We start from the raw sequence: 140948 nt of genomic DNA on the forward strand, positions 1-140948 counted from the left end.
TGAGGATGGACAGAAGATTATTAAGCTGCAACTAAAAGCAGAAGGAAGGATGAGCAGGGATGAGGAGGACTTCCAGAAACACTCCCTGTCTCTCCCTGCCCCTTCTTTTTCCCTGGATTTCTTCCCTTCCACTTCTTGAGGAAAAGAAGCTAGAAGAAAAAGAAACAAAAATAAAGTGAAAATAAATAGAAGGGTGTAGGGTAAATGGTTTTCAGGCTTTTCTGCCCTCCTACAATTAGGCTTCCCTGCCTGATGGGGCACCTGAGGTTGTTACATTGTTGTATAGCTGTTCTGTTTACTTCTGTGGGCCATGGGAGAAGTATTGATAAGGTCAGGCAGAGAAGCAGAAGCAGGAGAAGAGGAAGGAGAGAGAGAAGGGGAGAAAGAAGGCCAGAGAAGCCCAGAGTGAAGACTTGTGGGGGCTTGGAGGCTTCCTGCCTCATCCCACCCCAACCTGCCATGTACCTGGTTGCTGTACTACATGTAAAAGCTCAATAAAAGTCTGAGAAACCCACCGAGGGCTCCAGGACTCTCCTTTACCTGCCTATCTGCTCGGATCCTAGGTGAACCAGCTCTGTGACCATCCTGGCACTACAAGGGACAAAAGGCGCATGCTTTGCTGCATGGAGAATGATGCACCGAGGCACCACATAGCAGGGGAGAGGCCAGCTAATGTGAAAGAAAAGAGGGATACTGCTCAGCAACCTTCCTGGGGCCTCCAAAGACCATAGTCTAAATCCCCTTGACCAGCCTCCAAACCTGGAACATTTGGCTTATATGCTCCCCAAAGCCCACCTGGGCCTCTCACCGGGCAGGGACCACATTCATTGACCTGCATGGAGCAGGTTAACTCCTCTCCCAGCTCAGCCCTCCCCCATCCCCATCTCCCAAGCTGCCAGTTCTTCCAAGCTGCCTAGGTCTCACTCCATCCTCCCTCCTGGGGCCAAGATGCCAGTCCACAGCACTGCAACCAGCTCAGTGCAGCTCCCCAACCCATACCTGACTCATCATCCACACCTCCAGTGTTCCTTGCCCCGGATCCCAGATCACCCCGTGTAGCACTTCCCCAAGATGAACATTGTCACCACCTGTCCCTGGGCAGTGGCTCCCTCCAGCACAAAGACATAGGCTCCAGCTGCAAAGCTCTGCTCATAACCTTTAAAGAAACTCTCAGGGCCTCCCTGGTGGCGCAGCAGTTGAACACTGGGTTGCGAAGATGCCCGCAGCCTCTGCAGCGCCGGTTCGATGGTCCCACATGGCGCGCAGACCTCTCCTGCCACCTGCTGCTCCCCTCAGCAGTGTATTTCCTCAGTCTGCCTGCTCTGCTCTCCCCCCTGGCTCTGGTGAATTCTCTTACCCTCCCGCGCTTCTGACTGTACCCACCGCTGTATAAATAAATAAATAAATCTTTAAAAAAAAAAAAAAAAGAAACTCTCAGAACTCTCAGTCCTCCATTCCACCCACACCCCGGCATACTGGTAATCACCACGCCTATCCAACAGCTAATCAATCTGAGCTATTGGAGCATAAAAGTACTGGGACGGATGAGCCCAAGCATAAGCCAGGGACAGGTACGCTCGGCATACTCTCCATTTCCGCAGTGCACAGAACCACCCACTGGTCCTCTGCCCTCTGGGCAGTGGCCCTCTCCAGAGCTGTTTTTCTCTTCTCTTCCTCCTGCAGAGGATCTCCACACTCGGGCAGGACAGACCCAGCTGATTTGGCTCCTGCCCTGAACCCCATGGAAGGCCCTCTGCACTGCCCACCCACCCCTAGTTGCTCCAAGGGGTGCTCACCTTACTCTCTCGGTGCTCCCAGAGGCTGCTTTCATTCAGGACAGTAGTTCCTTCTCCGAGAAACAGAAGTCAGTCCGAGGAGTGCAGGTGGGTGGGGAATCCAGGCAGGAGTGGCCTGGCACTTCCCAGCAGAGTCCTGCCTCCCAGCCACCCCAGACAAGAATGAAAGAATCTGTCCCTGTCTGTTGGCAAAGTCCAGCCAGGGAGTAGCCTAGGGTCCCACAAGTCAATGGACCTATCAGTCTAGGTCTGGAAGGGAGTGGTCAGAGCGGCAACCTGAGCACAGGTGCAGCCCCGTGAGTACAGGGGGCCCTCTCCCTGCAGTGCCCTCTGCCGGTGAGCAGCTGTCCCCAGCCACAGGCCGTTGAAATAGCAGAAGGTAAAAAGGCCATAACCAGAGCTTCTGAAACTATAACGTGCGCACATATCCCCTGAGAGTTCCGTTAAAATGGGGTTTCTGATTCCCTCTGTTTGGGGTGGGGCATCTCTAGGAAACCCCAGGGAATGCCAATGCAGCAGGTCCAGGGAACTTCCTGTCCCTACCCCCTCCCCACCACCCCCCTCCCCCCCTCCCCCGATGACAGAAGGAAGGCTCTGAGAGGGTTAAGGTCTCACAAGTTGCTGGGGCACCCATATCTGCTCCCTACCTGGCACTCTTTCCACTGCCCACACCCAGCTGGCAGGGAGAGCCGCCCCTTGGGAGAGAACTGAACTTCAGGGCCGTTTGCCAGTGTGAGTCCGTTAGAAACCCTCCCTAGGAAAGGTGGAAGTTCCCTATCCAGAGGGGTCCATTGTTCAGGCTGTTTTGCTGTTGTATCCTCAGCTCCTGGTACAGTCTGATACAGAGCAGGTGCTCAATAAAAATTCATTGAATGAATGAGTGTCACTTGAGAGAAATGGATTTTGGATCCAGACTGCCACCCCCAAACCCAGGTGACCTCCCTGTCAGTTCTGTAATCTTAGGCAAGCTACTCAACCCCTCTACGTGTCCCTCTTCTTGTCTTCAAATACAGACGCTAATACCTTGTGAGGGACCATCATCATCATTATTCTCTAAATGCAACACATTTCGATGGTGAGAGCTATTGTCCCCACGGTCTGGCCTCTGGCAGCTGAGGCGCCACAGTCAACACCCTCAGCACCCTAGATATCATCTCCCATAGAAAATAAGTAGCTGTCACTGCTTCCATCTCAGTTAATGATTCTTGCCCCTGATGCAACCCCATTCCCTCTGCTGCTTTCCTGGGGTGAAGGCAAGGAGACAGGGTAAACACCCTGGGAGATCCCAGATCCCCAAAGTAGATGTGGCAAGGGAGTGGGTGGAAAGCAGCCAGCCTGGAAAAGAGACCTTGTGTCAAGGAATGTGTGCTTGCAACTAAGAGGAAACAAAGGGGGGCAATATCAGTCTTTATTGGATAAAGCTCTGTATGAGTCATGCAGAAGGCGGCTTTCTCCTCTGGTTCACCAAGTTCTAGGGGTTTGTGCAAGATCCGTCTAGCTCAAGTTCCAAACCAGGAAGGGCCCTGCCAAGCAGCAGGCTATTACCAGGGGCTGTGCTCATGAATCAAGAACTCATTCCCAAAGCTAGTGCCAGCCTCACTTAGGGACATCCCAGTTACAGGAAAGTGCTGAGAAAGCCTGAGAATCCCACCACCCCTGGAAAACCAAGCTGATTCATGGGTGCATAGGCCACAGACATCAGTAGCTGTGTAACCTGGGCCTGAACTGTTTCAGGAGGTCTGGGCCTCACAGTGCTGAAGTCTCAACCTCCATCAAGGGTTCCCCTCCCCCGCCCCAGAGGCCATGTCTGGCAGACTAGGGGGACCCCGCTGAGAGGAGTCCTTTGGGACCATGCAGGCAGCAACCTAGACTCCCCAGCCAATGTCACCAGCCATGTCATTGGAGAAAGGCAGGCCAGCCCTGCTCCACCCTTCTCCCGTACCCCACCCTCCGCTGCCTTCCACCCATCGTAGCTCTTCAGCACCCAGCCCGGGAGGCGTGCTGCCTGAGGTAAGAGGCACACAGGCCGGGAGGGGAGGCGCTGGCATGGTTGGGAAGAGGAAAAAGGAGGACAGGGTTGGAAGGGAAGACGGAATCTCCAAGGTAAATTTAAAAAAGAAAAAATAGAAAACAAAGAGACCAAGACTGGAAGGGAAGGCAGAAGATGAATAAATGTGCAGAGAGGGGGCAAAGAAAGCTGAGTGGAAAGATGTGCAGCGGGCAGGCTGGTCAGCACTGTCCCAGGAGCCTTCAGAACCTTGACAGGAAAGATGGAGCTGGGGGTCACTCCAGGACACTGAGAATAGCCCCCACTTTCCCATTCAGTCCTGTCAATCGTGGGGAGGAGGCTGAGATATTATGTGCGAGTGGAAAGAATGACAGTGGGTGAAGGTCTTGCTTGGAGGAGGGTCTGCACATCATCCCACATGCAAATGACATGTAGAGCAACATGCAAATGAGCATGTTCCCTTTTTAAGCAAAGACCAGTCATTTTTTTGAGAAAACTGGGTGCTACCAGAAGCGGAGTAATATAGGGAGGAACTCCCCCAGTCTCTGAGGGCCTCCCTGGTGACGCAAGGGGTTAAACACCGCACTATGAAGCAATCTGCAGCCTCTGCAGCACGAGTTCGATCCCCGACTGGCCAGGGAGCAACCCACATGGTGGAGAAGACCTCTCCTGACTTGCCTGCTGCTCCCCTCAGCAGTGTGTTTCAGTCAGTCTGCCTGTTCTGTTCCCAGCTCTGTCTCTGGTGGATCCACTCACCCCCTGCATCTCTGGCCTGTACCCCAGCTCTTGTATGCATGGATAGATAAATCTTTAAAAAAAAAAAAAAGATTTAGGTAAAGGAACCCCTTCAGCCAGTCACTTGGCTGACTGAATTTGGCAGGAGCTCCATGTGGGTGGGCCCCTTGAATTTGCCGGTCTGGCTTAGTGAGATAACCCAGGATGAGGAGATGGCCTGTTCTTGACTAGAAATGACCCCCAGGAATCTCCTGCCTGTGGAAAGTAGTTCTGCCAAATTAGTTATGGTCAGTTGGTTGAGTTCAGTGGAAGACACTTCCTCATCAAGGGCCTGCTATGTACCTAGCCACGTGCCACCCGCCACGGGAGGCAGAAAGACAGTCACACTTGGACTGGATCTCCAGGAGCCAGAGACATACTGGGGGAAGGGAACCTTCCACTGAGAAGCAATTATCAAAGCTGGCCAGTGTCCTTCCAGCACCAAAAAGCAGTAAATAAGTCCATGGAAGCCAGAAAAGGGGCAAAACAGTGCAAGGCATACAGGAGTGGACAAATGCTGGCCTGGTGGGGGGGTGTCTGGCCTCAACGACTAGACTAAGGAGGGGCTCATGCCAGGTAACAGGGTCATGTAGGTGGCGGAGATGTTGAAGAGACATGGGGGGGGGAGCCACGAGGAAGGTTCACCTTTCACATGTCTCTGCTTTCCCAGAGTCTGCCTCCTTGAGAAGAATGTGGCCTCAAGGAGCCATCTTTGTAGCCTTTCCCCACCTGGGACCCATCCTGGTCTGGCTGCTCGCTGGCCATCGGATGTCTGGCTGGTGTGATGAACCAAGGAAGCTGCCCTGGTGCCCGCTCCACAAAGTCTTGTTGCTAGTGTGGGCCACCATCTACTCTGTCATGGGGTGAGCACCTGTTTCTCAAGTCACCCTGGTCCCTACTGGAGTGGCAACTTCTGCAGATTCTGACCTCCAAAGGGAAAGCGCCCCATCTTGCCTTTCATGGTAGTCCCTCTGTGCCTGGGGGTCACAGCCAGCCCTCTTCTTCCACCCCTCTCCAAGTCCCCCAACTGCTCCCCTACCTCACCATGCCCAGCACCTCCCACCCCACCCCCTGGCCTTCAAGCCTAGACCTATTTGCCCTCCTTTGTGCCCACAGGGTTCCCTCTTCATAACCAAGAGTCCTTATGCCAGAGGCCGCCTCCACTTGGCATAAAACACCATCCCTTTCACTGTTCTGAACCATCTCTCCGCAGCTATGCCTCCTACCTGGTGTGGAAGGACCTGGGAGGGGGCTTTGGGAGGCCCCTGGCCCTGCCTCTCGGCCTCTATGCTGTGCAGCTCACCATCAGCTGGACTGTGATGATTCTCTTTTTCGCAGCCCACACCCCTGGCCTGGTAAGGCACACAGCACTTGGCAGCGGAGGTAGCAGAGGGGAGAGGGAGGCCCCCAGGCCCGCAGAATCAGATAGCACAAGCAGATGGATCAGGTGCAGGCAGGTAGCGGGTGAGCTACAGCTCTGAGCCCAGTGGTGCGTGCAGAGCCTGGGAACTTGGCTCACTGGGCCCAGGGTGCTGCAGAAAGGTCAAGGGCCACTCTCAGGTCAGCTTGCCTGACCCACCTGCCCCCTGCCCAGGCCCTGCTGCACCTGTTGCTGCTCTACGGGCTGGTGGTGAGTTTGGCCCTGATCTGGCACCCCATCAACAAGCTGGCTGCCCTGCTCCTGCTGCCCTACCTGGCCTGGCTCACCGTGACCGCCTCGATCGCCTACCACCTGTGGAGGGACAGCCTTTGTCCAGAGCACCAAGTTCAGCCTACAGGGCAGAAGAGCAACTGAGGCACCAGGGCATGGGAGGGAAGGGAGGGTGGCCAGGGTAGGGGTGTGAGAGAGAACAGGTAGGGCTGTGGGGCTTTGAGAAGGGTAGGGAGAAGGGATGAGGAGGTAGACCAGGGATGGACGCATCCCTGAGGGTGACTCACACCTATGTGGTGCCCAATTTCATTAGAATTCAGAGAAATAGGAACAAGGGAGGAATTTCACTTTACACTTAATGTGAATTAATGAATTTTGTATTAATAAACATTTTGCAGTAATATAAAATAATAAAATCCTCCTGCCATGTTTAAGGGCTCTCTAGGGCTGCAGAGCGGGAGAAGAAGTATCCGTGCACGCTTGTGACACACTCACCTGAATGAGTGTGTGGAAAGGGTCACACACACTCCCAAAATAAAGGACTCGGATTTTTAAGGACCTGATGAACAAATTTTTTTGAAAAATTACAGAAAAGTAGATAAAGTAAAAAAGGATGTTAATTAAACATGACAAGCTTACATAGTGTCCATTATTAATTTTATATTATATATGTGTGACAGATCATATACTATGTATCATACTTGACATACATAGGACTATAACAAGACTGTAATTGCATCTGTTTAAATACTATATTATGTTAGCTATGGCAGAAACTGTATTATAATATATAATCAGATATAGGGCACACCAAGACCTCATATGGTTCTCTCTGATAAGTAAAATTAATAGATTATTTTTTTATTTTCACTTTCATGTGCTCTTATACTATTAGTTTTTTAGATCAATTAGTTATTATTATAGGAGTCTCTTGTCCAAACTTCTCCTTTTCTAAACCTTCTCCTGGCTGTTTTACTGTCATCTCTTCCTTTTGTTTTTTTTCCTTGACTTAAGGGCAGCAAGGAGTGGCTGCCTCTGGGGCCCCCTCCTCTGGTCCTGACAAGGCAGGGAGGAAGGCCAGCACCCTGAGAAGGGGTCTCCACCTGCCACACGATGGAGTGACGGGGTGGGGGGGCGGGTCTGGACGGCAGTCTCTAAGACCCCATGCCCTCCTCACAGAGCCCCCCAAAACTCCCTCTGAGCATGCACCAGCACCACTGGGGAGCTTGTTTGTAAATGTATATTCCTCAGACATCACCCAAGACTTATGAATCAGAACTTTTGGCCAGATTTAGATTTAACAGGATCCGGCACTTTTACCAGCTTCTTGCTAAAATTTGAAAGTTTCTGTCAGGCATCTCCTCTTGGACGCTCCTTTTGTTTTGAAATCTTGTGGTCCTAGGAGCTGAGTTCTAGGGTTGGAACCAACTCTACCCTCTCAGGTGGGGGCCAAGGGCTTCAGGGTGGAAGAAGCCAGCAGGACACCATCATTTAAGCTCTCCGAGTAAGAGCAAGAGAGAGGGAATCTGTATCCAGCTTCCTCACTAGCACGTCCTACCAGCAGCCCAGGCTCGTAGGTCACCTGCAGCTGGAGGCATGCTAAGCCCCATCCACCTTTGTGTCTCCAGCTCCAGTGCAGAGTGTGCATATGTCTTTGTTTGTTTGATTCATTCACTCATTCAGTGAATAAATTAACAAATTGCTCCATTAAAAAAGAATACTGACCAGCACCTTCCTCCAGTCTGGATCAATGGCATTAATAGTTCTGGAAACTTCTGAAGGGGTTCTCATGTGCATCCAGATCAAGAGCAGCAGTCAGGCAGTTCTCAAAGTGTGCCCAGTGACCTCCTGGGACACATGTTGCAGTCTTAGACCCCACCGTACTCCAGACTCACAAAATCAGATAGTCGTGGGGAGTGAGGACCGTGGATGCAGTGGTTTGCAATCTGGTCCCAGAAACCAACCAATTGGGGCTTGGCACTGACTCTCATTCATTAACTAATAAACCAGTACAATGTGCATTGCTGTCTGAGCTTTTTTTTTCCTCACCCATAAAATGGGAACCTCATAGAATTCTTGGGAAGAGTCAATGAGATAATGAGTTAACAGCTGTCTGGCAGGCAGGAAGTGCTCAATAAATGTTAGCCATTCTAGGAGAGGGCCTCAAGAGGTCACCTGTTTAATAAGAACACATGGTTCTGATTCACCCTACAATTGGAGACCCCCCTCTGCTCCAAGAGTCGGGAAGTACTTCCCAAACTTCCGAAGAGCCAGGACAGTGAATGACGTCCTCTCGGGTCTGTGATGGGGTTCACTACTCCACATGCACAGAATGACCGACTCTGCCCCATGCATTCACATGGATTTTGTCTTCATTTCAATCAAGTTTTTAACAAGTGCTTTTATAACTCCATTTTTTAAACCATTTTAAATATCTAAACTTAATCTACAAATACTAGCTGAGTGAGGATGGACTCAGGAGGCACCCTGCCTGGGCTCTTATCCTGACTCCACTGTCGCCGGGTGACCTTAGACAAGCCAACGCCCAGAAGGATTGGTCGTTATTGTTATCATCATCTCATGCAGGCGTTATAAATAGGTGCTGCCACTTTTACTGTTACCAGCTCAGGGTAGAAGTTAAACTGACCCTGTGAGAAGATGCACCAAGCCTACTGTGTGATCTCGACCTCCCCTGGGCCACAGATGCCACGAACCCAGGCTCTGGATGCCTCTGGTTTTGGTCACTTGGCCATAGAAGGACGACTGGTTTGGGCAGTGTCCCAACCCCTGCACTAGCGTGACTGCCTGATAGGGCATGAGTCAAAGTAAAGGGCATGAGTTTGTCCTGACTTTGGACAGAAAGAGGCAGCCAAAAAGGGCAGTATCCCACGCCCAAACTCTCACTCTCTGACCCCAAAGTTGTCCTTAAAATCCCCCTCTACATCAGCTCCTTGTTTCCTGAGCAGGAGGAACGTAATCCCCATGTCCCAACCTGCTACAATCTCTTGCCCTTCCTCTTCCCTATGCCCCAATCTGCCTGGGCCCCTCTGCTCTTGTTGCCTAGGGTTGTGCCTAAACAGAGTTGGAGCTGCCTCCTGTCTTTGCCAGTTGTATCCCAGGATTCCACCATCCAAATTGTGTGTGTGTGAGCTCCTGGCCTTGGGCAGTGTTTTTCCATTTGCTCTGTGTGGGCACATGGTGTTGGGGTATGATTCACTTGGTGGGTGGGGGAGAGCTCTTCTGGGGTCATGCAGATATCCCACTCAGTGCTGGAGAGGTAGGGCGTGGCACCAGGTGAAATGATAAGCCCGGGAGGTGGTTTGTCTCATGTTTCTGTGTCCCCACCTCTCCCCTGAAGCCTTCCTTCTTCCTCCCTTTGCCAGTGTCTGCAGAATAGAGAGACACTGGGCAGGAGAGATGACAGACGGTAGGTATGTGTCCAGTGGACACTCATCAGCTGGTCAGGGAGGGGAGCATTATCTCTGTGCATTTTTTGGCACCCCTACCTATGGGCAGGTAGAGGTGATGTCATCATGGGGGTGCGAGACCCCCTGAGTGTTGTCACAGCCTGGCCAGGGCTCCAAAGTATTTCTTCCTTGGTGGTGCTACCATCTGTTTTATCTCCTGGGGTTCCCCTGCAACCCGAGCCCAGTTTCAGAGTCTTCCCAAAGTTCCCCTTTCTTGTAGTTTTTTTTTTTTTTTTTAAGATTTATTTATTTATGCATACAAGAGCTGGGGTATAGGCCAGAGAGGCGGGGGTGAAAGGATCCACCAGAGACAGAGTGGGGAACAGAACAGACAGATCAACTGAAATAAACTGCTGAGGGGAGCAGCAGGCGAGGCAGGAGAGGTCTGCTGCGTCATGTGTGTTGCTCCCCAGCCGGCTGGGGATCGCATTTGCGCTGCAGAGGCTGCGGACAGCTTCACAGGCTGCACCCCAACCCCTTGCGCCACCAGGGAGGACACTCTTGTAGTATTTGAAAAGAAAGCACAAGACCTGTTTGTTATAAAGATTTATCACGGATCATCAGTAGTGGAGCATAAGTTACCCAGTTCAAGCAAAGCCTGGCTTTTGGTCGGGACTCCCTCAGATCTGGGAGGTTTCATTTTTATCCCCAAGTGGAGTCTAAGGCCCCTCCCATGCCCAGCTTTCCGGGACACTTCATCCACTGAGGTCCCCTCTCCAGAGTGCCCTCGGGAGAAGCCTCTGTCACAGCAGGAACCTCAATGCTGCCCAGTCAGCCTCTGTTCAGCCCTCCAACACCTGTATCTTCACACCCACACAAAAATTACGTGCCCGGAGAAAAGCCCCATCCCCCAAACCCTCTACCTGAACGGACTCCAGCACAGTCCTCATTCTGAGAGCTGAAGTCCTCCCCTCAAAAGTTGATGACGTTTATCACTTTCTTCCAGTAGTTTCTTTGGCCCTGCAAATGACCCTCTAAAGAGGAACTCTATTAGTCACCTTAATGTGCGTGTTTCTTATCAGATCGCTTTCCTCAAAGACTCAAAGTGCCAGTCTTGGAGCTGAGCTGGGCGGTGCCGGGAGTGGCCTCTGGAATGGAGGGCCTCGGTGACCGACCAGGACTAAAGTCCCGGTGTCACCATTTTTACCCCAGGGCAGCGTGTCCTACAGGGGCAGCCGAGCGTCATGCCCTACCCTGGGGGAGACGGGAAACCCTGACCTGCCCTGTGATGCTAGTCCAATCCTGGCCTCAGACTCTGGGAGACCCTTGGCCTCCTGGTCAAGGCCCTAGACACCCTGTGTTTATGTCAACAGAGCGGTTGCCGGAGCTGGCAGTCTCCTGCTGCCTGGGGGTGTCCACTGCCCGTGGCCAGTGTTTGTGTACCTCGTTTCGGTAGTGACCAAGGGGGCGGGCACGCCCAGGCTGGGTCTCTGGGGCAACGCGCTGTTGGGGTCCCACCTGTCACTGCACATAAAGCACCTACTCCATCAACATTCTCCCGAGGTGTCTTCTTTCATAGAGTGAGAATTTAAACCTTCCCCTGATGAGGTTCTATTTTCCACCAGCCCCCTCCTGGCCTCTCTACTCAGTGAGGGCAGCTCAGCATCTGGCCAAGACCCAAGGAACAGCTATGCCTGACCCTGTCCCCTCCTAGAACCTCTGATGTTTTCTGAAATGACCATGGGAAATGGGACAAGGAGAGAAAGGCTGCAGTTTATCCTGGGCCTAACCCCGCCAATGCCACCCACACAGAAAAGGGCTGGGGCCTCCTGCAGAGACAAACTGGGAGAGTTCCCCTTTGGTTTTCATCCCCACTCACCAGCTGTCGAATATCTTTATCCCTACACCCCCTAGACCCCCTACACACTCCCTCAATATACCCATTGTTTTCAGAGCCCAGTCTCTGCAAGGACTTCTGCCCCCAGCCTCCTTCTTGCTTTTATCCCTCAGAGCCTGGCCTCAGGGTTCCTGCCCACAGTAGGACTGGATGGCACAAGACTTAAGAGCATGACTCTGGAAGCATGTAGCTCTGCTCTCACTAGTTGTATGACCTTGGACAAGTCTCTCAACCTCTCTGGTCTCAATTCTCTCAGCTCAGAGCTGAGAAAATGAGGATAATAATAGGACCTATCCCAACTTCCCTATGGAGAGTGAGTTAGTTTATGAGACCTGCTCAGAGCGGTATCAGGCCTCCAATAAGGGCTGTGTGGGTGTCAGCTCTACTGATTTCCAGGTAGCTGACACAGTGGGAGAGGCAGGGAACTTGGAGGCTGATAGCCCTGGGTTCAAATCCCAGCAGCCCACTGTTTGCTGTCGTGACCTTGAGCTAGATGCCTTACCTCACAGTTTCCTCCTCTGCTGGTTGTATTGATAGAAGCTTAACCCAGCAGTGTTGGAGGTGGAGAGAGGGGAAGGAAGAGGAGGGAGGGCTGGGAATGCCTCCCCTAAAAAGAGTATAGTGGCAGGGGGAGGAGGCAGACTGCTGGCACCTGATCCCCCAGATTAGCTGCAGTATTCTGGGGCTGGCAGGGGAAACTGGTCTGACTTGGAAAGGAGAAACATGGACCAGTCAGGAATGCAGGCCCCTAGGAGGTGCCATAAATAGCCACAGCAAGTCTGAGGGCCTCTGGGGATGACAGGTGGGGGTGGGGGATTGTAAAGGAGCAGTGGATGGAGAAGGAAGCTATCAGTCATCAGTCCAGGGGAGGGTCCAGGGCACTCTCCCAAGAGACAGAGGAAACACTGCATGTGGGTATGGTGAGAGCAAAGGGTCATCTCTTCAGAGGGGACCAGGCTGCACCATCTCCCTACACTACTTGCAGTCACACTGTTGTCTCTGCCCTGGAGGTCTTAGGAGCCAGCCCTGTTTCCTCATTTTCATCCCTTTGACCATCCTAGAACAGAGAACATTCGCTCAGCCTGTGTTATTGGCAGGAGCCCTGAGACCCAGAGATGTTGAGTGATTTGACCAAGATCACATTACAAATCAAGGGCTGAGATGGAGTCGTGAACATGGCCTTTTTTCCCCTTGCAATCTAGGGTCATACAGGCCATCCAAAACATAAGAACCCATCCGTGAGAAGAGACCCCAGGGGAACTAAAAGACCCCTCCTTCTAGCTTTCCTCCCTGGACATATTTCGTTCTTCCTCTGCTGACTCCAGCACAGCACTGTAGCTGCACTGGCAGAGGGAGAAGGCACACATGGACCATGCTCTCGAAGAGTGCTCACCAGAGCTCGCTGGGCGCAGTCCTGCAAATAAGAACTTGGGCTCAGCAGGCCTGGACTCAAAGCCTCTTGTGGCCTTGCACACATCCCCTCACCTTTGTGAGCAGTTCCCTAAATGAGGCCAATGATGCAGGCCAGATGAGGTCTGCGTGAGGACTTAGGAGGAAACTGTAAGCTGGAGAGCCTGAGGAATGCCCCAATGTTGCAAAGATTGGGAGCTGCGGGTGAGGCAGCATCTGATTCATCTATGTTATTGCCAGTTGCTACAGTGCCTGGCACATCGGAAACCTCGATAGGTACTGGTCAAATAAAAGAATAAAGTAAACTCTGCATGTTAAGGTTGTGTGGTGATGATAATGTGTGTTTGCTACTTCTCAGTTATCACTGCCTTTTCTTTGTGGACACAGACACTATTGCCATTACTCTATACTTTACAGCCCTGAAAATATGCCTGAAAAAAATAACGCCTGCGTAAGAACACCTTTATTATAAGCCTAATAGACAGGGTGACCATATCATGTATTGTCTACATTGGAGTACTTTTAGGAATGAGAGGGGGCATAAGAAGTAATGCACAGGCAACAGGTATGAAACTATCACTGTCCCCAGCAAACCAAAATGCTTGGGCATCCTGCTTAATGCAAGGGCACCATACTGCTCAGAACTCTCTGGAGGAGAGAGCCCCCACACTCTCCAAAAAATTGGATTCAAAGCTCCCTGATTCCAATTCTCCACTCAGACAGAGTCCCCTACCTGCTCATCTCTGCCACCCAAACTCACTGGGCGCTGCGTTGAGACCAGTTCCCCTGATGTTCTTAAATTCCTCATTTTCAACCTGCTGGTCACCCTGACCCTAGCCTTCCATTGCCCTGAGAATGTCCTAGAGTGTTTGCTCTGCTCCAAACACAAAAACACTGGCCCCACTAACTCCATGTGAATTGCCCCAATCATCCAGTCATTTTGCAATGCTGTTCCAGCTCCAAGAATTTTCTGGGGGCACCAGTTACCTCTGCAGTGTCCAGAGGCTCATAACTGGCCCTCTGCTATTGGTTTTTCCCACCTTTGGACTCTCATGCTCAACCAAGGAGCCTGGCTGATCCTATAAAAATGTAAGTCAGACAGTGTGTCTCATCAGTTTAGAGACCATGCATCCCATCTCATTTAGACAAAAAGTCAAGGTTTTTTAACAGGGCACAAGCCCCAACCTACTTAACCCTTGTTTATTTCTCTGGCCTCATCTCCTAGGAAGATCCATCCACACAGGTGTCCTTGTTTCTCAAACACACCAGGAATGTTCCCACCTTAGGGCCTTTGTACCTCCTTGGCATACTTTCTCCTTAGTTGCCCATTATTTCCTCACTGCCTTGAGTTCTTTTCTCAATGGACCCCTTTTCAAATTCCTTCCAAAGCCACCCTATAAAAACCTAAACCCATCTCTTGAAAGTCCTGTCCCGCTTCCCTGAATTTTCTCCTTACCATTTAATACCACCAAATAGATCACATAAATTATTTATCTCATTTACCACCCACTCTCAAGTCTGAGAGGGTAAGAATTTTCATTTCTTTATGAAATTTCTTTAATTTCATTTCTTTAATTTCATTTCTGTAATCCTGGCTCTGCCCCTTATGAGCTATATGGCTGTAGGCAAGGCCCTTAACCCTGCTGTGTGTCTCAGTTTCCCCATATGTAACTTCGGGGTGATACTCGTTGCCTTCCAGGGCTGTGGAGAGCATTAAGTTGTATTTCACACATAAACCACTAAACTCACTCTTTGGCCAATTTCAAATCTCAGAGCTTAGTAAACAGCAGCACTGCTACTGGTGGAGGCTCCAGTCTATTTGACACACCATGATGTGTCTGTAACAGGCAAACCAGCATTCCCTTTGTGACTCCCTTTGAGTCACAATTCAGCTTCTTCCAAATTGGCAGTTCTCATGCCCCCTTCTCAGGGCCCTCCATTCCTGGACCCAAGTTTCCCCAGCCAAACTGCATGGGGTCTCTTTGCAAGCAGCACTCCCTTCAACACAGGCCTACTCCTGCTTAAACCTGAGAGAGCGTTCCCCCCTAAATCTCAGGATGCCCCCACTGAGGTCCCTTCCACAATCCCCCCAGTGGAGATGGGACAGTTAGGTGGGACCCATATAATGTGAGGAGGAGGTGAGAATAGGAATATACGTGTGAATACATGTGTGAGCTGGTGGGGGGAGGGAGAATAGGCCAAGCGTCCCCACCTGCCAGCTTTCTGTCTTTGCCTACTGATAAATAGGGGGTACTAATGGCCAGATTTTCCATTCCCCCACCCCCATCCTGGCACTCGCTGTCACTCAATTAAAAAAAGATAGAGGGAGAAGACCTGGGGGAAGGGCAGGAGGTCTCTGCTTATAAAGCCTGTGGCCCAGGGGTGAGAACACTAAGCCTGGCCTGCCTGGTCATCCCCAGTCAGATTTAGCTGCTGACAGCTGTTTGGGACTCTGCCGCCAGGCCCTGGCCCAACCTGCCACCTCTCGGCTCTCTCAGTGACTCCGGAGCCACAGTCCCTCCATGGCCCAGAAAGAAGAAGCTGCTGCAGCAGCTGAGCCTGCCTCCCAGAATGGAGAGGATCTGGAGAACCTGGAGGATCCTGAGAAGCTGAAGGAACTGATTGAGCTGCCGCCCTTTGAGATCGTCACAGGGTGAGTGCCGAATGTGGGCAGGGAGACTCACCCCTATAAGGGGATAGGGGCTGGGAGTGGGCTGGGCGACCTTAGGTAGGTAATAATAGGGTTTACGGTCAGCCACAATCCTGCAGGCTTGAGAGTGTGCGTATACACAGTAGGAGCTCAGGGGACACAGTAGCAAGTCTCTCTTGGTTTCTTGGGGTGGACCCATAATCAAGGGGCGGCAAGGAGTTGCTCCTTGGAGACAAGGGCCTAGAGAATATAATCACCCCTATGGCCTCCTGGTACTGAGATGACACCTGCCTCTCTATAGAGATTGTTCAGTCTTGGGGCGTTTGGTAAGAACCCAGGCTGACACAGGCATATTTAAATATAGACCTGGGCAAAGTACTTTCTCCCTGGTCTTCTCTCCCTGATTCTGAGTGGGCCTTTCTTTGATCTAGATGCCTCTCATTCCTTCTCTAGAGTTTTTCTCTGGGGTAGAAGATTCTAAGACAGGGAAAACAGATCCATCCTTTCCTAAGGCTGAGTGAAAGATTTGTTCTTGTTGAGTCTTTTCTGAGTCTATCCAAGGACAGTACACATCCACCCCCAGGGAAACGGAGAAGTGACCGAGTGGGTAATGCAGGCCAGGCCAGGGCTCTGGACACAGAAGCTCCTACAGCCACCGCTTAAGGACCTAGGACTCAGCGAAGCATCTAGAGGCTCTGGAGAGGGACTACGTACAGGGTCCCTCTGTCCCGTAGAGATTAGGCCATGTGCAGAAATGAAAAAAAATAGCCTTCCTCCTTTTTCCTCTCTGTTCCTTTAGGGAGGGACTGGCTAAATTCTTAAGCGAAGAATAAGAAAGAAATATGGAGAGGGCACATTTCCTCTTAACCCCAAAGTTTCCTTTATGGCAGTCTCCAGCAACGCCCAGAAGCAGAGTAGAGGCCACACTAAGAGAAATTTCAGGAAGAATGGAGGTCTGATGCCCCCGGGAAGCAGAAGGAGCCCCGATGGCAATTTGGACTTGCTATTTTAAGCTTGGCAAGTGACTTTCCAGTCCTGGCCTCAGATCTGTCATCTGTAACAGGAGGAACTTACACCAGTTAATTCCCAGAGTCCCTTCCAGCTCAGATATTTTCTGATTTCTAAGAGAAACTGAGTTGCTGAGGTGAGAATTCAGAGAAAAACTTGTGTTCATTCATGCCCAACCAACTAATGTCACCCTCATCCTGGAATTAAAGGAGCAACGGGACAGAGATTAATATAGATTAATGTAGACATAGAGAGAGCCCAGGGCCACCCAGCCAGGAAAGACTTCAATGCCAGTGACCATCTGTAGAAGGAGATCCATTTTCTAACATCTCAGCAAGCTTGTCCCTGCTGTCCTAGGTCACACATAGAGGTATATCCACTCTGCCTGCTACGTTGTGATCTGCCCAGCACAGGGGCAGAGCAGATCCAAAACACAGCTAGGCTGTTTTAGTTGAGTTGAACTTGCTGTAGGGTCTGAGGATGGCGGGTCCCTTTAAAGGGTTAACTCTTTTGATGTAATTTACATTTGTCTGGGACTTCATGACCAGATCGTCCTTTCACGTGTGTGAGTGCATTCAACCCTCAGCTCAATGCTAGGGAGGGAGCTTGCTCATTGTCACTCTAACTAGGGTAAATAGTCTGGGAGATGAGACACTTGTCCAGAACCACAGAACCAGGAAGTAGCAGGTCTTCTGACTCAGGACAAGGGTGCACTGGTTTCTTACACATTGCAGATCCCAGGCTTCCAAAACAGAGCTCCACTCTCTCCATCTGTGAGGTAGTGAGGTTCAGAAATAGAGGTGCAGTGGAGCAGCCTCTAGGCACCCTGAGCACTAGGGCCCTGAGTGTTTCCTGGCCACAAATAACAGTTGTGGAGATCTGTCTCCTGGGCACCTCAGGGTAAATAGAAGGCTTAAAATAGCCCAGAGGTGCGACTGTGTCTGTGCAGGGACAGGATGAGGGAACAACTTTCCTTTCCTTCCCACCCCCTACCCCACCAAATGCCATGGAGTCAAAGGAATTGGGGAAGCAGTTCCTCTGATAGCCTGTACTCCCACCAAGAATGGATTAACCCATCCTGCTCCTTAGCTGGACTGCAAACGAGCTGAAGAACAAGTGGATTTGGGGATGAATCTAGGGTGAGGAGGGTGTACCAGGTAGTAAAGAGAGATGCCCTGCTTATCAGAATTCAGGTTTGAATAGGGCACTCAGGTTTAAAAAAAAAAAAACAAAAAAAAAAAAACAGACCTAAGAACAGTCCAAAATAAACACAGTGGAAAGTGCTAGAAAGAAACTGTAACAGGGTGCTAACTCAGATCACATTGGCAGAGAGCTGATTGTCCACCTCTCTTCCCAACTCTCAGTGACTTCAAGCTGGTTTCTTGAAGTCTCCATTTCAAGAGTGTTTCTAGAAATCAGCGCTAGGAATCAGGGGCTTTCCTTTCTTCCAGAAAACTGGGTGTTAAACCAACACGCCACTGAACAAGAATATTCTGAGATGAGAGGAAGAGTAGTGAGGGATCAGGTTTTGTTGTACTTAGGGCTGAGCTCTGAGGGGCCAGGGGAGGCACCCCCCCATCAACACTAAGTTTAATTTCTTGAGTGTTGATAGTTGTCAACCTTCCCTGTTTCTGATGAGGAAAGTAGGAGAAACCCTCAGAGGAAATAGTTAACCCGAAGCTAGTAGATGGAGTAGGACGTCACCCCCAGGCGATCTGACTCTGAATCACCACAATGCATCTAAAAAAAAAAGTCATCAAGATGAACCTTTTATTTTCCACAGATAATTACTGAATAGAAGTCATTTCTTTACTGCACACTTCCCCCACTACTATCTAACTTCTGTGAGGACATTGACTTTGCCTTTTAACTGCTCTCTCTGTAGCAAAAAGAATAGTACCTGGTCCCTAATAGGTACTCAATATATATGTATTGAATAATGAATGAATAAGCTAATAAATGAGCACCTGCTGTGTGCAAGGCTCTCTGCCAGGCACCAGGACAGGGAATTAATTGTGGGAGGGCCTATGGAGGAGGTCAGGATGGTTCAAGATGAGTAAGTGTGAGCTATGGAAGAGGACTGCCCTGGTACAGGGCCGCCTCTGAAGTTAGCAAGCTGTAGCGAAGCTGTGGGGGGTCTCGAAATGCTGGTCTCCCCAGCTCTCCATCCCAGTGATGAGTGACTGGGACTCTTTCCAGACAGGACCCCCTGCCATGTATTTAGCTCTAGTTAGTTACATTGTATGTTTTTGCATGAGCTGAGCCTGCAATCAAAGCTGTTATTATGGAAAGAGGTAAAGGGCACTGGCAGGGATCCTCCTTTGAACCACTGGCTTACATACCAGCAACTTTACCCTGGCCATGTGAGGAAAACAGAGAAGAGGCAGGGTTCAGAGGAGCAAGGGTGAGCCAGAAGTGAGTGGGAAGGTTTATTCCATAAAGAATAGAAAATAGTGCTGACTCTAGCCTGCCTGGCTGCACTGAGGGTTGGTGGAAGGTCAAAGCCCATGTGATGGTGCCCACTCTGAGGGGTGAGCTCAGAGCTTGCCTTAGGAAGAATCCCATGGGAATTGCCAACCAGGAGCAAGCGACGCATCAAACCCCTTCCCTGTTCTAGGAAGGCAGGCTGTTAGAACTCTGCTCCTCTATACTCCTCCTGCTCACTATGCCCACTCCTTACCGTCCAATTTGAAAGAGGCTTAAAAAGGGGAAAAGAAACTGAAACCCACAATTCTGCCTCTTTCGAGCAGGTCACTGAAGGGTCTGGTGAGGAAAGCTGACACTCATCAGCACTCAATTACCTCTGAGTAGATTTTCCACTCACTGGATTATTTTGGAGTGAAAGTTTAATCTCAGGCCAGCTTCTACTACCTTCCTTTCACTGTGTAGATTTATGCTGAGAAAATGCAAATGTTTTCTAATATGAATGTGAGGGGAAGGGAGAAAAAAATTTATATATATTACATTTACTCACATCCCTTCCCCTCAATCAAGCAGGTCATCTTCCCCATTTTCCCCAGATACTAGGATTCTCCATTTCCTGTCTCCATTTCCTGTCCAGAAGCCTGGGTCTACACAGATGAAGTGTGAATGGCCTATAAAATGGCCATAAAGCATGAGGAAATGGTGCTTAAGGAGGTGCTGAAACTGGGGAAGGAACCAGAAAGAATGCTGTTGGTTTCTGTGCTCAGGGAAGTGCCCGGGTAAAGCGAAATGCCATCAGCATCTCTCTCCTGACCACCACCCCAACATATGCACACACACTTCCCACTTTAGCAGTGAAGTGAAAGCCTATAAAACAAGTAAATATAGTCCTCAGGCATATGATGCATAGAAACAAAGATGTTTGTGATTAGCTAAGAAATTAGTGTCACTACTTCCAAACTCCCACTAATGGGCATACAGTGTTGACTTACTTCTTGACTTGACGTTACCATCCAAGAAGGCCATGTTGTCTGGCTCTCCCTCAAAGAACATTCAGACCTCTACTACCTCTTTCCACCTGGTCTCCCTCCAGGGCTCGGCTGTTTCAGTCTGTGGGAGTCCCAAAGAACCTCATTTGACCTTGATGCTCCTTCTAGAAGACCAAGAAGCCCATTGAGAAATAAAGCAAATTCAGTCTCTGAGTAAACCCAAAGGAAACACTGGAAGCCAAAACCTTTCTTGACTTTCCTCCCCACTTCCTGAGGCACTAGCCTTGAAGACCTGTTGATAGACAGAGTAGTTGCTGGCCAGAGGAGTTAGAAACCAATACACATAGAAGTAAATTTTCTTCCTCTGCCTTGGGTTAAGTTTTCTCTGGGTCATCTCCTGGTGCCTGGAGAAGAGGAGGCATAACTGTCAGAGCTTAAGGGAGGCTCAGAGAAGCAGTTTTAGGCCAACTTGCAATTGCATGCTGGGCCTAACTCATACCCTCACTGGGCTGCATTTGACAAAGTTGGAGAACTACTTTTGGAGGTTCCAGAAGGAAAGCTGAGGGACCACAGAGACAACTGATACCCTCAAGCCAGCAAGCATACTTCCAAGAATATGAATATGGTGAATACTTGAAAGACTATTCACATCCATGACAGAAGTGTCTCTGGATTAGATTTGGACGAGGGGTGGGTGAGGAGGAGGGGGACGTGGATTAAGGAGTGGTCTGGCAAAAAGCCTTAAAGAACAAAAAAGGGCCGGGCAAGGAAGGCAAGCTCTGTGCCTCTTGGAAAAGAAAAAGCTGCTCCAGGAAGTGAAAAGGCCATAAAGTTCAGGAGTGGTCTGGTGGGGTGAGTTTAATGAGGGAGACCTAATCCCAGTAGGGATTGAAAGAGGAGAGGGGAATCAACAGGCCATTCCATTCTCCTAGAATGTTAAGTAAATAATAAACATGTCCAGGACAGAGGAGCTTAGAGATCTAAGTATAGAACTTGAAAGGATCCTGGGGTTGGGTCCTCAAACACTTCCATCTCCACAGTGGAAACTTAACTTGACAGCAAGGGACATGGAAAGGTGGGTGGAGAATATTTGGCGATGGAGTGCGATAGGGAAATAACTCAAGTTTACTCAGCTCTTTGGCACCTACCTGATGTTTATCCCTAAGAAGCCTAGGCCCCGGGACACCAGGGGTTCCCCTGCAGCCCAGGGAGTTGGGTGACCTCTCTGGGGAAAGAGACGGATGGAGAGAAGTAACATCAGAGTTCATGGCTGCCGAAGGATATCTTCTGGGGAAGCCACAGAAATTGCACTTTGACAAAACAGGAAGCATTTAGCCTCTCCAGTTGGTACTCAACCCCGCCTCTCCTTTTTGACATTTTCGGTCCCTCCTGTTAAAGCCTCCTCATTCTCCTTGGCTTTAAAACCAACACAAATCTTTCCTATTTTATAAAAACACATAGATACACAGAAAAACAATCTTCCCCTCCAGTGCCCTCTCTAGCCCTACCCCCACCCCCTGCTTTCTCTCTCCTTTTTATTAGTACCAGACTTTTCCAAAAGGCTGACCTTTTCCTGCTGCTTTCATTTCCTAATCATCCATCTCTCCCTGAAGCCACTGGACATATTCATCACCGAGGCTGGTGTCCTAAATAGCGTCCACTCTTCAGTGGACACTACTTTCATTATGTCTTTCTTTACTCAAGAACCTGTGCTGATTCTCTATTGTCTCCTGAATCAAGGTTAAACTTTGCCTATTCTTTTAGCAGTCTTCTTTTATTTACATCTTCTCTCTCCAGCTGGAATCTGGCTGCTAGATTATAAGCATGTGGAGGGCAGAAGTGAAGTTTTTCATGACTTGGAAATTACTCAGTGCTCTATACAATCTAAATCATACCAAGGTATCCTCACAGATAAAAGTTCTTGAACACTTATCATGTGTCAACCCCTCTTTCACCTTAGCGAAGAGAAAGACTTGACAAGTAGTCACTAGGTGAGCATAGATGGTACTATAACCTGTAGGTCATTCCATGCCCAAGATGCAATATATGTATATATGAGTTATAAGGAAAAATAAGTGCATGAAATGTTCTGCAACATTTTTGTCTTGCTCTGTTCTGAGAAAATTTTTTTATACAGGCTACTTTGTAAAATGATGGTTTGAACACTGCTTTTCAAACCTGGCCACACACTACAATCATCTGCAGTGTTTTTAAAAAATATTCTATCCTCCTCTCCCTTGTTTGGCTTTAATTGGTTTGGTGTGGAGTCCAGGCACTGATATTTGTAACATCCTTTAGGTGATTCTAACATATACCAGGCTAAAGATTCACTAATTTAGAAGTGCAGGAGTTTGTTATGTGTTGGGCATGAGGGTGGAGTCAGTGTTTGCAGATAACTCCTAATGTGGTTACCTGGGGCCTCCTTGGTGTGGTGCAAGGGGTTAAGCACAGCACTGTGAAACTATCTGCAACCTCTAAGGCATGAGTTCGATCCCCGGTGGCAGGGAGTTACCCACATGGCACAGGAGACCTCTCCTGACTCGCCAGCGGCTCCCCCACCCCCCACACTCCCATTAATGCGGTGACCCGTCCCCAAACCTCAATCCAAATTCTGTCCTCTCCTCCAGAGGAAGAGATAAACCCTTTTGAATTCTTCCATGTCTTTTTATCACTGATAGAGTGTAGGCAAGTCCTGTCTTAATAGTAAGAATGAAGGCGTCTCTGAGGTCCTGATCCTAGTAGGAGTTACCTGCTCCGGGACGGTCTCAGAATCAAGAACTCATAATTCTCTTCTACCCTGCCACTTTGTCTCCTTGACCCACAGGGAGCGACTGCCTGTCAACTACTTTAAGTTTCAGTTCCGGAATGTGGAGTACAGTTCTGGGAGGAACAAGACCTTTCTCTGCTACGTGGTCGAAGTGCAGAGCAAGGGAGGCCAAGTGCAGGCATCCCGCGGGTACCTAGAGGATGAGCATGCCACTGCCCATGCCGAGGAAGCCTTCTTCAACACCATCCTGCCCACCTTCGACCCGGCCCTGCAGTACAATGTCACTTGGTACGTGTCCTCCAGCCCCTGTGCAGCCTGCGCTGACCGCATTATCAAAACCCTGAGCAAGACCAAGAACCTGCGCCTGCTCATTCTGGTGGGGCGACTCTTCATGTGGGAGGAGCCCGAGATCCAGACGGCCCTGAAGAAGCTGAAGGAGGCTGGCTGCAGGCTGCGCATCATGAAGCCCCAGGACTTCGAGTACATCTGGCAGAATTTTGTGGAGCAAGAAGAGGGCGAATCCAAGACCTTTCAGCCCTGGGAGGACATTCAGGAGAACTTCCTGTACTATGAGGAGAAGCTGGCAGACATCCTGAAGTAGGCTCAGCCTCATGTGAGTACCAGTGGCATCTCTCTATAAACTGTCCTCTTGGGTAGGTGACTGAGGGACTGGTGTAATGTATATTTGATAATCCTTTCAAAGGATTTCATGTCTCTGTGGTTGGTTGTAAAAACATTTTAGAAGATCCATCTCCTTTGCTCTTTCCTCTAAATCTCTCTCCTTAAGTGCTTTTCTCTCCTACCCCTTTATATCAAAATAACTTTCCCCATAACTTGGGATACTTAGGTTGATAGGAATCTGAAAGCTTTCATGAGACAGGATGACTTTCTGCAGTAAGATTAAGATGATACAAGGGCCCGATTCTGAGCAGCAGCAGGGGAAACATTGAAATCCCCTAAGCATGCCCTCTTGGGTCTGGGTCTAGACACTTTTTAGATGCCCCGGTCCCATCTCCATTTGTAATCTTATTGTTCCATTTTCTCTTATGCAGGTTTTTTTCATTTCTTCAGGGGCTTTTTCATTTTAGGGACTTTACAAAGTCCCCAAATGGACTTGTATTTAACATTTTTTTCTCTCTTGCAGTTTTCATGTTTGCAAACAAACAGTTGCACTTTGAGACCAATAATTGTTGTATGAATGTATAATGCAAGAACATTTTTCTTAATTGAGAAGATCTCAGCAGAATGCATAGAAATGTGCTGAATACAGGACTTAGGATTACACAGCAACAAATTCTTCCATGTGGAAATGCTTAAAGGGTTAAAAAGAAGGGTGTAAATTAGGTAGCACTCAGAAGTAGTCTCCTACAGATACCAAGATGTGATAGGAGAACTGGAAGTAAAGATTAGTTATTTAAGCAAATAATTAGGACACAATTAAGGCCAATTTGGCCTCTTGCTGAGGGTAAATTAGACTTTTACAGAAACAGGCCGATTACCCTCAGGAAAGAGGGTAAAGGATCCCTTACTTTTTTTGAATTTGGTCTGATCTACTTTGCTCCCACAGAAATGCTATGATTGAGCCCCTTTAGAAGGCCTGATTTACTGACCAAAATCCTCCAGTAATGAGAAAGGGTCTTCCCCATTTCTTACTCAACTTTAATTCTGGAACAATTCACATATTAATAATAAATGAAAGCAGCATACATCCATAAAGATATTCAATTTATTTTGGTGTCTCTTCTTATAATTTTAAGAGAGGATGTCGCTTCATAGACATGTTTTGGAAATAATAGTGTTCCAGAGCTTGACATTGTCAGGTGTTTGCTATTAAACAGGCACACAGGGTGCCCGATCATTCTTAAGCTGAGCATTCGCCAATCCATGAAGACACAATTTTCAGCCATTTCTTACAAAAAAAGCAAGACCCATTCATTAACTGCAATGAGATTCTCTGTACACATATAATAAAGATTAATCTGAATGGTGGGGACTAATAATAAAAACAGATTTCCAAAGGTGATCTCTGAAAATACAAAATTAAATTTAAATACAAAATTAAATTCCTTGAAAATTTTAGTTAGAGTAGGTGTTACCACTGTAATTATATAGCCTCTATGCATTCTATAGAATGATGACTGCTAGCTTAATTTTAACTCCACTCTACTTTCTTCTTAAACATCTTCTCAGAGTCATGGGCCATTTCTTCCAGTTGCCCAACTAGCAAGTACTCAAGGATCTGTGTGTGTGTGCTGTTTATTTCCTGTTAAGTCATAATTAGGTAGCTAAATCTGCTATGAAAAGTAAGCATTTCAAGGAAGATTACAAAGCTTTTAATTTTGGATAATTGAGGGTTGGCTCTTACACTAATCTAAATAGAAGTAATATCGATAAATCAGTTGGAGGGAAAAGTTCATTTCTAAGTCAAATTATTTTGAAATAAAATATTATTGGACATGTTCCACATTACAAGCGTCTTACCATTAGTGCACATAACTGTATTATCCGCACCCATTAACATGCCTCCCTGTCCTCTATTTCAGTTGCTCATGTTCCTGAAGGGAAAGGTTAAAATGTACTGTTTAAAAAAAAAAAATTGGCATGAAATAGAGTTGTAATCTAAAAGCCAAAGAACAACTCTGCTTAATTAAAATACTCCCAAGAAATGGGCATTCGTTAAAAGAAAACTTGCCTCATATTTCTTATTCCATCTTTTTAAAAAAATGACAGAATAGGATATAACTCAAAAGAATAGAGTTAAAGCAGATCTCTTCTGGGGCTTTCTCTGTGTGCACAAGCCAAAACATGAATGAAACCTAATCCTGGATAAGCCAGAAATCACAGGAGACTCTGGGCAGAAATTCAGGGACTTGTTGGGGAAGGCACATGAAAACTCTAGCTCAAAATGGAAACTCTCCATTCTTTGGGACCAGCGAGGCTCTTAGTAACATATTTTGTTTTCCTGAAGGGTCTGCCTGCTGCCACCAAGAGACATCAGTGATGTGTACGGCCAACTGGGACATGTCTGACTTCCTAATACCACTTGGAGCCGAATAAAATTCAACCCCAACCAATCCTACTGCACAGGACCCCCTGAGGACTCAAAATATACTTTTCCTGCCGTAAATCATTTAAGCTGTGCTTCTCTCTTTAAGGCTGCTCTTGGGAAACAGGAAAGTAAGCTGAGGGAAAGGGCAACCATATATGGGCACCAGGCATATCTGGGAATAAAGGTCCTAATTATTCCCCCAAATGGGCTGCTTCAGACAAAAAGCCTCTGAGCCAAGGGGCGCACAGATCTTTGAAATATGTTCAGAAATGCATTTTATGTGAAGGTGGTTTATTTTTTAAGAAATAAAACTGGCAACATGAATAAAAAAAGGCAGTGTGGAGGTTGTCTGTGACCACGTGTTTTAAGGAACTTGGACATTTAGAAGTTACTATGGACAGTAACCAAGTTTTGAGAACAGGTATGTCTCGGGCTAAGAACCTCCCCATAACATTAGAAAACAGAAGGGAGGCTTGAACCAGGACTTGTCGAGGCAACACAGCATACTTACTCTCCCATACAGACTTCCCAATCCATTCTTAACTTCCATAAAACATTTCTGCCGTGATTAACTTGTGTCTTTTCCCTTCTCTGAAGACAAGGAAAATGGCAGGGGGTAAAACAAAAGGTGTGGGAAGTTTATTTATGAGGTACCCATGTCCCAATTGCAATGGACTTTCTGATTAAAGAGGAGTGGGGAGGAAGAGGCAATGTTGAGAGACATGCAGTGTTGAGAGTAGTCTGTGTGTGGCTCTTGATCCTGACACGATGATATTCAAAGCTGCATTTTTTAAAAGATTGGTCTGAGTCCTATGTAGAAGCAAAATTTCACATGTCAATTTCTGAGTGTTGCCAAACTCCAACTAGGTTTCCAGAAATAATGTGTTCATTCTGATTATCAGACTGCCTTTCCCCAGGCTTCAAGTGTGATAAGTCATTGGAATTTGACCCCAAGACTATTGGCAAACAACAAAGCACTTTATCACACCCTTGCTGAGGCCCAGAATGCTACTCATAGCTAGTTCTCCACTATAGTTTTTATTATAAGGATCATCAAATGTCTTACTCTATGAAAAAAAAAAAAAAAAACAAACAAACCCCTAATACCTGTAATTGCAGAGGAAGCCGAGAAAACCAATATTTTGACCCATATGGTAAAAGATTTGCACAGTAAGGCAAAAATAATTTGTCAAATTGAATTCCAAATTTCCTATCACCCCTTTCATTTTATACATCTTTGTATATATTTATGTTACATATGTAAATATGTGTTTGTGTATATTTAGGTATTTTTTCTTTTTTTTTTCCCCTTTAATTTAATGTGGATAGAAACAAAACATCAAGAAAAGTCTTACTCTAAAAGTATGATAATGAATTTGTCCCTGCACTGCCTCTTCTACCCCAACATGGAGAGAAATGAAATACTTTTTGAAACTGCTGTTTTGTATCAGGTTGAAGTGTGATAAGAACAGAAGTCTAAAGTACAAAGATTATATTTAACAAAGATTATATTTTCCTGGTGTCTCAACAAGCCCCTTCTTAAATCCAATTCTTTAACACTTGGGAAATAGCAAACCCTGTGACAGACCCCCAAATTCACTCTAAGGGAAAAAAAAATCAAGTCGGTATGCTTCACTCATAACAACACATTAAAAGGGGAAAATAAAACTCCTAGTTTTCCCACTACCTCTGATACTGAATCACTGGCTAAATGCATGAACCTTCTTCTCCCACCATGAAAACAAGATTGGACAAAATGCTACTCTTCAGAGTTTACTGTTCTCAATCCCAGTTGAGAACATAAGCATAATTCCTCTATGGAGCTTAAAAATACAAAGAAACCTGGCAATGCTCTCCAACCTCACTACCAAATTAGAATAGGTAAAAGGGGTGGGGAGTGCAGGGGGGCTCTATTTTTTTAATGTGGTTTTAAATTTCCTATGATTTTGTTGAGAACCACTTTAACAATGATTTATTAAATCATTACTCTGCACTAAACACTCTGCTAGGCATAGAACATGTATTACTTTACTCGTTTCATAAATGAATTCCCATTGGTTCAGTTACAGAAACTATGCGGTGGACAGAAGAGAGGCTGAGTTCCCTACAAGGAGGCTCTAAAACCCTGCCTCTTCAGTACTTTGACAGTTCTAGTCCATCCTTATTTTCTCATTTTATTTGCTCTTCCCACTGGGCCCTCTCTGAAATAAAACTCCTAGTTACAGGAGAACCCACCATTACCCAAGTCCAGAACTACATACGTGAGTACAAAACCTCATTGGACCACCAGAAAAAGATATTTATTTTTCCAAGTTGGTCACCACAAATTTGTTAACAACATAAAGCTCTATTTTGTAATTTAAAAAGAAAAACAGCCTATTAATTCTCTCTTAGGATGAATTTAATGACATAAGGATAATTTCAAGTAAATGCAAACAACAAAAGATGCAAATTAAAATGTTCATCCTTCCTGAAATTTCTCTTAAATAGCTGAGAAATAAAATCAACGCTGCCACCTAGTGGCACGCCAAACAAATGAGCTCACCTCCAGGAGTAAAATAGGGGTCATAGGCCCAACATTTGGTTTTCCTGCCTAATTACCAGGTTACCTACTCATTACCATCGTGCCCCTCCCCTGCAAAAAGAAAGAAGAAAACACAATAGAAGGGAAAAAAAAACAAAACCCAACATATACCAAGCAATCCGTCTCCTCCAGATTCCAGTCCAATCAGGCATACAGCACCCCAAGTCTGGCCTGACATACTACGTCACAAGATACTTTCCTTTGGCAGGTTTAAGGCCAGTCTCATGGCCCAGAAGGAATGACACAGGAGAAAGTGGGTACATCCAAAATGCTCATGTGTTCAAAGTGTATACACGGTAATTCTGATGTCTGTTGCCTCAAATACCTCTTCAATCATTGCGGATACATTTTCCCATTGCAGACGATCAAGACCACATCCGATCCTGAAAAAGAAAAAAATCCCCATTGGTTGTGGAGGAAGGTATCAAGGAATCAATCCTTCCCTCTTCCTTTAGGTTGTATCCACCCAAAGCATAAAGACAAACTGTCTAGTCTCACATCTATAGACAACTATGGTGGGAGTTCAGAAATTAATTCTGTTGAGTCATTGTGAGTCATCCAAGACTGCTCCCAGACAGTTCTAATATCCCATAGCTGTCACTTCTCTTTAGCCTAATAAGGTACCACTTCCCAATTATTTCAAGCTACATTAGAAATGTGTAACTCTGCTGTGACATGGTAGACTCATTATTCATGTCTACTGATGAAAACTAGCTGTGGGTAGTTTAAAAATACATGAATAATAATGGAACATTTAGAAAGATAAAAAGCAGAAGAGAAAAAAAGGACAGGTTCTCTGCAAAAAGGAAGTCAAACCAGAATGTTGGGAAATTCAGGTCTTTTCAAAATCCAGGTAAGAAACCTAAATCAGCCACAAAACTCTACCTGGCACCTTTCTTCCAACACTTTATTTATTCTCAACATCTCTAAGGGAAAAAGAGAGGCTAAAATTTTCTAATTTCACGTAACATGATAATCAAAACCCAGAAAAAAATAGCAATATAAAAAAAACAAAACAATTCAGCCATGAACATATTAAAGACCTGTGTAAAATGAGGGACCTTGGAAGATACAATCATAAGTAACTAGGGGCTTGGAAAAAAACCTGCATGCTAGGTCAGCACTGACTCATAACTAAGTGATGAGAAATGACCCCAAGCAAAGAGGATATTGACACCCCTCACCCCCCAATATCATTCCCTTAAGTTCTCAATAGCTAGTGTGTAAGGTGGAATATCAGGGACTTACTCTTTGGCTATTACTCATGCTGACCACAAACAAGCATGCAGTTTAAAAAGCAGTAAAAACTTACAACTTTCTTCTTACAGGATTAACTGGTTTGGGACACCCAAGTGGCCCTGAGGGACACCAACTGCTCAGTCTTGGTTCTTTAGCATATATTGCTTCAGGAATAGAGGATAAGTTTCAGACAGAGATGCCCATTCAACAAATGTGACTGAACAACAATGGTTCCTCCGTACTAAGCAGGCTGAGGCAGGTATTTTAATTATACTGAATTAATCGAGTCAGGCTGAAAAATGTGTATGCCTTGGTGAAAGGCCTGACCACTATTTCACTGGTGATTTTACAAAGTTTTTACAGTTGTCTATATTTAAGTTCATATTTTGGGTTATGTTAAGCTTTTAAGTCACTTGTCTTTGGGTAAGACAATAAATCCCACCAATCAATTAAGTCTTCAATTAGGAACCTGGATTTCCTTGCCTGGGCATTGAGAGGTCAGTGACTCCATTCTTCAGACAATGGGACTTCATGGCCTCCAAACTCTTCTGTAGGTTTTCATAAGTTGGCTTGTGTGAAGCCCTTTTCTTTGTAATCTGAATACAAAGAAAAATTCAAACTTCCATTAATCTAAAATGATAGCCAACAACACACCATCCCATTCTCCCAACATTCTGATAATGAAAATAAAAAGTTTATTTTTATAAAATAGTCCAGAGTAGGATGACAAATATTACACCATCCCTTTCAGTTATAGGAGGTGCCCTCAGGAAAATTCCCCTACTAGGATGTGAGAAACCCAGACATTGCCATGAAATAAACTTTCCTTTTCCGAAGAAGTCCTGGAGAGTAGCAGGTTATGCCTATTGTCAATTGCTTTTAAGCAAGTTAGGTGAAGTCTTTGTGCCACTTCCAAAAGATAAGCTGCTCATCTATAACAAGAAGAAACCTACACCACTTAAAAACTTAATTTATTTCAAAATTGTGCTTATTTTTTCTTTTCTATACTAGACCAGAAAGTAATAGTATTCCCAACAAAACTGGAAAATAGGGCCTACCTGTTGGCCTAGGGCTTAAAGCTCAGCACTGTCACTGCTACAGCATGAGTTCAACCCCTGACCAGGGAGCTAACCCACATGGCACAGCAGACCTCTCCTATCTTGCCCAGTGTATTTGGGTAAAATACCTCTCCTATCTTGCCCTCAGCAGTGTATTTGGGTAAAAATCTCCCTTTTCGGTAAAAATCCCCACTGTTTCTGGTGAATCCTCTCACCCACACACCTCTAACCTACATACCAGTTCTTCTATGCAAAATAAAAAAAAATAACTGGAATTCACATCAGCCTCAAGGACAGCATTCAAAGGGGCTACAGCATGTTCCCTACTTGATGCTTGATGTGCTGTCCAGATCAGGCACGATGTAGGTTGGTTATAATTCACTAAGGAAGCAACACTCTTTCTGGAGCTTTTGGACAGAAAAGGAGCTGAGTATTACATATCACTACAATAGGAAAGAATGAGAGAAAAATCCCTTTGGCCTATCTGTCTCGAGATATTATTTGGTTCTATCTCACTATTATTAGGAAGGAGCATGGGAGGTAGCCCTAATTTTTACCAGTCTTAGGCACAGGTCTTTGCTGGATGTCTCTCTATTTTTTCCCTACAACTGGGATGCAGCTTCATGTTCCTTTCCAATCCAATACGCCAAGTAGCAGCACCACTGAATCTAAGTTGGTATGAGATCATATGCTTTCTGACATTTCTGGTTGTCAGAATGAAACATCATGATCAACACAAATGCAGTGTGGCCCATCTGTTCACCAATTCTTAGAATGGATTGAGAATTGTCCCGTCTTACCAAGTAATATATATATCGCCCATCTCTCTTCAGAACAGCCACTTCTCCAGATTTCTTTTCTAAGAAAAACAGTTACTTAATAGTACAAAGAAAAAAAGAAAACCAAAACACAGATCTCCACTCTTAGATTTTTTAAAAATCTAATCTTTAGTAAGACCTGAGATTACTTCTGAACCAGAAATTCCCCAATCTGAAATAAAACCTACTATGAATACTTTATTCCTTATCAGCCTTCCTAAATACTGTATTCCTTCATTTCCAGGTTTTTTAATCATGTTTTCTCAATCATGTTTCCCACAACACCCCATCTTTTGTCCTGTCCCTATTTTCAAATACACCCTTACTTGTTCACTTAAAAATCTTGCATTTTTTAACTTGCCAAATGTGTTACATACAAAGAGTTAAGCATTATGGGGAACAAAAATATATGTTTCCCACTTATTAAAGAGCTTCCAGTCAAGAGAAGTTGTGATGGTTACAAATAACTGCAATGCAAAGCTGTAAGAAATTGCTTTCTTAAAGGAGTCACCTATGGGAACTGATTCCAGTCAGCCTGGCAACTGTTTCATAAGATCCACATATGATGATTCTAAGACTCATCTTTGACTTAAAATCATGAGAGGTATCTATAAAGAAGAGGCTCCGAAAATCCTCATTGAAGAACAAGTACAGTATCAATAAACAAGATCATGAATGCCACACCTGTGGACTTTGCTAAGCACATCAGTTAACAAAGGTTTCAGAGAAGTAATAAAATCAATAAAGTTTTATAATAGAGAAGAGAGGATTAGAAACTTTTTAAAACGTTGGTCTATAAAGTACCCAAACTAGAGGTTATTCTGTGGAGGAAAAAAAATGTAAACAGAAGAGTTAAAAGCACTCTTTGGTTAGGAGCCCCCTCTCTGCATGTCTATCTTGTTTAAGAGCTCAAGAGGATGTTTTAGTCAGGATAGAAGAGGTAAACTGTTTTCAAAACTCACGTTGATTCAACAGTTCCTGCACCCCTCCAAATTTCTTCTTGAAGAGGACAGCTATCCCAGCACCCATTCGACAATCCTCACTGATACAGTGGCATAAGGAGTCTGTTTTGGGGCATGCAAAAAGGTCTCCTTTCATATAAGTGATCTAAAATGTGCAAAGGGAAAGAAAAGATTTTATTAGATACAGAAAAATACTGAGGTCTTTCATGTTCCTTTACTGTGTCCCTGGCCACTATTTCTCCCCCTCCTTTATTTAAAGCCAGATCCTCAGAATTTCAGGATTAACTACAAGAGATTAAAACTTGTATAAAAGGAAAGTGATAGATGGCCTGCCTAGGGTTGTATTAGCCTCTCTGAAGTAAATCAGCGGAAGAGAAAAACACGACAATTCAATTATTGGTTTAATTAGAAAGTTTATGCTTTTGACCTCAATTATTCTGAATTTCTGTTCATCGTTAAGTTAATGGTTGTTACGCACTCTGCTTCCTTCTGGATCTTCATTAGGGCTGCCGGCCATGATACTGAGTCTCTCTATCTTCAGAATTTAAGTAGTTTCTTCAGCTATGAAAAGGGAAAAATAAGTACAAACGCTTAGGCGGCCTGAATATACCATACTCAGATTGCCCTCACCGCCCACTTATTTTTTCCCCCAACTTTTATCGTTGAATGTGGGTTCGTTTGGCCTCTAGTAAACAACACAAAACTCCTCTTGGGCAAGAAGAGGAAGGATGCCCAGGGTCGAAGGCAGGCTCCTCCTGCTCATTTTTCGCGCTCTCCAAGAGCGCCCCGCACCGCCAGCGGAAGAAAAGGCGGCCCCAAGACACGCCTCCTCCTTTCTCCGCGCCCAAGCAAGATGGATTTAGGAGACTCTTTTCCCCTAGTGGGTTTGTCCTAGAAGAAAAAAGGAAGGAATTGGCAAGTGCCATTAAGCCACAACTAGGGAGTGTAGTGCCGAGCTGCAGAGAGGGAAAAAAGAAGCGGCCTCCCAGAGGCTCAGCCCCTCTTGGCGGGGGGGGCGGGGGCAGGAAAGAAGGTTCACGGAGAAACCTCCCATTTCTGTCTCCTACCCTGGGGCGGGGCAGTAAGGGCGTAGGGCCTGTTCTGGGGTCCCCGAGGAGGAAGCGGGAGGCGCGTTCAAAGTCCCAACGTACCCGGGTTACCCTTCACCAGAAAAGTCGGCCGTTAGGAGGTCCCGCCCACGGGGGATGGGCTCCGGATCCGGCCCTGGTAGGTGGGAAGCAGCGGACGAGCCCAAACGCGGAGCCAATCCCGCCACAGTCCCTTAATTGCATGCACCTAAGATGGCGGCCCACCACGCAAAAGCGGGGCGGAAGCGAGCCCCTCTAGCTAGCCATCCGAGCCTGCACTCTTTGGTGATGGCCGTCGAACTTCCGGCGGCAAATGCCGCGGAGTCTCCAGCCGCCGGCCGGGCATGCGTAACGAGACCGCTGACCGGCAGAGGGGAAGAACGGCGCTTGCGCATTAACCCCAGGGGTGTGTCTCCAGTGGCCGCAGAGGAGGGGTTGGGCAGTTGGCGAAAGAACTAGTGTGCGCCTGCGTAGTACTACGTTCACGGCGGTTTTGAGTTGAAGGACTGGCGCGTCTAGAAGGCGCCTGCGTATTCCTTCCGCTGGAGGTGGTGTCAAATCAGGAGAGTGGGCGTGGCTTATAGGACGCCTGCGCAATGCCTCTTCAAGTGGGGGTGGGGCTAGGCCGGAGCCGGAGTTAGGGGCGTGGTCTTAGAGGCGCCTGCGCGGAGGCGGTTGGAGGGCGGCCCGATTCCCCTTTGTTCGAGTTCGCCATTTTGCGAGGCAGCGGCAGTGGCGGCAGCAGCGGTGGCTGGAGCCTCTGATTGGGTTTCGGGGTCCGGTACTGGAGCCAATCAGCGCGGGCAGCGAACCGGGGGAGCGAGGCACGGTGAGTGTGAGGAGCCAATATCCAGCGGCCCAGAGCCGGCCCCAGCGCCCCGATTGGCGGGTCTCGCTGACCACTCAGGAGAGGCCCAGGCGCCCGTCGAGCCCCGGGAGTCGAGCTGAGCCTAGCGGAGCAGGGTGGCCTGCGGCCCCGGCCCAGGGCCTGCGAGCACCGCAGGGCACTCCCGGCCGAGGCCTGCAGGGGGCCGCCCCGCGCGGGAATGACCCCTTGGGGAGCAGGCATCTCGGGGTCCAGCCCCTGGCAGGCTGCCTGCGCCAGTTGGGGGTGCCTGCCCGCTCCCCCGACCTGTAGGCGCAGGTCCGCAGGCCCCGGGCTCGGCGGCGGTGGGCTCGCCGGCCGCCAATGCCCTTGCACTCAGGTGCCGCGGCGCGTCCTGCCCGGGCCTCGGCGGCTTCCTCCTGGCTTGTTGGTTCCGGCCTCACGCTTAAGCCCGCCCCGGCACGCCGCGCTGCGGCCCCCGGGAGGGAAATCCCCTGCGGGCCCGCGCGCGCCAGCCCGCGGCGAGCCGGGTGGGCCAGTGCGGTCCCCCTGGATCCTGGGGCGAAGGCCTGAGGGAGCCGAGCGCGGCGGCCGGGGGCCGCCGGGAGTGGGGGCGGCCTCGCCCCTCCGGCGCCCGCACCGGGGAGGGGGTCCGTTGGGGCGCCCACTCCCGCGGCCCTGCCGCGCCCCTCCTCCCGGCGCGCCCGGCCCGGGTCTCCGGCCCCGCGCCGTTACCACCCCTTTTGGCTCGTCATTTCCTCTCCTCCCCGCCCAGCCTGTCCGGGCAGAACCGCACACCTCCGTCTTGGAGCTCAACCAAGCGGTCTCTCCGCCTTGCCCCTGCTCCGAAGCCTGCCCGTTCGGTGCCTGGAACCTCACTCTTCGGAGAGGGCTAGTCCTGCGCATTTCTTTTTGCGGAGGCAGCACGCCTGCTCTGCATATTATGAGTCTTCCTGATGGCTCATCTTATCAACGCTCCCTCTCTTGGGAATGTGCAATTCTTTTTTTCCTTTCACCTTCCTGTGTCACTTTGAATATGTCAGGTTTAGTAGCTCCATCCACGGCCATCTCTAATCGCTAGGGTTCCCCCCTTCCCCCCCCCACCGCCAAGATATGTTTTCTAATCTCATTTTAACGTATCTCAGGCCTTTATAGAAACTTAACAGTGTTGTGGCATTTTCATTAGGATGGGAGGGAATCTCCATTGATGTTGACAACGAAGTATGGCACAGTTACGCTAACAGGCACCCGACGCTGTGTGCTGGGGATGAAGTGGGTAAAGGTCAATTTCTCTTTGGCAGGTGAATTATTAATACCTAATGGCTAGTGCTATAATGGGGCCAAGTTCAGTTCTGTCAAGTACTGATGTGAATTACCAACAACAGCCTTAGAGGCAGGCTCAAAAAAGCCACACTTTTGTTTGACTCTGAAAGATTGCATTGCTCTCAGAATGCTCTTACTTGATATTTGGTCGGGCCAGTGGGGAATGTTGGTGAGAGTATGGGCTGGAAAACACAGTTGGTAAAAGCATTTGTGTCTCTTGATAAGGATTTTTTCAAAACATTTTTTCTGTGGTGGTGCAGAGAGAAGAAGTAAGAAAGTAATTTTTTTCTAAGGTTGAAAAACAAAAGTTTCTGACTGGTGGTTCTTAAGTATGACTGCCTGGCTTTAGGGAAAGAAAAGGCACATTTCTCTCCTAGGACTTCAATAGTTTTTACACAGTCCCTGGCATTTGGAGTAGGTCTTCAGTATATGGTGATACCTGTTTCTATCATCACATTTGTTACTAAGACTGTAACTGGTGGATTTAAGAAGAGTCCTTGTCTAGTGTTTTTTTTCTACTAAAATTTTGGAGACAGTTTTTGTTTTCATTTTTGGACTAGTTTTTTGTTATTTAAATCATTTATCTTAAGTTCCTTTAATTTTTAGATTATGAGACAGCATGATCGAGGTGTCCAAAAAAAAAAAAAAAACATTTGATTTTTGGAATAGGTGTCTTAACCATGGCATTTAAATATAGGTATATCTGGTCACTTCAGAACTAGCAAACACTTTTGTTAGACTTCTTTCCAAAAAGCAGTTGTAGTCTGGTCACTTTTTGTTAAACACTTAGACCTTACACCTGTCTGCAAAAGAGTTTTCCCTGGAATTTTGAGAGATAGCAGCTTGGCCTTCTCTTCACATGGGGCCTTTTGGTCTGCTGTTCATAGACTGAAATTTTTCTAGATATGTTTTTATGTTCTTCGTTTGGAGTACTTCCCTCCTTCCCCAACACACGCGTTGTCTCATATTCTTCTCAAATTTAAGACCAGTTCAGAGGAAACATTTCTCTAAAAATCTTCCTTGATTTCTCTCTCCCCAACTGGAAGAGATCTCTGTGCTCAAAAAGAAAAAATAACTTTTGGGGCCTCCTCTGGTGGCGCAGCGGTTGAGCGCTGGTCTAAGAAGCTGCCCGCAGGTTCGATTACCCGCCACTGGCGAGGGTCCCACATGGTACTCAGACCTCTCCTGCTGCCCGCTGCTCCCCTCAGCAGTGTATTTCTTCTGTCTGTCTGTCCTGTTCCCCGCTCTGGCGAATTCTCTCACCCTCCTGCGCTTCTGACTCTACCAGTGCTTGTATAAATAAATAAATCTGTTAAAAAAAGAAAAAAAAGAAGTAATTTTTCTCCAAACTCCCACATTACTTTCTTAGAGTTCCAATATAATTTTTATGCCTTTACTAAACTTTAAAGACTCTGAAGTTAAGATCTTTGTTAGACTTGTTTTTGTTTTTAATTTCTAAATCCTTCAGGACCATGTCTGGCACATGGTCCATCATTAGTGGAGAGAAAGCAAATTAGGAACTCCACTCCAAAAATCTCAGATGATGGGGAGGGCTGGACAGCCCTTGTTCTCTAGTGTTGTATCAGAGACAGATCAAGGCCTATTTGAGTTGTGAAATCAATTTAACGGGCCATTTTAGCTGGTGATTTTTTGTAGTAGTGATCAAAATGCATCTTCTGTAAGTATTTGTGACACACATTTCACCTTTTTTTTTTTTTTATCCATGCTGTGAGTTGTGGTCCAAAAAGTTTGAAGACTATTATTCTGGTCTTTGCCTGATGGCTGATTATCAAATATGCTAATCTTGAGGGGCATTTGACACACTTACAGTTGAGTTTCAGCTTTAAAATAAGGTACTTACACTTAGAATGGATTCCTAGTAGTTGACTGCATTTCAGTTTCTGTACTTGGAAGTGGGGAGGAAGAGAGTGTGTGTGTTCGCCAGAATAAACACACAATCAAAGAAAAAGACACTCAAAACTTGGAATTAGAAGCTAGAGCTAGACAGACTAAATCTGGCTGGCTTCATTTTGTTAGACTCTTGGGCAGAGAAGTACTTGAGAAAAGATAGTATCAGATTGTACTACAGTTCTGCTAACAAGCTCACAGTAGTAGGAACATGGCTTCACTGAGGCCAGTTGCAATAGCATTCACCATTAGCAGTCTCATCATCATGCTGCAGTGGAATCACTCCCTCATAGCAATTAGATTTGAGGCTACTTCCTTTTTTACCTTTCAAAGTATATTGCATTTAAGTGTTCTAAATGGGCATTTGATTATTGGCATAAATTAGTTAAGCAAATCTGTGTTATGTTATCTTCATTCTTATACACTTTTGACTAAGATGTAAACATTTCAAAATTAGTGGTTGAAGGAAAAGCCTCTTACAGGAAGGAGATTGGAGTGGGAGTTTTAAGATAGAACAATCCAATCCACTTGCCTCACTTTTTAAATCAACTTTACTGAGGGTAATTTTAGTGATACATTTTGATGAGTTTGACAGATCTATACGACTATCCACCCATCACTATAATGAAGATAAGAAACATTTTTTTTTATCACCCCAGAAGTTCCATATGTTCTATGCTAGTCAACCTCCACTTTCTCCTCTCCCCCCTTTTCTGGTCCCAGGGAAACACTTAGGTGCTTTTTCTGTCTTTTAAGGTTTTGTGTAAATGAAGTCACATGCTCTCTTATATCATGACTTTTAATTCTTTAATTGTATTAGTTTAGAAATATGTATTAAGATAGAGTTTAGAGTCTTTTCCCTGGCAGAGCATTTAGTCTAGCTGAAAACTAAATTTTCTATACTGTGCCAGAATGTCTTAGGAACTGACTTAATCAACGAATTCAGAAAAGACTGGTGTAAAAAAACAGAAAGCCAGTTTGTCAGTATGCAGTAAAAAATAGCTCAACTTTAGTTGTGTTGCTGATCATATTTGCTCCCTGTTGGCTAACGCATATGAAATCCAAATTATAAGCAGTTATTTGCTTGATGAGCATTCCATTAGCAAGAGGCAGTAAGTGGAAGAGCCATGTGGTTACAGACCATGATGCTGTGATGGATGGGCCTGTCATCCTCTGACATTTCTAGTTCTTAGACTCTTACATGATACACCATGTATTTTCAAAAATACAGCCAAGTGGAAAGAATTTTACAATACCGATATACCCATCACCTAAGGTTTACCACTAACATTGTGCCATACTTGCCTTATAAGACATCTGCCCATCTCTCCACCCATTCATTCGTCAGTCTATCCTTTTCAGAGTAAATTTTAGGCATCTGTACTTTCATTCCTAAATACTTGAATGTATTTTTCTTTCACACAATATTGAGGTCCCTTACAAGTGATTAATCTCATCCACTATTGAGTGTAGTGTCATTTCTACACTCTGTAATGGGTTCACATATGTTTTTGAAGTAGATCGTTATACCAGGTTCTCAAATATTACTTTCATTTATCTAATTGTGTTCTTATTCCAAACAGTAGTCTTCACCTGTTAAAAGTGTATGAAAAGGGTAAATTGGTCATCAGTTAGATACTTCATAATATTAAGGACATAATTAGTTTTTTGATCTTTGAAGTCACTTTGTAAAGACACAGGATTGTGATAAAATGGTAAAGACAAAGTTGTCTTTACTCTTTAGACATTGATGCTGAAATATTTCCAGATTTTTTTTAATAACATGTTGCCTGGGGTTTGCATCAGAATAGTCCAAGAGTGGGTAAAAAGTAAATGAGAAATATATGTGAAACCGGATTGACCTGATTTGAAAATTGTTGGATGGTAGTGATGGGTATTCATTATGGTGTTCTTACCACCTTTGTATATATCAGGTAATTGCCATAATAAAAAAATTAAGATCATACAACAAAGGTGGGCATTCATATTTCAAATCTGGAGAAAGTTCTTTTTGTAGAAAATCATACCTCATGATTTACGCATATCATTTAAGATTTTTCCTTATAGTGAATCTATAAATTCTATTTTTGCCATTAGTTATAATTCCTTCTTATTCCTTTTTCAAGATTAAAATGCACACTTCTAGGGACCTCCCTGGTAGCACAAAGGGTTATGTTGCAGAACTATGAAGCTATCCATAGCCACTGCAGCACAAGTTCTGTTAAGGGGAAAGGATGTCCTGAGCAAACTCCATACAGGCTTTCTGGGTGCCACTCCATCAAGACACTGGGAACTACAAATCCCATGATCCCCAAAGGGAAGTTGCAAGGACCTAGGGACAGGTTAAGCAGCCATTTTCTCTGTTTGTAAATAAAATCAGCCATGTTAGTGGGGTCTCTGGTACTTGGCTCAGAGGTATTTTGTAAATAAAACCAGCCATGTTAGTGGGGTCTCTGGTATTTTGGCCAGGCAGGTTTGGTCTCGGCAGGTCATTTGGGATTCCAGGTCGGCAGAACGGGTAGGACGCATTTAAAAATTTGTCTCCCTCTTTTCTCCCTGAGTTGTACATTTCCTCATTCCCCTTCCCTTGTAAATAAACCTTTTGTTAACCTTTTGTGTGTGAGTCCCTTTTAAGCACGCAGGTGAGGACCAACAGTTAGGCAACCCATTTTAGGGTGGGGTTGCCCTGTAACAATTCCATCCCCGGCCAGGGAGATAACCCACATGGCACAGCAGACCTCTCCTGTCTCGCCCGGTGCTCCCCTCAACTGTGTATTTCAGTCAATCTGCCTGTTCTGTTCCCCACTCTGTCTCTGGTGACTCTTCTCACCCCCCATGCCTCTGGCCTATATCCCATTTCTTGTATGCATAAATAAATGAATCTTTAAAAAAAAAATGCAGACTACTAAGCCATCACTAGGGCTTTCTTTCATAGCACTAAGTGGAGATTTTGATAAGAAAAATGTTTGACTTCAGATCTGGGTAAATTATTCAATAATAAAGCCTGAGATTTTAAATTGTTTTCCATATGTAGTGGAGGGCAGCAAATGTGTATTTACAAATTAAAGAAATTTTATTCCCTAAAGTTCATGTGCAAACCAGAAAACTCATTAATCTTCCTGTTACAAAGTGATATTGTAGTTTAATGAGTATTTCTAAGGTACAAGTGATGTTCTAGTAGTGTTGAAAGGTAAGTTTGCCAGTAAAAATGACAAAAAGCATCTTTTAAACGTGCAGAATACCATCATGATTATGTTATGTGATCTTAGTTTAAAATGATATTAATATAAACATTTCTTCTGTATTTTTATAAAGTACTATAATGATGGGTTATCAAGTTTAATTATCTGGCACGGCCTTGACAATCTCACTTTGTTTCTTTCCCACCCTTCATAACAGGCACACATCTCACAGTCTTCTAGGATCTCCAGGGTGAAACTCATTGAGGACCATATTCTGATTTGGAGGGACCATGGAGCAGTATACAGCAAACAGCAATAGTTCAACAGAACAGATTGTTGTACAGGCTGGACAGATTCAGCAGCAGGTAAGCAAGTCCGACTGCTTCAAACATAACAGCAATGGAGCTGATAACAGCCACTCAGTTGGGGGGTTGGTTATTATTTGAAGTTATCATATCTCAATGAATTTGATGGCTTTTGCTGAACTGGTTTTTGAAGATTCGATTTGTTGGGAGGGTGAGGGTGTGTATGTATGTGCATGTTTGCGTTTCCTCTGTATCCAGGCCATGACCACTTAGAATTTCCTTTTCATGGGAGCCTGATTTAATAGTAAATTACCCCTTTTATCTTTTTAAAAGTCAAAGCACCTTGTCTGTTTTCCAGTGGAATTTTGGATTTTTTGGTCTTTCTGGGTTCAGTTTTGTTGTTTCTCTTCTTGACTAAGGTAGCTTGTGAATCTAGTAAGGCTTTTGTCACAGTAGACAAACCAAGATAACTTCTAGTAAATCCACTGATCTGTGATTTGATCCACGACAGTGCTTATTCTAGCTTAACATGAGAATATTTAGGTGACCTTTCTTACAGAGAGCATCCTATTACAAAAGAATTCCCTGCTGCTGGTTTATCCCTAAGATTGGTTGCTTTATTGAATTTATACATAGTGTACATTTTCTGATGCTTTATATTGGCTTTAATACAGTAAAACTCCACTTGTCTTTCTCCTGAGGAAAAAAGAAACTTGGTTCTGTCTATCAATTTTCCTTTAGGCCAAGATTGGAAATGTTTTGTTTTCAAAATGGAACCAAGTTGATACAAAAAAGTAGCTAGTAGGGAAGGCAAAGGAAGTTACAATGTTGAGTTGTTATAATCTAGAATTAAAAGGAAGGAGCTACTCTTGATTGAAAGGAGATTATTTAAACACCTTTGCTGGCTTTTTTCCCCCCACACAGTTGCTGTGACTACCAATTTCCTTCATCCACCTTACAGGAGGGACTTCCACAAAGGGCCCTCCATTCACACCATTGCCCTGGTGGATGAATTTTTGTTCTGTCAGAACACTCCAGTTAGCGGGTATACCATTTAGGTTGATTCACTGAAAACATTGGTTTTGAGTTAGCTTGGCTGAGTAGAAGTAATCTTAGTTTTGAGATATAAGAGCAGTGACCTCCTGAAGATGATTTTGGTTCACAGTAATTGCTTCTTTCTTGTTTGTGGTGATTATATTTAAGTCCCAGAAATTCTTCATTGTAGCTTAAAGGCTATTAGAAACTGGTAACTTTGTTCTTGTGAACTCATTTGAGGAAATAAAAAGACCATTAAAATAACTGTAAACAGAAGGATCAAATGCCTATTTCTGAAGGAAAGGACTTGAAAAAAAATTTTGTGTTAATGATGACAACTACTTTTTGGTGTTTCTGAGTCACTGAAGTATATATTTTGAATAAAATTAGCTCTAGAATAAAGAGCTAATTTTTAATCCTATTACCATCAAGGTATAGGGAGTCTGTACAGTTTGAAAGCCCTGTGTAGGGTGGCGCTGTTGAAAGAAGACTCCCATAAGAGGTAAGGCGATCTCATGTCTTGAACTATACATTTCCTCCTGACACATTTCAAGCTCTTCCTATTCCTGTTCTCAGCAGCAGGGTGGTGTCACTGCTGTCCAGTTGCAGACTGAGGCCCAGGTGGCATCCGCCTCAGGCCAGCAAGTCCAGACCCTCCAGGTAGTGGTGCCCTCTCTGATTCTCTGTAAGCACTGCATGAACGTCTCCTCTCATGTCTGGTGCTACTTGTGGTAGGATCTGAAAGGAATGGCAAGTCAGTTGCATGTCTCTGATGCTGCTAACTTATCTTTGAGCCTTACTAGCCACCAGTTTCTTAATGATTTGTGCTATCATGTAGTGATCAGTATCAGAGCCTATTCAAAGCTCAAACTCTATAATCAGATGCATGGTAAAATTTCATGGATTTGTATTATAATAGAAAAGAAAATGCGAGGCTGTGAATTAGACTAGGCTGTGATTTATTTCTATTAAAAGGGCAGTTCAACTGCAAAACAATCATTGTATTTGGCAGGGTTTATTTAGTCATTGAATCTTGCTAATCTCTTAGTGCTGTATTCTTTCTACCAGTCCCAGGGACCTGTCTAATTACTACATCTGCATAGATTGCCCCTTCTCTCTTAGTTGTACACTGGTGGATATGCTTTCTCTAAGTCTTAAGTATAACCACTTGAAGAATTCTTATTTAACCAGTGCTATTCCCTAATACTACGTATGGCCAAGTTAGGTATCCCAAGTTACATTTTAGGCAGTTCCTATATATATTTTTTAAAAAAAGGTGTAGAACCTTTAGTCTTTTCTGTGTTTAGAGTTTACTTTGACTAACAAGGCCAGATTTTGAGAATTACAAGATTTGAATGCTCTATTGTTTTTCCCCTCCATTAAATAGAAATGATTTAAAGCGGCACCTAGAATGTGGAGCTGGCATCTCACCTTATTACTAGTGCTCCTAAGCATCCTGAAGTTAGCTGCCTCTATTGTGATCATTTACTATATCCTTTCAGCCTCATTTCTATACCTGCTACCTATAGTGTTTGATGATGATAAATCGCCAGTTCCAAACATAAATTAGGCTGAAAGAAGCTGAGCTTGTAGGTACTCCCAAACTGTATTTGAACCTCAGCATTCAACAGCTTGTTTGTTTTTTATGCTTGCTTCATCTTACTGATAACATTAAACAGTATTGTCATTAACCACTTGTGTGATGGGAATGCAATATGCTCTTAACTGTATGGCTTCTTGTCTGATGCATGTGTCCTTGTAATTATTCATATGTTGTGAACGCAGTAGACTCCTTGGAGTCTTAAATGGTTTATCATGTATATTTATGGCATGTCAATGAGGGAAGAAGTTGATGATAGTCAGAAAAAGGTGTTTCTAATCTATCGAAATTTTATTTGAAAGAAAAAGGAGAACCCTTTATGAAAGTAATGGAAGCTTTTCCTCTAGGGGTCTCATTTTAAATAGAATTTTAGATAGTTCTTTTACTTACTTACACATTATGTAATCTGAAATATCTTCTCTAATTGGAGAACATATGTAAGCATTGGTGTAGAAAAGAGAATTTGATATGGGATGGGGAAATGAGGAAAGGAGAAAGCATCAGATTGATGGTGTTTTAAAAGGTGATTTCTTAATGACATTTTTAACAAAACCTAGGATTTGTGTGTTCATGAAGATTCTGGTGGAGATGGTGGTGGTGGAGGATATCTTATCTACTTGTCTAAGATAGATTGATCTTTTAGCTCCTATTATTTTACATGCTTTTATTGGCATTTAGAATGACTGATTTATTTATATGAATATTCTTTTATTCTATTAAAAATCATCAAAACAAAGAATTCGAAAACAAATATTTTGGACTGTTAATTCTTCTGTTGAACATTCCATTACACTTCTAAAGTGGTTTGCTTTGGTTTCTAAAGAGTATTCTATCAGCTAGGTATTGCTATAATGGAACTCAAGATATTACAGAGCACTTAAAATTCCCTGGCTTCTGGAATATTCTGTTTATTCCTAGGAGCTTGAAAATTGGGAATTTTGAGGTACACTTCAGTGCTCTGTAGAATTTCCATATTTGCCATAGCTTCTGTTAAAATAACTGCAGGTATTCCATGGTACAGTGTGAAGGATTCTTCCACAGAGATTGCAAATTGACCAGAAAGTATTTAGGCATTTTTTTACTAGTAGACTCTTTAAACAATCACTGGACTAGAATTCCCAAAGTAAAGTGAGGAGGGTAAAAGGTATACATTTTATTTATGCTTGAGAGACTATGGGCAAATAAGGTTTCTATATAAACTTTAATAGCTGTTTGCTACCCAGCCTCCTGGTGTGCAGTTTGACTTATTCTCTCCAGGTTGTTTAGATGTTATATACACAGCCACCATCATCACCATTAGCTATCCTTTCTACTTCCTCTTTAGCTCTCACTATTCCTGGATATTGGTCTCAAAAAGCTGATAGTCTTGGCCTTTTGATTAAATACCTTTCATGGATTTTTGGCTATATTTGGGGGTAAATACTTTAGTGAGACTTCTCAGTGACTTTGGACATACCCCATTATATCTGACCTTAACAACTTGGCATCTAGTTGAAGGTATCATAGATTTTTGAAGACGATAATGTGAGGATGAGGTCTTAAGATTTATTTTCTTAAGGTCTCGCCTACTTTTCCCCTTCTCCCCTAACAGGACAGCAGAATAGCTCCGTTGTCTTTTGTTAAAAACCATTTTGTGTCCTGTGTTATTTCATTGTTCTTATTTTACTTAATTCTAGGTCCAGGGGCAGCCATTAATGGTACAGGTCAGTGGAGGCCAGTTAATCACATCAACTGGTCAACCCATCATGGTCCAGGCTGTCCCTGGTGGACAAGGCCAAACCATTATGCAAGTACCTGTATCTGGGACACAGGGTTTACAGCAGGTGAGTGATATAAAAAATTGTCTAAATAGTATTTGCAAATAGAGGTTTTAAAGAAAGAGTTGTTAACAACTGTTTGAGCATTGGTTCGTGTTTAATTGTTTTCTACCCTCCTTTTGCATTTAGTTGATTTTTCACTTTAGGATTACCAATAATATAAAGTAGAGCTATACAGAACTTGGAAACCTCTGGTGAGGATTAAGCTACTAGACATAAATTTGAATCAGTGTAAAGAATATAGAGATGAGAATCTATTTTAATAAAATTAGAATATTTAGAAAATAAAGTAGTTAAATTAGGGCGCTAGTGTGACTTCTGTTGGCACACACCTGTTGGCAATTGGGGAAGGAATTTATAGTCTGCCTTGGAGATTGTTGTTTTGGTCAGTAAACCATCCTTTTCATGTCTTTCAGTGTAATTTAAAGGTTGAGTTAACTAGCAAATAATGAAAGAGAAAATATTGCAGTCCAAACCCATATCTCTCACACACACACACACACACACATACATCCCTGCAGTTGTACTTAAAACAAAATTTATCACCTTAAATAGACAACTAACAAACATAAAAGGGGATAAGTAAAAAGTTCGTTCTTTAACTGAATAAACAAAGAAGTTAAATCTAATGGAAAGACTGATTGAGAAAATAGATAACGAAGTAAACAAGACAGAAGTAGAGGTAAAAGAAGCATGTAGGATTTTTATATGAGACTCACGTCAAATATTTAAATGAATGGACTTTTTATCAAGTTAGCAAAAATTGAAAGAATGATTATATCCAGTGCCAGTAGGTTGTGGGGTAAAGGAAACATCCATTAGTTTTCAAATTCAGAAGTCATTTTAGAAAGGCATCTCACTGTTATATAAACCTTTGATTTACCTCACTTCAAGAATCAATCCTATATGAAGAAAAGGATGGATGTGTATGGAGAAGTGTGTAGACATTTATTGCAGCATTATATTTTAGTCATACTCTATTCACAATGTAAAACTGTGTCAGTATTAAAAAGGATGAACTGTTGACATGGTGGGTGGTCAATATTGAACTATTTTTTTGTGACAAATAGACGAGCATATATGCTGTGTGACTTTTATCTTTGTAATTAATAGCCAACAGCCATTCCCCACCTCCTAGGGATGTATATCTAATATCATAGTTTGTCTGGAGGAATTTAATATAAGTTGAAATAAATCAGTCATAATTACACTGCTTGATAAATTTCGTTTTTGTGTAGCCCCTTGTATTCTTTAATGTATACTTTTGGGGCACAGTTATACCATACATGTACTTTTGGTTTGGAATTGGTTGTTTTTGTTTTGTTTTGCTTTATTTTGTTACTTTTTCTAATTTAACTTAATTCTACATTGTTTTCTTATTTTTAATTCCTTCATAATGGCCAACGTAATTAATCAAAATTTACAAAAGGTATTTGTAGTTAGGGTTTTTTGTTGCTTTTGTTGTTTTGCTTTTATAGGTAGCATTATTGTAAATTGAGTTTGTGATAGTTTTTTCATTTTAATTAATTCTTAGGGAATTTTTTTTTTTTTTTGAAGTGAGGGGAGTGCTTGAACAACAAGTATGAGCATTTTTAAAGCTATTGACATATTTTTGCCAAGATAGAGTTGTACTTAGGATTAAAAATAATTTGACACTTATTCATCCATAAATGTATGAAACTTTAAATTCATTTCACACTGCTACTTCATTTCTGTCCTCATTTTCTCTAGTCTTCCTTGCCATGTTTTGCTCTCTACTCTTGAATGACATTGTAACGTAGTGTGAGTGTAGTGGTCTGGCTTTATTCCCAGGTCTGCCATTAGCAAGCTTTCTGATCTTGGCTAAGTCATTTAATTGTTGGTTTTCTCTTCTGAAAGTTCAGTTTATATTAGATGATTTCTGAGGTTTCTTTCAGTTTTACGTTCTATGAGGTTTCTTTCAGTTTTACGTTTATGGGATTTTTTTTTTCCCTTTGGGTTTTTGTTTGTTTGTTTGTTGGAGCTTAGGGATCTGTTTGTTTGACCTTTAAAGAGACTTTGCACATTTATTTTATTCCTCTCACTCTTAGTAAGACTAACTAAAACTGTCCTGAAAAAGTTATTTTCCATAAATATAGGCTCTAAGTAAGATTCTGTCTCTTTTATGAGAGGCTATTTATCAGTGATTTTTGAATAACCATTTCTCTTAGCAGAATGCTTCCTAACCTTATTTGGTTAGCATTCTCTATTTTAGAATGTGAGTAAAACCTGGGACCTCTTAGAGAAGGTACAAATGTCCAGATGGATGCAAATTTTGTAGCAATTTTTGGCTAAGATCCTTGACTTCATATAGACAATGGAACTAAAAAAGAGAGTTAAGAAAAAGATTTAAGAATGTTTGGAGTTAATACAGAGCAAAATATTATTAATGAAGAAATAGTTTGGGAATGAAAAAAAGAAAACGAGCTCTAATTCATACTACATACAAAAATACTTTCTAGGTAAAGCTCTAAATGTAAAAAAGCATACTTGGAAACTTAGATTCCCTTTACAGGAGACTACTTTATGCTGTGGGGTAGAGATGGGTTTTTTAAAGACATAAAAACAGATTTGATTACTTTAAAACAAAAACTTATATGTATTAAAGTATATCATAAATTAAGATGAAAGACAGACTTGGGAGAGAATTTTTTTTTTTAAATAACTGGGGTTTGTATCCATAATAATGAAGAAATTCTGTATATTAGTCTGAAAAATAACAATTCAGTAGAAAAATGGTCAAGAATATGAATAGATGAAGAGGAAATTAGATATTTGACCACTAATTAGATATTTCTTACTATCCAAAACTCAGGAAATAGATTTAGATAAATTTGTTTATTCACCAATACTTTTTAAGTACTAGCTATGAACTAAGTATTTGGAAAAAGTAGTGAAGAAGACCTAGGCAGAGGATTCTGGGACGATGTTGGAATAGGATGCATCAGAAATCTGTCTTCCAACCTAGACATTGGTTGCATTGGTAGAATCTGTCTTGGGTAACTGCACTTAAGTCCTCAGTGTCATTGTGAAGTCTCAGAAGAAGAAGGAAAAGAGAAAGGAACAGAGAATAAAGAAATAATGGCTGATACTTTACCAAATTTGAGGAACACATAAATGTGAACATACACTCTGGGGTTAAACTGGGGAGAGTCCACTTCTAGCATTACTTAATGTGATTCTTGGCGGGCCTCGAGACCTTGCTATTGGCTGAGACCTATCAGTTCCTTGCCATGTGGCCTTCTCCATAGGACAGTTCATAAAGGCAGCTGTCTTCCCTAAGGGAGTGTGAGAAAATGAGAAGGCAGCAAGATGTAAGTTAGTCTTACTGTAAGCTAATCCTGAGTGTTGCCATACTCTGTAAGAACTGAGTCACTGGTTCCAGCACACTCATTAAGAGGATTATATAAAGGGGCAGAGACAGCTAGGAACCATTTTATTTTTTTTTTTTTATAGAGGTATGTTTATTTATTTGTTTGTTTGTTTTGTTTATACATGCACTGGGTACAGTCAGAAGCGTGGGAGGGTGAGAGAATTCACCAGAGCCAGAGCAGGGAGCAGAACAGGCAGAAGGACCGAAGTACACTGCTGAGGGGAGCAGCGGCGGCAGAAGAGGTCTGCGCGCCATGTGGGACCCCCTGGGGAGCAGCCGGGGATCGAACTGGAGCCTCAGAGGCCACGGGCAGCTTCGCAACCCAGCGCTCAACCGCTGCGCCACCGGGGAGGCCCTAGGAACCATTTTAAAGGCTGCCTACCACATATATATCTCCTTTAACACAGGAATTTTGTCCTTGTACTTTAGGAACTTACACATTAACATAAGGAGAAATTCATTTCAAAACAAAATTGGAGAAAAACCCAAATACGGAGAATGAATAAATTATTATAAATTATAAGTTACAATGTAACTATTTAGCATGATCTTTTATACCAGTTAAAAATTAACTTGTAAATTTTATTTCAATTGGCTGTATCTTGAAAAGCGTGTTGACTAAAAACACCTTGTAAGAAGTTACAGTATGGTACCATTTATAGGAGGTTTATAAACATAAAACTGTACCACATGTACATGTGTGAACTAAGCTTTGTAAGAATGGTAACCAGGTTTAATCTGGTGATTGATTACTTTTTCAATGGGAAGGGAACATTAAAAGAACTGAAGCAAATACGATTGACCTTTAATTGACCTTTAAGCAAATATGATTGACCTAAGGTGCTAAATCTGAATGGTGACTTAAGGGGTGTAGTGATTGTCTCAACTTTTCTGTATGCATTAGGATTTTGAATGTGCATTTTTATAAAATCCCAGCTTGGAATTAGAAAAATTGGAAGTAGTGTTTTTTCAACATTTTGTTAATAAAAAACTTGACACAAAAACAAAGAGAATGGTATGATGAATCCCCATCATCCCACTTCAGTAATTATCAACATATAATGTCTTCTCCCTAGTTTCATCTCTTCCCCTCCTCTCAAGGATTATCCTCCTCTCAAGGATTATTTTAGAATATTTAATATCATTTGAACTGTAAAAATACTGTAGATTGGTTCTTTTAAGTGAAATGCTTTAAGCAGTACATAATCCTGCCAGCACTTTTTAATTATCTCTAATTTATAATAGAGAACAGAATAGGGCTTTCTTTGTCTTTATTCCTCTTCAGAGCATTTCCTGCTTCCTAATCCAAATTCCTCTCCACGGACCAAATGAGACCAGTGTCAACAAGGTACTAACTTTACTCTGTGTTTTCTTCACAGATACAGTTGGTCCCACCTGGACAGATCCAGATCCAGGGTGGGCAGGCCGTGCAGGTGCAGGGCCAACAGGGCCAGACGCAGCAGATCATCATCCAGCAGCCCCAGACAGCCGTGACCGCTGGCCAGACTCAGGTAACTCCACTTGCTGTGTTAACCCAGCAGCACAGCTGATTAGGAAGAGTCAGATAGTTGGGGCAAATATTTCACATGTAGCAAAAATGGGAAAGAAAACATTTTAAATGTTTCCCCCAAAGAAAGAACTACATGGTTCTTTTCATTGTAGTGACTTTGGAATTCTATTCAGTTCTGTTATTTCCTTCTTGCAGACACAGCAGCAGATTGCTGTGCAGGGGCAGCAAGTGGCACAAACTGCTGAAGGGCAGACTATCGTCTATCAGCCAGTTAATGCAGATGGCACTATCCTCCAGCAAGGTAAGTGTGCCTGATTATTTGGGAACCTTGTCGGTGTATCTTTTCTTGATGACTGCTTGATAAATTTTGACCTCTACATGATGTGTTTTTGCATAAAAAAAGATTTCCTCTAAATTTCCATAAATTGTTGCTTTCTTTTCTCACCAATATGTAACCAACATCAATTCCATGTGTAGGAGTTCCTATGGTAGTTATTAAAAGTCTGATCCTTGGGGTTATGTAAGCTTTCTGCGGAGAAATGTTTCTAGTGCTAAGATTGGGAAAATGAAGCTTTTTTAAAATGGTAGGACAATGTAGTCAGAAAATAAGTTCTCCAGCTTTTTTCAACACCCATTGAAAGCTTATTGGAATGCCCAGGAATTATCCATTTCAAGAGTGGATTAATTCAGAGCTGGAACCCAGACAGTTAATAGAATTACACAGATTGTAATTACTTGGGTCGTACATAGCAAACCAGGAATAGAGTGGGAGAGTACTCTTTCTCTCCTTGCCTCTTGTGCTGTCTGCTGGCATGTTTCACCAGGGTGAATGTGTGTGTGCCAGATAGAAGAGGGGCTAACGGTGTTCCCTTCTTTCTGTGTATCTGTTTTTTGTTTGTTTTATGTTTTATTTTCTTAAAGTTACAGTCCCTGTTTCAGGCATGATCACCATCCCAGCAGCCAGTTTGGCAGGAGCACAGATTGTTCAGACAGGAGCCAACACCAACACAACTAGCAGTGGACAAGGGACTGTTACTGTGACGCTGCCCGTGGCAGGCAATGTGGTCAATTCAGGAGGAATGGTTATGGTAAGAAAATGGGTTCTTTGGCTCACTGTTCTCATCTTGAATTTACTTTTCCATCATTTGTCTTTGAAAATTTCTTAAATTTTCAATTTGATGTGTCTTATAAGGTTTGTTTATAGTGTTGACCTCTTAGGATTGAGATTGGCCCTTAAGGCACTTACCAAGGATCTGCTTTTACAATACACATTTCAATGAGCCTTGGTTCATTCTATGCACCTACTATGTTCCAGGGACCATTCTAGGTGGTGGAGATATAGCAGTGGATAAACATGTAAATACCTGTTTTTATGTGACCTTATTCAGAATTCAAATAATGAAGGTACAGATAAAATACTAATTATTGGGAAGTGAAAATATATTGCTGATAGTAGGTGAAACAAGAAATAAATTAGTTTTAAACGATTGTAATAGAGAAATCTAAAAATTCATGTATGAATATGTTGGCAAGATAGAGGAGTGTAGGGTGATTTGAGTGAAAGGTAAATCATGTCAAAATAGGATGTCAGTATACTCTATATTGTGCTGACACTAGATAAATTTAAGAATGAGCAGTAGAAACCTGACCATAGTATGGAAGAAGCTGCCAGAAGAAACCAATCAACCCTTTACAGTTGTTACAGTTGGGAAAGGAGTAGGGTACAAGAGCCCGCCACTTTTTTCCTCAGAAATTTAGTACAGTACTCTGGTGGTTTTGTTTTTTTTTTTGTTTGTTTGTTTTGGTTTTTTTTTTGTTTTTTTTTGTTTTTTGTTTTTTGTTTTTTTTTTGTTTTTAGAAAGGATTGGATTATAGTAAATTGGCCAAACAAGTTATGTAAATCCAGCATTTAGTGGCATTTGGAACAGATGTTACTAGAAAGTGGAGGCATGGATGGACACAAATTTGAATCTTCACAATGAGAAAAACCTTGTCTTTTCTCATTGTGACTCCTGGGCTCCCTGTAACAGAATCATTTGGAATCTGCGTTTTATTTAGTGCTGTATAAAATCTACAGTATTTAGCATTCATGAAAAAGTAGATTAACAGTGACCAAAAGACTTTCCTGTGTCCACACTTGATGCCACTTTTTAAAGCTTTGATTTTCTCTGCACACAGATGGTGCCTGGTGCTGGCTCAGTACCTGCTATCCAGAGAATCCCTCTACCCGGAGCAGAGATGCTCGAAGAAGAACCTCTCTATGTCAATGCCAAACAGTACCACCGAATACTTAAGAGGAGACAAGCCAGGGCTAAACTGGAGGCAGAAGGAAAAATCCCAAAGGAAAGAAGGGTATGTATAGTGATCGTTAAGGGTATCGGGAGAGAACAGTAACAGTTCTGCTTTTGAAATGGCCGTTCATATGTTATCCTTGAGTACTTCCAGACAACTGAAGTTGGGATAGCTGTTACCTTTTTATAAAAGTTTGCATTTGTTATTGTTATATGCAGCTGCTACTACAATAACCAGAAAATTGTAGTGGTTTAAATGAGATTTTCTCTTTTTTCTTACATAAAAGAAATGGAGATATATTGTCCTGCTCTGGTATAACATTTTCACAGTCCTCAAGCTCATTCTCTCCTGACTGTTTCAATGGTCTCAGCGTGCTTTTCATAGTCTAAATGGCTACTTGGGCTCCAGCCTTGCAGCAAAAGGAATAAGAAAAGTACCCCCCCTTCTTTTTTTTTTTCTTTTTTATTAAGGAAACTTTCAGTAAGAATTAAACTGCATGGCCACACTTCATTTGCAAGTTAGGCTAAGAAATGCAGTCTTTTTAGTGAACAGCCATACTAGATACTGTCTAGTGTTTATCCAAAGCTTTCTCTGTAATTGAGTCATAATTGCCTCTGGTGGCTTTGATCATAGCTGTTCCAAACTTTTTGAGGCATTAGATAATTGGTTTCAACTAGCAGTTAAATGGTTTTATTTGTCTTATTTTAGAAATACCTTCACGAGTCTCGACACCGTCATGCTATGGCACGGAAGCGTGGTGAAGGTGGACGGTTTTTCTCTCCAAAGGAAAAGGATAGTCCCCATATGCAGGTGAAAAGATTGATCGTGTCCATTCTTAATGGGGAGAAGTGTCCACTTGCTATTTTCTAGTCCCTTGCTATTTCCTAGGGACTGATCGCAGTCTCTAAATTAAATGCAACTAGTATCTCTTAGGTTCCTTTGCATCTTAAAAGCACTACTGGTCTTTAATCCTGTGGCCTTTCTTCCCCACAATTTTTGCCAGTTATTACTATTAATTCCTTCTTAAAATTCTTATTTTCTTGATTTTCAAAAAGCTAGTTCTGTCTCTTGATGTAATAGTAGCAGCAGCTGATACTGCTGTCAGAAATTGTGTTAAGATCTTTTAGAAGCTTTTTTCCTTTGCTCATTAAATCTATTCTGTTAGCTACTATTCTGGTTCTTACATGTAATTCTACTGATTGTATCTTATCAACATTTCTGAGTCAATATATCCAAAGTAGAACTTCTGATTTTTATTTTATCTTTTTAATGCCTAAACCAGTCACTAATCTCAAAAAGGAACACATCCAGAGTCTCCCTGGTGGCGCAAGGGGTTAAGCACCACACTGTGAAGCAACCGACAGCCTCTGCAGCACAAGTTCAATCCCCGGCCAGTCAGAGAGAAACCCACATGGCGAGGCAGACCTCTCCTGTCTGGCCCGCTGCTCCCCTCAGCAGTGTATTTCAGTCAATCTGCCTGTTCTGCTCCCCACTCTGTCTCTGGTGAATCCTCTCACCCTCCCGCATCTCTGGCCTGTACCCCAGCTCTTGTATGCATAAATAAATAAATAAATGTTTTTTGAAAAAAGGAACATGTCCATCCACCCAGTTGCTAAAGCTAAAATTGTACAATTCTGGAAGTGCTCCTCTTGATTTTTCCTCTAAAATATAACCTGAGTCAGTTTACTTTTTTCTCCACCTACTGCTGTTGTCAGCCTGGTCTAATCCTTTCCTTCTGTTTGAATTAACCCTTTGTACTCCGAACCATTTTACGATATTTTGATTTAATTTCTTGTGCCATTTCAAGATAAAACTTCAGGAAAACATGCATGTCTCAAAAAGTTGCGTTGAAATAACCTCAATTCCCCGTAATTACTAATAAATTGCAATGTCCCCTGAGAGGGGACATCCGAGTGATATGCTAGAATTCCAATGTCCCCTGAGAGGGGACAGCGGAGTGCAAAGGGTTAATATAACAGCTCCCTCCTGGTCTCCCTTCTTCCACTCTGTTCCCCTCTAGTCCATTCTCTGCATTGCATGTGATGGTGCAATCCAGCTTAAGCCCCTGCCACCTTTACCCTTTCACATTTGCACTTAGAATAAGTGCCAATAAGGCCCTATGTGATCTAGCTTCACGTACCTCTGGCTTCATTTTATCTTGCTGCTTGGTCTTTACGGTACTATTCATAGGACTTTCTTGTTGTTCTGTTGATAGGGCTTTCTGTTGCCCCTAGGACCTCTGCATTTAACATAACCAGTGTGCAAAGCTTTTCACTTCCATCTTTGTGCATAGCTATCTCCTCCTTTTAGGTCTTAGTTTCAATCTGTGAGCCTGTCCCTGGTCCACCCTATCCAAAGTAGGTGTCACAACTTTCTTTAGAATATAATAATTACTATAATTTATTTTTTGTGTGTATTTATGTAGTGGTTGTCTCCTTCACTAGACTATAGGCTGTGTAGAGAGTAGATTATTTTATTCTCCATTGTATTCATTGGACTTAGCATAATGCCCAATGCAAAACAAACACTTAGTAAATGTCGAATTAAAATGGATTTTTCCCATTTATTAATACTTCATTCCGTATAGCCATCACATCCCACCTGCACTGTTGCCAAATCATCTTCATAAGGAAGTGATTTTTTGAATTGGCAGTCCATTGCTCAAGGATACATGCTAGTTACTCATTTATTACTATATCAGATCTCAAACTATTTCTCTTTGACATCTAAGCAACTCAGCCTCTTCACTCCTCAACAGTCAGTCTAGGATTCCTCAGTGTCCCCCACACATGATAATAACCCACCCTCAAAGCTATTATTCCTGCCCATAGCCTAAGAGTGTCCTCCTTTCTCATCACTCATTCATGTAGTATAGAGATGTAGAGTGCCAGCTGTGAGCATTGGGCCAGAACTCTGCTCATTCTGTATGTTAACATTATGACCTCACTCAAGTTACTTTTAACCTGCGTTACCCTCAATTTCTTAACTTGTAAACTGTTGATACTACACAGGAATGTTGGGGAAATTTCATGCAGTGAGCAAGACTTAGTGCATATGATGAGAGCTTGGTAAATATTGGTAATTGTTCTGCTCATTGATGAAGACCCACCTCCAACTCTGCCTCTCCAGAAATCTTTCAACTTTTTCAGGCTTCAAAGAGTCAGAGTTGTTGAAGTGCTTATTTTAGAGTATTACAGAAGCTTCCAAGGCCTAATGCTTTTCTTAACTCTGCAGGATGTAAGTGAGAGCCAGCATGTAGGGTTTAGAGGAAGAAGACTAAATGGAGCCAAGAGATTGGAGTTAGTCTTTACTGGGCTCCTCACTAACTTTTTGACTCTAGTTCAGGCAAATCACTTTACCTATGTGGGCTTTGGTTTTCTCTGCATTAAAGTAAATAAATTCAGCCCTGTAAGTGTTTAGTACTTAAAAATAAATAATCAGAAAATGAAGACAACATGACAACTGAGTCTTTTCCTTAGCTGCCTAGTACCCTTAAACCTTAAAGGTAGAGCATAAGGTCTTCTGGGAAGAACATAGCCACTTAATAAGAGAGAGATACACTGTCAGCTCTGCATTGTTTGGTAATGGAGGACAAGCCAGACTTTCAGTCTTTTTAAGAAAAAGACATACCTTCTCTTAATGGAGCTGCAGACTAGATGCATTATTATAGGCCTTTGATATACTTTGCAAAGTCTTGTGAATTCCCTTAGTGAGAAGTACGTGAGTTATGAGTTCCCTGTTGCTTTTGCAAATGATATTATCACTATGCTTTGTTTGTATCTAGGATCCAAACCAAGCAGATGAAGAAGCAATGACACAGATCATCCGAGTGTCCTAACCCCATGACATGTGATGGGGCTGATCAAAATCATGTTCCTCACCACTGCTTCCCACTGTTCCAGGAAACTGATCAACTCTTCCGATGGGACACTGACGATCTCATTCTGCCCTTTTCTACAGGACAGAAACCACTTAGTTTTTAATGAGTGGCTCAGTATTATAATTGCAGCGATGTCTGGCAAATTGAAGTTGCAAGCCTTTGTCTCACCCTTTGAGTCAGGACCTATTTCAGACTGTCGATAATACTGACATTTCATGGATTAGGATGGTGCAAGGGATCCATGCCAGCCCAGCGTACCACATACAGCACTTACGTTGACTGGTGAAACCAGCCAACCATCTCAGCAGGGGAGAGCAACCTTCTCAACCTAAACTGCAATCAGGGAAGCCGCAGCCTATCCCTTCCCATGGAATCTAAATGGCATCCATCCTTCTGATGGGAGCTCTCAGGCTGACTAACTGAATGGACACTTTGTATTCAGAGATGGCTTCCAGGCAAGGAAGTTCCATCTTACGATATGGAAACAATAAATTATCTGAGATATAGTCATCTAATCTGTGGTTATAAGAATCTCTGTCTGCCCAGATGATAGGTTGGTATTTTTGGACACCAGCCAAAAAAATGCTAACTCTGGGGATAGAATGATAAAAGACTGAAGCACTAAAAATATAAATTGCTGAGAATCCTTTTTTTTAGTTTTGACAAGTAGTGGTCTGCTTGTCCATCTGTTGACAGGTCATATGGACCATAGTTCTTACTATGGCAACTTTCAAGATAATTAGAGATCTTGAAACTGCCTTTCCTAAGTAGAGAACAATTTAACGTCTGTGCTGAAATACTGAAGACATTTTGTAGTAACTCCTAAACAGAGAGCCAAAGTAGAAATTTTCAATCATAGGCATTGTGACAGCATTTGGGGAATAGACAGGTTCCTGTGTGATTCAGTCTAGAAGAGAGAATTGTATTTATAAAGCTATGTTGTTATAAAGCATGATTTTCCAGTGGATGGATGCCTGGAATGGATTGTTAAGATGAAGAGGATAATTTACATGATAACCTTTATACAAGCATGGAAAGGGAGAAGTCTAAGATTTGGTTCTTGACAATTTCTGGAACATACTGTTCAATCAAGCTGTCCTGAACATACTCCAGGTCACCTGCTAGAGTTTAAGGTGGATGTTGGCTTCACTCCTGCAGCGCTTTGTGCTGGCCTCAGAAAGCGAACATTCTCATTCTTCTCATGGCAGCTGATTTTTGGTGCCAGTTTCCATGTGTTTCCCCTTTTCTCCACCAGCCTTGTGCAGAAAGGTTTTCACATTGCATCCATGTTCTGGGGATAAACTACAGACTGGAAATAGAGATGCCTGCAGGGTCAGGAACTGGGCCACAGTACCCAGAATCGGTTGTGCCTCAAACATCTGTTCTAGATGTTGAACCCTGGAAGAACTAAGATGATATTTTAAATGAGTTGCTGCCTTCTCTGGAAGCAGGAGGAGAACCTAATTCTTTTGACGAACATTTGGGTTTGATTGAAATACCACAAGTAAAAATTGGCTTTTTCTTTGATTTTGCTCTAGTTTGTATTAAGAGGAAAGAGACCTGCTAAAGAAAATGTCACAGAGGGAAATCATTGTAATGCTAGAAATTGAGAAACGGAGTTAAGCAGAGGCACCCGGAAGTGAAGGTTTCTTCCTAGTTCCTGGAATCTGGTCATCTGTCCTGGCTTCTGGATGTCAGTAGGGACCAATGACCTTTTATAGGCTCACTAGAAATTTCTTATTCTATGTGAGTTTGAGATGATAACTTAACCCAGTAAGCCCCATGTCTTTCAGATGATAGATTACTAAAAACAATGAGGATGGAAAAATTTTTATACCCCTTGGTTTGTTTTAGGAGTATTTAGGATGAGAGTTCAAAAAGAAATTCTTCATACCTAATTTCTAGTCAACAGTTCTTAAATGCTATTTATTTGTGTAAGTTTGTACATAGTAATACCAGCCCCATAATGTAGGATGTATTTTTTTTTTCATGAGTTTGATTTTCGTTTTGTTTGAAATGAAATGCTTCTGTTGCATTTCAGATAGCCCATGGCCCTTTAATTGTGGTCATTTTTAAGTACACCATTATAAACCCACAAAGTAGAGAGTTGAGCTTTGGATTTTTCTTTTGTTTCAGGTTCTTTTATTCACTTGTACTTGTGACTGTAGTGATGCCTTCATAGAGAAAGAGTGAGTGGATTAGAGAATAGTTGTTTAGTGTGTAGTTATTTCAGTTCTTGAACGCTTTTTTTTTGCAGGATAATTGTAAATGTATATATTTTAATTGCATTGGTACATTGAACATGTTAGTTTCTATACCACTGGACCAACAGTTATTTCTGGATATTGGGTGCCTGATAATAATGTCTTGATTTTCCTTTGGGACTCAAATATATATATGTATAGGTTTTCCTATATATATATATAGGTTTTTCCTCCACTAGTAGGGGGAGTACAGGTGATGGATCATTGATGTCATTGCAATTGTTATTTTTTAAAATAAAAGTAAAAATACTAAAAACTGAAGTCTACATCCTGTGTGTTCTAGGTTGTGTCATAATATCAAAACACATCAAATCTGTAGTGTCCAGGCCTTCTAGCTCTATCACCTTCTTTTTTGGTCTTCCTACTTGAAATTATTTTCTGTCACCTGGGGCTAATTTGATCTTTCTATTGGAAATGTTAATCAAAATGTGAAGTGATTTCATGAGTAAAATTGGCCCTTTTCTTAATTATCACCAAAACAACCTTGATTTATTAGGCATATGGAAATACAGTGAAGACAGAATTTTAAAATTTTTTTAATTTCTGCAAGAACCTAATAATACTTCTTCTGATTGTTAAAATCCACAAAATGCTCATCCTGTTTTCCATGAATCTAAGTAACAAAGACTGCAACTTCAAACGTGCACCTATCTATAGCAGACAACCGACATAGAAGAAAGCCCTCCCTAACAAAGAGACTTAACTTAGTCTGGCAATATTAAGTTTTGAAGCCATCTTTATTTTGCCTTTTTTTTTTTTTTTTTTTTTCAGTCAGATGCTAATGGAACTTCCCCTTGTCAATTAAGAGGTAGCCCACGCTTCTACTCCGGTGTGTGAGGCGATGTCACCTTCCTGACAGTGATCCCGCCGAGGGGTCCACGCTGATTGGCTGGTGGGAGGGCCCAGGCAGGGCCGCCGCTGTGGATTGGTTGCCAGGCAGCAGGGCCTCCTTCCGGTGGCTCGGCCGGCATCCCCGCCGCCGCCATGGCGAGCGGTGAGTGGGTGGTGGCGCCGCCCCTGTGGCCCGTGGAGGCCCGGTTGGCGGCGCTGCTCCCGGATCTGTTAGTCTTCAGGAAGCCCGGGGGATCGGAGCCCGAGCTCGCCACAGCCCAGGGCGTCCTCCTCGGCGTCCACGTGACGGGTGAGGGGCGGCGCTGCTCTCCGGGCCGGCGGGGGCGCGGCGGTTGGGCTCCCCCCGGGCCTCGGCGGTTGCGCGCCCGGGCCCGGCCGGCTGAGGCGCGGCTTAGCTGCGCGCTGCCCCCGCGCGGCCGGCGGGGAGTGCCCCCCGCAAGTAGGCGGGCCCGGGGGCTGAGGGGACTTAGCCCTTGAGGTCACTTCAAATGTGATGAAATTGAGGCTCAGAATGAGAAACTTTTCCGGGGCCCCATGGCACAGGCTTTGAATCCAAGCTTTCTCCTGGCCCCGAGCATTTTCCAGTAAACATTGCCTCCTCCAGTTACTGCCTCGCTGGGGCGATTCGTCCTTTGGTCCATTCGCCTGTGCCCGCTGTTGTCCTAGGAGTTAAGGAAGGTTCCAATAACTACTTCGCGAGTCCTTCATTTAACCACTATTGGTGGAGTTCGTGGCATGGTTATGAAGATGAGTGAGAGAAGTCCCTGTCCCCGACGAGCTCACCTTGAATTCTCCTTAAAGCGTTAATCTATTCGCCTTATCGGCGGTTTCTCTATCACTCACGCAGAGGAACCCTATAGTTTGGCTTCTGGGTGAATCTTCACTATTTGCAACTCCTGGAAATGAGGAGAGGATGGCCCTCTGGTTTCCCAGAGGCAGCCGTAGCTAGTCTGCTCTTGAAAACGTTCTAAGAACACCATTTAAAAGATAATGGAATGACTCGTCACAAAAATAATAGGGCCGAAAAGTTTAGGATTGCAGTTAACATGGTAATTTTTGCTTTGTTGGTCAGGGTTTACAGCATTAATGGACAGGTTCAGCCTGACATGCAAGTCAGAAGATCACATGGACAAACTGGCCCACATCTTCAGTTATTACATTAGTGACATCGTGGAGCGTGAGTGACCACTGTAGGGGAGCAGGGAGGTTTGGTGTAACAGAAGGGAACCTGGGGACTTTAAGAGTCGCTAAAGGGTCATTCCTTTAGTATTACTCATTTTTATTTCTTCAGACTGCCACTGACAAGCTGGATCTTTGCCTTACCTGCCGTTCTACCCAGTCTCAGCTGTGGTTTCAGTGTTCACAAAAGGGAATAGAGAGCTCTTTTAATTTTTACTTTGCACATTTGTCTTTTGCTTCAAAATGAACTATTCCGCAGGTTCTCTTCTAATAGTAATGTAAAGCACCTTATGTGTGCATATCACATATATTTTATAAGACAAAACACCTCATTACATTATTGTGTTTTGATCCTGTGAGGCAGGAATGAGTGTTTATTTTCTGCCATGTATTGAGTTTGTGGATACATGCCTGATCTGGAGGGGGGAAATTTATTTGGGTAGCAAACATGTTTTGAGTAATAAATACTCTTGTGACACACACACACAGTGATAGGTTTGTGGAGGGAGCCAAAATCTACTATTGAGGAGTTTTCAGACTGGTCAGTCCTACTCTTGCTTCTGCCCTTGAATTGTTACCTATTATTCCCTTCCTTTACTGACAGTGCCATACAGTCATGTCCACATTCCGGAGGTTGACCAGAATACTTTGTGATTTCACCTTTAGGAACATATTTATTTGACTCACCCTTAAAAGTTCTCAGTTTTTCTCATGACATTTAATGAAAAAGGCAGATAAAAAATATGCAGAACATAACACCAGAAATTTCTGGATACTTGAAATACAGAGGAAAATAAGACAGGGTACCTGTCCTCACGAAGTTTCCATTTTAGTGGGAAAGACAGATAGTAAGTAAACAAGATCCTTATACATTATACATCCTATAAAGGAAATAAATGGGATGTAAGGTAAATTGTAGGGTAACGAAGGGCGGTTCTATATAGATCTATATAGATAGGGTGGTCATAGGAGGCTCTTCTTAGAAGATATTTAATTAAGCAGAGAAGAAAGTGTTTAAAAGATGGGAGGAATGCCTTGTGATGAGCTAGGGTAAAATATTTCAGACAGAAGAATGCCAAGTACAAAGGTTCTGAGATGGGAGAAACTTGGTGTGTGATCTGGGGTCCAAGAAGGCCAATGTAACCTACAATGTAGCTAGTAGTGGGAAGAATGGCTTAAAGTAAGCTTGGAAAACATGAAGTTCTATAGGCCATGTTAAGAAATTTGCTTATTTATTTGTGTGCTGAGGGACACTTGAAAGGTTCTAACAGGGAAATAGTGTGATCTGACTTTTTTTTTTAAGCTGCTTTATGGAGATTGGATATAGATGCTGATGGGTGAATAGGTGGTAAGAATGGAAGCTGGAAGAGGCAATTAGAGCAGTTGTGGAGAGAGAAGATGGAGGTTTGGTCTACAGTACTGGTTGTACCTTAAATCACCACTGGAGAGCTTTTATTTTTATATATAATTTTTTTTTACAACATTTTCCATTTTTATACAATGTATGCATTTTCATCTTGGTTATAGTCCCCGTGAAATTCCCACCACCCATTCACCCATGAACTATCACCATGGTCCCTTGTGCTCTTCCCACCCTTGTTTTGATCCTCCTCCCTTCTCCCTCCTCCCTTGAAGTATGTCTCTGGTTTATAGTTACCTGTTGGTTTTGATTTTTTACTTTATTATAATTTTTTCCCTGGCCCTTTATTTGGTCCTCTACATTCCTCTTATAAATTAGACCATCTGGTATTTTTCTTTTTCTTTCTGGCTTATTTCACTGAGCATGATCCCTTCCAGCTCCATCCATATTGCTGCAAATGGCATGAGTTTATCTTTTTTGATTGCTGGGTAATATTCCATTGTGTATATATACCACATCTTCTTCATCCAGTCATCTATTTTTGGACATTTGGGTTGTTTCCAAAGCTTAGCTATTGTAAATAGTGCTGCTATAAACATAGGGGTGCAGCACACTCACTCTTGAAGTGAAGCATGTAGCTGAGTCAAGGACGAGTCGTTAGTCCCGCACAGCACTGTGGGAGCTGATGGTAGATTACCTATTGTAAATAGTGCTGCAGTAAACATAGGGGTGCAGGTGTCCTTTTGAATTAATGTTTTTGTGTCCTTTGGGTAGATACCTAGGAGTGGAATTGCTGGATCATATTGAAGCTCCATTTTTTGCAGATTGAGGAACCTCCATGCAGCTTTCCATAGTGGTTGCACCAGTTTGCACTCCTACCAGCAGTGGAGAGCTTTTAAAAATCCTGATGTCTAGGGTTTACCCCAGACCAATTAAATCAGAATTTCTTGGGGGCAAGCCTAGCATTTTTAAAAGTTGTACCAATGTGTAATCAAGGTTGAAAAAACTGGTATAGAGATATAGCAGTGATGCTCTGTGTATATGGATTGATTTGTAATCTCTTTGGCAGGTTCAACACATAGGATTTGTTGGTGTATTGAATTTCAATGTGATGTAGTGGTGTTTGTTTTTTGACCTTCATAACTGAATTGATGGTGGTGTCAAATCAAAATGTGTATCTGGGTTTTTTTTTTAGTTTTTTTTTTTTTTTATGTACAAGAACTGGGGTGTAGGCCAGCAGTGTGGGGAGTGAAAGGATTCACCAGAGACAGAGTAGGAAGCAGAACAGGCAGATCTACTGAAATACACTGCTATGGGGAGCCGTGGTTGAGACAGGAGAGGTCTGCTGCGCCTTACACAGTGGCTGGCCATAGCTTGATAGCACTGAGACTTTAACCCCTATGCCACCAGGGAAGCCCAAGACTGGGCTTTGAGAAAGAAAAGCAAGGGCGCTTGATATTTTTAATTCATTAAGTTTGAGATAACAGTAACTCATTCAAATAGAGCAATGATTGGGCCTGAAGCTCAGAGAATAGATACCTGTTAGTGATTAAAATAGGAGTTGGTTTCACTTATAGGGGGAATATAGGGGAACCAAATAAGACATCAGGGGAAAAAAATAATAACAATGTAAAACACAACAAAACAAAAACAGACAATTAAAAACCAGAGACATCCTGCAGGGGAGGAGGAGGGAGAAAGTTAAGATCAGAGGGAGGGAGGAGGGAGCGCAGGGGACTGAGGTGATGGTGCACAGGTGAATTGGTGAAGGAAATTCTATGGGGACTAACCTGAGGCGGGTGGGGGGGAGATAAAAAAAGCAAATGTTGTTTAAAAATGAACAATGATGTAAAATATTGTAGATGGCAGGAATGGCCACTGAGCAGGTTTTCTGATACCATGCAGACCGGGTAAAGGAAGAATCAGAGTTCTCAGTGGTTTTGCAGGTGTTTTATTGGGGTTCACGAGGCATATGGCAGGCAGGGGTGCTGGGGGGCCGGGAGGCTGGCAGTCCTCCCAGCCCCCAGCAAATCTTCACTCTATCTGGGCTCTCCGGTGATCTCTGCTTCTGCTTCTTTGCTTCTCTCTCGGCTTCTGCTGGCGTCCCTGTGACGCCACCCTTAAAAAGCATAGTCTTAGCCCAGGTGAATCCTATCTACATCTGCCCACACCCTACTCCAGGTGCCTGCCATCAGGCATGCATTCAGGACCTCAAGGATCCATCATCTATCCTGATGACGGGAGGGCAGAAAAGCCTGACCTTTTCTTTACCCTACAGTCCACCCCCTCAGGGTTTTCTGACATGCAGTCTATATATATATATATATATATATATATATATACACACACACACACACACACACAATTTTCTTATCAAACAAACAATGCAGCCATGGCCCACAAAAGCAAATATATCACAATATAACAAAATACAACAGAACACAAATAAGTCCAGGCAGGGCCCCAACCTGGTGCAAAAGACAATTATTGGTACCAGCAGATGAGCCACCACATCTGCTGCCGAAGGCACTGCTCATACGAGGGAGGGGAATCACTCACGGCATCTACTGTAACACACCAGGAGCTGTCAGGCTTCCTGGCCTTCTCTGGCTGTTGTCTCGGCTACAAGCCACACACAGCATCCACCCCCAGGATGCACTCGCTCTGGGATTGGCGATTCTATTCTGTTGGGGGTAATCGCCAACCCTCAGGGTTTCTGTCTGCAGTCGCTCCAAAATTCGGCCTTCATAGCCACCAATGCGACTCGCAGACCCCTGCACTCAGGCCACCCCACTGCACAAGCACATGGGTCGGGGATCCAAACTCTACATGCGGCCTCTTTCGGGTCCCCTCTTCGGCTTGGGCTCCACCCCAAGCCACGTTCCCCACCTGTCCTCCAAGGACGGGTTCCTCAGCTCCTCAGCCTCACTCGACAATGAGCAGGGCATCACCCACAGGTGATTTTACGAGACTCACAGGTCTTCAGCATACTCAGGCTGCTTAACAGCCGCTCAGGGCTTCCCAAACTTAGCATCAGCACCAGCTTTTGCCTTCTCAGTTGGCTTTTCTCCTCTGCCTGGCTGCTGGGCATACACAGGCTGCTTTTGGCCACCAAGGCCTACTGGCCACCCCCAGATTCCCATCTCCTGGGGTTTACAAACAAAACTGTTCCACCCCCAGGGTCCCAAAACGTATCAACCTGCAAAGTCCTCCGCCTCTGGCGGGATTGTCAGTCCAAGTTCATCAGTCCATGTCCGTCAGTCGAAATCCGTTGGCCTCTCCCTGCATCAGCACTGGCAAGCTCCGAATCGTGGTTCTCTCTTCTGACAATTCTTGCTGCCTCTGGGTCGTTGGCTGGTCCTCTCGGGCTTCTCCTCCTCCAGCTGAGGTCTCGTCCCGGACGAGCTCCCGGACGGTGTCCACCTTCTGTGCCACCATGGCACCTCCAGCGTCGTCACAGTCAAACACAGTCTGTTAGTCCCTCCAGGTCTTCGGAGGGCTCCAATACCCGTCTACATGGATCATCTTGCCGACTTACGCCAATTGTAAGGGCAGGAATGGAGACAGTGCAGGTTTTCTAGGATCCCATGCAGACCGGGCAAAGGAGGAGTCAGAGTCCTCAGTGGTTTTTTGCAGGTCTTTTATTGGGGTTACCAGGTACACAGCAGGCAGTGGTGCTGGGGGGCCAGGAGGCTGGCAGTCCTCCCAGCCCCCAGAAAGTCTTCACTCTATCTGGGCTCTCCGGTGATCTCTGCTTCTGTTTCTGCTTCTTTGCTTCTCTCTCGGCTTCTCTTTCGGCTTCTGCTCAGCTTCTGCTGGCGTCCCCATCACACCGCCCTTACAAAGCACAGTCTTAGCCCAGGTGAATCCTATCTACCTCTGCCCACCCCCTACTCCAGGTGCCCGCCATCAGGCATGCATTCAGGACCTCAAGGATCCATCAACTATCCTGATGGCGGGAGGGCAGAAAAGCCTGACCTTTTCTTTACCCTACAAATATATATTAATTTAAAAAAATATGAGTTGGTGGAATAAAAATGCTACATAAAATAAGGATTGAGTCCACATGGGGAGAGTGTAAATAAAAAGAACCTAAGACTAGAGCTTGCGGGATTTTTTTTTTTAAAGATTTACTTTATTTATACAAGAACCGGGTACAGGCCAGAGGGGTGTTTGTGTGTGTTGGTGGTGAGAGGATTCACCAGAGACAGAGTGGGGAGCAAAATAGGCAGATCAAATGAAATACACCGCTGAGGGGAGCAGCGGGTGACACAGGAGAGGTCTGCTGCGCCATGTGGGTTGCTCCCTGGCTGGCAGGGGATCGAATTTGTGCTGCAGGGGATCGAACTCCTGCTGCAGAGTCTGCAGATAGCTTCACAGTGCTGTGCTCAACTGCCTATGCCACCAAGGAGGTCCTGGCTTGAGAAATTCTTAGGCAAAATTAACAATTTGGGAGAAAGAACCTACAAAAGGAAACTGTGAAGTAGCCCAGTAAGGTAGGGTATGCTGGTGTTCTTGTCAAAAGAGAAGCAGTGTGTCTAATAAGATGACAGCTGGAGCAAGCTAGATTGAAATTAAAAGGTTATCAATAGTACAGTAAGGCCAAAAACATTGAATTTTGCTAGGTGAATGCTGTTGATGATTTTGATAATTTTAGTTACGTATAGAGATGGATGTCAGATTGGAATAGGTTGAGAAGAGAATGGTGGAGAAAATATATGAGTGAATAGGATATGAGGAGAAAATTGTATATAGCTAATTCTTTGAGAATTTTTTTTTGCTGTGCATATAGTTTAAAAATGGAACTGGGCCTCCCTGATGGCGCAAGGGATTAAGCACTGCTCTATGAAGCTATCCGCAGCCTCTGCAGCACAAGGTCGATCCCCTGCTGGCCAGGGAGCTACCCAAATGGCGCAACAGACCTCTCCTGCTTTGCCCGCTGCTCCCCTCAGCAGTGTGTTTCAGTCAGTCTGTCTGTTCTGTTCCCCACTCTATCTCTAGTGAACTCACACCCCACACCTCTGGCCTATACCCCAGTTCTTGTATGTATAAATAAATAAATCTTAAAAAATAAAATAAAAATGGAATAACTAGATATAAGGGCAGGAATAGACACGGTGCAGGTTTTCTGATCCCATGCAGACCGGGTAAAGGAGGAGTCAGAGTCCTCAGCGGTTTTTTGCAGGTCTTTTATTGGGGTTCACCAGGCATATGGCAGGCAGGGGTGCTGGGGGGCCGGGAGGCTGGCAGGCCTCCCAACCCCCAGCAAATCCTCACTCTATCTGGGCTCTCTGGTGATCTCGGCTTCTCTTCGGCTTCTGCTGCTGCTTTCTGGGCTTCTGGTGTCCCTGTGACACCATCCTTAAAAGCACAGTCTTAGCACAGGTGTACCCACTTCAGGTGCCCGCCATCAGGCATGCATTCAGGATCACAGGGTTCCCTCATCTATCCTGATGGTGGGAGGGCAGAAAAGCCTGATACCTTTTACCTTACCCTACACTAGAGAAAATGGTAGAATTAAGAATAGGTGGGTTAAACTTGTTGTGTTCTGTTTTTTTTTTAAGATATTGATAGAAATGAGAGAAGATGAGGAGGGAGTAAAGCTCTTTAGAGGTTGAAGGGGCACAAATGGAGGGGGCACTTTAAGAGAACAGGAGTACTTCCATTTAGAGTAAATAAATATAGATATGGCCGACTTCAGGAGAAGTCTGAAGAAAGGAAGTAGGAGCCTGAGTCTCAGGGTGAACAAATAGATCAGAAAAAAAAGAAAGAAAGAAAAAACTCAATTGGCCATTCTTTTGATCATATACAATGTACATCTCTGATTTTTACTCATTTTTCTCTTTCTTGTTCGATTTCAGATGTGCTCTGTTTTGGAGGCGATATCCTAAATATCACAGGTATCTTTCAGTTTTTCTTGATATTTAGATGACTGGAAGTAAGGAAGACTATTATTTAGGTGAAATTTGGTGTATTTATCCAGCATTGTTTACTTAATATATTGTATATACTGGGCAAGAGGAAACAAAGATGAGAATGATACAGTCTCTGCCTCAGGATCTCCTAGTCTAATGGAAAAGTCTTGCCCATGTGCTTGCTCACGTGTGCTTTACATTTTGTAAAGACTGAATGATAAGAAAATAAGTGCCTATAAAGCACTTTCATAAAAACCAGAGACACTTGGTCTTTAATAGCAGAACATAAGTAAGATAGGGAGGAGTCAGGAGTCAAGAGTTTTTTTTGTTTTTTTTTTTAAGATTTATTTATTTATTTATACAAGCACTGGGTACAGTCAGAAGCACGGGAAGGTGTGAGAATTCACCAGAGCCAGAGCGGGGAGCTGAACAGGCAGAACGATGAAGTACACTGCTGAGGAGAGCAGCGGGCGGCAGGAGAGGTCTGCTCGCCGTGTGGGCCCCTCGCTTGCCGCCAGGGATCGAGCTGGCACTGCAGAGGCTGCGGGCAGCTTCGCAACCCAGTGCTAACCACTGCGCCACCAGGGAGGCCCAGGTCAAGAGTTTCTTATCTGGAGAATTTTTAGGATCGTTAAGCACGGTATTACACAGAGTTGGCCTATCTTTTCATTTAAATTTAACTAAACCGATCATAAAATTAGAGTTGAACTTTAACCTACATTTTGTGAACCTCTTTACTAGTATTACTCCTTTATGTTAGTGTAACTATGGAGGGAAGATTACCAAAAGTACCTTTAAACCTTAGGGAACATTTCAACTTCCACCTCATCAGTTTACTATATGCTAAATATTTCTAAGGATCTGAGGCAAAATCTTAACTTAGCAAAATGGGTAGTGCCAACAGACATTGCCTGACACCTTGTTATCTTCTGCATTATTGGAAGTTTTAACCTGGACCAGGTGAGTTCAGGTGTTTGACCTCTAGCAACCTGTCTTGTATCTCCGCAGGGAATGTGCTCCTGGCTCTCTGGACAGTGGAACAGAATCAACTGAGTGACATCATTACCCTCGTGGCAAAATGCAGTCTGGAAATACAGGAGAAATTTGGCATCTATCATACCATTGAAGGCCAGGACCTGCAGCTAAAGATAGGTAGTATCTACTAAAAGAGTGACCAAATTGGGGAGGGGGAAGGGAAAATCTGTAAAAAATTCAAAAAATAAATGAAAAACTGGGGGAAATGTATTTACAACACATCATGACGCAAAAGGTGAATTTTTTTAATTAATGCACTAACAAGATTAATTTTCTAAAAGAAACAGTAGGCAAAGGACATGAATGAATGGTACTTCTTTTTTAATGTGAAAAGATGGTCAGCTTCATAATAAGAAAATTGCCAATTGAAGGTACATTATGATCACTTCTCACCTAAGGATATGCAGAAATTCAGATGCCAACAATACAGTTAGTGGGCCTGTGAGAAAAATACTTTCTGGGACAGTGCTGGTGAGAATCAACAGTGATATAACTTTTATGGAGGGTGATTTAGTAAGCCCTAGTAAGATTACAAATGCATGTGTTCTTCAGCCCAGCAATCCCACTTCTGAACATTTACCCTACAGGTATACTTGTGTATATATAAAATACTATAAATATAATTAATTTCAATCTGGTTTGTAATGGAAGGTTAAAAACAACTCATCTGTAGAGACTGATTAAAAAATTAATAAAATGTCTACTCAAGGAGATTATCTACAATTTGGAAAAAAAAAAAAAGATGTTCTGTTATTGTAGTATCTCCAAAATGTGAGAAAACATAAGATGCAAAGGGAAATAATTAATTTTCTTGTTTGTTTATGTTTGTATAAAGAAATATAAGAAACAAAAGTTACCTTTAGAAGAAAATAATGTAGTTGGGAACATAGGTGGAAGCAAGACTTTTTAATGTATTTTTTATGTGGTTCATTTTTTTTTTTAACTATTACATCATTTACATAATTTAATTACATAATTTAAAATTCTGTGAAATACGGGGCCTCCCTGGTGGTGCAAGGGGTAAAGATGCAACCTGTGAAGCTATCCGCAGCCACTGCAGCACGATCCCTGGCCAGCCAGGGAGGTGACCCACAGGTGCAGCAGGCCTTTCCTGACTTGCCCACTGCCCCCCTCAGCAGTGTATTTCAGTCATTCTGCCTGTTCTGTTCCCCACTCTGTCTCTGGTGAATCCTTTCACCCCCACACACACACACACTTCTGGCCTGTACCCCAGTTCTTGTATGCATAAATAAATAAATCTTTTAAAAAAGAATAAATAAAAATAAACAAATAAAATAAAATACTGTGCAATAAAAATTTTAAAGTTTCACCAGTGACAGAGTCAAGATTGGAGGAGAAGCTCTAGCACAAAACTCCTTCACAGGAGTCCAGAAACCTCAAGGGAGTTTTGAATTGAGGGTTTAAAAGCTGGTCCCAGCTATTCATTTATATTTTGAGGGCCAGTTGTGAAGAATCAAATTCTGTCTTATATAGCATCTCTTCTGTCTTTCTATTCTTTTTTATTCTTTTGGTTTTGTTTTATTGAGGGATAATTTATAACTGATACTGTACATAGACATTTATACACTTTTGAAGCCGTCACCACAATGAGGATAATAAACTTATCCATCCCTCAAAAAAGTGGACTCATACCACTTTTTAAGCCCTTCCATCACTCTCTTTCCCTGTCCTCTTGTAACCACTGGTTTCCTGTCACTAAAGAATATTTTGCATTTTTAACAAGTGTTATGTTTTGATGACTTTCATTCAACGTAATTATTTTAAAATTTATTCATTTTATGGCATGTATCATTAGTTCATTCTCCATTATTACTGAGTGGTGTTCTTCCTTATGGATACACTACAGTTTGTTTACCCATTCACTTTTTTTTAATTTAAATTTTATTTTTATATTCCCCATACAATTACAACCCCCTTACTTTGACCCCAATCCCTCTTTTCCTCACCCCCCACCCCCCCATAGAGTGTCTTTGGTTCATAATTGTTTGTTGATTTTGATATTTTCTTTCTTATAGTTATTCTTTTTCCTGGTCCCTTATTTAAGTTTTCTAGATTCCTGTGAGTGAGACCATCCGGTATTTTTCTTTTTCTTTCTGGCTTATTTTGCTGAGCATGATCCCTTCCAGCGCCATCCATGTTGCTGCAAATTGCATGTGTTTATCTTTTTTGATTGCTGAGCAATATTCCATGGTGTATATGTACCACGTCTTCTTGATCCACTCATCTATTTTTGGGCATTTGGGTTGTTTCCAAAGCTTAGCTATTGTAAATGGTGCTGCTATAAAAATAGGAGTGCAGGTGCTCTTTGGAATTGATGTTTCTGTGTCCTTTGGGTAAATACCAAGGAGTGGAATTGCTGGATCATATGGAAGCTCTATGTTTAGTAGGTCAAGAAATCTCCACACAACTCTCCATAATGGTTGGACCAGTTTGCACTCCCACCAGCAGTGCAGGAGAGTTCCTTTTTCTCCACATCCTCGCCAACATTTGTTGTTGCTAGTTTTTTAAATATGTGCCATTCTCACTGGTGGAAGATGGTATCTCATGGTAGTTTTGATTTGCATTTCCCTGATTACAAGTGATGCTGAACATTTTTTCATATGCCTGTTGGTTCTTTGCATTTCCTCTTCAGAGAAGTTTCTTTTTAGCTCTTCTGCCCATTTTTTGACTGGATTATTTTCTTTGTTTTTGTTAAGTCTCATCAGCTCTTTGTAGATTTTTGTGATCAGTCCTTAATCATTAGTGTTGTGTGCAAAAATGTTCTCCCAGTCGGTGGGGTTTCTCTTTGTTTTGGTTATTGTCTCTTTGTGCAGAAGCTCTTTAATTTGATGTAGTCCCAGCTGTCTATCTTTGCCTTCACTATCACTGCTTTGGGTGATGTGTCTGTAAAGATGTCTTTGATGTGCATGTCATGTAGTGTTTCACCTAAATTTCCTTCTATGTATTTTATGGTTTCAGGTCTTCTGTCTAGTTCTTTAATCCATTTTGAGATGGTTTTTGTGCATGGTGTGAGGTAGTCAAGCTTCATTCTTTTGCATGTAGCAACCCAGTTTTCCCAGCACCATTTATTGAACAAACTTTCTTTGCTCCAATGCATATTCTTTGCTCCTTTGTGAAAGATTAGTTGACCATAAATCGGTGGGTTTATTTCTGGATTTTCTATTCGATTCCATTTATCCATTCACTTTTTGATGGACATTTGGGTTGTTATCAGTTTTCAGATATTACAAATAAAGCTACCATTTACATCTATGTGTAGGTCTGTGTGTGGATATGTACTTTCATTTCTCTTAGATAAATACTTAGGGGTAGAAGGGCTACTTCTACTGGTAAATGTGTTTGAATTTTTAAAAAATTGCCAATCTGTTTTCCAAAGTAGTTGTGCCATTTTACATTCCCACTAGTAATGTATAAGAGTTCCTATTTCTTTATGTCCTTATTAACATTTATGACTGTTTGAAGTACTTCATTTCACACAGTGTGGATTTGGTAGAGATGTGTTTGTTCAGCTCTTGTGTCTGAAAAAAATCTTTTATTTCACTTGTTTTTGAAAGGTAATTCCATGGATACTGAATTCTAGGTTTACAAAGTTATTTCTTCCCTTATATTAAAACTTGTTTTGTCCTGTAGCTTGCAGTGTTTCCAACAAGGAATCATTCAATTATATCTTTGTTTCTTTGTATATAATGTATCTCTCCCCTCTCTTCTGCCCCTGGCTGCTTTTGAGATTTTTTTTTCTTTTATCACTGATTTTAGGTAATCTAATTATGATATACCTTTGTGCAGTCTTTTCATTTTTCTTGTGCATGAAACATTTTGGATCTACTGGTCTTTAGTTTTCATCAAATTTCAAATCTATTATTTCTTCAAATAATTTTTTCTTTCCAATTAGGCTGCTTGAAATTGTCTCACAACTTACTGTGCTGTGTTCATTATCCTTAGATTTTTTTTTTTCTTCCTGTGTTTTATTTTGGATAGTTTCTATTACTATGTTTTAAAGTTTACAAACCTTTTCTTCTATAATGTCTAATTTGTCTTTAATCCTCTCCAGTGTATTTTTCATCTCATGCATTGTAGTTTTCATGCTTGCAGTTTGCTATGTCTCCACTTACTCAGTCTTTACATCTGTGAACATATGGAGTACAGTTTTAACTCTTGTAATGTTCTTGACTAATGATTGTTCTCTGTGTTATTCTGGCTTGGGCTTGATTGATTGATTTTTCTCCTCATTATGGAACATATATTTCCTTATTCATTGAAAGCTTCGTAATTTTGGTGGGTGCCAGGCATCATGAATTTTACCTTGTTACACGCTATAAGTATTTTTAAGCTTAGTTCTGGGATATGGTTATATATTTATGGAATATAAAGAAATGAAGCAAACAAACAGACACAAATAGACCCTTGGAATCTGGTAACAGAGCTGAGGTTTCCAAAGGAGAAGGGAAGGTTGGGGGTGGAAGCAAAGGGTAGAGGGTGTCCAATGTCAAGTTATTAGTATTTTGAAGGTGGGCATGGTGTAGTATACCTTTGAAGCCATACGAGCCTGTATTCTTAAAACATACAAACATGCAAACATGGTTTAAACCAATGTTGCCCTCAATTTAAAAAGAAAAGACAAAAAAAGAGGTAGAATGAAAAATGGGTGGCAAAGTCCATGTTTGGTTAGATGCTAATTGCCCACTCACTAGGCCCTGGTTACATGTAAGGAGGGTAGCAGTTTATGAGTATAACCATTAGCTGTCCTCCTGAGTTCTTTGCCATGGACCTAGCTGTCCATTAAAAGAGCAATTTAGAGACAAGACTGTTTGAGGCCTAAGATCTCTTGTTTCTTCCCCTATAAAACCCATATTTGTTAGAATGTCTGTATTTGAAACAGAAGGAAATATAGGGCAAGTTACTGTTTTTGAAGGGAAGCTCACCTGATGCTTCTGCAGCTGTGGGCAATAACAATATTGCCATGATGTAGAGAACAGGGTGAAGATTTCAGACCCTAGCCTTTGCATAGTATTCCAATGGAGTTTGGTTATTGATCACTTGCCTCTTCTGGACAGGTCTGTCTGCAGGTCGGATATCCCAGGTTATTGTTGGAGACAAACAGCGGCAGTACCTGTTAGTGATCGGGCGGGACGTAGATGACGTCCAGTTAGCTCAACGTTTGGCTCAGGCAAATGAGATTGTCTTGTCTTGGAATTGCTGGAAGCTCTGTGAGCAGTACATGTTTGAAGTGGAAATCATGAGGGAAGATGAAGCTGTGAAGGTAGGAAACTGATCCCATCATTGCTTGTCCTGAAAAGGCTTCCTTCTACACAGAGAATCCTCTGGTGGTATTCACATAATGCCTGACCAAACCAACAGCCAGTGGAACTCCATTTTGGAGGGAGGTGGGAAATATTCTCCTAAGAAGATAAGGCATCACAGTAAAACTGGAAAGAAATGATAAACAAGGGAGATGGCATCCTCGGCCCCTCTGTTAAGGAGCCAAAGGTAACCCAGTGTGTAGGTGGGCACAGAAATTGAGCAGTTTCCTTTCTATAGTTAAGAGATATGCGGATCATTGGCCCATTTGATTTTGATGAGCATTTTGACAAGTGCCTTGATTATCTGCCACATTACCGGACAAGTGCTGGTAAGTTACTTTGTCCTTTCTAACTAAGCCCAAAATTTTTAAGATTAATTTTCCACCTGGTTGGAGACATTGTTTTTCTTTTCTCAGATACCCTAAGAACTGCTCTAGAGTTGGATCCAGACTCTGCACTTGAACAAACCCTGCGGAAACACATAATGAAAAGCCTTTTGAAGAAGGTTGTTTCCTAGTTTTTGAGTCATCATGTAGACTGTGTGTGTTTGTGTAAACAGGTGTATATTTATGCATAACAATTTTTTGTATTGATTCAGTTCATTTACTGTTCCACTGTAACACCAGCAGATTTCCACATCATAACTTTAGACTTAGAATCTTACAACTCTTATAACTTCATAATCCTAGGAAATAGAAGCCATATTTACTTTTTTCCCTAAAGAAGCTAATATACTGTAAACAATATATAGTGTAAATGTTTGGTAAATATGTGTTAAATGATTGTGTATATATGAACCTATGTGAATCTCTTAGTTAAATAATATAGTGACTAATAGAATTGGACAAATCAAACTAACTCTTGGAAAGAACATATAAAAGCCTAAAAAAGTTCATGAGTGAATTAAGTTTAAAGTAAAACAGTTTTAATTCCAAGCACCCCAGTTAGTATATATTCTATACCTCTCAACCTGAATTTTAAATTTTTGTCTGATATCCATAAGTTATTTTCTAAAGCTCACCACAGAATATATAATTAAAATGCCTAAATATGATGTTGAGAATGGAAGGCAAAGTAACTGTCTGTGTCTTTGTAGATTGATGAAGGCCAACCTATGGAGTATATATCCGAATTTCGTACCGTGACTATGGTTTTGGTCAACCTAGAGTTTCACAAGACAGCATGGATGTTGCATTTGTGTCATCTTATCCAGGAGGCTGCCTTATACATCTCTACAGTCATAGAGAAAGGGGGTGGCCAGCTGAGCCGGATCTTTATGTTTGAGAAAGTAAGTACAAAGGAATTTGATCTATCTATATTACAGGTAGGTAAAGAATAATTATCTGGCATGACTAGTTTATCTTTCACATAACACAAGCATAAGTCAATTTCTGCTACTTATTTTATAACAAGCAGTATTACATAAAACTTAGCTAATAATAGTTAAGGAATGGGATATTCTAGTTAATTTGCAGAATAAGTGAGGGTTACTCTTCATATCTTTTTTGATTTAATTGTTGTTCAAAATTCTTTTTGAAAGCCTAAAGAGTATTTTTTGGTTCTATTGGTAAAGTAAATGTAATCTGATCTTTCTCAGATAATTGAGCAGCTTGAAAAAGAATAGTATCGTATATAATACTTGACATGGGTGAAGAAAATGTGGGAAGACACTTTGCTCACGGTATACACTAAAAGTTGAACTTTTGGCAAGTTCTTTTTTTTTTAAAGATTATTTATTTATACAAGAAACGGGGTACAGGCCAGATGTGTGGGAGGGTGAGAGGATTCACCAAAGACTGAGTGGGGAACAGAACAGGCAGACTGACTGAAATACACTGCTGAGGGGAGCAGCGGGTGAGACAGGAGAGGTCTGCTTGCCATGTGGGTATCTCCATGGCCGGCGGGGATCAAACCAGCACTGCGGAGGCTGAGGACAACTTCATAGCGCCGCGCTCAACCGCCTGCGCCACCCAGGAGGCTCTTGGAAAGTTCTTGACACCAATTTTTTTTGTATTTTAAATTATAGTTCTTTGAATAAATAGTTTGTTAAATCATGATTTTATTTCTTCTTTTTTTAAATCTCCATGTTGAAATCACCCAGAGTATCCATCTCATGAATTAAGTAAAATCCTGCATTTCTAACAGAAAACCAATTAGGAAAGGGTCTGGCTTCATTCAGGGGGATTGGTTCAGTTCTAGGCACGCCTTATTCCTTCCCCAGGTAAACTTGTCTTTTTTTTTTTTTTTTTTTTAATCTATCCCAGGGCTGCATGTTCCTCTGTGTCTTTGGTCTTCCTGGGGATAAGAAGCCAGATGAGTGTGCACATGCCCTGGAGAGTTCCTTCAGCATCTTCAGTTTCTGCTGGGAGAATCTTGCTGAGACCAAGTGAGGAGGAAGGTGGGGCAGAGAGGAGTTTTTCAGGTCCCAGGGGGCTCTTCAGGCAGTAACAAGTAGCAGGGGTTGAGGGCATCCAGAATCTACCTAGAGAGGAGGGAGCATGCCAAGAGAAATCAGAAAAAAAAAAATATTAAGAAACTATGAAGTGCAGAACAAGTTACTAAGGGACAATGAAATTTCCATACAGTAGGGTAAGACGGAGAGGCGCAATAAAGATAGCAGGATTCAAAACATTGCAAAGGAATAGCCAATATATAAATTAATATGCTACAAATAGTATCTGTATGTGGAGGGGTTGCAGAACAAAGGGGAGGCATGGGAAGAGAAGTTATAGGGCAATTAACTAGAAAGAAGGGGATCACAGCCAGTTATTTCACTCCTTTGTGACTTTCTCTAGCCTATTGATTTTTCTGGAATTCATAATGAACCCATTTCTCCTCCATAACCCAGTCCCCATCTTCCCACCTTCTATAAAAACCTAACCCCAATAAAAGTATAGAGAAATTCATTTTCTTACTAGTTGTATGATGACAAGGTTGATTGGAATTTTTCAAAGCACTATTTTTTCTTTCACTAGAAAGCTGTGGGGAAAGTATATATGTCAATGGATTCGGAAAGCAGTTATTTCTAATGCTAATATTGAGTCTTAGATTTGTTTGATTGCTATACTTACTCAAGGTGAATAAAATTATACCACACATTTATATATTGTTTTAGCATTTATAGACTACTTTAGTATATGCTACCAGTGTGAAAAATGTTTTCCTTCTTTGACACATGAGAAAACTAGAGGCACAGAAGAAAAGTTACTAGCATATGACAGAAGTGGTAATAAGATCCAGATTTTCTTTTTTTTTCTTTTTTTTTCTTTTTTTTTTAAAGAAGGCCCGTTAATTAATTTTTTTTTTAAACATTTATTTATTTATTTACACAAGTACTGGGCACAGTCAGAAGCGCGGGAGGGTGAGAGAATTCACCAGAGTCAGAGCAGGGAGCAGAGCAGGCAGAAGGACCGAAGTACACTGCTGAGGGGAGCAGCGGGCGGCAGGAGAGGTCTGCGCGCCATGTGGGACCCTCCCCCGGTGGCCGGGGAGCAGCCGGGGATCGAACCCGCGCTGCAGAGGCTGTGGGCAGCCTCACAACCCAGCGCTCAACCGCTGCGCCACCCGGGAGGCCCAAGATCCAGATTTTCTGTCCTCAAACCCTATGTTGTTTATTACACACAACTGTCTCCTATAAAATACAGGTATTTCCCAAATGGGATGATAGACATTGTTAATATGATATAGGAAAGACATACTTATCAAATGTTAGTACTAAAAAGGAATTCTGAGATTATCTGATCCAACTCCTTATTTTGCAGGTAAGAAGTTACTGTACTTGCTTCATAGATACTTAGACTCTTAGCTGAAGGCAGATGTGTTTTGGCACCTCTTTCAGGCATGGCAGGATCTTGCAGATACTACAGCCTCATTCCCAGTCTTACCTGTAGTATGATGTGCTGGACCATCCCTTCCAGTGCTGGTCTGTTCTGCTCCAGAGGTTTTGCATTTACATATGGTCTTCAAGGATCCTGCCAGTGGACCTTACTACTGAGTGAGATAGTCATTTCTTTGGCCCAAAGGCTATCTTACAAGTATCATTAAGGATGCCCTCTATGACTCTTTGGCCATAACTTGCCCCTTTCAGTCTTATTTAATTTAGAATATAGTATATGTAAAGAGCTAGACAGGATCTTAGAGTTCATCTAATCTGACCTCCTTAATTTAAGGAAATTAACATCCAGAGGTTATGTTGGTAAGCCAAATAGCCAGTTTCAAATTGGTATTTTTTTCCTTAAAGATAATTGTAATTGAGTAAATTTCCCACAGTGTGTTTTGTAGAATATTAATTTTTTTTTAAAGATTTGTTTATTGATTGATTTATACATACAAGCACTGGGTACAGTCAGAAGCGCGGGAGGGCGAGAGAATTCACCAGAGCCAGAGCGGGGAGCAGAGCAGGCAGAAGGACCGAAGTACACTGCTGAGGGGAGCAGAGGGTGGCAGGACAGGTCTGCGCGCCATGTGGGACCCTCCTCTGGTGGCCGGGGAACAGCTGGGGATTGAACCGGTGCTGCAGAGGCTGCGGGCAGCTTCGCAACCCAGTGCTGAACCACTGCGCCACCGGGGAGGCCCTGTAGAATATTACTTTTTTAATAGTTCATTAAAAAAATATTTTCATGACCAAATATGTTTGAGAAGTAATGCAAACTATGTTTTACTTCTTGGAGGCTCATACATTAACATCAAAGGTTCTGCATAACCTTATAGTAATTTTTCATATTTTGTTTTATTTAACATTTTTCAAATTTATTTGGTCACCAAACACTTTTCTCCAGGAAGATCCTTAAACATCCAGAAGAATGAATGTTCTAAGGAACATATTTTTGGAAATTCTACACTAATTAGTTGCTGAAGCTAGCCTTCTTCACCCATAATTCAAGGACAGAGACCTAGTCTCAGTGCTGCCTGTGTGGCCTCTGCCTCGAATCAGCCTCACCTAAGCCCCAAACCATATTCTATGCCTCTTTTTTCAATACCCTGTTCTCCTTGGGCCAATTTGCAAGTTCCTCTTTTTAATCTAAGAAATGCCTTCAGTTTTCTTATTTTTTTTACAATGAGGTTTTTTCTTTTTAAAGATTTATTTATTTATACAAGAACTGGAGTACAGACCAGATGTGCGGGAGGGTGATCTGAGAATTCACCAGAGACAGAGCAGGGAGCAGAACAGGCAGACAGACCGAAGACACTGCTGAGGGGAGCAGCGGGCGAGGCAGCAGAGGTCTGCTGCGCCATGTGGTTTGCTCCCTGGCCGGCTGGGGATCGAACTCGTGCTGCAGAGGCTTCAGACAGCTTCATTGTACGGTGCTTAACCCTATGCGCCACCAGGGAGGCCCAGATGAAATGACTTGTTAATGTCCATCTGGGAACCCAGGAGGAAAAAAAGGTAGTAATAACACTTTCTTTGTAAACTGCACTCAGCCCACTGCGCCACCAGGGGGGCCTGAAATGCCTTCAGTTTTCAACTCATTTATAGGAGAAGATTCTCTGAGTCCATTGACTGATCAGGCTTTTTTTTTTATTTGTGACTATTTCTTTAGGATATTTTTGAGAGCTAAAGAGTACAGTCTCAAAATCTCATCACTGTAATTTTCAGCACCAGAAATACTATGTATATATTTGTATATATTGAATAAAAGTATATTCTCCAGCACTAAAGAAAATTTTTAAAGGAAGGAAGGAGCATGGACTATAAGGAAGAGCAAGGGGGAATAATAAAGCCCAATAAAGAAGTAACCAAGTGAGAAACGTATTATTTGTTCTTTATCATAGTCTTGTTAATAACTGATTTTCTCACATGCATAAGTATAGTCACTCAACGGGCATTCATTGAACCATGAGCCAGGCACTGTGCTAGCTGTGATGGGCATAAAGAGAAATAAGATGTTACCCCCTCAGCTAAATAAACAACTAACTTTAACACAATGAAATTTAAGCACAGGAATAAAATGGTGTAAATAATGCAGACATAACAGAGACCAAGCAGAAAATGTCATGTGACAGATGATAAGATATGTGATGGACAAAGAGGGTACAATGAGACATAAATAGTTTCAAGTTAAATCTAACAAATAAGCCATTTTCATTTGTTCATAAGGAACATAAAAAGTAGCAACAATCTAGCATTATTGTCTGCTAGGTCATCAAAGTTCTCCTGCGTTCCCCTAAGGATAGATGAGGCTCTTACCAGGCACTCACTGGGCCCACTGCCCCAGGAAATAAAGAAACACCCAAGACAGGAACCAGGCAGTTGTTATGCTTATACCAAGAATAAGACCAAAATTCTGACATCTGATAATACTTTCTAAAATGCCCTTTCCCACTTTCTCTATGTGCTAAGCTCCTTCGTTTCTTAAGTTGGTCGAAAGTTATCTTTTATACGCAAGAATTCTCTGAGAAGTCTAGTTGGAGAAAATTAACTATTTATTCACTTTGTTGCAGCTCCTACAGCATTTTATTCATGTACTTAAATTTCATTGTGTTAAAGTTAGTTGTTTAGTTAGCTGAGGGGGTAACATCTTGTTTCTTTTTATGCCCATCACAGCTAGCACAGTGCCCGGCTTATGGTTCAACGAATGCTTGTGGAGTGACTATACGTACGCATGTGAGAAAATCAGTTATTAACAAGACGATGATAAAGAACAAATAATACTTTTCTCACTTGGTTACTTCTTATTTCTTCATTGGACTTAATCATTCCCCTTTGCTCTTCCTTACAGTCTGTGTTCCCTCTTTTCTCTGTTAATTTGCTCTCCTAGTTTCTAATATGTAATATTCTCTTGCTAACTTATGACTATGTCTCTTCACCTTCCTCATACTACCGACCACCCATCTCCCCAGATTGGACTTCTCCAGGATAGAGTATTTTAAACACCTCATCCAGTACTTAGTACTGTCCATAATTCTTAGTGCTTGTCAAAATGAATGAATGGATATATGTTGTATGAATGAATAAAATAGTATTACTCATTGAAAAAAATGTATTCCTAAGACAGTTTGCCTCAGGAAGGCTTCCATCAGCTGCCTGACATTCTGATTATTCCTTTATTCTGTTTGATCCATTAATCTTGTGCTGACATCTGTTTATCTACTCTTCATTTGGGGATTTTATCTGACAGCATATTATAATAAAAATGGCATCTAGGAGTCAAAGCCTGGATTCTCATTCTGTCTCTACTCTAACTTTTGCTGTGTAACTCTGGGAAAATTAATTAACTTCTTTGGTTATTTTTCTTTTGTCAAATGGGTTTAAATGCTTGCTCAGCATACCTCACATGTTTATTATTAATTATTCCTCAAAGGATCAGGTGAGGTGATCAACTTGAAAATACTTCAAAAAGCATATATAAATATCTGACAAATACAAGGTATTTTTAATTTTTTAGTAATAATAACTTCTCAACCGAAAATCCTGGTGGAAGGGAACCATTTTGTTCCTAATATTTAGTAATTTGTACACATCATATGATATAGACTGACAGCAGCCTATAGCCTTTTCTATTCAGAAGCCTAAAACTAGACTTCGGATCTAGCAAGTAGCAAATCTAGTACCTGACTTGGAGGCGTCTAGCTATTTACCCACTGTTGCTTTTCTCTTCCCCAGGCTTGTTTCCATCAGTATCACCAATGGACCAGTATTCTGTGGTGTGGTCGGGGCAGTAGCAAGACATGAGTATACAGGTATAAAAGGACACTGGACTGTTAGTTCTATAAATTTGGGGGCGGAGGTGTGGAGGAAGTGGTCTAAAAATTCTACATCCTTTTATTACTGTTTCTCTGACACAGTTATTGGCCCAAAAGTGAGCCTTGTGGCCAGAATGATAACTGCTTATCCAGGTTTGGTGTCCTGTGATGAAGTAACATATCTAAGATCCATGTTGCCTGCTTACAACTTCAAGAAACTCCCAGAGAAAATGATGAAGAACATCTCTAACCCAGGGAAGATGTATGAATACCTTGGCCATAGAAGATGTATGTGAGTGTCATCATGTAGTTCATTCCTATCTCTTTTACAGAATTAGGGTATCAGAGAATCAGGTTTTGATTGTATAAAAAGTGCTTCTAGTACTAGGCTGTGCAAATGACTTAAGAGGAAGGTTTGATGTCCGAGACATTTAGCTTTTATATTTAGAATCTTCTATGGTCTGTTAGTGAGCTTCCTGCTAGTCAACAGGAAGTGTGCGGTTCCTAATCTATATTCTTTATTCTTTGTGTAGTTCACAATTTAGTTCCCTGAGCCTGGAACAATAAATACCTGCTCTTCCTCCTCTCAAAAATTTTTAGTTTTTCAAAAACTCTTTTATACAGAACTCTACCTCTTCAGTTATCTGAAAGTATTCACTTATGAAGACAATTTGTTCTCTATTTAGCAATTTGTTATCTGTTTATACAAATCCCAACATTTATGTACTATATATATCCCAATGTATATATATGCATATACATACATACATATTGATTTATCTAAATAAAAGGACTTGTCCAGGTCCATTTGAGTTGTTGGCAGAGCCAGACCATCTCCCAAAGTGGTCTGACGCCCAGTTTTTTTTTTTTTTTTTTTGTTTTTAAGATTTATTTTATTTATGCCAGAACTGGGGTATAGGCCAGATCCACGGGAGGGTGAGAGGAGTCACCAGAGACAGAGCCGTGAACAGAACAGGCAGACTGACGAAACACACTGCTGAGGGGTGCAGCGGGTGAGACAGGAGAGGTCTGCTCGCCATGTGGATTGCTCCGAGGCCGGTGGGGATCAAACCAGCACTGCAGAGGCTGCGGACAGCTTCACAGTGCTGTGCTCAACCACCTGAGCCACCAGGGAGGCCCTGATGCCCAGTTTTTATATCATTTCTCATAGAGAACAACACTAACTAAACTTAACTACACTCAAACTTATTTCTAATTTTCCAGCATTATTAAAGATAGTATTATTCTATATCTTGCCCATTGTTTACTACTATAACCCCTCCCCTAAACTTGTTATTTTTTTCCTCAACCTATATTTAATAGACATGTTTCTCTTTGTCCTTTTCCTCCAGAATGTTTGGAAAGAGACACTTGGCCAGAGAAAGAAATAAAGATCATCCTTTGTTAGGTGAGTTTTACTTTGTACTTTTTTTTTTTCAGCTATAGATGGTTAATGTGATTTTTTAAACAAATGCAAGCTTAACTCTTCTAAGCTTATATTTTAAAATAGAAAACAGCCTTTTTTGAAGAGGACTTGCCATTTTTTTGCCATGTTAGATATTAAAATTCCAGGTGAAATTCTACTACTTTACCTAGAAGTACCAACATTTAGTAAGAATCTTTGTAAGTCAGAATTGAGCTATTGTGATCTGACTATTTTTGTGGTCAAATCATCTTTGGAAGGAATTTCTTTATTCTTAAATGTGATAATAGCAGCAAAACTGGTGAAAGCCCACACTGTATATTCCCCATCTTTCTATTCATTTTACCTATATTTATTAGTCCAGCATCTTTAGTAGCAGTGACAGACTCTGAAGACTGAGTTGTTGTTACGGACATTTTTATTAAAAAAACAGATTATTTAGTAGCTCCCATGTTCATGTGATACCTAATTGTTCAGAATATTATTACTTGTGCTTTGGAGCAAAGCCCCAAGCCCACTACACATTTATGGAGCATCCAGACGCTTCATCAAAAATGTGATTCTGCCAAGCATTGTTTTGGGAAAAAGCATGGGTGGGACTTGGGGAGCCATTCTGAGATTCACCTTTGCAAATTAATTCAAATCAACAGTATTACTAAAAATATATAGCAGTTCTAGGTGTTCCTTGTCTCTCTACAGATCGGGAAAAAGAACTAGAAGCCTTCCGAATGGCACAGCAAGGGTGTGTGCACCAGAAGAAAGGACAGGCAGTTCTCTATGAAGGTGGAAAAGGCTGTGGAAAAAGTCAGCTGTTGGCTGAAATAAATTTCCTGGCCCAGAGAGAAGGGTATAGGTAAAAACTCCTGCTTCTTGACTTAGCATCTACTTCTCTTGGGGTTCCTTTCCTTTATTGGTGAGATTTATATTTTAGATTCTGTGTCCTTGGGTTGGTGAAATGAGTAATCTCTCTGTGGGCCAGGGATTCCCAGTGACCATAGTAACATTCACCAGGGTGTTGCCACTGAAGATGAAGGAAGCTAATTCCAAGCAGTGCTTCTATGCCATCCAGACCCTCATGGCCATCTTCTTTGAGATTGATACATGCCCAGCCTATTCCCGCCAAGAGTGTCTACACAAGCAGCTCCGAGGAGTGGTAGAGGAACCGCTTTACTGCCTATTTAATGAACTCTTCTTTGTGAAGGTAATCAAGGCAATGGCTCTCTGAATTGGAATATGATTTTTTTTTTTTTTGTGGGCAGTTGAACCCAGGGTTGTCTTCTGATATCCTTAGGCAGGCTGCCTGTCTGTCTGTCTATCTATCTATCTAACTGTGGCCTAAGAACTTTTAACTAGCAGTGGAAAGATTGATATTTGAAATCCCTTTGTTCCTAAAACTCAGGCTTCCTCCTTTGTGAGGAGAGTAGATTCTAGGACTGACTCTGACACTTGCTAATTTTATGTTCTGGCACAAATCACTTAGCCTTTCTGAGCCTGAAATTTTTTATCTGTAAAATAATGATTGTAGTTTTTTATGGTTCTTTAAATGATATTTGTAGTTCCTTATATAGAGAATTTTAGAGGAGATATATGTAAGAGACTGCATTGTAAATGTGAAAATGCAAAATCTATCAAGGTGACCTTGACTAGCCAGCATCCTCAGCAGTTAAATCTATGTATTCTCAAGCTGGTGGAAATATTTTGTTCTTTAAGCCTAACACTCTCTTTCCTAGCCAGGGAGTATGACATTTCAACCAACATCTGAATCTCAGAAGTTTCTAGGGGTATAGGGGTATGTGTGTTTCCCAATAGCAAGTAGACTAAGAATTCCCTGGTCTGCAATTACATTTATTCTTTCTCCATCATTTCTCCTAATCTACTTAGCCTGAAATTCATCATGTGTAATGGAAGACAGAGAAAACTAACATCTATCTAATTTCTCTACATGACCTGTCCCTAAGACAGGCTCTGTCTGGGATTCTGGCCACTTGCCAAAGTAGTCAAGACATGTTTTCACCTTTTGGTCTCAGTCTGTGTGCCTCAGCCAAGCATAGGAAACAGTGGTAGGAGATATCCATTGCAATTCGTTTCTAACAAGTCTCATTTTGATGTGCTTGACATAAACAGGGTACTAGAACTCTTCAAAGTGACTCTGCTAAGTCTGACTTTCACTTTACTACTAAATCATGGCCTTAAGGGTTTGCCAGAATCGTGTGGAAAGGAGCTATCTATCTCTCTCTCACCATTTCTGGACTTTGATTTTCATCCTCTGAACTACATATTGATGTTGGATTGGCATTTGTAATGCTATGCTCAATCCTACAAAAACTTTTTCTCACTCAAAATAGAATTATTTTCTGTTCCATTTTGAAAAACTGTGTATTTTATTAGATTGTCATCTTCAATGCTAATATATGAATGATTTTCCTGGTCAGTTTCCCTTATCCTTCAAAGTTTCACATATGGATGACCTGGCCAGGCAAAAGAAGATTAAAGCATGTTTTTTCCAAATGCTTCAGGAGGTGGGTACTTTTGCTGCATATCATTAACTCTTAATATGTGGAAATAATATATGCTTATTTTAATCTAGCTAAATCACTCCTTGATGTAGGCATTTTTTTTTACCTATTTATTGATATCTTCTTTGTTTATGTCTATAACCTTGAATCCATACTACAGCACAATGTAAGAGAAAAGATCTTTGCTCTTTCCTGACCCTGTTTCTTATAATGAAATTTTAGAAATTTAATTTAAAACTGTGATTTCTAAATGCAGGCAGATGGCTATTTTACCTTCAGTCTATTGAAAATATGGACATTCAGGACCAACCCAGAATTATGGAATCAGAAATTTCTATTAACAGAAACTGATGTAGCCATCCTGGAAAGTAGTCTAAAAGAAACTGTTCAAATTGTAATAACATGCATTCTCTGGGCCCAGCATTTCCACTCCTGGGTATCCCAGAGAGGCTGTTGATTGCAGTGTGTGCTTGTGGCAGCTAGGGAGGTATTGACATAAACTCATGGATGAATACTATAGTGTGTAATACAGGAATTAGTAGTAAGGGAATAGGTGAAAACACAACAGCAGGGAGTAAACTTTAAAACAGCCCTGAATAAGAAGAGAAATCATGAGATCTGTAATACAGTAGCATTTACATAAAAATAATTTACTTGACAAAATAACAAATACAACACAAACTGAAAGTTATGCAATGAACACATTAGAATGGAAGCCTGCAGCAGTGGGGAGAGGAATAAATGTTAGGAATGTGGATGGAAGTAAATATATTTTTTTTAAAAGTCTATGTGAGTTGTACCTTATAACTGGTAGTTTTAGCAGTCACTCTCAGGTGATTGTGATGTGCAGCCTAGTTTGGGAATTCTGGTTTAAAGTATTATGAATTCCCACACAGTTTGAAGCCTTTGCCAAAGTGAAATATTTAGAAAGTTTCAAGTTTGATTTGGAGATTATTTTGCTGCTTATTTTATTTTTCAGTTAGAGTATTTTCTTGTCCAAGGAAACACAGTACATTTCTTTAGGAGAGGTAACCTAGCTTGTGTTGACCTTTTATTTAAATTGTTGGAAGGAAATTCATGGTAGATTTGATAATCAGGTGACTTTATTTCTAATCAGAGGTCGTCCTTGTTTCTTTGCTGTTATTTCTAGGCAGTGAGGGAAACACCACTGATTTTCCTCATTGACGAGGCCCAGTATATGGATGCAGCTTCCTGGAAGTTTTTGGGAACATTGCTCTCCAGCGTGCCCATCATCATGGTGATGACATTGACCCCTACCTTCGCCTTGCATGGCTGGGCCCAACACTTCCTGCAGAGCCCTCAGACTAACCATGTGCCCATTTCGAAGCTGGCAGCAACCTCGCTGTTGAGAATGGCATGTTGGGAACTGGGGGTGGTGAGCATCCCCCAAGAACTGCAGATGTGAGTGGCTAGGGCTAGCTGGGCACTTCATTAAGGGAGGAACCAGTGCCATAAATGAGAAGACTTTGGTCTCACTGGAGTTGGGGAGAGAATGGCATAGTAACCATGATCAGACCCAAGACTAGATTTAAGGGTAGACAGTGTCCTAGTAAACCAGTAAGTGTTTCCACCCAGGTTTCACAGGACAGTCGGACTTAGATAATCTGTCAGCTTAATGTGTCAATTATATGTGTCAGGTCAGTGTTTGCCAGACCTTAGCAGGGATGTTAGGTCCTTTTAACAGCAATAAAAGCAAATTGTTAAGAAAATACTTTTCAAAACCAATCAGAAATTTTTATTTTATATTCTGTGCTGCTGCCTCTTTCTGTATATCATCAAGAGCTGATGTTAACAAAAGTTCTTCTATCCCTCAGTTCTTCTATCCCTCAAAAGAACTATCCCTCAGTGTGAAATACCCTTACACTTGGCTCTCTTCAAGTGGGTATCATTAGTCAACAATCCCCCTACTCACTTCTCTACAGTTACCTTCTCCACAGGTGCTTTGGAAACCCCCTCTACTGTGAGGTCCTATGCCAGGACCTTCTCTCTAAGGACATACTGCTTTTTCATGACTTCCAAAAGGAAGAGAAGGAGAACACCAAGTGGGAGACCCTCTCAGGTAAGCTTAGCTTCCTCTGGTTCTGCCTTGGTCCGACAGCTGGAGTTCATTCTTCATCTGGCCCCAAGGAGACAAGGGCCTATTCCCTGCTAAGCACACTACACAAATAATATGCAACTATGGTGAAACATCAAAAGCCTGCTTTCATTGAGCCAATCAAGTTATTGTAGTTCCTTTCTGAGCAACCGAGCAGTGGATTAAAAAAATCCACTGATTAAAAAAAAAAATCCTGAAAAACAGGATTTTTAAACAAGAGAAAATTTATAGCCATGAGAGTCCAAAGAGAATTACACTGAAGAGTAGGATGATCTGAGAATTTGGATGGGGAAAAAGGTGAGAGAAAGAAGGAGGGGATAAAAGAAAGACAAGTGTAGAAATATATATTAATCCAAGAAGATAACCTAGACTTGTGATATAATAAAAGTGAAAACTATTTTGCAGAGTAAACAAGAGAAGTGAGAATGTTAGAGACACGCAGCTTCTGCAGCGCCGGTTCGATCCCCGGCCGCCGGCAGGTGTCCCACACGGCACGCAGACCTCTCCTGCCGTGCCCGCTGCTCCCCTCAGCAGTGTACTTTGTCAGTCTGCCTGTTCTGTTCCCTGCTGTGGTTCTGGTGAATTCTCTCACCCTTCCACGCTTCTGACTGTACCCAGTCCCAGTGCTTGTATAAATAAATAAATAAATATTTAAAAAAAAAAAAAGAATGTTAGCGACTGTATGGTACAGAAAGTATAAGTTTCTAAGAGAAAATTAGAGAACAGGCAGGATGAATGAGGTAAAATACGTCAAACATGGTATAGTCCATCTTCATTGTCGTGGTTGCTTTTTTTAAATTTTTTATTAATTTTTTTATTTTTTACATCATTGTTCACTATTAAACAATATTTTCTTCCCCCTATTCCCTCAGGTGTAGTCCCCATAGAGTTTCTTTCCCCAGTGCATCTGTGCACTATCACCTCAGTCCCCTAAGCTTCTCTCTCTTGCCCTCCCTCTGATCCTCTCCCAACTCCTCCCCTGCAATATGTCTCTGATTTATAATTGTCCTTTTTTGCTTTGTTGTGTTTTGTACTGTTATTATTTTTTTACACCGATGTCTTATTTGGTTCCCTTATATTCCTGCTATAAGTGAAACCATCCGATATTTTTCTTTTTCCTTCTGGCTTATTACACTGAGCATAATTCCTTCTAGCTCCATCCATGTTGCTGCGAATGGCATGAGTTTATCTTTTTTGATTGCTGAATAATATTCCATTGTGTATATATACCATATCTTCTTGATCCAGTCATCTATTATTAGGCATTTGGGTTGTTTCCAGGTTTTGCCTATTGTAAATAGTGCTGCAATAAACATCGGGGTACAGGTGGTCTTTTGAATCAGTGTTTCTGTGCCCTTTGGGTAGATCCCTAGGAGTGGAGTTGTCGGGTTGTTGTAGTTTCTTAACTAAATTCTTGTGCCTTTAAAACTAGTCATTGAGCATAGTGTTTTCCTCAGTCATACTCTTCTTTCCCTACAGCCAATGCTATGAAATCCACAATGTATAGTATTTTTCCTGCCAGCTCTGAAGAAGACCAGGAACTTTATGTCTGCACAGTCAAGGATGATGTGAATCTGGATACAGTGCTTCTCCCACCATTGTTAAAAGGCAGGTCCCTTGTAGACCTCAAGTGAATGGATAATAGATATCATTGCTATTAGTAATTGATGGGTGATTGAGTATAGTTCTCTCATTATCATGATAGCTTCATTTTCTTCTGAAGAAGAAACCTGCCTTCCAGAAATAAGTTCTGGCACTACCTAAAGAGCTGCTTGAGTAATGTTTTACTTAAATGAGCCCATTGTCCTCTTTGGATCTGACTGATGATTTGGACATGTTTTCTAGTCATTAATAAAAATTATGTCCTGAGTTTCTCTTTGTGAATATTCCCTTGCTGGAGGAAATAATAATCAAGGTAGCTAATGTTGCTGAGATTTAAAAATCCATGGTGCAGTGAGCAGTATTACGCACACAGCAGGAGTTTAATAAAAAAGAGTACAGAGTAAGTTTATAATGACTGCTGAAATGAAGAATGAAGCTATCAGGATTGGGTAGGCATCATTGGACAGAGGGTGTTCTTTTTAGAGATGAAGTTTTTTAATGTTCTATTCAAGGTGTTTGATGAGCAGGGTATTATATGAAGCCCCTTGAGAGATATTATGATGAATAAGCACACCTTTAAGTCAAATATAATCTTGCAGAAGATGTAAGGCATGCATATGAACTAGCAGAACAGAACGCCACAGTAGTTAAGAGCCAGGACCCTGGAGTCAGCAAAGCCTAGGTAGCATTGGCTTCTCTACCTCCTAGCTGTAGAACCTTTAAAAAGTTAACTTATCTAAGTCTTAGTCTTCTCATCAGTCAAATGAGGATAATGATAGCTCCTACCTCATGGGGTTGAATATTAAATCATGGTACATAAATATAAATCATGGTGCATGATGTCCAATGAGTGTTAGCTTTTATAAGCTGTTCACTTTGGAGGTTTTAGGTCCATCTAGACAGTTCACATTCCTACACCTGCAGTAGACCACACTTGGTGTTAGCTTTACTAATTTCAAAGCATGTAGGCAGGAACACAGCATGCAAGCAGAACATCAATAGGTGTTGTTCCTCAATGGGAATCTTCACATTTTCCACTGACGTTCTCTAAAGTCTTAAGGATAGTTTAAGTGTGTTGGAATCAGACCATGATGGGGGGGTGCTTATAGGCTCCATGTCTCAATGAGGAACTGCTTTTTCTTATTATAGACCTGTAGGTATAGCTTCCAGGCCCTACCGGCGACATAACCAGTTACAAGAATTGCTATACCCCAGGAAGCCCAAAGTGTGGCTTACTACCAGCTATTTTTCCTAATCTAATTTTCATCATTTATTTTTCATGTAAGCACTGTTACTTAGTAACTCAACTGACACTCTAATTTTATCTAAATCCTGGGAGATAGCTAGAAAGTTTATCCCACAACATTATCTATAGAGAAGGAAAAAAGATTCATTAACTTAGAAGCTACAATGAATAGCTCAGTTAGCAAAACTTTGGCCTAAATTAAAAGCCAAAATTAATTATGAAAGATAAATTATAAAATTATTTTAAAAACATTTACATGATTTTGTTTGTATTTTAAATACATAATTTACCACTAGTTTAATATGTTTTTGGCATGAGAATGAGAGGAAATTGGATGTGCAAAATTTAGATATGCAAAGCAGGGAATTACAGCAATTCACATGAAAATTACCACTTATTCTGAAATTATTTAGGAGGAAGTATGTTCAAGAACATCTAGAAGAAGGATAAGTGGGTAACTAGTCATTTGTGGGGTAAAGAAAAAGGCTTAGGATTATTCCATGATTTTGGATTTGGTAACATGTTGGTTCAATACCAACTGCTTTACTTTTTGGGTCAGAATATGGAACAATTTACAAAATGCCTAGAGTTAATTTAATCTTTACAATTAGAGATCTGGGGCCAGGTTCCTGGCCTCCATGTTTACTTGAAAGTAAGAGAAGGGTGTGGGCACCTTTTGGTCATGGAAATGAGAAGAGCTGTTAATATAGCTGAGTGATTCAGAGCACAGCTTCAGGTCTACCAACAAAAGGTTTGGTGACCATGGGGAGAACGGTTACAATGATGTGGTGAAAACCTGATTATTGTGGATTGATGAATGAGTGCTGAATGAGGAGAAATGAGGCATGGATATATACCTAGCTTTTTTAAGAGGTTTGGCTGAGTGGAGAAGTGGACAAAAAGCAAGCCTTTTAATTGTTTTAAATGAAGAGATTATGTATTTGTGTGTGTGGAAAGCTTGTTCACTGATGATTTTTTTTCCCCAGAAATAGCAGTAAACCAACTAGATCAGTTGAGCCCAGAGGAACAGTTGCTGGTTAAATGTGCTGCAATCATTGGTCACTCCTTTCACGTAGATCTGCTGCAGCACCTCCTGCCTGGGTGGGAGAAAAATAAACTCCTTCAGATACTAAGGGCACTTGTAGATATACAAGTACTCTGCTGGTTCAACAAGAGCCAAGAGCTTCCTGCTGAGCCAATTTTAGTGCCTTCTTCTATTGAGATTATTGAACAAACCAAAGAGAAGAAGAGAATGCCAGGTGAGGAAGAGCTGCTCCTGTTCTCTGAACAGATTACCTTGCCTGAGGGTATCTGTGTTAAAAAGCACATCAGTGTCCTATATCAAGGGCCTGGGACTCTTAAGCTTATTCTAAGAAATGATTATTTTAATCATGAAGGAACCTTGGGTATAATGAATGATCATTTGTATTTTTCAGAATTGTCTTAATTTCAAGAATTCTAATTCTTTGTTAACCCCATGTGTTAAGTATTTGTGTTTTGATTTTTGGTACAGAAAATACTGCTGTAATCCTTTATTGGCTTTTAAGAATAATAAGAAAATAAGATAAACTATTTCTAATTATAGAAATTCACAAGTTAAACATGTGACATTGAAACATAAATGATAAAGCAAGTTAAGTAGCTTGCAATATCAGATTTTCTGTGCTAAAGAATAAAACTATAGTGGATTACCCAAAGCACATGTAATCCAAAAATAAATTTCTTTTGGCTTTAAAATATGTTTGGGCCTTACATTTGAACAGAACATTTCTGATGATTTAATGATTATGATAATTTGTAATAAAAAAAGTTCAGTTTAGGAGGAACTACCAAGAAATCTCTCAGGTGTGCTTCTATACCACTAATCACTTCTTCCCCTTAGTACCTTATACCAGATAAAGTCAGTATCATTCAGATTGGTATAAAATTGAACAAAGGGGGCAGTAATACTAAGGGAAATTGTTTTAGTTTAGAAAACAAAAAAGTTTTCTTAGAACTAGCAACATTTACTTGGGAGTGTGCAATATGATTACATAAAAGGACTTTAGGAGAGTCTCAGTTAGATTTTCCTATATTTCAGATGCTGACTCCCCTCACAGGCTACAAGAAAAACTATTTCTACCTCACACTGATGTGCTAGAATTTGGAGTTCCTCTATTGCGGGAAGCTGCTTGGGAGCTGTGGCCCAAGGCACAACAGATAGCTCTGCACCTTGAATGTGCCTGCTTTCTTCGAGATTTGGCCTGCCGCTGTGGGAGCTGTCACGGTGGAGACTTTGTTCCATTCCACCGTTTTGCCATCTGTTCTACTAGAAGCTCCAGGAAGACTTCCCAGTTCTGTAGTTACAAAGACAACGGCTCCATACTAACACAAGTGATCACAGACAAATTGCAGCTGCCTTCTTCCCAAGGTAAACCCTGGGGACAGTGGGTAGCACTTCCCTTTATTCATCCATTTGGAGCACTTCATACAAAAATGAAGTAATATTAAAGGAGAAAGAAAATAGATGGAAAGAACCATTTATCCCTGAAATACCAGAAATAAGAAAAATGTTGTTCAAAGTTAAAGGAACTTTGGAGATCGTACTTGTTTTCCTTGCTAGCTCTTGGCAATCTTGAGCAAGTTACTTAACCTCAACTGATAGAGAAAAATAACAATGCCATTTTCATAGAGTTGTAAAATGTGCATTGAATGTATGATGTGCATTGAATAGTGCTGGCCACATGTGCTCAGTATGTTTTAGTTACTGTTTTTATTATAATTATTTAGCTCAATACAGATATATCGAGTCTTTATATATATCAAATGCTGCAAAGAGGTGTTAAGAATTCAAAATAGGGGCCTCCCCAGTGGCACAGAGGGTTGAGCACAGTGCTGTAAAGCTGTCTGCAGCCTCTGCAGCATGGGTTTGATTGCCAGCCAGCCAGGAAGATTCCCACATGGTGTGGCAGACCTCGCCAGTCATGCCCGCTGCTCCCCTCACCAGTACTTTCTGTCTGTCTACCTGTTCTGCTCCCCACTCTGTCTCTAGTGAGTCTTCTCACCCTCCCACACTTCTGGCCTGTACCCCAGCTATTGTGTGTGTGTGTGTATATATATAAAGACAGACTTATGTTTAAAAAAAAAAGAAAAGAATACAAAATAAATCTTGACCCCTGAAATTATTCATTTTGGGGATGATACAGACATTATTTTAAATACAGAATTCCACTATGGCATGGTAAAGGCAATAAAAATTGCAGCATAAGGCTGGGCTATCTAGACAAGGGGCTGTTCTCCCAGTCAGAGGAATGAGCAGAAGGTGACTCCCTTGAAGGAGATTATAGAAGTGAGACTTGAGGAATAAATCAGAGTTTGCTCTTTAAAGCTTAGATTGGTGGATAAATATTTCCCTAATACTGTAATCCTTCTACCACATTGCAGATAAGAGTTCACTTTTTTGTTTTCAGTTAGATTAACTTATAGGACATCTCATTTCATGGTCAACAGCTATTAGAAAGCTTATTCTTTCGTCAAGTGAAGTGTATCTTCTTACAACTTCACCCATTTTTCAGAGTTGTGCCTTTTACAGTATTTAAAGACAGCTGTCAAAACCCAACCAAATCTTCTCTTTCTCTATTTTGATAGAAGAGAAATTGGTGTTGACAGGGGAGAGGAATATAAGAGGGATGATGAGTTGGTGATGGACAGGGTATAAATGAAGAAGCTGATCTATGATCCCACTATCTCTTCTGGCTGTAACACTCTGATAACTGTATGAAGGGGGACAGGGACTTGGAGAAATCCATTGAGTGATGAACTCTTTCAGCATTTGCACTTTTGTACTTTCTGAGGGGAAAGAGAAAACAGCCGATGGCTTCATCTGGTATTATGAAGAAATTGTGCTATCATTCATATTTTTCCTGTGGCCTTTTGCTTTTGAGAGATCAATATCAACTAATTTATCTACATGAGAAAACCCGCACCTTCCCAGTAAGCCAAACCCTGAGGCTTCTCAGACCCAGGGCTTGTGTGTGTAGCCATGCAGAACATGTACAGCACAAATTTAGAGGTTGCTGTTCACACAGACTGTGATATGATGGTGCCCCTGGGAAGTGTGCATTGCAGTAACATTGTCTGACTCCAGTTTCCTTAGTTACCTCAACCTTACTTTACCTTTTTTGACATTAAATGATCAGATAGCCAATCCTTTTTACTTAACACAAGTTCTCCATAAAACAGTTCTCTTAGACTCTTTCTCATGCCTCTGAACCCCAATAGGTAACATTACAACAACATTTCTTGTCTTGCTTTCTCACCTCTGAAAAGGCGTTTGCAAAGAATGAGTCACATCTGGAGGATAAAGTCTATTTAAGGCCGGCTAGGTAAAGTCGAAAACATCTGCTGGCCACTGTGACTGTAGTGGACTGTGGCATCTTCTAGTCATGATTTTCTTCACTAGGTCATGGGCTCCATGGTTCACTCTCTTCTAGTCATAAACCTGAGCCAGATATATTCAGGGATGTTGCTGTCAAACCACATGGATACATTCTTATTCATTCCTTTAACTGTGAATTAGGAGCTACCTTGGGAAATTTTGACTGTTGGCCCTTAGAACACATGGGGTGAGGGACACCAAACCGCTATACCCCACACACCCCCTTCCCCCCACACCTGTCATAGTACAGTCAAAAATCCATGTATAACTGACACCTGTGACTGGTTGAAACAGAGAATGCAGAGCCCATAGATAGAAAAAAAATCCTTATGAGTAGGCCCACACAGTTCAAACCCATGTTGCTCAATGGTCGACTGTATTTGAGGCACAAAGAGTTGCTGTTAAGTATTTTGCATTCTATGATCCTGATTTTGTGTGTTAATATTTAAACTGCCCATTTTTATGATAAGGGGAAGCAATTAGGTTAAGAAGTAAGCTGCAGAGGAAAGGTAGCCAGAAATGAAAATATTCTCGGTTGATATGAACATGGATAATTGAAGATAATCATCTTTTTGTCTCTACAGATAATTTTCAGTTCCAGACACGATCATCCAGAAGTCAGGAGACTTTCACAAGTGAACACTGCAGGTAGAGATGCTGAGAGTCAGCATGGAGAGACCAGAGAGTGAGGCACAGATGACCATTAAACTGGGAACTTGCCACTGCAGACCAGGGAGGCAGTAGTGACTCTTGTACTCAGCTTAAAATTCAAGTTAACAGAGATTTATTTAGAAGAGCATTTTTTTTTTTATTCTGAGTAGGGAATTCCTTGAAGTTAAAGAAAAACGATTTAACAGCTTTCCAGTGCATTGTACATATAACATTTTTTTCAGCAGTAAATTTGCCGTCTCAAGTATTTTTGACCCCCGATAATATAAAAATGAATTTACATTTCCTAGCCATGTACCTCCTGGCTTTCTAATGTCCCTACCTTGAGTTCACCCGTCACTCTCCACTTCCCTATTCTACTTAACCAACCTGATTTCTTACAGCCTCCAAACAAAATCTATCTTATACATGACTAACACTAACCCATGTGTGTTTGCTCTTACAGTTCTTCCTTTTTAAAACACTAAGAAGCCTCCACATCCTTCTACTTATCAGGAAGTTCGCCATCATTCAAAGTTGTCCTTAGTTCCCACATTTTTCCGTTATTCTGTCTCAGAGAGATCTGACCTTTTTGGAACTAATGGTGCCTGTGAAAGTGCACTAGGCTAGTAGAGGGGTGAGCTCTGTCTCTTGGCTCTCAGCATCTGTGAGATCATATATAAGTCACTTAACTTCTCTGAGCCTCAATTGCCTTATCTGTAAAAGGAGGTAATTTTTGCCTGCCTGAATACCCGAGTATAGGAAGAGATGTTGGCATTGCATAAAATAATAATCAAATATGCTGTGACAATGTTCAGATATTCTAATAGAGACATGTATTACTACTTACTGCTTGGTACTATTTTTAAGTTTTTATTTAACAGTGTCAGTTTTCTCTTCAGTTATGGTCATTTCCCCATTTAGTTTGTAAGACACTTAGATTAGCTTTAGTTATTTTAAAATTCCTAATAGGGCTTTGCTCTTATAGCTAGGTCCCTGGCTTTCAAAAACTTTTGAAGCAATGGGGGAGAAGGATAGATATAGAATTAATGAATTAAGGAAAGCTTCCTGGGGAAAGAAAGTGCCCTGAGATCCAGTGACACCCTGGCAAGTATGACCACTTTGTGCCTCTCTCAGTTCTGGTCTTCTCTCCACAAAGAACAGAGGAAGACTTTCTGGATCTAGTGAACAGGAAGCTGACTCAGACCAACCCTGAAAAAAACATGTTGACAGTGAAGCCCTGTCACTGTGAGGAAGTGCTGAAGTTTGTGCTCTCCCCGCTCACCCAGCACTGCCTGGTCATCGGAAAAACCACTTGTGCATTTTACTACCTGCTGGAGGCAGCTGCTGCCTCCTTGGGCCTCTCAGATAATTACATGGTGAGCAAACTCTGCACTCAGCCCCTCAGCCATGCCCTTTCACTCGGGAGACTTCTTTGTATCAGTAAACCTGAGTGAAAAGTAGAGGAAAGTAGGAGAGAGAGGAGGTGGCAGGGGGTTTGGAGAAACCGAAATGGGAATGTGGTCCTAAAAGAGCAACTTACCAGTCCCACCTGGACACCTGCCCTGTAGTTCAACTCCCATGTCCAACTCGCTGTCAGCTCTGGTTCACTCAAGTCTTGACCCTCATCATAACCTTACTTGAGCCTAACCCAGTTTCACCCCTTGTCTCTTTGGAGGCCTTCTTTTATTTGAGGAAGGCAAGCAGTCTTCTAGGCCCACGCTCAGCATTTTCATTTTTGAAAAAGCGCAAGGTGAAGATCTGTCAGTTTGAGGAGGCCACTTTCTGCTGTCTTCGGTCAGAGGTGAGTGCGGGAGGTAACCTTCAAGTTTCGGTTATTTCTCCTTTAGGGTTATCCTATTCTTTCTTTTAAAATCTTTTTGATTTTTGTATGTAATTATAAATGTGATAACGTCATAAAGGGTTATGCAAATTCAAACATAGAAATATGTAATAGGGGCCTGGTGGTGCAAGGGGTTAAGACACAGCACTATGAAGCTCTCTGTAGCCACTGCAGCACTAGTTCAATCCACAGCCAGGGAGCTACCCACATGACACAGCAGACCTCTCCTGACTCACTCACTGCTCCCCTCAGCAGTGTATTTCAGTAAATCTGCCTGTTCTGCTCCCCACTCTGTCTCTGCTGAATTTCTCACCCACCACACCTCTGGCCTACACCCCAGTTCTTTTATGCATAAATAATTAAATCTTAAAAAAAAAAAGAAATACCTAATATGTATAAAGTGAAAGAGTATTCACTGATCCTGTGCCACCCTTAGCATAGTTAGTAATTTGGAACAAATTCCACCAGCTATACACACATAGTCATATCATTTTGTTCAGTGCTACTTTTTTTTTTTTTTCAAATTTTTTTTTTTTTAATAGAGGCATGTTTTATTTGTTTGTTTGTTTGTTTGTTTGTTTTGTTTATACATGCACTGGGTACAGTCAGAAGCGCGGGAGGGTGAGAGAATTCACCAGAGCCAGAGCGGGGAGCAGAGCAGGCAGAAGGACCGAAGTACACTGCTGAGGGGAGCAGCGGGCGGCAGGAGAGGTCTGCGCGCCATGTGGGACCCTCCTCTGGTGGCCGGGGAGCAGCCGGGGATCGAACCGGCGCCGCTGAGGCCGCGGGCAGCTTCGCAACCCAGCGCTCAACCGCTGCGCCACCGGGGAGGCCCTTCAGTGCTACTTTTTAAATAGAATCATAGTCTACATTCTCCTTTCCCTGAAGTTTTTACTCTTAATAGTACAGATTGGACATAGTTGCATATTGCTATACCTTTAATCATAGTACAGCTTCCAAATTCTCCATAATGATGTGTGTGTGTGTGTGTGTGTGTGTGTGTGTAAGTTTACTTTCTTCATGTGCATTTAGGTTGTCTCTAATTTTCAATTGTTATAAACATTGCTACAGTGAATATTCTTATAAATAGCTCTTTATTCCCTTGTGAGAATGTTTCTATAAGAAATTTCCAGAGGTGGAAATGCTAAGGCAGAAGATATGGATGGTTTTACATTTAATGAGTATAATCCCAAAATTGTCCACCAAAAATAATTATATCAATTTGTTTGCTTCCACTTTTTACATCTTCATCAGATATTAAGTCTTTTGAAAATTTGCTACCCCATAGATGAAAGCTATATTGTATTTTAATGCATATCTTTTAACTAATAAGGTATGTTAACATTATATGTTTATTAGTTATTTCTGTTTCTGTGAATTGCCTCTTTGTGTCCTTTACTCATTGGAGTGTATGTGAACTACACAGGAGGTGGTAATTAATATCAGTGAAGATAGTCAAAAGGTCCCAGCTTTCAGTTATAAGATAAATAAGTTCTGGGGATCTAATGTATAACATGGGGACTGTAGTTGACAATATTGTATTGTATTTGAAAGTAGCTAAGAGAATAGATCATAAAAGTCTCATCCCAAGAAAAAAATATAACTATGAGGTGATAGATGTTAACTTACATGGTGGCCACTTCATAATATGTACATTCATCAAATCACCATGCTGTATACCTAATACACAATGCTATATAGCAATTGTATCACAATAAAAAAATTATGGCATTATACACCTTAAATTTACACAATGTTTTGTGTCAGATACATGTCAATATTACTGGAAGAAAACATACAGATGAAAGATTTCCCCCCCCACCCCCACCCAACCCCATCACTCAGCCACTGTCTCCTCCCTAATTATGTATCTTTGGATAGTCTATACCAGAGGGGTTCCACATTCATGTAGGTATATAGTCTGCCCCTTTATTTTTTTATATACAAATAGGAGCTCTCTATATGCTACATCCTCTTTGGGGATAGGATGGGTTTGGTGATACTTCTGATGCTTTCTGTGGCATCAAAGCATTGAGTTTCTGCCCAAATGACAATCCCAACTCAGTGTAACAGCATCACTTTCTAAATCACAGCTTCCTATACTTCTTATTGACAGGTGTGTGGGATGCCAAAGAAAAGTGCTTTCTCCATAATCCTGTTTTCTTACTCCTCTGCTTGCTCACGATGCTATGGGCGCTTGTTAGTGTGGCCAGATCCTGTTCCAGTTCAGCTCCAGTATGTCAGTGACCCTAGCACACCTCCCAGATATCCAGAACCTTGTCTATATACTCCTTCCACATTTACATTGCTGTTCTCATTTTCTCATCTCCAGGTCTGTTTTAACATGGGACAGATCACATTGGCCAAGAAACTGGCTAGGCAAGCCCTTCGACTGCTGAAAAGGAATTTCCCTTGGACCTGGTTTGGTGTCATTTTTCAAACATTTCTGGAAAAATATTGGCATTTCTGTTCCCTGAGCCAAACTTCAAACAATCCTAGTGAGAAGTGAGGAACATAGCCAAGTTACCCTGGTTTCCTCTAGGGCCACAAAGACCTAAATGAGGACCCAACCTAGAGTTTTGCCTATATTGACCCAAGACTCTTCTTTTCAAGTATATAGCAGACAGCTCTATTTCTCCTGCCTTACTCCCCCAGTATATTAAGTGTGACAGAATGAGGACTTCTTTTACATTTAGAATGTGGTATTATTACCTGGTCTCTTTCAATTATAGATGCATATATGTATGTTTGTGTGTGTGCATATATATATATATATATATATATATATATATAAAATGGCTATCTAGTTATTAAGCTATAATAACTTATAAGAAATATATTCAACTAACGTTAGCAATTCAAAGAATGAACATTTAAAAAAAGAAAAAAAAACTTCTTTGAACTTATCCTGGTTAAGAGCGATGCATTGAAAAGGTCTTTAGTGTTAGAAGTAGTGGGGTCCTAAAGACATTTCTGGGTGGCCCCCCGATGAGAAAACTTAAGTTTCTTATGGGGAGGGGGTGCTGGGCCCTGGTGACACTGCACTTCACCACACTTCACCCTGCACTTCACCACAGTAAGAAGAAGTTGGCAGTCCTGCAGCAGCGCGTGCACTGCCTCTCCCTGCTCTGGCAGCTCTATAACCTGGAGGCCACAGCCAGCAGCCGCAGATTTGCTTGCCTGGCTACTCTTATGCAGAAGAATTCAGCACAGGAGTTTGCAAATGAAGCCCAGGTAAACAAGTCCTTGCTTTACATTTGGATCCCACTCAGAAACCTAAAATGCCAGGGATAGAGACCTCGCCAAGTTCCTGATTTTAGCTGGGTTCTACAATACCACAGACTTAATGGGACACCACAGATCATGTGTCTGAGTAGGATTTCTCAATATGAAGTTTATAGATAGATTTCCTTGGCTATCTGTGAACTCCCTGTACTGAATATGGAATTTTATGTGACTTCAAAAGAGCTTTTGGAGAGTGGTGGAAGCAGAAAAGGGTAATAGCTTTCATCACATGTTCAAAGAAGCCCATAATCTTAAAAAGGATTAGAATAGCTGACTTAGGAAAAAAGAAGGGAAATGTGTCTTCCTAATTTTAGTGTCCTATCTGTCTGTCTGTTTTTTTCTCCATTTGTTCAACAAATGCTTGATGAACACCTCTTATATGCCAGCCACTGATCTTGGTTCCAAGGAAACAGATGAGAAGAGAAATGTATATATTAGGTGGTGATAAATGCAATGGAGAAGAAGGAAGTAGAGGCTGAGGTATAGGACTTCTCAGAACTGAGGAGTACAGCGTACATTGTAGTCAGGAAAAACCTCACTGAGCAGGTGACATCTGGGGAAACATATGAAGCAGTGAGAAAGCTTCACTCTCCGTGGGAGATGAGTGTATGAACAGAGAGCACAGTCACTACACAAACAGTAGCCTCTGTGTTTGAGGAACGGAAGAGCCTGTGTCACTAGTGGTGACAGAGGGGAGGGGGAGCCACAGAGTTGAGACAGAGATGGGGAGGGCAGATGTAGGCCATACTTGGGGCTTTGACTTTCAAAAAGATGGGAAAGCACGGGAAGTCCTGAGAAGGGTCACAGGGCCTACTTAAATTTTAAAAAGATCATTCTGGCTGCTGTACTGAGAAACTAAACTGAAGAGGGCAAGAGAGGAAACACCAATCAGGAGGCTACTGCCCGAGTACAGGCAAGAGATAGTTAGCTTGGATTGTCGTGGCAGAGGAAGTGGGAAGAAGTCTTCTGTCTCCAGAATACCAACAAGACTCACTCCTGCATCCATTCTGGGATCCATGTGAGAGGAAGAGGAGAATCAAGGATGATCCCAAGATTTGCAATCTGGACTTCTATAGGGAGGGAGGTGCTCTTAACTGGAATGGGGAAGTCTGCAGAAGGAACAAATTTGGGGGAAGATTGGGAATCAAGTTTTGAAGATATCTGATTTAAGATGCCCATTAGATATCCAGGCAGCAATATGGAATATGGTAGGGGTGGGTCACAGGAAATGTCAGGGATGGAAATGGAAATAGGGGAGTCATCAATGTGTAAATGGTAGTCAAAGCTGTGAAACTGCGTGAGGTCACTCCGGCAGTGAGAAAGGGTCCAATGACTTATTTAGCAGCTCCGGTGTTAAGAAGTGAGCATCATAAGGGAAAATCAGCCAAGAAACAGAGAAGCTACCAGGGAGGCTTCCGGGGAGAACCAAGAAAGTGTGGTGTCCTGGAAACCACACTGAAGGCTGCTTCAGAAAGAGCTGTCAGTGTGCACAGAGTTAGAACAGAGATCTGGACAGCAGTTCTGAAGGGACAAGAGGCCTTCATTAGAGATTGCACAGAAGAGATATGTTTCAGCCAGTGTTTGAAGGGCAAGGACTTGGATTGGAGAAAAGAAGAGAGTGATTTATTTAAAGAACAGGTGGTGAGATGATCAAATTAGAAGTGCAGGGATAGGAAGGAGTATGTTTTCTCAGCCAGGGTGGAAGGTAGTGGTAGGGGCACCAGGAAGGAGTCCTGACCAAGTGGGCAGCAAGGTGCCTTAATGGGCTCTCACACAGGAAAATGCCAAGAGGAAATGTAGCGTGAATATACAGCTGGAATCTTTTGCCCTGTGTTTGTTGCCCTGCAGGTCGTCTCCTCCTATGTGGCCCTTTCCCAGTTCTCCCAGAACATGGGTGACAGGGAGAAGTGGCTAGACTGTGAGCAGATGGCCATTCAGAAAAGCAGCCTGTGTTGGTTCTCCAGGGAGGGATTGTTGGCCATAGCCCAGCTCATGCAAGCCTTGGCCTACACCAAGCTCTGCCTTGGCCACCTTGACTTCTCCATCAAGCTGGGTAAAAGGGGCATGGGGTTGTTGGGCCCAGGGCTTTCAGAGAGGCCAGTTTTGCACTAGACATCATACAGTGCTTTTTAACCTCCTCAGGTTTTCAAGCTCATGAGATATGCAGACACCTCAAGAAGCCAGCTCTGGAGAATTTGGTTCTCTCGGTTCTCTTCAGATCTGCATTTCTGAGAAAGAAGTATTAAGATCATTTTCTGTGATTTGTCTCTGTTGCCTAAGAGGGGAGGGTATGATCTCCTAAGTGGTGGTGTTTTCTGTTTGTTTGCTATCATTTTCCTGCAGGAAAATTATAGTAGCTCAAGATCCCAGAAACTCTCTCCGAGGCATTCTCTTACTGCCTTTGCGTAGGGACAGGTCTGATCCCAGCACAGATGCTTTCTATATAAATAGATTGATGGAGAGATCTAGGGGGTGTTAGGCTGCTTTAAAAGTGTAAGATCCCCTCCTCATCTCTCCTGCACCACCTCCCCTGCACCACCTCCCCACACCCCACCCCCATTCCCTGGCTGGTCCCAGTGGCTCTGTCTCTCGGCAGATTTGATCTATGTGTCCATGTGCTGGAGAGTCAGTGGGCGCTCATTTCCCAGGGTCATGATGTCCTTGGCCTGGCCTGCTTCTATTCTGCTTGCTTAGATCTGCTGCTCTACGGAAAAGGTAAATCATGTGCAGGGTGCTGCTGTGCTCATGAGGGATTCAGACCTCCCTCCATCTGGAACCCAGGCACTCATGAACCTGTGCCTCTGGTGTCACCTTTGCTCCTGGCTCCTTAAAGTCTAGAAACTGTGTTGTGATTCAGGAGTGTCTACCATTCATGCGTTTTCTCCTCCCCTGTGCCATAAACCTATACCAGTTCCTATGTGGACAATTTATACTGGCCTAGTTATCTTCTCTATCTACAGGATTGCTGTGTCGGCCCTTTGGGGAGTGTCTGCGTTTCATTCAACATTATGAGCATAGCTGTGTTCTAACCTGTCAGAACAATGTCATGCTGGGGATCCACTCCTCTCTGGCCATGTGGTAATGTGGGGTATCAGAGTCTTACTCGGGTTCTATGATAAAGGGTAGAAGCTTAAGGGCACCATGAAGTCATTTAAACTATCACTGTTTATCCCTTCAGCCAGGACTGTTCCACATCTCTAACCCATTTGTAGAGGCTATTCACTTTCCATTCCCCCATCTTATCCAAAGATTCTCCTTGTCTCTTTCCAGGAGTGGGCCTGTAGGTTGAGGCTTGAGTTTAGGGTTGCATATAAGAACTAGATAACCCATGCAACGTTGAATAGCATTGGTCTCTTTTTAAGTTTCCTTGTATGTGAGTTCGTAGCCTTGGCTACTTTCCAACATCAGGAGCCTTATAGAAGTGCCAGTTTTCTGAAAGAGCCATGGTTGGCAAGCAAAGGAAAGAGTCAAGAGCTGTGATTCTTTCCTTTCAGGTTCGCCCAGGACTCGCAGTGGGACCTGTTTGAGCACCACTTCTCCAAGGCTCGCCAGTTGGTGAAAAGAACCAATGCCTCACTGTTTGGTTCACATGGCTTTGTCCGATTCCTAGAGTGCTATGTGCTAATATTACAGAAAATGCCAGAGGGTGTCTTCAGGCATATTCCCTTAGAGACTTGCAGTCAGATTCTCAAGGTACCTGTCCTTCCCCTAACACCTAGGAAATCTCCACCTACTTCATGTACCCTTCCATATATTCTTGCATGTAGTTCAGGACTGGACTCTTTAACTTTTCTGTATTTGCACAGCTACTACCCAATACCATTAAATGTTAACATTTAGCTCTTCTGGCTCAGACTATTATTTGACACATCTCCCTACCGCTCTGCCTTCTGAGCCTAAGACATTCTAATTCCTCTTTATCTCAAATCTGCTTTCTGAGCCTATTTTATCATCGATAATACTTTGCCTCCCTGTTCCCCCAGCCCTGAGTATGCTGAGTGGGGTCTGTTGGTAAGTTTTAGTGAGGGGAGTGGAGGGAAGAATGTACTAACACCTGAGCTAATGGAACTTTCTTTCTTTCCAGTACTTCAATGAGTTCTTCTCGCGATGTGTAACCTGCCCTGTTTATCACCAGTGGGTCTCTGAGCTTAAAGTCACCCTAATGAGATATGGAAAGAGAGAATCCATGTCCTTGGCTAATATCATCAGACCTTTGGATGCCTACTTGACCAGGATCTGGGCAGAGGGAGAATTCCTGGAGGAAAACAATGCCTTTGAAGAAAATATAGGAAGACAGAGTAAGCTCTTCTCCCAGGAACCCTTGCCTAAGAGACATAAAGAACAGCCTCAGACTCATACATACAAGCAGTCAAGGTTGTAAGAAGGGACACCCAGACCTAATCAGTTAGTCCTTGCTCCAGAGATAATTATGTCCTCTCATGAGTGCTCTGCTGCGCGTGGATAGACGCGAGCCCTTCTATTTTTAAACAACGTGAGAGCCTCTCTCAGCCCTTTGTTTCAGTATCTGGACCCTTACATGTTGAAAGTTCCTTCTTGGTACAAACTTAAACAACTATTGATAGATTGTTCCCTTAGAGTAACTAAATGGTCACTGAGGGAAAAAGAGGGCCTTAGAAATCACAATGTAATGTCTGTGAAGGTAAATGGTAAGAGGTGGGCAAGAAAAGAGAGGAAAATGCCTAAGGGACGCAACAGTTCTCCTCGTCCAGGGCATGAGTTATATTTGTAACTGCTGAGGGCATTCTGTGTCTGTTATAATTCCCTATTTTCCGGCTTTCAGGATTTGACAGAGTGGCTGATGTCAAGGAGAATAATGATGCCGAAATTCAAGAATGTGTATGTTAAAACAAAATCATCTGAAGGGACCATGCTTCTCTTATGGGGTATAACACATGCACTACAATTTCTCCTTTTAAAGATACCACACAGTGTACATATTAAATATATAGCCTTTTATAGTCACCACTATCTGTATCTTTGCCAAAATAAAAGCCTATGTTTCTGAAGCATGAAATGTAGACCTTCTTTAATTCTTAATAGTTATAGCACAACAGTGGCAGAAATTAGAACCAGGGATAGACCGGAAGCCTGGAACCAACCTCTGAAATGAACTGATTCTATCTTATGTAAGGTGGATTCTATCAGCAGATGGAAAAGACGGCCCCGCTGAGAAGTTGACTCATTTAAGGAAGACTGGCAAGTGTGTGTGCTTTGGTGTGCCCTCTTCTGGCACAGATGTGGGAACTGGCTTCTAAGAAACCTTTTGAGAGGTACATATCTGCGGGAACCCATTACTCCTTTGCAATGTGTGATTTGGGTATTCACGTATAAAATCACCAGTGTGCTTGGCCCTAGCTCTCTTCTTTGTTCTCCTTGTTGGAGTTGCCATCTTTGGCCTTTATTTGCTTGACCGTCTTTTCCACAGAGCATGAGCTCCTCATTAAAGTGTGTAGCTCAGTCATCTAGCGTGTGTACACTCTTAGCTCATGTTGTGCTATTGTTCACTTACGCTGTGCCAGGCACTGTGCTGAGTGCTTGAAATGCATTCTTTAAAACACATCAGTTCTGTGAAGTAAGTGCTTTTTTTATCCCTATATTATAGATGAAGAAACTAAAGTTTATAAAAAAAATTTTTTTTAATGCATTTTTTTTTAAAGATTTATTTTATTTATTTATACAAGCACTGGGTACAGTCAGAAGCACGGGAGGGTGAGAGAATTCACCAGAGCCAGAGCGGGGAGCAGAGCAGGCAGAAGGACCGAAGTACACTGCTGAGGGGAGCAGCGGGCGGCAGAAGAGGTCTGCGCGCCATGTGGGACCCTCCTCCGGTGGCCGGGGAGCAGCCGGGGAGCAGCCGGGGAGCAGCCGGGGAGCAGCCAGGGATCAGCCGGGGATCAGCCGGGGATCGAACCGGCGCCGCAGAGGCCGCGGGCAGCTTCGCAACCCAACGTTCAACCGCTGCGCCACCGGGGAGGCCCTAAAGTTTAGAAAAATTTTAGCCCAAGACACACAGCCAAAAAATGGTGGAACTGGGATTCTAACTCACTTTTGATTCCAGTTCATTTTCTTAACCTCTAGGCCACACAGCTTTCAGAGGAAATAACAGCATCTGTACCCAACCTTCAATATTTTGCACAAATGACCGAGATGTTTGGGAAAGGAAGCCTGTATATGCCCTTGAAATCATCTTGACGTTCTGTACGTTCCTTTCTTCCCTCTCCTCTCTTCTTTCCCCTACCCCCTTGTTACCCTTCCTCCCTCCCTGTATCCCTCTCGCCCTTCCAGCCCTCCATCTCTCACCCCTTCCTTCCTCCTCACCCACTTTTCCCCGTCATCCTCCGCTACTCCTTTAAATTTATGACAGACAACAGAGAGTGGTGGTCAACAGCTAGGACTCTAGAGCCAGACAGCCTGGGTGCACATTCTAACTCTGCTTCTTTCTGTGTTACTTTCAGCATATAAATTATCTTTATGCTTCAGTTTCCTTTCCTGTAAATAAGTATACTAGTGGAACAAGAAAGTCATTGCTAAGATTAAATAAATATAAAGTACCTGGGACATACAGTAACACTCAGTCATTGTTGGCTATTCATTTGATTTTTATATTTAAAGAGAATAATACATTTTTGTGGCACAAAATTCAGAAAAAATAGAAGTGTTTGAGTCTTTCCCACTCCTAATCCTCCTAATCAGAGCTGATCTGTATTACCACTTGCTGATGTATCTTGGCAAAATTATTCTATGCATATGCAAGCCATTGGTATATAGTTACTGCACCCACAAGGGACAGTAACTAGACACACTGCTAATTTTTTTCACCTTCCTTTTGATAATTTTTTAAATTAATAGAAAATTCACATAATATAAAATTTACCTCTTTAAAAAATTGTACAATTCAGTGGCTTTTAGTGTATCACAACCATTAGCACTAACCATTAGCACACATTATCTAGTTCTAGAACATTTTTATCACCCCAAAAAAGGAACTCTGTGCCCACTTGCAGTCAACCCTGATCTCTCTTCCCATAATCCCTAGAAATCACTAATCTACTTTCTGTCTCTATAGCTTTGCTTATTCTGGACATTTCATATAAACAGAATCATGACATAACTTTTTGTGTCTGGCTTCTTTTACTCAGCATAAAGGATGCCAAAGTTACTTATGTTGTAGCCTTCCTTTTTATGCCAGGCTGACATTCCATTCCATTGACATTTTCTTTCACCATTCGTCAGCTGATGGAAACTTGTATTATTTCTACTTTTTGACTATTATGAATAATGCTATTATAAACATTTGTGTACAAGTTTTTCTATGACTGTATGCTTTCAATTCTCTTGAGTATATACCTAGGCATGAAATAGTTGTGTTAAACAGAAACTCTACATTGAAACTTTTTGAGGAACTGTCAAACTGTTCTCTCCAAAGCGCTGTACCATTTTATATCCCCACCCGATGTGCGAAGGTTCTCCAGTTTTCCACATCCTGACTAACACTTGATATTGTTTGCTCTTTTAATTATAACCGTTGTAATGGGTATGAAGTGGTCTCTCTCTGTGATTTTGGTTTGCTTTTCCTTAATGACTAATGATGTTGAACATATTTCATGAGCATTGGCCATTTGTGTATCTTGGAGAAATGTCTGTTTTAAATCACTCACCCACTTTTTTATTAAGTTATTTGCTTTTTTATTGGTGAACTTTAAGGATATTTTAGTAAGTTATGGAAATGAAATCCTTAACATATTTGCTTTGCAAATATTTTCTTTCATTCTGTGAGTTGTCTTTTTACTTTCATAATGGTATTGGTTTGCTACACAAAAGTGTTTAGTTTTGATGAAGCAATTTATCTTTTTCCTCCTTTAGTTATTTGTGTTTTAAGAGTCATAATTTAGAAGCCATCACCTAGTTGGAGGTCACATAGATTTGATCCTATTTCCTTTTAAAATTTCTATATTTTTAACTCTTACGTTAAGGTCTTTGGTTCATTTTGAATTTTTGCATTATAGTGTGAGGCAATGTTCCAAATTCATATTTTTGCTCTGCTTCATCAAAGGCAATGAGCCTAATAAAAATCTATAATCCTACATCAGATATGGAGAAACTGCTAATGACCTGGACTGAAGACTAAAATTCCTCTCAGCACCATGGTGCTGAGATGCTTACACTGTTAAAAGCGATAAAGGCTGTGCCTGATGAGAATGTTGAATTTACTCCTAACTTGAGGTAGTTTAAACAATTCAAGAATCATGATCCATAACATAATGTGAAAGTGGTGAGCTTAGGAGTGCTGATAGAAGGCAGATGAAAATTTTTGAGACTTCTAGATAAGCTAATTTCAGAGGACAATTACCAGAGTAAATATCAATATGGATATAGTCTCCCTATTCTGGAAACAGATGCCTGAAAGGGGTTTCATCCATTCAGAGTCTGAGTCAGTACTAAGTTTCTGGCTTTTAAGGGCAAGATAACCATCTTGCTTGAAAGCAGTGTTCACATAACAATGATATCACCTAACAATGCATTTTGTAAACCGTATATCCTATATTTCTATATCCTATATCCCTGTTTTTCAGCTACACATGACTGCATGGAGTGGCTACTCTAGCTACTCTTTAGCTAGTTTGCATGAATGTTTTCCCATCTTTTTCTTTCTTTTTTTTTTTTTTAAGGGACACCTCTTTTTTTTTTTTTTTTTAGATTTATTTATTTATTTTTACAAGCACTGGGTACAGTCAGAAGCGCAGGAGGGTGAGAGAACTCACCAGAGTCAGAGCAGGGAACAGAACAGGCAGACTGATGAAATACACTGCTGAGGGGAGCAGCGGGTGCGGCAGGACAGATCTGTCACGCCATGTGGGACCCTCACCGGTGCCCTGGTATTGAACCGGCACTGCAGAGGCTGCGGACAGCTTCACAGCCCAGCGCTCAACCACTGCACCACTAGGGAAGGCCCTCATCTTTTTCTTTCAACCTACTTTGTTTTTTTTACCTGAAGTTTGTCTCCTATTGGTAGCATATAGTTGGACCATATATTTTGTAATCATTTTGCCATTGGAATACTTAATTCATTTACATTTTATGTAATTACTGATACATAGGATTTACGTCTTCCATTTTGTTGTTTTCTATTTGTCATGACTTTCCCTATCCTCTATTCCTCTACTATCTTTTGTTAAATTTAGTAGGTCATTTTAATTTAACTTCAGTTCCCTTGTCATTTCTTTACAATAAATTTTTTGCTTATTTTCTAAGTTGCTGCTTAGAAAATTAGCGTTTTAATCTAAGACAGTCCAGTTCAAATTAATATCAACTTAATTTCAGCAATATAAGACAGACATTGTTTCTATATAGCCCTATTCCCTCCCCCTCCATCACATTGTTATTGTCATCAAAGTTACATCTTAATAAATGCTATGCCACAAAGATTTTTAATATTACTTGGTGAAATTGTCTTTCAAATCAGATGTGGGGGCAGTCATTTTTCTGAATAAGCATTCTTCGTTTTTTTTTTTAAAAGGACTTATTTATACAAGAACCAGGGTACAGGCCAGATGTGCAGGGGGGTGAGGTGAGAGGATTCACCAGAGACAGAGTGGGAAACAGAACAGGCAGGCAGACTGAAATACACTGCTGAGGAGAGCAGTGGGTGAGACAGAAGAGGTCTGCCACACCATGTGGGTTTCTTCCTGGCTGGCCAGGATCGAACCCGCACCTCAGAGGCTGCGGACAGCTTCATGGCACTGCACTCAACCGCCTGCACCACCAGGGAGGTCCAGCATCCTTGTTTTGATGCAAGCCATCAAAAGGCTGCGGGCTGCAAAGCTGTCCACTTGTTTGACTACTTTCTAGAATTATGAAAAAATTGATTCTATTGTTTTTGCTTTGTTTTCATGTGTATCTCATGGTAAAACTTAGGTCAATATTTTTATCTTAGAATTTACCTTTGTAACTACCACATACTTCCTACCATTGTTCCTACCATGAACAGTGATGGAATTAGTATACTTCCCTCCCTCCATCCTGCTTTTCCACCAGTCAATTAATACCTTCCTTAGTATTTTCCTTTGGCCTGTTAAATATTTCCCTTTGTCAAGTCCTATGGAGTTCAAAATACTGACCAGGGTCAGGTTTTTGCAGAAGGATTCTTTTTAAGATTATATTCTGGGGCCTCCCCTGGTGGCGCAGCGGTTGACTGCTGGGCTGTGAAGCTGCCTGCAGCCTCTGCAGTGCCGGTTCGATCCCGGCCGGCCAGCAAGGGTCCCACATGGCACATAGACCTCTCCTGTCTGGCCCGCTGCTCCCCTCAGCAGTGTATTTCGTCAGTCTGCCTGTTCTGTTCCCCGCTCTAGCTCTGGTGAATTCTCTCACCCTCCCGCACTTCTGACTGTACCCAGTACTTGTATAAGTAAATAAATATATCTTTAAAAAAATTATATTCTGCCCTTCCCTTGCATCTTGGGTCCTCCCCCTCTCCGCCTCCCCCCCTGCACCGCCACTACCACCCCACCTCCCCAGGCAAGGCCCCAGTCATCTTGGCCAGGGAAAAGGAGGACTTAGTTGATTGGTGGGTAGCTGAAGTATATTTAGGTTTTGTCATAGGCTAAGTGAGACTTTTATCAGGGGAAGTTCAGAACATCCTGCCAGAGCTCCCTGAAAATAGCATCACTGGGCTTATACAGCTGGAGTTCAGGGCACGGCCCTGACCTGTCCCTTCTCCTGAGGAGCCCAGCCCAAGCTTAGATCCTGTCAAGATGGTGAAGACCTCTCCATGCCTTGCTCTCCATGGTTATAAGAAAACTGGATTCCTGAACTCTCCATCTTGTCCACTTAAGTCTCTCATCTTAATGTGAAATCATTTTTACACTGAACAGTTTCAGAAGAAATCCTGGCAGAGATCTTAGGCACTCCCAGCCCAACCTGGACTTTCACATATACTTGGCCATGACCTTGACATTCATACCCACCACCTCACCCCCTTTGCCTTTTCTCCACTGTGCTCTTCTAGTCTCTATAGTTCAGGCTGAAGGGAAAATGTTACCTACCAGATGGCGATCCAATAGAAAAAAGCCAGCTCTAGTAAAACTGATATCTGAAAAAGTCTTTTTATCTCCTGGTGCTTGAAAATCTTTTTTTCCTGCCTAGGAATAGGCCTAGTGTCTATTTCCATTTCTGTCCTCACACCTGTTTCTTTTCAGCTCCGTCACTTGAACTCCATCTGTCCTGCATCTCCTTTAACTAATTATCCCCCTCCTTCCATCCTATGCTGTCACCCTGTAAGGTGTCACTTGTTCACAAGGTGTAGAGCGGACAACAAAAGAGATTCTAGCCTTAAGCAAATGAATCTATGCTTTCAGATATCCTGAGAAATGTAAGAAATACTTTTGAAGAAGCCCTTTTGGTGCATTGCAGCCATCTGACCAGGGAATGAGATGCCACATTCCCCCCTGGCGGGATGGGCGGGAGACCACTCAGCACAAACACCAGACCAGAGTCTTTCAGATCCTAGGCCATGCGGTGAAAAGTTGAACTCAGGCCCTTACCTTCCCCTTCAACCATCAAGAGTTATATATCATCATTTAAAGTTTATTCATCCCACTGGCGCAATGACAGAGGAACCAACCTGGGGGTTTCACTTCAATCACATCCAAGTGTCATTTTCCAGGTCAGAAAAGTCAATGCATTAGATTAGATCCTAAAGTCGCTAGTTGCTCTGATACCCTCAGGCTCTAGAGCCCAAGCTGACTGGCTGACTGTACAGGATCCTGGAGATGGTCACTGAGCCATGCAGTTTGGTGAGCAACTTAGCTGGGCAGAGTCTGGCTAGTTGGTGGATCCTGAACTGGCTCACAGGGGGCCCCTCCACCTTTGGCCCCTCCAGGGAAGACGACTGTGGCATACGTCACAGACTTAGAGCTTATGTCACTCTTTGGAGGCAGAGGGGGCAATGAGGATGGGGCTGGGGCTGGTTTCCCTGATGCGGGGTCAAGAGGTAGGCTGGTATAGGTGGTATTGTCGAAGGAAGGTGGCAAGTCAAGCCAAACATATGGTACATCTGATGGCAAATCTACAGCCAGGCCAGAGTCACTGATGTGGTGGACCGCTGCAGAGGGGGCCTGTAACAAAAGCAGGCAAATCAGAACAAGAATACCTCTCTCTGCCACTGCTCCCTTTGGTGGGAAGCCCGGGACCACTAGATCTGTCTCTCAAATCCTGAGTGTATCAGTGGACAAGAGGGCACCACTCTGAAGACTTTGAAGCCCAATTTTCTCCCCAAATCTGACACAGTGAGATACCAAGCAGGAAGGCGGGAGAGCTTTGGTGCCAAGTTTACAGCATTTAGAAGGAGGTTTGAACCCCAGTTCTTTCTCTACTCCAGGATCCTGGAACATTCTGATGAGCATGGCAAATGGAAGAGCTCAGGGATTTGGCTGGGGGCTGCAGGGGTCTCTTACCATGCCCGAAACTCTGCTGCTCTGGAATTGGCCACAAACTCCAAGCCTGCTCCCTGGTGGGACAGGGGGCAGAAGCACAGTTGCTTCTGGTGCTCGCTGAAAGCCCAGCCACCCCCACTCTTCTCAGAGGCCTCCCCAGTCCAAACTCACCTTCCTGCTCTCCCCACCAGACCTTTCCCTGTCTTCCCAGTGCCCATCCCAGCCTGCTCTAACTTCCCATCCACTCAGTGCTTTCACAGCTACCTTCAACCTGCCCCAGCACTCAGGTGGCAGGTTGCCCAACCCCCTCCAGCTACCTGCCCACACATAGCACAGTCCCACCACCCTTTCCAATCCCTGCCTTTCCCCAGGCGGGCTCCCACTGTATCTCCTTCACCCCCACTTCAAACATGGAAGCTCGAGGGTCTGGTGGCCTCACTAATGCCCAGACAAGGGGAGATCATTAAAATTCTTCTCTCTATAAAATCTCCGTGAGGGGAGATGACTTAGAGTCCCAGACTCTCTGCTGGACTGGCTGACACTTGTGAGGGCCATGGACTTGAGGGACCGTACTGGAACAGATGACCAGCAGCTACCAACCTCTCCTTTTGGCCATCACAGCAAACAGCACCACCGCCGCCAGCAGCAGCCCCAGCAGGACCACAGCGCCCCAGATCAAGGGGATGCTGAGGGACACAAAGGGATAGGCAAGTTGAGTCCATAACCCAGAGGGGAGTTGCTGGGCATGAACCCAGGGCAGTGGCAAAAGGGTGCATGCTCATGGTAAGCCACATCGGGGAGAAGGAGATTTGTGGTTTGGAGTGAGGAGGGCACGCTCAGACAAGGGAGAAGGGGGGCATATTATCAGGAGACACTGGCTGAAGATCCATGGGATGAAGAGGCCATTGCTGAACTGGGATAAACAAGAATGTCTCCCTGCCTGAGCAGAAGTCCCCCAAGGTGCAAGGAAACATTAAGGTCTCCCTTTGATGTAGTCTGAGGTTCTACAGGAGCCATATCTTCACCACCACCCTCTCCCAGCCACCCAAACAGATGTGGTCAGTACCTCTTCTCCTGCTGGCCGGGTTCCAAGGGGCTGGCACTGCCTGCAGGGTCTGACGAGGAGCCCTCTGCCACACTGCCAGCCCCAGAGGTCTCCTCCTCTGCCTCCTTCTCTTTCAGGTCAGAAACTGAGTTGAAGGAGATACTTAGTGAACACACACCCATTGTGGGCTAGTTCAGGGGCTGTTGAGGTGTGAGGAATGGGGGAGTGGAGTAAGAAACACAAAGAAAGGGGCTTGGGATAGTCCTCAGGGTACCTCCTCCTGGGGGTCTGGGAATGACGCCCCATGTGTTTACCAGGTGTGAATACTTACCCTTCCACCAGCTCCCAATCCCCACGCCCACCCCCGCTTCCTCGCCTTTATCTCGTCCCCCACTCTCCCTCTCCAGGCCCCTTGGGCTTATCAGGCTGCTCAGACTACGTTTAGGATGTTAATTCTTTTTTTTTTTTTTTTAAGATTTATATATTTATTTATACAAGCACTGGGTACAGTCAGAAGCGCGGGAGGGTGAGAGAATTCACCAGAGCCAGAGCGGGGAGCAGAACAGGCAGACTGGCGAAACACACTGCTGAGGGGAGCAGCGGGCGGCAGGAGAGGTCTGTCATGTGGAACCCTTGCCTGGTGGCTGGGGATCGAACCGGCTCTGCAGAGGCTGCGGGCAGCTTTGCAACCCAGCACTCAACCGCTGCACCACCGGGGAGGCCCTAAGTTTAGGATGTTAAAACCTTGAGTTCCTGGACCTTAGAAGTCAAGGAAGGAAGAGGACGGAGGATGAGTGGGGTCAGCAGCAGCATCATATAAACTATTAGTTGTGGCCCACAGAGGAGAGGGATTTTAATGACCTCTTAGTCTATTCTCATAATTCATAGCCAAGACAAGGGAAAATGACTTTTGAAATTTTATTATTTGGGGAGAAAGGAAGACCTGAAGATGAAAAAATGACTGCATCGCTATGGAGAGGCAGCCGTTGTCTCTGCTTCAGCAGATATTATTTGCTGAGCATTAACTTTTTTTAGAATACCCTACTTTCAAAAAAATAATACTTTGGGGGCCTCCCCTGGTGGCGCAGTGGTTGAGCGCTGGGCTGAGAGGCTGCCCACAGCCTCTGTAGCATCTGTTCGATCCCCGGCCGCCGGCGAGGGTCCCACATGGCACACAGACCTCTCCTGCTGCGCCCGCTGCTCCCCTCAGCAGTGTATTTTGTCAGTCTGTCTGTTCTGCTCCCCACTCTGGCTCTGGTGAATTCTCTCACCCTCCCGTGCTTCTGACTGTGCTCAGTGTTTGTATAAATAAGTAAATAGATCTTGAAAGGAAAAAATAATAATAATAATACTTTTAAGTGTGCTTTTACTAAATCCTTAGACAATGGAAAGTTGTAGGCTGTGAGAATCAAACTTAAAAATAAACCCTTTTCTATACTGAGGACAGGGCTGAGGCTATGGGCTTAAATAATAAGGACATTTTTCCATTTTTAGAGCTGAATGAATTGGGATAGCTCAGGTTAAGAATGTGCCCTGCTTGTAGGTGAGGCACGATAAGATATGAAGTCAGTGAGTTTTAAGCCATCGAACCCATTGTAGAGTAATTTAAAAAAACAGCATTATATAAAAAATTAATTTTAGTTGTTATGTCTGAATTAAAACTTCGTTTCAAATATCTCTAAGAGTGAGAAAAATAGCATCCAGAATGGCGAGAATGCTGGAGAAGGAGCAGGCCAAGGTCAAGGCTGGGGGATGGAGGAGCCTTCCTGTGGGGGAATCCCTGTGCACCAGAGGGCTGGGGGCCAGAAGGCTGCTTGGCTGATTTATCTCCAACTTCTCGACCAGTTTGGTTTCCGTTTCCTGGAAAGCTGTCAAGAGAATATCTCCTCCCTACTCCTCCCACCCCCTCAGGGACCCTGCATCCCCAAGAAACCAAGAGCGCCTGGTGGGGGCAGGGAGGGTGAGTGCGGCCTGGCCGCCAAGGATAACTCACCTGCAGGAATTACTTCTAGATCCACTCTGTGCAAGGTCTGGAGCCCCGTGGCTCCCTCCACCATGCACCAGTACTCCCCAGCATCCTCCTTCCGCAGGGAAACCATCTCCACCTGGAGCAGGCCGCCCCCCAGGTCGGTGAGAAACGCACGCCTGCCTCCCGGGGCTCCGCGATTCACCGCCGAGGATGCCAAGGGCTGGCACCCCTCCGGCAAGAACCGGCACCACACCTTGCGAGCCTTGACGTCCTGGAGCTGGTAGTGGCACTGTACCAAAATGGAGCTCCCCACGGGGGCCTGCAGCATCTCGGGGGTACTGCCAGCCAAGCCCTGACCTAGGGGAGTTGAGGATGGACTTGTTGGGCTGGAGCTGGGACACCTTGCAGCCCTCCTGCTGGCACCCCACTGGGACAGGAGGGCCACCTTCCAGCCCGCCACATGTTATTGCTGCCACCAAGCTCCCCGGGGAGAGGAGAGAGAGGAGTATATGGGGGGCAGAAAGCAGCGCTTTCTGACCTTACCTGCTAGACCCTGGAGCAGCAGCAGCAGCAGGTGGGAACCCATGGCTGGGCAGGGAGATGTCAGCTCCGGGGCTTGTCTGGGCACTGACACAGTTCCCCTGGGGCAGGAAACATCTGCTTAAGACAGTCACATGGGGCTCCCCTGCCCATGGGGTGGGAGGTCGGCACTGGTGGGCCCCTCCAGGGAGGAGATAAGGAGCTTTCCCAAATCCTGGCTGACTCTGTGAGCCTGAGGGTGAGGGTGGGAGGCAGGGTGAGAAGCCCAAGGAAAGAGGAAGACTGGGCCAGGGTCCAGCTAAGGGATGAGTGAGCAGAGGATGCTGCAACTAGAGAGCAACAGAGGAAGAGGGAGATGCTTTTCAGAGTCTTCTACTATTGCATTTGGGGGTGCAGAGCTGTGGGGGTGAGGAGGGAAAATGTCCTATCCATGACCCAAGGCCATTCCACCTCTAAAGTCTGTGTCTTTATTTACTGTGCTGGGCGTTCTCTAAACCATGAACCCACATTCTTCACTTGTGGGAATTGTATTATTTCTTTGCTTGTCACTACTCAGTTTTCTCCCCACCCCCACCCCTCTATTTTTCTGGAACTCCTTAATTAGCTGTCATTTTCTCTTTGTCCATGTTCTTCTGATTTCTAGGATATAACCTCATCTTGTTCGCCCATCTCTTCTATTATTGTCATTTAAATTTCTACTCTAATGTGCAAATCTCTTATCCTCTAAGCATTTCTTACTTACAGTGTATTGTTTTTGCTTCATTAATATTGATACACTGTTCTCTCTTTTAGAAACAATTCCCCATGAGGATGTTCCTGTTTCTGCGGTCTGTGCCTTTTGAGCAAAGGGCACTGGCATAACTTGTTCCAGGGAACAGAACAGCAAACATACCTGGGAAACTAGAGACTGTATCAGCTCCAGAGGGTTTGCTCACATCCTGCCCCCCTCCCCCATTTTCAGAACAAAGGTCTCTTTCTCTAGATTGGAAGAAGGTCCAATATTCCAGACTCTATATAAACTCCAGATCTCATAATTTGGGGTTCTTCACCCATGACACAAACCGGCTCCTTGCCCAGGAAGTACCTGGCCCTGGTTTGTGCTGCCCTGTGCAGAACTGGGGAACCCAAAGACTATGAGCGATAAGCCTGCTGGTCTGGGACACCAGAGGGAGCCCCAGTGCGCAGAGACCAGAGCAGCATGGCAGGGGTGGCTGGAGGGGCGCGCTGCCCTGACCTAGATGTCAGCCCTAGATATCCAGAAATAGACACGTCTTCACCTCCCCTCCAGCCTCTCCTCCTCCCATCCCTGTCTTCCTCCCCTTCTAGGAGCAAGGGAGATGAGAAATGGAAAGCAGGAGCAGGAACCTGAGGAGGTGGCTGGTGTGTAAACTGAGCCCAGCGGAAGTGATACGAGAACAACCTGTTGGTCTGGAGCGGAGGGTTTTCCCAGGGAAAGGAAGGTCTCAGGCAAACCTGTGGGCAGGTCACCCTAGTGGCTGATGTGGAAGTTTACTTGGACACAGGGAAGTTTTCTTTTTTTTTTTCCACATTAACTAAGCACCTGCGAGTATTGCATGAAGAGAGACCTGTCGTCAGTATTTATCCAGGTGCCTAAAACAGAGGCCATCGACAGCTGGGAGCCTCGCACCGAGGTGACCAGGCAGGATCCTGGCCTCCAGGGAAGTGTCGTAATCCTGTTGTTGGGGAACAGAGAGGATGCCAGTTATTTCTTGAGGATCTACTATGGACCAGGCATCTGGCCAGGGATTTTCACTAATGGTATTTCCTTCAACCTCGTAAAACCCCAGCAAAGTAGGGTTGCTGTTGTTTTCACAGATGAGGTCCCTGAAGTTGAGGGGTTAAGAAATTGGCTTAAAATTCGTTTTAAGATGCAAAGTTGAAATTTGAAACCAAATTGTATGACCCCCCTTCAGCCCAGTGTGTCCCCCAGAGGGTCCAAAACAGGGGTTCCCAATGGTGATCTGAATCCAGATGTAGATGACTCTGATGTGGCAGAGCAGGAAAGAGAAAAGGCCAAACTCTCAAGAGGGGGAGAGTTCCAGTAGTGCTCCAGTGCCAGGCAAAGGAACCCTCTTCCCCCAGCCCCACCCTGCCGTCTGACCCGTCAACATCGGTGCCCAAGGAGGCAGGGTGGGGGGGGGTAAGTGGAAATTAGACTCAGCTGAATCTTTCCTCCCATCCCCCATTCTCTTCCACCATTCTCTCAGGGAGTGGCACTTCCATTTACCTGGGTACCCAAACCAGAAACCTCAATTCTTGGAGGCTCCCCAACTCTCACCCTTTGTATTTAATCCATTTCCAAGTCTCATTGATTTTTCCCTCTTAGGGAAATTTCTTAAGTTCTTCTACTTCTGTCTATTTCCACCATCCATGCTGATTGGAACTTTCAAGAAGACTTTGAATTGCGTTATCAGAGATGGCCACAGCTTTTTACCCCTGCCTCTGTCTCCTGTTCCTTGTGGCAGAGGAGGTGAGTCCTGGAGGTGCAGAAAGTAGCTTGTAACCAACCACCACGTAATAAAAATTTGCATGCAGATGGATGGCAGAGTGGAGCCTGGATCGTGGTATGCGGGCCTGTCTTCATAGGTGTCAGCTTTACTGCTTAAGTGATGGGCATTTTGTTTCAAAAAAGAAGTATGATGTCATAATGTTTGTTCTTTTGACTCAAGCTAAAATGTTTCCAAAACCAACCCACTCAAAAACAACACTATCTAGGGCCTCCCTGGTGGCACAAGGGGTTAAGCACCACACTATGAAGCGATCTGCAGACTCTGCAGCACAAGTTCGATCCCCAGCTGGCCAGAGAGCAACCCACATGGTGCAGCAGACCTCTCCTGTCTTGCCCGCTGCTCTCCTCTTACCCCCAACATCTCTGGCCTGTACCCCAGCTCTTGGATGCATAAATAAATCTTTAAAAAAAAAAACTATCTACCCCCACCTGCGTCAACATGAAGAGAGAAGAGGAGAAAATAGAACCTTATTTTTATATAAAAATTGTCAGGAGTATCTGGGAGTGCTACACCTGCCTTAGCCTCAGAAGGGATCCCCCACCATCCCTTCTTGCCTCTTGTCCCTTTCTCCAGCCCACCTCACTCTTAACTTTAGAGCCTCACTTATTAATGTCCACTGGGTTTTGTATTTCACTTTGTCAAATTGCCCAGCTTTTGGAAGGGATCCTGCTCAGTGAAATAAGCCAGAAAAAAAAAGAAAAATATCGAATGGTTTCACTTATAGGAGGAACGTAGAGGATCCAAATAAGGGATCAGGAAGAAAAACAAAGTAACTATAAGAAAGTAAACATCAAAATCAACAGGCAACCACAAACCAGAGATACTCTGTGGGGGCGGGAGGCAGGGACCATGGTGATAGTTCACAGGTGAATGGGTGGCTGGAATTTCAAGGAGGCTAAAACCGAGATGAAAATGCACACATTGTACAAAAATGAAAAACAAGGATGTAAAAAATATATAAAATAAAATAATAATTAAAAACAAAAACACATTGCCCAGCTCTAAATACCAGTGCTTGTCTTGTCATTTTGGCTGCCATGATCGTCTCTTATGCCCCGGTGTTTCAGTCTCGGCGCCTAGAACCCCCCAGTCTGTGGGCAGGAGGCCGCAGGCCTGGGTCACAGAGAGGAAGTTCCGTGTGCCCCTGAGTCAGGGCAGCCAGGAAAATACACTGGGGCAACGCTGGAAGAGAGCGATGTGCTGACGTGAGGCTAACACAGACCACATCAGGGGCTCCTTCCCAACGATTCAAAACCTGAGATGTCCACACCCAGCTCAGGGGCAAGGCAGCCCCAAATGGCCAAGTGCACTGGGGTTTGTGGGCTCCTGCCTCTCCAGGCCCCGGGACAGAGAGCTTCAGGATATGGCCATAAGTCTCCTCTTCCTGGAAGCCCACCCAGGGAGGTGTCTGCCGCTGCCCCGCACTCTTGGCTTGATGTGTGTACCCTGAAGACAGAGAGAAAGTGCCCTGACTGCCTGGGCCACTGCTCTGCCCCAAGCCTCCACCCGCCCCAGGTCCTCCTGGTCCACTTCCTCACCTCCTCCAAGTGTTTCCCAATGGTGCCTTCTGCCCAGCCCACCGAAAACCCTGTCTATCTGTCCCTCCTCTGCTCCCAGCACCAACCCTGCTCCATGTAAATCTGGTGTTCACCACCTTTGCCTTCTGTTTTCTTTTAAAAGATTTATTTATTTATGCAAGAACTAGGGTACAGTCAGAGGCGCAGGAGGGTGAGAGGATTCACCAGAGACAAAGTGGGGAACAGAACAGGCAGACTGACTGAAGACACTGCTGAGGGGAGCAGCGGGCGAGACAGGAGAGGTCTACCTCGCCATGTGAGTTTCTCCCTGGCTGGCCAGGGATTGAACCCACACTGCAGAGGCTGTGGACAGCTTCATAGCACTGCGTTCAACTGCCTGCGCCTTTGTCTTCTAACAACATGCCACCTGACTAGCATGTCTCCCCTCTCCTTCCGCTGGAACCACCTACCTGGGAAGACAGCCTTTGTTCACTGGCGTGTGTCCAATGCATGGGATCAATGACAACAGAAAATATCTGTTGAGGGGCCTCCCTGGTGGTGCAAGGGGTTAAGACGCAACCTATGAAGCTGTCCACAGCCTCTGCAGCACGAGTTCGATCCCCGGGCAGGGAGCTACCCACATGGCGCAGCAGACCTCTCCTGACTTGCCCACTGCTCCCCTCAGCAGTGTGTTTCAGCCAGTCTGCCTGTTCTGTTCCCCACTCTGTCTCTGTGAATCCTCTCCTCACCCCACCTCTGGCCTGTACCCCAGTTCTGGTAAGCATAACTAAATAAATCTTTTTTAAAAAAAAGGACAAAGAAGAAAATATCTGTTGAAAAATAAGTGGATAAATGGGTTCAAGATAAGGTGCGTTGAACACCAAGAGGAATTTGATACCCAGGCTCTCCTGGGAAAGTCAGGTAAAGCCTTTCCCTCTTGAGCCTCAGTTTCTCTTTCAGGAGGAGCTAGAAGCGATAACTCCCAGCTCTGGTGTGCCACCTTCCCTAGCACAAACCCTTGCTATTGGGATGGGGGGAGCGTAATATGATGAAAGCAAAACTCTAGGAGACTAATGGGTGAGTCAGCTGGGAAGCGGGGGTGTGGAAGAGCAGGGCTTGGGAGGTATCAGTCATCCTAGGAAGTGATAGACAGGAGGTGAGAGATGCTTGAGAATTCCAGGGCAGGAGGGGGACTTGGTCATTAGACCCAGAGAAGGCAGAGAAGAATAAAAGATTGGCAGGTTTGGATCTTGTGAAAATGGGGGGATGTGGTAGCCTGAGCCCCAGACCTGGAGGAGCCAGACTTTTGATGGTTTCTGCATCTAAATTCATCCTCTGAGCGCTGTAGTGAAAGCCCTTCACGATGCCTCAAGCTGCTAGGAGCTAGGGCCAGGGGAGTGGTGCCTAAGACAACCAACATATCCAGGGCTCCAGGAAACACTTGCTGGGGCCAGTAGAGTCCAGGGAGGCCAAAGAGTGCCTAGAAGAGGGAAGGCAGACACCCCCCAAGCAGCCAGGGCTGACAAAGCAGCACCTGCGGGCACTTGCCTGGTAGAGGAAGGAACACAACTCCCCGCTCCCAATGGGCGGATGAACCCCATCCCAGAATGGGAGGCAGTGAGCACTCCACACCCCACAGAAGCCAAACATCTCTCACCACTCAGCACGGTTGTGCTCCTGTGGACACTGCTGGCTCGACCCTCCCAAGCGTACTATTGCTAAATAGACTTTGCTTTGCCTGGGTGCAGCTTTGAATCATTTCCAGGCCATAGTCAAGAAACGAGGACCCCTCTCAACCTGGAAACAACACATCCAGTGAAGCATGAAGTCTTGGATTTACTTGTGAGCGTTTTAATATCTAATGTATAGAAGTTGATAGAGGTGCTGCCCATGTCCCAGGTGTGCCCCCCCTCCCACCCCTAGCTCCTAATTTCAGGGCCTGGGGAGGCAGGTTACAGGCAAAGGACTGTGCCAAAGCAGACCCAGGAGTCCTTGTGGTCGAGGGGCAAGTGTGCAGGCAGGGGAGGTCCCCCCAGTCCTCTCTTGGGTTTTTCCTTCCACGGAGATCCTCTTCTCTCACCTGTGTCTCTGCCCTGCAACAGACAGAGTACTCACACGACTGCACCTCGCCACTCTTGCTCACAGCACCCCCAGCCACGCTGTGCTCTCCAAGCTCACCTGTCAGGGTTTGGAGCTGGTAACCCGGCTCGTGGCCACAGTCCAGCTCCCTGGCCTGGGTTGTCCCCCGTTTCTTCCCGTGCCAGGCTGCAGCCCAGAGTGCGCCGGCGGCTAGAAGCTTGCTGAGAAAGATGCAGGCCAGGAGGATGACGGACGGGGGAGGGAAAGGGATCACCTTCTCTGAGAGGCTCCTTGGGGAAATAAGAAAAGGATGCGAGAGGGCTTAAGGTGGCCCAGAGACTAGAATCTCCACTTAGAGGAGAAATAGGGAGAACCAGGAGCTTCTGGGGAGCTCAATATCTCCACACCCAGCACCATCCCTGGGATGGGGCTTTGTGAAGTGTGGGGGAGCCTGTAGTCAGGAGACCCACATTCTAGGCTTGGGTGCATTTGAGTACATCACCTTCTCTCAGCGAGCAGCTTTCTGAGCAGGCGATGCCATCGTGTGTGTGACGTGGGTGCATGCACACGTGAGCTCCGTCTTAGAGTAACCATGTTTACACACCAGCACGCAGGCATGAACCAACCAGATTGGATTCTGGTCCTACCAAATGACTAGGGATCTGGGGGTCCCCGTTTTGTTCTTCTGCGCTAAGACTCTCATTGCTGCTGAATCGTGGGGATGTCTGAGGGTTGCTGGGGGAGGCAGAAGGGAGGCAGGGGAGGGAGACCCAGCATTTGACAGCCTTGAAGCAGCTGCTAGTTACAAACTGTTATGAAAGAATTTTAACATTTTAACACCTGGCGTGTCTGTCTGGCCTACAAACATGGCTGGTGTGTGTGTGGGGTCAGGGGGGGCGGGGTTGGTATTTAGACAAGGGCACAGCCAGGCCCTTTCATGATCTCAGAGACTGGAAATCTGTACTTCTGCCTCCCCTCACCCGCCTCCCCCCATGTCCAAGCTCTGCAGGGTGGGTCTGCCCAGGAGAGCCCTGTCACCGCACCTGGAGACGCTGTGCTCCACTTGAGCCTCCTCGAAGCTCTCGGACTCCTCGGGATTCCAGAGGTCCTGGTCATCAAGGGGGTCTATTGGGAGACAGAGCCTGTGAGCTTCTAGTTTCCTCCTCCTCACGGCAGTCTTCCTGGGGAGGCACCCCCCTCTGGGCTCTGGTCCAGTGTGGGCCTGTCCTTAGCCCCTCTGAGCCCCAACTTCCCCACCTGCCAAGTGGGAGGGTGAGGAAGAAGCATGTCCTGCATGCTGTGCGCACGGTTCCTCCAGAGCCATGCCTGGCACCTCCCGGGAGCTCAGAGATGCCAGCTCGTACCCTCTGGGCACGCAGTGTTCTGGGAAGACCAGTGGGGGTATTTGCAAGTCCTGTGTGCTGTCCCGCGGCCTACACAGCTGTGGGCCATTATTATGATTTTATTACCTGCCGCCCTCTTGGGAGTCGGCTGAGCTGGAGCCCAAATAGTACTGAAAATTCCCATCTCAGCCGCTCCTCTGCCTTCCCGCTAAGAAGATGATGGAAGCCAGAGGGCCTAGGGCAGGGGGTCTCCCCTCCCCCCTACCTTAGACAAATACAACTCTGAACCCCCATTTCCATGATGAGGGGCCACATAGTGGGGAGATCATCTCCTTGGAGACTTAGATGCGTTTTGAAAACACAAGCAGAAGCCTCAGGCTGACTCACCCTGACAGCCTGGAATGAGGACCCCATGTCAGCTCGAGTTCCAGGAGGCTGAGACTCGGGCTGTCACTTACCCCGAAGCATTTTTAGCTCTCTCCTCTGTGCCTCCACGGAACCCTGCAGGGTCAGCGGAATAGACACCTCCCGGTTAAAGATGAGGAAGGGAGGTCCAAAGAGGTCAGGCCTCTTGCCCAGGTGACAGCAATGTTCCTTCCTAGCCTTGTTTTTCTGCATAGCTTGGTGCTTAATTTATCTTGGTAGACCCATTGGGTGGCTGAGTGAGGAATGAGTGACTCTCTTCCTACTCTTTGAGGACCATCTACCACGTCCATGGGGTAACCCCCTAGCCAATGTAGAAAGCTGCATGGGGCAGCAGGACCACAGCTGGCCTGCTCATGGCTTGTGCAAATTAGAGAAAAGGCCCTTCCTGCACCAAGGGAAACAGCCTGGAGATGGGGGGACTGTGGCCCCTCATGCAGTGAGCAGCCTGAATAACCATTCATGGCGACCCTGAGTGGGAGGACAAGATTCACATTGTGGGTTTTCTTAGGGTCCGGGAAAGCCCAGAAGGTGGATCTGTGTACAGACACGAAAGATGGAGCCCCAGCCCAGGGTGCAGGCCAGAGGCATAGCAGTGGCCCACTCACCAGCCAGCACCTCCACCAGGACCTTCCCGAGGGTGTCGGCCTCACCACCTCGCAGGCTCTGGCACTGGTAGAGGCCAGCATCATGGGCTTGAAGATTCCGCAACGTAACGGTGAGTGTGCCCCCCAGGGCATCATCCATGATGGCCGTGCTTCCATTCCGCCTCTTGAGGAAGGATAGCAGCCACGAGCGGTGGGTGCTGACCACCCGCTGGCACAGGCCCTCCTCACCCAGCTGGCGGCACCAGGCCTTGCGTCGCCCCCAGTGCTTGAAAGAGTCGTAGGGGCAGGACACCTGCAGGGACTGGCCGGCTGTGCCCTGGAACACTGTGGTGTTGTGGGCCTGGGACAGCTCTGCAGAGAAGATACTCATTTACTCCTTCGTTCACTTACCAAATACTTAGTGAATGCCTACTACGTGCAATGAGCCAGAGAGTCAGAAATCCCACCCCTTAGGAGCTCAGATTCTGATGTTAGTTGGCAGAAGGTAGCACAGCCCAGGCAGCTGTTTACAGAAAATTGGAAACCAGGAAGCCAGGCCCCAGGTCTGCCTTTATCACTGTTAGCCTGGCTGGACATCTTTGGAAAAGTAACTAAGCTTCTCTGGGCTTATCTCCAGAGACACTTGGTCTTGATGTTCCCTCCAGTCCTGTTGTGCACACCTCACCCTGTCACATGGGGCCAAGACCCACCCCCCTCCCCTCTCAATCTCCGGGGAGAGGGCCAGTGTCCCTCTCAACTCTGGGCTCAATTGTGCAGGGGCCTGGACTGGGCCCCCCCGCTGCCCGGCCATGGTTGCTTACTCTGCAGCTGCCCACGCTGGACCAACTCTGCGTTCTTCTTTCTGACCTTTAGCTTCCAGCTTCCCTATTTCTGTGGTTTTGTTTCCCTATGAGGAGGAATTTGTCTCAGAGCTATTTTGGAGGAGACATGAGGTTGCTATTTGGGGGACCCCCTTAGGGTAGTAGAGATGGGGTTATAGCATCAGGTTCTTGCCAGGGTACAAGCTACAGGGGAATGACCCAGGACTCTGCCTCAACTCCCCCTCTCTTGGTGCCCTCTTCACCCATTTTTAACCATATGGTGACAGGAAGTTAAAAGATTCATCTGGAGCTGGTGGCCTGCCTTTTGGAGACCTGATGAGCAGTGTCTGCTTCACACATCACCCCGTGGACCCCTCTGCCTGTAGCAAGCCCAGCGCGCCCCACCTTGTCTACGTCAGCTCCCAAGGAGCTGTGGGAGCAAGGCTCCTTTGGAACAGCCCCTCCTCTCACCCAGGTTTGTTGTTCTGAGGAAACAAGGGATACTCTCCCCTCCCCCGTGGGGAAAAGCAGCTCTATGGAAGAATCTGGGGTGTCAATTCCTCCAACTCCCAACTCGATGACAGAAATCTTTAGCTTCCTCCCCTCCCATTCAGGAATGAGGACAAGGGGCTCTTCAGAGAATGAGGGGGCACTCCAAAGATGCACTTTTTCAGTCCTGGGTTCTTTCTCCTTCCTTTCCTCCCCCCACCCAAGCACTCCTGCAGGGCTAGTCTTACGCTTAAGTAGTTCATCACTTTAGGGGCTCTTATCAGTGTCCCCCAAACTTTCTCCAACTGCTAACTAATGCCTGTGATGCTAACATCAGACTCTTTCTCTCTGCACGTGGACACCGGAATCCACCATCCTTTATGCCTCCGTGTGCAAGAAGAGCCTAACAGCAGTTCTGCTAATGGGGAGGGAGGGAGGGAGGCAGGGAGAGAAGGAGGAGGCCAAGCATGAATATGGGGCTGGTGGGAAAGAGAACATCAGCACCTGCAGAATTTCAACCACCTCGCAATTCAACTTAGCACTCCCACAGCCGCCCACCACACACTGAAGGAAGAAGGAAAGACGGCGTGGGCGGCACAGGGAGGAGGTCCTACCTGCCAGAGAGAGCAGGATGAGCAGCCAGAGACGCTCCATGTCGCCCTTCCCCGCGAAGGGCAGGCGCAGGCTGCCTGGAGCCAGATCTGTCTTTCCCTGGAACCACAGGAGGAGAGGGCCAGGCACATCAGGCTCTGCCCTGCCACAGGAACTGGCTCCTGAGGATTGTGCAACGGTCAGCACTGGGGTCTGATTCAGAGAGGGGCTGTGGCGTGGGAGGAGGGGAGAGGAGGAGCCAGACACTGCAGCCTGGCTGCGGGAGGCTGAGGATCCAGACCTCTGAGGGGCCACCCGTCCTGCTACAGGGAGACCCCAAAAGCTGGGGCCAGTCGGGGCCCAAGGCCGCCCAGACATCACTGTCCTCACGGTGTCCCAGGGCTCCAGCAGCAGTACCCACCATCCTAATTGCAGCCCTGCAAGGGAGGGAGAAGAGCCTGGAGGCCAGGCGCCTCTAACCCCTCCAACCCCTCCAGGTCTTCCCCTCCAGCCACCATCACTATAGTTAAGAAATTGGTTCTGGAGCCAGACTTCATGGCTTCAAGTCCCTCCTTCCTCACCACTGCCTGTGGTGCAAGCACACCTCCATGACCTCTTGCTCAGTTCCCACATCCATGAGATGGGAATAATAACGTGTGGGGTGATGGGGAGGGTAACTGGGTTTCTACAGCCAGAGTGCTTTAGAGCAGGACGAGAGACACAGCAAGCACTCAACAAATATTAACAAATGCTGCTATCCTAGTTAGCAGGGAAAGGGAGAATGAGCCATTCACCAGGGGGAGAATTTTCTCCCCAGGAATCTCCTGTCCTTTTAGCTTCTTTTGCACACCTGGGCACCTCCTGTGTTCGTGTCCTCACACGTCATTATTTTGCAGACACACATACCTTAAACTCCTGGGACAGGACAAAACGTGATATCTCTTGGAGTTCTGGGGTTAAGGGTCTTCTTATTCTGCAGGAGTGGTCCAGTGAAGGATGATCCAAGCACAGGGATGTGCATGTGCAAAGGCCCAGATGTGTAAAATGGCCCAGGGAGTCTGGGATGGCAGAGGGAGGAAGGAATCCCTAGGGGAGTGTCAGGAGAGGCTGGAGGACCCTACAGCGGCCCTTAGCTCATGAGAGTAAACTTTAATTTCCTTATTTTTTCTTTTATTCATTTATTTCCTATGTTTACTGTCCACCTACCATCTGACAGAAAAGGCGTTTGGAGCTGGGAAGTTAATTTTGTCCTTTACTTGGGGAGTCAAACACCCAGCTCTGACCTAAGATCCTCGGGAATGAGGGGTCTGAAACCCCTACAAATACTCTCCCATGGAATTCGCTTATAAAGTTTGAATTATTGGTATATAATTTATATAAAGAAAATTCACCCTGTTAGGGGTGTCCAGTTCTATGAATTTTGACAAACTCATATACCCATGTAACAACTTCCACAATCAAAATATAGAACATTTTTACAAAACAAAACAAAAACAGACAATTATAAATCAGAGACATTCTGCAGGGGAGGAGGAGGGATCAAAGGAAGGGAGGACAGGAGGGAGGGAGGAGGGAGCACAGGGGACTGAGGTGATGGTGCACAGGTGCATTGGTGGAGGAAATTCCATGGGGACTACACCTGAGTGGGGGGAAAGAAAAGCAAATATTGTTTAAAAATGAACAATGATGTAAAATAGATATAAATTAATTAATTTTTAAAAATATAGAGAACATATTATTAGCCCAAAAAAAGTTCCCTTGTGTCCCTTTCTCTCTAATCCAGGTCCTGGCGACTACTGATCTAACTTTTTTTTTTTTGTTTAATAGTTTTTTTTTTTTTTTAAGATTTATTTATTTATTTATACAAGCACTGGGTACAGTCAGAAGCGCGGGAGGGTGAGAGAATTCACCAGAGCCAGAGCGGGGAGCAGAGCAGGCAGAAGGACCGAAGTACACTGCTGAGGGGAGCAGCGGGCAGCAGGAGAGGTCTGCGCGCCATGTGGAACCCTCCCTGGTGGCCGGGGATTGAACTGGCACTGCAGGGGCTGCGGGCAGCTTCACGGACCAGCGCTCAATCGCTGTGCCACCAAGGGAGGCCCTGATCTAACTTTTGTTCCTACAGTTCCTGCCCTTTATAGAATGTCATATACACAGAGTCACATGGTATGTAGCCTTTTGAGTCCGGCTTTTTAAAATTATCACAATGCATTTAGCATGAACCTGTGTTGTAGGGATACATTGCAGGAACTTCTCATACTGTTTCTGAGTACTTCGGTCCTTTTTATGGCTGAACCACAGGTAGTTTATCTATCCATTTGCCAGCTGATGAACATTTAAATTGTTCCCAGTGTGGAACAATTATAAATAAACCCCCTATAAACATTCATGTACATATAATGTGTGTAGTCAACTGTTTTCATTACCTTGGACAAAATCCTAGGAGGAGGAGTACAAGGTCATAGGGAAAGTGTATATTTGATGCTATCGAAGCTGCCAAACGGTCTTGCAAAGTGTCTGTACCATTTCTGCCTCCTTGAAAAGACTTGATATTCTCAGGTATTTTTTTAAGATGTTCCAAACAGTTTATGGGGACATTTCAGTGTGACTTTAATTTGTATTTTCCGAATGGCTACTGATAGTAAACATCTTTTCATTGTTTAATTGCCATATCTTTATGGGTGAAGTATTGGTTCAAATTTTGTTCGTTTTTTTCATTGTTGTGTTATGAGAATTCTGTATGTGTTCTGGATAGAAGTCCTTTATCATATGTGTGATTTACAAACATTCTTCCAGACTGTAGCTTGTTTTATCATTTCCTTCACCGTGCCTTTCAAAGGATACATTTTAATACTGATATAGTCCAGTGTATTGATTTTTCCTTTATGATTTGTGCTTTCTGTATTCTGCTAAGAAAATTTTAAATACTTAAAAGTACAGTGATTTTCCCCTGTATTTTAAGTTAGAAGTTTTACAGTTTCAGGTTTTACATTTTGGTCTATGATCCTTTCAGGTTATTTTCTTTTTGCATGTCACATAAGATATGATTTGTGATTCTCTTTGTGGTGCCCAATTTTGTTGACAACATTTGTTGAGAAAACAGGGCCAAGATGGGGGACAGGTCACTGTCTACAGGTTCTCACCTATATGTACTCAATTGCAAGACACCACCCAGGCTCATGGTGAGCCTCACCAACAACAATGAGGTTTATTTAACAAACAGGAGATTGGGGAAAAGGAAAGAGTCCCTAAGGCCACTGTGCCTGGCTGCCTGACCCCGGATAGTGTCTGTAATTTCCAAAATTCCAAAGGCCACCTGTGCAAGATGGCACTGTCACATCCAGGAGGGCCTGGGACTGGTGGCACATCAGCCAGTGTATCAGTGTCCAACTCATAATGGCAGCTGGATGTGCTCACAGGTGGGGCCACAGAGGTGACACCACAGCAACAGTCTGAAGGCTGGGCTGGACAGTACCACATACTGGACCAGACAGTGATGGATTCAACAGCACCAGGAGGCAGTGCCAGAGAACCAGAACAATGGAAAGCTCTCAAAGGTGGCTGGACAAAGTACCAGTCACTGAACAGTAGTGCCAGTCAGCACCAGTCACCAAGGAGTGGTGTCAGAGATCCCAGTGCTATAGCTCTTTGTGAGCTATTGGTATAAGCCAATAACCAAGAGCTCTTTGAGACACCAGGCTGAGGTCAACGGTGATCTATAAAGGTGATGTCAGAGGCAGGTGCAGTGGCTGGTCTCTGTGAAGGTCTACAAAGATCTGGAGGTCTGGAAGTCTTCTGGGATCTGCAGAGGTCTGCTGAATTCTATGGAGGTTACCTGTTGAATGCTCCTTCTTTCTTCAGAGGCTGGCTGCTGAGCATTTCTTCTCTCTTTGGAGGCTTACTGCTGATGAGTGATCCTGGCTATTGCTCTGCCTTATATCCTCTTCAGGGTCCCCCACCCTACAAGCCTGATTGGACCGTTTTTCAATCTTAAGTGTCTGATTGATCCAGTTAACACCAATCAGCTTGCTTCCATTTTCAATCTGCATAATTAACTGAAGCCCTTGACTGAAGCAGGAGAGCTTGAATCTGACTGGTCCATTGGGCTTGAAACTGACTCATCCATTTTTGATTCTGGCTCCAGATGCAGAAAAGAAAATCCTGGCCTCTGTTCAGACTTACTTGCCCTCAAGTCAGCATAGGCTCATGGACCAGAGGATTCTGCTTTTACTATCCTTCTTTCTCCATTGAATTGCCTCGAAAAAATTGTCAAAAATTCATTGATGTGAGGTCTATTTCTTGACTGCCCATTCTGTTCTACTGATCTCTGCATCTATCCCAATATCATGTCATCTTGACTACTCACTATAGCTTTATAATGCCTTGAAGTCAAGGGGTGTGGAAAACCCAACTACCTTGTTTTGCAAAATGCTTTTGGCTTTATTTGTTATGTAAATTTGAAGATCAGTCTGTCAATTTCTTCACCCCTACCCCAGCCAAAAGAACAACAAAATATCTTGCTAGATTTTTTTTATTGGTATTACATTTAATCTATAGCTCAGTTGGGAAAGAACTAGATCTCTTACACTATCCCCCCCCCTTATTGAGATAACATTGATCTATTGTACATGATTTAGGGGAAAAGCTTCACACTTTCTCAGATATATGTCACTACACCACCCCCACTGACAAAGTGTCTATAGTCCTTTACATAGGCCACTGGACTCCTGCCCCCTTTGTTAACTCCCCTGGCCTCTCTCCCCTTCTAACAGCCTGAATTCTGTAGTCATGTTCGCAGGGTTTATTTTGGTTTAATTTTGTCAGTTCCTTTGTTATTTTTCTCTACATTCCACATGTGAGTGAAAACATTACATATTAGTTCTTTTTGACTTAATCTCACTTACCATAATCCCCTACAGTTCCATCCATGTTGTAGAAAATGGCAAGAGTTCATCTTTTTTTACAGCTGAGTAATTTTTCATGGTGTATATATATGACATTTTCTTAATCCATTACTCTGTTAATGGGTATGTAAGTTGTTTCCATAACTTGGTTATTGTAAACAGTGCTGCAATGAATATAGGAGTACATGTATACCTTAGTGATTTTGTATTCTCTGGGTAGATATTTTATTCTTTGGATACCTTGAAGTGAAATTGCTGGATCCTATGGCATATCCATTTTTAATATTTTGAGAAACCTCCATACTGGTTTCCACAGGGGCTGGACCAGTCTACATTCCCACCGACCATGTACAAGTGTTCCTTTTTCTCCACAGCATTATCAACATATGTTTTTTGGGGGTTTTTTTATATGGAACATTCTGAGGTGGTATCTCATTGTGGTTTTGATCTGCATTTCCCTATGATAAGTGATGGTGAACCTTCTTTTCATAAGCATGTTGGTCATCTGTATGTCTTCTTTGATGAAGCGTCTATTGTCAACTCCAGAGCAACCTGAGTGGCTAGAGGAGTCTGGTCAGGACCGTGGCCAGCACCCAGAATAGCTCTGTGCTAGAGGAAAGGCAGCAGAACAGCTGGTCTGGGAAGAGGCCTCTCAAAGCTGGAACAGCCCAGACTCTGTCAGGACACACCACCAGCCCAACCCAGGAATGTCTCTGCTCACTCCAGTCTGAGCAGTGGGCTGGAGCAAGCCATGGGTATATCCACTCCCCACTCTTGTCTGGGGCCACCAACCACAAACATCTGAGCCCACAATTGTCATCTGTTGACAAGCAGACACTAAGATGTCCCTTTTCCTGCAAATCAAAACTACCATGAGATACCATCTTACACCAGTGAGAATGGCACATATTAAAAAAACTAGCAACAACAAATGTTGGCGAGGTTGTGGAGAAAAAGGAACTCTTCTGCACTGTTGGTGGGAGTGCAGACTGGTCCAACCACTATGGAGAGCTGTGTGGAGATTTCTGGACCTACTAAACATAGAGCTTCCATATGATCCAGCAATTCCACTCCTAGGTATTTACCCAAAGGACACAGAAACATCAATTCCAAAGAGCACCTGCACCCCTATGTTTATAGCAGCACTATTTACAATAGCTAAGCTTTGGAAACAGCCCAAATGCCCAAAAGTAGATGACTGGATCAAGAAGATGTGGTACATATATACCATGGAATATTACTCAGCATTCAAAAAAGATAAACACATGCAATTTGCAGCAACATGGATGGCGCTGGAAGGGATCATGCTCAGCGAAATAAGCCAAAAAGAAAAAGAAAAATACCGGATGGTCTCACTCATAGCAGGAATCTAGAAAACTTAAATAAGGGATCAGGAAAATGAATAACTATAAGAAAGTGAAAATCAAAATCAACAAAAAACTATGAACCAGAGACACTTTTTGGGGGGTGGGGGCCGGGAGGGGAGGGATTGGGGTCAGAATGGGGCATGTGCAGTTGTATGGGGGAATATAAAAATAAAATTTATTATTTAAAAAAAAAAAAAAAAGATGTCCCTTTTCCAAGTTCCTCTCTGATCCAGTCCTGCTTTGACTTGATCTCACAATCCTGGTTCCAAACTTCTGCCTTCAATCCCCATCTTCTCACCCCTGACCCCGCGCAGACCTCACCCTCTTCCCACCTCTTGGCATTTGCACCTTCACTCTCTGGCACTTCCAGGTCAGGTTCTCCCATTCTTGACATCTCCCATTTCTAAGTTGAGAATCTCAGTCCCTGTTCAGGGCCAATAACTCTTCTCTTCCAGGCAGGACACCTCTGGCAAGTGGTGTTTAAGCCTGGGGTCACTGACAGCTCCCATCATTGTCCTCATCACCATCCCTGGCTGATTCCCCTGCCCCGCCAACTTCTCTGCAGAAAACCCCATTAAAATGTCCTGTGTGAGTGGTGTGCGTAAGTGTGTGTGTGAGAGAGAGTATGTGTGTGTGTCTGTGTGTGTATACATGCATCATCATGGACTGGGATTGGATTGGATTAGGTCCCAGGCAGGCAGACAGGAAGCCAGTCTGGGAGCAAGTGGTGTTTAGGCCAAAGGGAAGCAGGATTGCAAATCTAAAGATCTGGTCAGGAACCCGGGAGAAAAAAGGGACCCAGGAGTGAAGCTGGTACAAGCCATCCCAGAGCTAAAGCAGAAGCGCGGGAGCTTCACTTGCCACATGATTAGACCAGGACTGGTCAGGGACGGCTGTCTGGGCTGCATGTGGGGCAAAGTGTGGAGACTGGAAGGTGGGTGTGACAGGAACTGGAACCAGAATAGGCATGGAAGCACAGACTTCCCCTGCTTATAGATCTGTGATTCAACCCAGCTCTGTATTTTCCTAACTGCATGGCCGTGGCAAGCATCTTAATTCTCTAGGCTGGCTTCACCATATGGATCTGCAAAGCTCTGCACATTGTTAGGTACCCAAAAAAGTAAAAATATATAGATATTTGTCTCCAAAATATTCCTCTCTCTTCCTGTCTACCATCATCCCAGAATTCTGTTTTACTTTTCCAAGATGCTCTCCCTCTCCCTCTGCTTCCCTGTTTCCCTTTCCTTCCCTTTCTCACTGTCTATGCCGCCCTCCCTTACTCCCCTGATGCCCTGGAACTTGTGTTCTCACCTATATCCTCTCTTTTCCAGTGTCTTCTGCCTTTCCCTCCCCTTCCATGGCCACATGGCACATTCTCTCCTGGGAGGACTATCCCTCACATGTCTGTTTCTCCCTTCGATCATGATTTTCATTTCTGCTTTTACTTTTTTAGGGGTGGCTTCATTATTCATGCACTCCAACTTCTCCATTGAGTCTGACCCCTGGAAGTCATAATTGGTGTCCTTCCAGCCCTCATCTCCTTTGCCTTTGACATTCTTGACCTCCATGTAGATCATTCTCCATGCCTATCCCACCCCAAGCCACACTCTCACACTGAGTCCCTCTATCCTGGGAGCCTCGTGGCCCTGCTACATCACCATCCAGGTTTCCAGTCACTGGCTTACTGCTTGGTCCAGCCAATGAGAGATACTGGCAGGAGTTTGGAGTTTAGGAGAAAAACTGGATTGTTACTTCCCTCTCTTCCCCCACATGAGTGGACTGGACAGGGGTGCTTGCTTCTGTAACACAGCTCCTGTCTGCAGCCCCGTGCCCAGGGCTCCAGGAACACTCTCCTTCCTGCTTTGCAAGCCTGGGGTCACTGACAGCTCCCATCATTGTCCTTATCACCATCCCTGGCTGGTTCCCCTGTCCCGCCAACTTCTCTGCAGAAAACCCCATTATAATGATCTACAGTTGAGCCCTTTGGTGGGACCATGAGTTTCTAGACGCAATCTAGCCTGCAACTTCCCTTCCTCTGAGCATTCCTTCCACTCTTAAGTAGAATTGGGAGAATCTGGGGCACTTTTTTCCAGGGGCACGTCCATTCATCCCACAAATGCTTCCCAAGCACCTGCCCTGCGCCAGGTACCATACTGTGTACTGGGAAGCCACATTCAACAACAAGCTCTACTGTTGCTGCATGTGACAGGGATACAGCTGTTGTAAATCTGTGGCTGGATTGAAGGTCAATATTTTTGAGTGTAGGAAGTGACTCAAATGATTCATCAGCAAGAGTCAGGAACATATCAGTCCATCCCAGCCAGAATGGCAGATTTGGACTTCTAAGGGTAACTTGAGAGGTCGGAGGACCCCACTTTGACCAGACATCTGCCAACTGAGTAGTGGTCTTGCCATGAGCAGAAGCGCAGTGTCCTTAGAAATGAAAGAGGAAGGCCTCCCCGGTAGCACAGCGGCTTGAGCGCAGTGCTATGAAGCTGTCAACAGCCTCTGCAGTGCCAGTTCGATTCCTGGCTGGCTGGGGAGCAACCCACATGGCAAAGCAGACCTCTCCTGCCGGGCCCGCTGCTCCCCTCAGCAGTGTCTTTGGTCCATCTGCCTGTTTTGCTCCCTGCTCTGTCTCTGGCGAATTCTCTCACCCTCCTGCACATCTGGCCTGTACCCCAGTTCTTGTATAAATAAATAAATCTTTAAAAAAAAAAAAAAGGAAATGAAAGAGGATCACAAGAGAACCCCAGCCCTTCTGGAAAGAAGAGTTCCTCCAGGGTTGGCCGACCCATCCCTAGGGTGAGCAGAATCCACACGGTGGCGCTGTTTCCCTGTCCTGCCGGGACTGTCATTGTCCTCCCCTGCACAGCTGAGCACACTGGGCACTCTGGGACCAAATTAGGGAACATACCATGCTCAGTGTGCACCTAACACAGCTCTTAGGGATGTTGTCTGACTGTGAAAGCCTTTTAAAATTACTCTAAATCAGCAGAGCTCTGGGATTACAATTTGTGCTTGAATTTGAGTAAAAAAAAATAGATCACTTTTCCAAAATTCTTTAAGCAGAATTTTTTAATTGCAATTTAGAAAAATCAGATAATTTAAAAAGAAGTAGAATTGAAACAGTAAGACTCAAGATAGAACAGCACTATAGGGGGCCTCCCTGGTGGTGCAAGGTGTTAAAGAAGCAACCTATGAAGCTATCTGCAGCCTCTGCAGCATGAGTTCGATCCCCAGCCAGAGAGCTACCCACATGGCGCAGCAGACCTCTCCTGCCTCACCCACTGCTCCCCTCAGCAGTGTATTTCAGTTGATCTGCCTGTTCTGTTCCCCACTCTGTCTCTGGTGAATCCTCTCATCCCCTACACCTCTGGCTTGTACCCCAGTTCTTGTATGCATAAATAAATAAATCTGTAAAAAAAAAGAACAGCACTACATATTAAATTATGTAAGTAATAAATATAATGTAGATAATATGTGGATTCTGAAAATGTACACTTCCATATCCTTGAGAAAAAGCGGATAGCCTCAGATTCATTGATTTTGACAGTATCAGCCACATTATGTATAAGAACAACGATAAAAAATGTCTTCAGCACTTAAAAAAGTCTTTGAAACTATGTTCAACTAACTTTCATGTGAAAAAAAAAGTATGAAAATTACTTCTAAAGAGTTGTTCATCATTTCACCACCTAAAAGACATTAGCATTTAGTGAGAGCTTACTAGTGCTATGCACTGGTCCAAATATTTCACATGGTGGTAATAATATGGTCCAAGATGACTGACATTGAGAGAAATGATGTAACTTCCCCAGGCTCACACAGATGGTAAAAGGTGGAGGATAGATTTAGACCTAAGCCTGGAACCAGAGCCAGGCCTCTTAACAAATATATTAAGTGGATTTTTTCCTACGCTCTTTTAGCCCCATTCCCTAAAGATAATAGCTGGTGTTATACTGGTGTGTTCATCTAGTCTTTCCTGTGATTACACACAGAGACACAAACCAATGAGTTCATATGCTAAATATGTTCTTTTGTGGCTGGCATTTTTTTCTTTTGATAGAACTGAGCCATCTCTCCATATTAACAGACAAAGTTTTCAGTTCATTTTTTTTTTTAGATTTATTTATTTATACAAGAACCGGGGTACAGGCGAGATGTGCAGGAGGGTGAGAGAATTCACCAAAGACAGAGTGGGGAACAGAACAGGCAGACTGACAAAACACACTGCTGAGGGGAGCAGCGGGTGAGACAGGAGAGGTCTGCTTCACCATGGGGAATTCTCGGCGGCCGGCCGGGATGGAACCCAAGCTGCAGAAGCTGCGGACAGCTTCACAGTGCAGCGCTCAACCACCTGCACCACCAAGGAGGGCCCCTCAGTTCATTCTTTGTAATATCTACATGGTATTTGTTGATGTAGCTATGGGATGATTTGTCAGCCTCCTATGCATACATATTATGAAAGTTTTCAAGAGTTGATTCCTGTAAACTATGATGCTCAATTGCCTTATTTTTCCTTCCATTAAAATATTTGGGTGAATTATATTAACAACATGGATTTTTTTTCATGAGATACCTAATCACTACCAGCAGTAATGTTTTGTGGGGCACTGGGAAGCAAATCTAATATTTCAATAGCTATAGGAAGCTTCCTATGTGATCACCTCCTTTTGTGTTCCAGGGTGACTGTCATGTAGCAAAACCTACCTTTAACCAATCTCCTGCCACTTACCTCCAAACCATGCCCTTAAACTCAAATATCTCAACTCCTCAAATGACCAGACCCAAAATATTAGGGACCAGGTCGATATAGAGAATCCAAACTGTCAGCTGCCACATGCCCAAGTGTTGACCTCTGAGGTTTTGGCAGAGGAGACCTGGCTGCTTCAGTGCAGACACTGAGGACCCCTGGGGATGGACCAAGGGGTGAAGAGCCAGGAACCCTGGCTCCAGGAGAGATTTGACTGGGGATTTGTGTGAGAAGGGGGCTGCCCACTGACAGCAAGACTGATGTGGATTCTGAAAATGTGTTCGTGTGTGTTTCCTTGAGTGACAGAGTAAAGCCTCAGATTATTATTTTTTTTTGGTTTCAGGCCGGGTTTTCCCAAAACTTCTTGAAAAACAGGGTCATCACGAGACCCACTATTTATAGGTCACACATGTGACAGCCACAGTACAGAGTAGAAGGGGGTTGTTTAAAGAAAGTCAGTAAAAATTCTGAAGAGAAAGCAGCTTGCTCCGAAGAGGAAATAGCAGTAAAAAGAACAAAGGCTAAATTTCTGAATCCTAGGAAAGCTGCCTTAGGATTCAGAATTTACTTTAAGAACTTTTATTTTGCCATGTCTTCACCTTGAAAGAAATTAAGTAGTTTTTTTCCAAATAATTTCTTCTCGAGAACACAGCTAGACTGTATCATCGTCCTCACTTGCAGTTAGAAGTAGTTGTCTGGGTTCTGGAAGAAATGAAGTTTGCTGCTTCCAGGCCTGGCCCACAAAACCTCCTGCGCAGCCTTCAGTCTTCTCCTTCACCTCTCTTATTTGTTGCCCAGATGTAAGGGATCCAGCAGAAGGCTCCGAGGATCTAGAGAACAGAGCCAGTAGGTGAAGGAATCCGAGTCCGGAGTGACTGTGTGGAGCAGAGCTTCCTCAGCCACCTGCATTATGCCATGATGGGAGGGAGGGAAAAACTTTTACGGAGATTTTCTCGCAGCAGTTAGCTTACCCTGACCACGCGCTGTGGCATAATGCTCTTTCTCCTGCCTTGCTGGCAGCTTCTTCTCTGTCTTCTTTCTGAATCCTCTGCATGCTCTCATCTCCTAAGCAAACGTGCCTCCCAAGAGTCAGAGCGCTTGTGGCCATTGTCCTCTGGGTCAGCAGGTGGTCAGCAGGTGGCCCTAACTCCCTCTCTTACAGCTGCCTGCAAATGTAAACTCTTCTAACACAAATGGTTATCTGCATTCCCAAACAGGCTCTCTTCTAACTTAGCATTCACTGTCCCTCTCACTGACCGCCAGGCTTCTAATCAGATTGGCCTCCCACCTCCATGAGTTCTGTTTCCTCCCTCTTCCTCCCCTTGCCACCAAGGACAAGGAACAGCGCTCCTCCTCACTCTTCTCTTGCCCCCATGACTTCAGTCTCTCAAGCTGGGCAGTGGCAGCCAAGCCTTGTCATAAGTGCCAGCTCCCCGGGCTGCACTTTGGTGAACTTTTGCAATAGCTATTTGTCTTCAATTCCACACCCACAGAATTCTGAGTCCTCTACCCTGAGCTCAGTCATGGTGACAGTGAAGTAGCCAGCGTGGAGGTCATCCTAGGTAGAGAATCAGGAATCTGGCCAGAACCTGACACTGGTGACTAACAAGGCAGAATGGTGTGTTCCTTCCCTACACCAAATTTTCACCTTGTTTAAACCTTGGAGGGGGCGAAGCGGAGGAGTCAGTAGTATAGGCATCTCACAGAGACTGTCTCACACTCAGGGCCTGCAGAAACACTGGCCTCTGCTCCCAGGAGCCTGAGAATAAACCCTCAGGCCAGGGAGTCCCCCAACTGTCTCTGTAGAGCTGTGAGATAAGGCTTCCTTCTTGGGTATCCACTCTTTGTATCTACATCTAGAATGTGCCCCAGGGCCAGCCTCTGGCCATAGCACCACCTTGCCCCTGCCCTCTGCTGCACAAAGCCCCCTCCTGTCCCCTCTCCTGCCACCTCCTTCTCCCCTCACCCTATTCCCTTCCCTCTGCCCTCCTCCTCTGCCCCCCACCTGAGGCCAGTATCACTAGCAGGGCAGGTGGCAGCAGGTATGTGGTCTCCCAGGGCCCTCTTCTTGGGCCCTCTTCTTGAGTTGAGGCAGGGGAGGGAAGTGAGAGACAGAGAAGCCCCCCAAGGAGAGGAAGCCAAAGGAGAGATTCAGTGCAGACCCCTCCAATTCCACACTGCCTG

At 43.8% G+C, this 140948-nt stretch overlaps 7 protein-coding genes across 21 annotated transcripts; 4 read left to right on the forward strand and 3 right to left on the reverse strand.

Moving 5' to 3' along the window:
• Positions 1-5268: 5268 nt before the first annotated feature.
• TSPO2 (translocator protein 2) lies at positions 5269-6373 on the forward strand. Its single transcript, XM_037520888.1, has 3 exons — positions 5269-5441; positions 5792-5933; positions 6173-6373. The coding sequence occupies exons 1-3, from the start codon at positions 5269-5271 to the stop codon at positions 6371-6373; spliced, it is 516 nt and encodes a 171-aa protein (XP_037376785.1).
• Positions 6374-15336: 8963 nt separating this feature from the next.
• APOBEC2 (apolipoprotein B mRNA editing enzyme catalytic subunit 2) lies at positions 15337-25825 on the forward strand. The gene is made up of 3 exons (XM_037519662.2): positions 15337-15596; positions 22839-23394; positions 25750-25825. Exons 1-2 carry the CDS (start codon positions 15466-15468, stop codon positions 23380-23382), a joined length of 675 nt encoding a protein of 224 aa, XP_037375559.1. The 5' UTR covers positions 15337-15465; the 3' UTR covers positions 23383-23394; positions 25750-25825.
• OARD1 (O-acyl-ADP-ribose deacylase 1) lies at positions 25183-34060 on the reverse strand. Of its 4 annotated transcripts, none has more exons than XM_037519670.2 (6): positions 33643-33925; positions 32970-33052; positions 32492-32636; positions 31512-31570; positions 30137-30249; positions 25183-28797 (listed from the first exon to the last, which is right to left on the reverse strand). In XM_037519670.2, exons 2-6 carry the CDS (start codon positions 33006-33008, stop codon positions 28695-28697), a joined length of 459 nt encoding a protein of 152 aa, XP_037375567.1. In that variant the 5' UTR covers positions 33009-33052; positions 33643-33925; the 3' UTR covers positions 25183-28694. The 4 variants fall into 4 exon arrangements, with proteins under 4 accessions (XP_037375567.1, XP_037375568.1, XP_037375569.1 ...); XM_037519671.2 differs by lacking the exon at positions 33643-33925 and adding an exon at positions 33559-33633; XM_037519672.2 differs by lacking the exon at positions 33643-33925 and adding an exon at positions 33146-33510.
• A 210-nt stretch (positions 34061-34270) lies between these two features.
• On the forward strand, positions 34271-59183 carry NFYA (nuclear transcription factor Y subunit alpha). 7 transcript variants are annotated; one of them, XM_037519663.2, is made up of 10 exons: positions 34271-34408; positions 41036-41183; positions 42735-42821; positions 45435-45581; positions 50346-50477; positions 50672-50777; positions 51398-51564; positions 52655-52828; positions 53477-53578; positions 56553-59183. In XM_037519663.2, exons 2-10 carry the CDS (start codon positions 41109-41111, stop codon positions 56604-56606), a joined length of 1044 nt encoding a protein of 347 aa, XP_037375560.1. In that variant the 5' UTR covers positions 34271-34408; positions 41036-41108; the 3' UTR covers positions 56607-59183. The 7 variants fall into 7 exon arrangements, with proteins under 7 accessions (XP_037375560.1, XP_037375562.1, XP_037375561.1 ...); XM_037519665.2 differs by having other exon boundaries at positions 42735-42818; XM_037519664.2 differs by having other exon boundaries at positions 42738-42821.
• Positions 59184-59857: 674 nt separating this feature from the next.
• Positions 59858-106382, forward strand: LOC119252437 (adenylate cyclase type 10-like). Of its 5 annotated transcripts, none has more exons than XM_037519673.2 (32): positions 59858-59906; positions 60837-60941; positions 68165-68203; positions 69227-69370; positions 74329-74534; positions 74813-74903; positions 74991-75079; positions 75671-75862; positions 76839-76960; positions 82178-82254; positions 82360-82549; positions 83610-83665; positions 84359-84533; positions 84692-84881; positions 86113-86199; positions 87347-87618; positions 88140-88276; positions 89792-89920; positions 92147-92419; positions 93241-93570; positions 96162-96225; positions 97385-97604; positions 97904-98029; positions 100401-100573; positions 101146-101302; positions 103202-103406; positions 103496-103592; positions 103950-104068; positions 104314-104431; positions 104848-105046; positions 105438-105651; positions 106155-106382. In XM_037519673.2, exons 1-32 carry the CDS (start codon positions 59897-59899, stop codon positions 106217-106219), a joined length of 4671 nt encoding a protein of 1556 aa, XP_037375570.1. In that variant the 5' UTR covers positions 59858-59896; the 3' UTR covers positions 106220-106382. The 5 variants fall into 5 exon arrangements, with proteins under 5 accessions (XP_037375570.1, XP_037375571.1, XP_037375572.1 ...); XM_037519674.2 differs by having other exon boundaries at positions 84380-84533; XM_037519675.2 differs by lacking the exons at positions 74813-74903; positions 74991-75079.
• A 6793-nt stretch (positions 106383-113175) lies between these two features.
• Positions 113176-117405, reverse strand: TREML1 (triggering receptor expressed on myeloid cells like 1). 2 transcript variants are annotated; one of them, XM_037520889.1, is made up of 6 exons: positions 117363-117405; positions 116848-117176; positions 114872-114978; positions 114406-114491; positions 113827-113879; positions 113176-113487 (listed from the first exon to the last, which is right to left on the reverse strand). In XM_037520889.1, exons 1-6 carry the CDS (start codon positions 117403-117405, stop codon positions 113176-113178), a joined length of 930 nt encoding a protein of 309 aa, XP_037376786.1. The 2 variants fall into 2 exon arrangements, with proteins under 2 accessions (XP_037376786.1, XP_037376787.1); XM_037520890.1 differs by lacking the exon at positions 116848-117176 and having other exon boundaries at positions 117367-117405.
• Positions 117406-123389: 5984 nt separating this feature from the next.
• TREM2 (triggering receptor expressed on myeloid cells 2) lies at positions 123390-127916 on the reverse strand. Its single transcript, XM_037520891.2, has 5 exons — positions 127764-127916; positions 125861-126211; positions 124530-124611; positions 123586-123776; positions 123390-123500 (listed from the first exon to the last, which is right to left on the reverse strand). Exons 1-5 carry the CDS (start codon positions 127801-127803, stop codon positions 123484-123486), a joined length of 681 nt encoding a protein of 226 aa, XP_037376788.1. The 5' UTR covers positions 127804-127916; the 3' UTR covers positions 123390-123483.
• Positions 127917-140948: the final 13032 nt, after the last annotated feature.

The sequence above is a fragment of the Talpa occidentalis genome, unplaced genomic scaffold (genome assembly GCF_014898055.3).
Source record: "Talpa occidentalis isolate TD23 unplaced genomic scaffold, MPIMG_talOcc4v2.1 talOcc4.2, whole genome shotgun sequence".
Taxonomy (NCBI): Eukaryota; Metazoa; Chordata; class Mammalia; order Eulipotyphla; family Talpidae; genus Talpa; species Talpa occidentalis.

What these genes read in the sequence shown, in the direction of transcription:
- TSPO2 (XM_037520888.1), top strand. Translation starts at nt 5,269, where the DNA reads ATGTGGCCTCAAGGAGCCATCTTTGTAGCCTTTCCCCACCTGGGACCC. An exon ending in ACCATCTACTCTGTCATGGG is followed by an intron (nt 5,442 to 5,791) that starts GTGAGCACCTGT and finishes ATCTCTCCGCAG; the next exon opens with CTATGCCTCCTACCTGGTGT. An exon ending in CAGCCCACACCCCTGGCCTG is followed by an intron (nt 5,934 to 6,172) that starts GTAAGGCACACA and finishes CCCCCTGCCCAG; the next exon opens with GCCCTGCTGCACCTGTTGCT.
- APOBEC2 (XM_037519662.2), top strand. Translation starts at nt 15,466, where the DNA reads ATGGCCCAGAAAGAAGAAGCTGCTGCAGCAGCTGAGCCTGCCTCCCAG. An exon ending in CCCTTTGAGATCGTCACAGG is followed by an intron (nt 15,597 to 22,838) that starts GTGAGTGCCGAA and finishes CTTGACCCACAG; the next exon opens with GGAGCGACTGCCTGTCAACT.
- OARD1 (XM_037519670.2), bottom strand. Translation starts at nt 33,008, where the DNA reads ATGGCCGGCAGCCCTAATGAAGATCCAGAAGGAAGCAGA. An exon ending in AAGATCCAGAAGGAAGCAGA is followed by an intron (nt 32,637 to 32,969) that starts GTGCGTAACAAC and finishes TGCACATTTTAG; the next exon opens with ATCACTTATATGAAAGGAGA. An exon ending in ACTGACCTCTCAATGCCCAG is followed by an intron (nt 28,798 to 30,136) that starts GCAAGGAAATCC and finishes TTTCTTTTTCAG; the next exon opens with GATCGGATGTGGTCTTGATC.
- NFYA (XM_037519663.2), top strand. Translation starts at nt 41,109, where the DNA reads ATGGAGCAGTATACAGCAAACAGCAATAGTTCAACAGAACAGATTGTT. An exon ending in CTGGACAGATTCAGCAGCAG is followed by an intron (nt 41,184 to 42,734) that starts GTAAGCAAGTCC and finishes TCCTGTTCTCAG; the next exon opens with CAGCAGGGTGGTGTCACTGC. An exon ending in AGGATAGTCCCCATATGCAG is followed by an intron (nt 53,579 to 56,552) that starts GTGAAAAGATTG and finishes GTTTGTATCTAG; the next exon opens with GATCCAAACCAAGCAGATGA.
- LOC119252437 (XM_037519673.2), top strand. An exon ending in GGATCTTTATGTTTGAGAAA is followed by an intron (nt 75,863 to 76,838) that starts GTAAGTACAAAG and finishes AATCTATCCCAG; the next exon opens with GGCTGCATGTTCCTCTGTGT. An exon ending in AGAGAAGAAGAGAATGCCAG is followed by an intron (nt 92,420 to 93,240) that starts GTGAGGAAGAGC and finishes CCTATATTTCAG; the next exon opens with ATGCTGACTCCCCTCACAGG.
- TREML1 (XM_037520889.1), bottom strand. Translation starts at nt 117,405, where the DNA reads ATGGGTTCCCACCTGCTGCTGCTGCTGCTCCAGGGTCTAGCAG. An exon ending in GCTGCTCCAGGGTCTAGCAG is followed by an intron (nt 117,177 to 117,362) that starts GTAAGGTCAGAA and finishes CAACTCCCCTAG; the next exon opens with GTCAGGGCTTGGCTGGCAGT. An exon ending in TGGATCTAGAAGTAATTCCT is followed by an intron (nt 114,979 to 116,847) that starts GCAGGTGAGTTA and finishes GACCTGAAAGAG; the next exon opens with AAGGAGGCAGAGGAGGAGAC.
- TREM2 (XM_037520891.2), bottom strand. Translation starts at nt 127,803, where the DNA reads ATGGAGCGTCTCTGGCTGCTCATCCTGCTCTCTCTGGCAG. An exon ending in CCTGGTGGAGGTGCTGGCTG is followed by an intron (nt 124,612 to 125,860) that starts GTGAGTGGGCCA and finishes GTCTCCCAATAG; the next exon opens with ACCCCCTTGATGACCAGGAC. An exon ending in GTGGAGCACAGCGTCTCCAG is followed by an intron (nt 123,777 to 124,529) that starts GTGCGGTGACAG and finishes TATTTCCCCAAG; the next exon opens with GAGCCTCTCAGAGAAGGTGA.